The sequence below is a fragment of the Lepus europaeus genome, chromosome 5 (genome assembly GCF_033115175.1).
Source record: "Lepus europaeus isolate LE1 chromosome 5, mLepTim1.pri, whole genome shotgun sequence".
Lineage (NCBI taxonomy): Eukaryota > Metazoa > Chordata > Mammalia > Lagomorpha > Leporidae > Lepus > Lepus europaeus.
Genome location: NC_084831.1, coordinates 125036138 through 125149324, shown reverse-complemented (window position 1 = coordinate 125149324; position 113187 = coordinate 125036138). Strand labels below are relative to the sequence as shown.

The 113187-nt window shown below is 50.2% G+C and overlaps 4 protein-coding genes across 4 annotated transcripts; 1 reads left to right on the top strand and 3 right to left on the bottom strand.

Annotated features, from left to right (window-relative positions):
* The first annotated feature begins 12460 nt into the window (after positions 1–12460).
* On the top strand, positions 12461–19155 carry VSIG8 (V-set and immunoglobulin domain containing 8). Its single transcript, XM_062193701.1, has 7 exons — positions 12461–12509; positions 15598–15773; positions 16184–16385; positions 16509–16730; positions 17461–17580; positions 17811–18009; positions 18879–19155. Exons 1-7 carry the CDS (start codon positions 12461–12463, stop codon positions 19153–19155), a joined length of 1245 nt encoding a protein of 414 aa, XP_062049685.1.
* Positions 19156–37241: 18086 nt separating this feature from the next.
* On the bottom strand, positions 37242–45780 carry SLAMF8 (SLAM family member 8). Its single transcript, XM_062193700.1, has 5 exons — positions 45747–45780; positions 42830–43156; positions 40063–40368; positions 39876–39983; positions 37242–37442 (listed from the first exon to the last, which is right to left on the bottom strand). Exons 1-5 carry the CDS (start codon positions 45778–45780, stop codon positions 37378–37380), a joined length of 840 nt encoding a protein of 279 aa, XP_062049684.1. The 3' UTR covers positions 37242–37377.
* Positions 45781–58026: 12246 nt separating this feature from the next.
* FCRL6 (Fc receptor like 6) lies at positions 58027–72656 on the bottom strand. The gene is given in 10 exon segments (XM_062190185.1): positions 58027–58100; positions 58589–58735; positions 62806–62937; positions 63313–63538; positions 63540–63595; positions 63744–63770; positions 63773–64027; positions 64500–64766; positions 66195–66215; positions 72590–72656. Coding segments are annotated over 10 exon segments (1272 nt in total).
* Positions 72657–89051: 16395 nt separating this feature from the next.
* Positions 89052–95798, bottom strand: DUSP23 (dual specificity phosphatase 23). Its single transcript, XM_062192551.1, has 2 exons — positions 95424–95798; positions 89052–94224 (listed from the first exon to the last, which is right to left on the bottom strand). Exons 1-2 carry the CDS (start codon positions 95688–95690, stop codon positions 94039–94041), a joined length of 453 nt encoding a protein of 150 aa, XP_062048535.1. The 5' UTR covers positions 95691–95798; the 3' UTR covers positions 89052–94038.
* Positions 95799–113187: the final 17389 nt, after the last annotated feature.

Below are 113187 nucleotides of genomic sequence, written 5' to 3'. Positions count from 1 at the left end.
TAGGTGATGCTCTCAGGGAGGGGCAGGGTCTAGGGCTGAGCTGGGCGGGGCGGAGGAGGGAGGGACCAGGGCTGCCTGAGGCAGAGCTCTTGCCTGGCTCCCAGCCATGACTCAGACTACATCTGTGCAGGGGTGGTGTTTGAACCTAGGGCATCCTGCTGCTGTCCCCACCCTCTCGTGCCAGAGAGGCAGTGCTGCAGCACAGACACCTGCCTCACCCCGTCCAGGGCACACCCAGGACCCAGCACGGCTCAGTCCATCCACCCGGTCCTGGAACATAGCTGCCCCTTCCTCAGCTCACCTCACTGCTGTAAGCGGGGCTCCCCAAAGCCATGTTCACCAGCTTTTACTTCCCTCACTTTTTAAAAAAGATTTATTTATTTTACTTGAAAGTCAGAGGTACAGAGAGGCAGAGGGAGGGAGGGAGGGAGAGAGAGAGAGAGAGAGAGAAAGAGAAGAGGGAGAGGGAGAGAGAGAAGAGGGAGAAAGAGAAGTCTTCCACCTGCTTGTTTACTCCCCAAATGGCTGCAATGGCTGGAGCTGGATCGATCTAAAGCCAGGAGCCAGGGGCTTCTTCCTTGTCTCCCATGTGAGTGCAGGGGCCCAAGGACTTAAGCCATCTTCTATTGCTTTCCCAGGCCATACCAGAGAGCTGGATTGGAAGTGGAGCAGCCGAGACTCTAACAGGCGCCCGTATGGAATGTGGGCACTGCAGGTGGTAGCTTTACTGGCTACACCACAGCGCCAGCCCTGACTTTCCTCACTTTTCAAAAGTTATTTAAAGATTTATTTATTTGGAAGTCAGCATTAACAGAGAGAGGGATCTTCCATCTGCTGGTTCACTCCCCAAATGGCCACAACGGCCAGGGCTGGGCCAGGCTGAAATCAGGAGTTTCATCCAGGTCTCTGACATGGGTGCAGGGGCCCAAGCACTTGGGCCATCTGCTGCTGCTTTCCAGGCATGTTGGCAGGGAGCTTGGATCAGAAGTGGGGCAGCTGGGACTTGAACAGGAACCCATAAGGGACCCTGGCGGTGCTGGTGGCGGCTTTACCCACTGTGCCACAACGCGGGCCCCTGCTTTCCTCACTTCGCCCCAGACTACTCGTTATTCCCTTTGCACTCATGCAAATAGGTGTTGAGTTCCTGCCACGTGCCAGCTGCGTTCTAGGCACTCAGGGAATACAGCACACCTGCTCCCACCCTCCTGAAAGCCTCCCATTTGGGCCAGTCTGCGCCTGCCTTGTCCCTGCCGGATGCTGCCCGTCAAATTTAGTGTCCTTTTAAAGTGGTCTCGGCCTTTTCTGCAGGACTCTGGTTGTCTGGCTCCCATTTGGGGCTGGAGTGCCTGCTGCCAGCGATGGAGCCGCTTCCTTGTCTTGGAGGGGAAAGGTCTTTCTTGCAGCTGCCATCAGCCTGGCACTGTGCTGTCCCTCCAGCCACCTCCCCTCCCCGGGTTTGCCCCTCTTCTCAGCTCCTCAGCCTGGTCTTGTCTTCCTGGACAGGTCCTGCACTACAGGGGGCAGAGGACAGCTGCTGGGCGCGTCCCGGGTGTTTACAACGCCAGGTTACAAGGGCCTCGGGCAAGAGTCCTCTTTTCATAGGGCCCAGGGAGAGTCAGCAAGCTCCTTCCTGTGCTTCCTCTCCCCCAGGACCCAGGACAGCTGCCCCAGGCACCTCCTTCAGCTTCCCCACTGGGGAAGACTGTTGCCTCACCCAACCAGGCAGGCAGCTCCGGCAGCTGTTTGGGGAAGGGGCTTTCTTACCTTCCCAACTCAGTCCCCCTAACTGCAACCTTCCTTCCCTGGGAAACCTATGCTTTCCTCCCTAGGGCCTTTGGGAAGACACGGTACCCAGCCTGGATGGGAGAGAAGGCATGGCAATGCCGTGGAAATCTCGGTCATCTTTCTACAGCTGGTGCACTGGTGTGGGTTTTCCATGAACGTAACCTATTACTCAGGTGATACCTGCAGGGATCAAAGAAGAAGAAGCCCTTAGCTATTTTAAGGGAAAAAAGAAAAAGAGCCTTGGGTTCTTGGAATTTGCCCAGTCATGCATCTCAGGGTTGGAAAGAGTGAGCCCCTGTGGCATGCTGGTCAAAGAGGGTGCGTGTTCCATACAGATTGCTGACTTCTGAGTCCATGGAGAGAAAACCAGACCGAGTTCATAGATTGAAAGCAAGGGAAGCATTCGACCAGAGATGCTCTGGTGAGAACGCAAGCGTGTGGGGCTTGGCAGATCTGGACAGGGCCTGGACACAGGGCAGTGATAGGTAACATGGATAAAGGTCTGGCTTCAGGAAGGGAGAACGTGGCCGCCTCTGAGCAGGTGCACATCGTTTGGGAGAGAATCTCAGAGTTCTGCCACCAGGACGGGCCTCTCCACTGTCATCAGGAATTCTCTCCATCTTGGAAGCAGCTCACGATGTGAAAGATTTCTTCTTTCAGGATTCTTGAGAAGCCTCACCCAGGCTTCTGCAGGCTCCAGGACAAACTAGTCCCTTGAAGAGGGACCCTCCTGAGTGCCAAGTGGGCAGTTGGGATCTGCAGCCAGCCAGCTCTACCTGGGCTTCTTTATAAACCCTCTACCCCCTCATTCAGGAGTGGCTGTGGGGATAATTACAGAGAAGTGCCCTGGCTCTTGGCAGGGGCTGGCAGGGGCAGGTTATGTAAGAGTGGTAAGTGGTGGCAGAGGCCACAGGGGGCTGTGTAAGCCCAGCTTGCAGATGGAGTTGTGCCCGGAGACAGAGAGGACGGTGTTCATTCTGTTGACTCGAGCAGGCCCCAGGCCAGAGAGGCAGCCGTGGGCAGCCTCCCTCTTGCTGTTTGAGGTTGGGGCTTTGGGAGCCATGCTTTCTGCCAAGGAGGCTTCAGCCTGCCCTAGCCATGCTCAGAGGTGGAAATGAACTCTGTGCACCTCTCAAGCCACAGAAGCAGCCTGGGTATGTCTGGGAGACTGCAAGAGGACTGCAATGTGGCCGGCGCCGTGGCTTAACAGGCTAATCCTCTGCCTTGCGGCGCCAGCACACTGGGTTCTAGTCCCGGTTGGGGCGCCGGATTCTATCCCGGTTGTCCCTCTTCCAGGCCAGCTCTCTGCTATGGCCCGGGAAGGCAGTGGAGGATGGCCCAAGTCCTTGGGCCCTGCACCCGCATGGGAGACCACGAGAAGCACCTGGCTCCTGCCTTCGGATCAGCGAGATGTGCCGGCCGCAGCAGCCATTGGAGGGTGAACCAACTGCAAAAAGGAAGACCTTTCTCTCTGTCTCTCTCTCTCTCTCACTATCCACTCTGCCTGTCAAAAAAAAAAAAAAAAAAAAAAAAAGGACTGCAATGGTGCTGGGGAAATGGGAGATGCCATTTAGTGCATTGTCTTTGTTCATGTGAAAATGCTTAAAAAAAAAAAAAAAAGCTCTCAAGCTCCTGCTGACTTTGTTGTAGGGGTCCTGATTCCTTTATGTCTTATGTTACTGATAAAGGTACATGTACTTTAAAAGCCCCCAAAGACTTCTGAGCGGCCAGTCTTCTGTGCGTGAGGTCTCCCAGTCACTTCAGAATCCGGCCTGGACAACCCACGGGTTAGGCTCCGCCTTGCAGCTCTGACTCAGATCTCCCTGGCACATCCCCTGGCTCCTGGTGGGGCTCCAGGCCTTACCTGCCTGCCTGCATCAACTGCCCACACCATGTGCTGCTGTGGCTTGGAGGCAGCCTCAGAACCTTTGCACCTGCCGCAGAAGCAGCTCCAGTTGGGTGGTGACTCAGCAGCCTGCCTGAGTGGCGGCCAAGCCAGGTTGTCCCTGACTCAGTGAGGGGCTGGGATGTCCTCCATCGCCCCTGAAAGCCTCGGCACCCCCATCTGTGACTTGGGTTACGGCTGGCCATTAATTGGTCTCAGTAAAAGCACTCTGATTGGGCTCAGATGAAAGGAGTTCAAAGAGTTCAAAGCCAGATGGGGCTTTTGGGGTGAGGAAGGGTGGCAAGCTGTTCAGGTGACAGTACAGGGGAGACGCTGCAGCCCCAGACAAGAAGTCTGGGTGCAGAGGCTGTGGGGCACAGGCAGAGTTCCTTACTCTGTTTTCTCACTCTCAGCCCTCCTAACTGCTCCTCTGCAGAGTGGGAGCCTGGGGGGCACCTATGGGTGCTCACTCCAGACCGACGGTCTCTTCCTGTCCTAGGCTGCTGCTGCCCAAGGCACCCTGCCCTCCCTATGGGATCTGAGATGTACTGGGAGAAATCGCACTAAGTTACCAAAAGTCTTCATTTCCAGCGTCAGAGTCGTCCTTGATCTGGCTGGCTTTAACTCACTCAGAGCTTCCCTCTAGCTCAGCTGCCCCAGCTCTCGCCTGTCCCCAGGGTGAAAGCTCTGTGTTTCATTCTGCGTGTGCAGAGAGTCCCCTCGGGAAGAGGTGGCCGTCAGCTCAGTGCTTTTAGCAACTTTCTTCTTTTAAAGATTTATTGGTTTATTTGAAAGGCAGAGTTAGAGAGAGAGAGAGAGAGAAAGAGACAGAGGGAAATAGGGGCAGGGGAGAGAGATCGATCTTCCATCTGCTGGTTCATTCCCCAAGTGGCCGCAACAGCTGGGCCTGGGCCAGGCTGAAGCCAGGAGCCAGGAGCTTCTTCTGAGTCCCCCAGATGGGCACAGAGGCCTAACGACTTGGGCCATCTTCTGTTGCTTTCCCAAATGCATTAGCAGGGATCTGGATGGAGCAGCTGGGTCTCGAACCGGTGCCCATATGGGATTCTGGCATCGCAGGCAGTGGCTTTACCCGCTATGCCATAACGCCGGCCTCCGCTTTTGACAACTTCAAGACTAGGACAGAATTATCATTAAGGTTTTGGGTAGAGAAAGGAGAGTTCAGGGAGTGGCGGTGGGGAGCAGAAGGGTCTGGGGCTTGAAAGAAACTGCTCAGGGCCAAGGAACTGACCTGCATGGATCCTGGAGGAAGACTTGTCCCTGGGCTCGTGGTGGTGAGCACCGAATCACAGAATCTCAAGGTTGGATGGGACCTGCTGGTGCTTGCCTCTTCTCTGTGAATGCTACTCAAATGAATGGTCTCCGTTTGCATACCCCAAGAGACAGGGTGCTCACTACCTAATAAGGCAGCCCAAACCATCTCAGACCAGACCTGATGTTTGGGAAAATCTTGAGGGTGAGTCAGTGTGCTGTCCCAAGCAGCCAGCGCATGGCTCTGGTTCTGCTCTCCAGGGCTGCACAACACAAGCCAAGGCTCTTTTCTAAGATGTCTCTTTTCAGATGACCCCCACCCCAGCCACTGTGCAGCCTGACTCCATGTCGGGAGGCACCTGGTGCTCTGGAAAAGCAGGGCTCTGCTGAACACTGCAGGGAGAAGATGTTGAAGGCAGGAAACTGCGAGAGTAGGGAATTTTTTTGAATTTTCCCCTTGAGCTGGACCTACTCCTCCCTTTATCCTGGCAGTGTTGCGCGTGGCCTCTGAGCCCCACCTACTCTGGCATCACCTTCCTCCTCGGGTGTCCAGGCAACAGGAAACAAACAGGGAGGACAGAGTGAAAGCCGGTTTGGACAGACTTAGAGGGGAAGGCTTTCAATGTGACGCACATCCGGCGTTCCCCTGGTGCCTCTGGCTCCTACACGCCTTCCTGTGCAGCTGTGCAGGTTGGGGAGGGGGCGCAAGGGAGGCCTTCGGGTGCCCGTGGAGGCTGAGCAGGATCACGGTTCTGCTCTGCAGGGATGGGTCAGTGATGTCCAGGCAGCAAAATCAAAAGCAAATTTCACTTCTTCAAATTCAAAGGTCCAAGTCCCATTGGATGTGTGGATTAATTCAACACCAAGTGTCTCCTCTCTGTCTCTCTGGCCATCCATGCAGATGCACGTTCAGGATGATCCGTCTTTGTTTACCTAATCCAACCAGAGGGCTCCGAGCTCAGTGAGGTGCTCAGCTGCTTTGGACAGAGGTCCCAAGAACTTTCGTTCTCAAGGATCTTCCCTCTTCAGACCTGAAAGAATCATTCGTTGTTACTCTGGGATTCATCCTTTTTAATCTGTGTGTCTGTCAGTGCCGTGGCTTGTTTCGCAAGCCCTGAGCGTTTCTTCCAGCCACCTCTCTGCACCCAATCCTCCCTCTGGTGCATGGTTGCTCTCCTTCAATTCACTGTTTCAACATCATGTCCTGTGGGCTGGGCCTCGTGCCGTGTGCCATGACCACCCTGTGGGCCAGGTGCTCCTTCTTCTCTCATCTGTCTTCCCCATCCAAGGGGGCGCACTGGAAGAACAGAGACCAAATCCCCTCCATGACTGTTTCTCCAGGGCCTAGCACAAAGCCCAGTCATCTGTCACATGGGTGAGGGTTCTGCAGGATGTGGGTGATCTCAGCGAGGTGGGTGAAGACACCTTTGGCCTTCGAGATCTCTTAACTTGGTTTTGAACAGCTCTTCCTCTTCGTCTCTGCCCACCCCCGTGGTAAAAGTTCAATTGATGACCCGCAGTCAACACCCTTTGCCATTGTTGTGCTTTGCTGGCATGGGGAGGGGGGGCTGGGAAATCCCTTTCAGGGGTGGGGCTTATGTTTCTGTTGTTTGCTCTTTTTGAGTCTGAGACGCTGTTTCATGGGGGAGATCTGGGTATATTCAGACTCCCTCTCAGGTCCCTCTTCCAAATGGGCCTGTGGGAACCATTGAGGCTTAGGAAGCTGGATCAGGGGCTTAGGGAGTCCCTGGGCCATTGTTGCCCAAAGCTCTTACCTGCCAGCCCTCATGTGGGCCTTAGCCCCTAACCCCAACCCACATCCTCAAACCCAACCCCACACATGGTGTTCATCCCTTTCACTGTAACTAAGTAACCCTTCCTTGTCAGAGGGCAAACTGCTCCCACCACACCTCCGGTGCCATCTCCAAGGCTCTGCCCTTCTTGTCCTATGCTGGCCCCACTGGGCAGTCCTCTATCCTCAATTCCTTTTGCTGAGAGCTGGGTGGAAAGAAAGCAGGTGTATGAGGCCAGTGCCGTGGCATAGTAGGTTAATGCTCCGCCTGCGGCACCAGCATCCCATATGGGTGCCGGTTCTAGTCCTGGCTGCTTCTCTTCCAATCTAGCTCTCTGTTATGGCCTGGGAAAGCATTGGAAGATGGCCTGGATGCTTGGGCCCCTGCAACCACATAGGAGGCCAGGAGGAAGCACCTGGCTCCTGGCTATGGATCGACATAGCTCTGATCTTTGTGGCCATTTGGGGAATGAACCAATGGACGGAAGACCTTTATCTCTGTCTCTCCTTCTCACTGTCTGTAACTCTGCCTCTCAAATAAATAAATAAAATCTTCTTTTTTTAAAAAAAGAAAGCAGCTGTAATGCCTCCTTGGACTGTCCCATACAACGCTGTCTACCTATGACTGTTCAACTCCCCTGCCCCCAGACTCTGTCCTTGGAGGACTGCTCTCTCCAGGGGAGCCCCTCCCTGGGCATCCAAGGGAGCCCAGGTCTCCATGGGGACTTTGCACAGGGAGCTGAGGGGCCTGCTGGTTGTATGTGGCGCAGTTTGGAAAGGGTCAAAGCTGAGAGCCTGGGGAGAGGACTAGGGTAGGGACCTGGGCAGGGGGCGGCAGGGCTTACAGGGTTGGGTGGAGTTGCTCTGAAGGGGATTTTAGAGGAAGGGCAGGTGGGTAGCCTCTGCCTGTCCTTCCACAAGAGGTGCAGGCATTGGGCTGTATCCTACCTAAGGGGCAGCCGTTGGCTTCTCCAGTCCAACACTGCCTTGCATCTCTTCTATGCGTTCATTCATTTCAAGGCCTTGGTCTTTGCTATTGTTTTAGAATAGAAGCAAATATCACCTCCATCAGTGCTATGCTCCTCTGGACAATGCACAGAAGAGGAACCATTGTACCCTGGAGAGCAAGAGGCACTTGTGGAAGTTCATGTGTTGGGTCCCGGATCACAGCCTGGGCCTACTGCTTCCTCTGTCTCTCTCCGAACCACTGGATGAACCACTTGCATTCTGCGTGTGCCTCTGTCTCTGCTCCTTAACTAATCACTGTTTCTCTCAGTTTCTTCCTTTTCCCTCCTTGGGGACATTGAGGGAAGCCCCATAGTCTCCTGGATGTGTCTTGACCTTTATGGGGCCTGGAGGAGAATGGGCATTTGGGTGGAGACAGTGGGGAGAACGCAGAGGGAGTAGGGAGGGGCCTCCCAGGAGTGGGCCCTCTCCTTTTGCTGATGACATGCTCCAGAGGCACACATGGGTTGTGGGTTGGCTCTAGGAAGGGGGCTGTGGGCTGTACCCATACCCAGCACCCTCACTCCCGCCAAGTTCTGCAGAGCTCCAGGCGCAGGTCAGGAAGGCTGGCAGCTGCTTTCATAGGCCCCAAACTGCATGGAGGTGGCCACTAGCCCTTAGTAGGTCAGGGGGACAAATGAAGTTCCCTGACTTCAGGTGCTGAGAGACCCCTGGGTGGTGCCTTCACAAGCAACTTTGCTTCAAGGGGCATCTAAGCCGTTGATAAACACCCCCCCCCACCTCCCGACTCCTATCTCCGAGGGTCCAAAACCAGACTCTCCCGCTCCCTCATCCCATTAAGTCTCCCTCTGATGGACCCTGTCTTCCAGTTCACTTTGGCGTCAGAGCCCCCTTCATTGTCAATAACTTCCTCCGTCTTCTCCCCAAAAGCCTTTCTCAGAGCGTGACCAAGCTGTGAACATTGGTGATGAAGCAGGACATCAGAGGTGACAATTATTATGGGATTAAGTCTCTCTATATACTCCTTAGGTAGGTTCAGGCACATCTGGATCCCTGTCCCACGTCTTGGGGCATTAATCCCCATGTACCCTTGGGATTCTCCCAGAGTTAAGGGATGAACATCTCGCCAAACCCATGAATATTCTTGGTCTCATATATATTTTTTTTAAAGATATATTTATTTATTTAAAAGGCAGAGGCAGAAGAGAGAGAGAGAGAGAGAGAGAGAGAGAGGTCTTCTATCTGCTCGTTCACTCCCCAAATGACTGCAATGGCTGGAGATGAGCTAATCTGAAGCCAGGAGTTCCTTCCAGGTCTCCCACGTGGGTGCAGCAGCTCAAGCTCTTGGGCCATCTTCTACTGCTTTTCCAGGCCATAGCAGAGAGCTGGATCGGAAGTGGAACAGCCGGGACTCGAACCCATGTCCATATGGGATGCTGCTGCTGTAGGTGGAGCTTAGTCCACTACGCCACAGCTCTGGCCCCTCTCATATATCTTTAACCCATGTTTTAACCTTAACCACATTAATTCAAATCCCAAACTCAATTCTAATCCAGTTATAACCCCAATCCCAAATCAACCTCAACCCAGGCTTTGGTACTATAGGAGGTACTTCAAGAAAGTTTGTGGGCCAGTGCTGTGGTGCTGCTGTAAGCTAAGTCTCCGCCTATGATGCCAACATCCTGTATGGCATCAGTTCAGGTCCTGGCTGTTCCTCTTCTGATCCAGCTCTCTGCTATGGCCTGAGAAAGCAGTGGAAGATGGCCTAAGTGCTTGGGCCCCTGCATCTGTGTGGGAGACCTGGATGAAGTTCCTGGCTCCTGGCTTTGTATCAGCTCAGCTCTGGCTGTTAGGGACATTTGGGGAGTGAACTAGTGGGTGGAAGACCTTTCTCTGTCTCTCTGTCTCTCTGTTTGTTAAATCTACCTCTCAAATACATAAAAAAATTAAAATATTTAATTAAAATTTGTGGGAAATGGAATTAAGAGGTAAGCTTATGTTGGTACAAAGATATTTTTGAAATCCACATGTAGCTTTTTCACAATCCACATTTCCATGAACTTTTTGAAGACCCCTTGCATTCCCCAGCACAGCTGTAAATAAAACTAAAACCCAAATCGTCACCGTCACACAAATCCCAGCATAAACCCTAGCCCGTTCTAGGGCAATTCAAATGTGAACTGCAATCTCAAAGCTGACTTCTATCTCATTCACAATTTCAAGTAACTGGGGCCTGCGCTGTGGTGCAGCGGGTTAAAGTCCTGGCCTGAATGCCGGCATCCCATACGGGCTTCAGTTCTAGTCCTGAACGCTCCTGTTCTGATCCAGCTCTCTGCTATGGCCTGGGAAAGCAGTAGAAGATGGCCCAAGTCCTTTGGCCCCTGCACCCGCATGGGAGACCTGGAAGAAGCTCCTGCCTCCTGGCTTCGGATCAGCGCAGCTCTGGTCATTGCAGCCATCTGGGGAGTGAACCAGTGGATGGAAGACCTCTCTGTCTCTACTTTGCTCTGTAACTCTTTCAAATAAATAAAATAAATCTTAAAAAAATTTTAGGTAACCTTAATTTTTTAAAAATATTTATTTATTTATTTGAAAGGCAGATTTACAGAGGGGCGGAGGCAGAGAAAGAAAAGTCTTCCATCCCCTGGTTCACTCCCGAGATGGCCACAATGGCCAGAGAGCTGCAGCTATCAGAAGCCAGGAGCTAGGGGCTTCCTCTGGGTCTCCCACGTGGATGCAAGGGCCCAAGCACTTGGGCCATCTTGCACTGCTTTCCCAGGCCATAGCAGAGAGCTGGATAGGAAGTGGAGCAGCTGGAACTCGAACTGGCACCCATATGGGATGCCGGCACTGCAGGTGGTGGGTTTATCTGCTACACCACAGCACCAGCCCCACTAACACCAATAACCCCAGTTCCAGCCTGCAGCCCAGCTCTAACATTAGCTCAAGTCCAGAACCCAGTGCAACCCCTGCTGTGCCTTGCAATTTAAGGGAACCATGACCAGACCCCTTTCTTGAAGTCTCCCTCTTCCTAGTCCCACCTGGTTCCCCCTCTACCCACCTCTGAGCTGCTGTCCTTTCTCCCGTGAGCAGGTCTAGTAACTCACACACCAAGTCCTTTTCTTGGACTACTTTGCCCTGGGAGCCAGCATGTGTGGGTGTCCCTCACCTTGGCCCCAGCAGCATCAGCTAGCTGAGCCTCCACGTTTCTCCAGGCTTCTGTTTCCCCATCTGTAAAAGAGGAGTAATGAGCCCTACTCTCTGGAGGGTACAGGAAATCTCATAAACCTAAAAATAAATAAGGAAATAAGGATATTCACTGTGTGCATCTCTTTGATCACAGAATGCTTTGTTATTGTTGGGAATTCAGGTAGAGGGATTTGGAACACCAATGCGTGGACTCCTTGTGCTTCCTTATTGTTGGGTCTTATTTTTCCCAGAGGGGTAGGTCCTGGCAGCATCCCCGAGCTCCATAACTCTCCCCAGGGCTCTTCCCCCAGTGCCCTTCCCTTGCCCGCATCAGGGCTGATGAAGAACTCTAGGGTCCCTTGATGGAGTCCAGCTGTACCGGTCCTCTGCTTTCTGCCAGGACCTTTGCCACTGCAGCTTCGGCCTGCCGGGAACTGTGCTGGCTTAGTCACCCCAAGACCAGTCTCAAGGACCCAGGGACGTGGTCTGCATGAACCCTTCAAGGCCTGGCCTCTCCTCCTGGTCATGAAGCCAGGACACCAAGGGATTCCCCAAGGCAGCACACGCAGCTGGCATTGCTTGACAGAGGCAGCCTGCCTCCCTCGCATCCCAACACTCCCTAGAGGGATGCAGACACCAGGCACGCTCCTTCCTAGTCCTCTCCAACACCCACCCACTCGCCTCTCTCCCCCCACACACCCCGATCCTCTCCACTCAGGCCTCAGTGAACTGCATTTACACCTGTGTGCCAGGTGAGGACCCAATTCCCCACAACACTCTGCCTCCCAGGGATGACCCCGAGCCAGGCATGGGTGGGGGCAGAGTTCCAGAGAGGACAGCCATGGGGAGAGCCTGTTGCTGCACGCACCCCTCCCTCCCCTCCTTCAGCTCCCTTTGAAGAGTGCCCCTTTCATGTGCCCCAGGCCCCAGCGTGGAGAAGGGTCCATTCCCCTGGTGCACCTGCTCCCAGACCCCCATCTGGACAGGTTGCGGTGGGAGCTTCACTGGAGATCAGGGATGCCTGCAGGGGCTGAACTTGGATGCAGGAGGCTGCTCTGGGGTCAGGGTTAACCCTTCAAGGCCTGGCCAACCTTCCTACCCCAAGCCTGGCTTCTCCTTCCTCTTCCTCACTTCTCCTATGAAAGGAGGCAGTAAATAAGTGGTGAGGGGAGCTCTGTAGACGCTGAAAAATGGGGCAACTGTTGTCATTCCGAGGACGTGGCCAGGAGGAAGTGGAGGTTTAACAGGTGCCTAATTACACATCCCTCTAGCCACCCTGTGCCACTCTCGGGACCGGGAAGAGCTTGGGTGAGGGCTGGGTAATGCCTGGGTAGGCTATCCTGTCACCCCGCTAATTAGGGTTCCCGGGACTCCTCCCCAAGGCGGGGACCAGGCCCCCTCCCTCCCATTGAAATAACTCTGGCTGCTCCCCAGCCGGCCACTCTTTGCACCTTCCTGCCACCCCGGGCAGTGTCTGGGCCCTTGGCTCCCCTCCCTCTACCCGCCCCACACACCCACCACCACCGGCCCACGGGATACCCAGCCCCAGCGGAGGAAACACCGAGTCTAGAGCCATGGGAGTTCCAGGAGCCTTCCACCTTCTACTCGTGTGCCTGAGCCCAGGTATGGGGCTAGGCAGTGGTTAGAGATGCCCACCAGCATGAGGCCAGGTGGGCAGGGAAAGTACAGCCAGGGTGCACGGAGGTGCCTGCAAGGCTGTTTGAGAGGCCCTAGTGGGCACTGCTCAGCCACATCTGGCTGCCCCCTGGGTCTGGATATTGCTAAGGGGGCTTCTCCTCAGGAGAGAGAGAGAGAGCGAGAGCGAGAGCGAGAGCGAGAGAGAGAGAGAGCCTGTGCCTGAAGGCTTGGCATGGCATGTGTGTGGCTCTGAGTGGATTTCCATGGTGCCACAGAGCCTGTGAGACTTGCACAGGGCACAGGTGTCCTGAGTGCACGCACTGTGAGCAGGACAGAACTTGTTTGGGGTTACCTGTGGGAACTGGAGGTGGGGCAGGAGTCAGGTGAGCAGCAGCACTGGTGGGGGGGGGATTTGGGGAGCAGCCCGGTAAGAACTCTGTTGGCCTCTCAACTTTCATCAGCTGTGTGCTCTTGCCAGTGGGAGGGCCTCTCTCCTCTCTCTCTCCTCTGTGGGGGGGCGCTGCTTGCCTTGAAAGGGCCAAAGACAGGGCTGCTGTAAGTCTGAGTGGCCTGAGACCTGTGCCCTGGGCTTCCCACGCTGTGTGGGTTCCAGGACGATCACCCCCCTGGGGCACTCTGGCGGCAGTGCTCAGGTTTGGTATTATGGCTGCCTGCCCAGCTTGGGGCAAGTCCCAGCAAGGGCCATTCTGTGTGGGCATCGCTGGAAATGTCTTTTGAGCTCTTCCTGGGGTCTGGGTTTGGGAGAAAGGGGTGTGAGGGTGGCGTGCACGAGGGGGTAGCATTTCAGTCTGTGTGTGAACGATCGCATTTCCTGCAACACCTCTGGGGCTGAGCCCACTCAGGAAGCTGTCGCTGTGCTGCGGGCACCCAGACACCTCTATGTGGTGTGTGTCTAGGCACGAACCCTCCCACGTCCAGAGGGAGGGTTAGGAGTTGTGGAAGCAACCTGAAAATTCAGAAAATTCAGCAATAAGGAAGCTGGGGTAGACATGACTACTGAGGTGACACCAGTAGAAAGTGGCCAGTCCCTGGCGCGTCTGTGCTGGGACAATGAATCACCATTGTTCTCTTCCTTGCTGGGGCTACTGTGACTCCTCCTGTCCCTGTGTCCCCCACCCAGCTCTCTCTTCCACCCTGGCTTCTTTCCCACTCTCCAGTCTCTCTCTTCTCTCATGTCTCCTGGGTCGACCCCCTCTGTCCCACAGCAAGAGGAATCAAAGCAAGACACCAGGAACAACTTCCCAGGGAGATGGAGGGGATGCAGAAAAACTGGAACTGTTGGTGGGAGATTGAGAAAGCTAAAGAGACTGAAAAGCTGGGGTGAGGTTCCCTGGCTGGGAACAGCAGGGTGGGGGCGCTTTTCTTCCAGCCGGTCCCTCCTTGCCAACCCCTTCCCCCGAATACTTACTCTCCTGCCCAGCTGGCCACATGCTGTGGGAAAAGAGAAACCTCCCAGGCGTGCATTGCACCCGGCAGCTCTTCCCCAGGGTGGAGCCTCTGCTCTCAGCTGGGTTCTGGCACATCTCTAACCAGTTTCATGCCGCCCTGGGGATCTGGCAGTTGGCACTAGGATCCTTATCTCTGGAATGAGCTGGTGTTCTCTAGGCCTGGGGCTGGAGGAGGCATCATCACCAGGTCCCGTTAGGGCCCCAGCAGCCAGCCTGCCTGCTCTGGGTGACCCTGGAGCCTAGCTGGGTTAGGGCATGGCCTGTGGCCCAGCCAGCGTTTGGAGAGGGTGTTGGGAGAGCTGACAGTGCCTCTGTTGGCCTCTCTACAGCCAGGTTAAGCCTGCCAGGCAGGGCTTCTGTAGATATGTCTGGTCTTGAATGAATGCACACAAGACCATACGAGCATGCAGGGGGGTGTGTCTCCTGGATTAGTGCGTAATGCTTGCATGCGATTGTGTGCCTGAGTGTGTAGGAAGAGGGGACTGCATGGGTATGTATCTGCTGCAGTAACAGTGCACCCAGGTGTTGGTCTGTTTGCCTAGGACAGTGTAATTGTGTGTAAGGGGATGGTCCCCAGGCAGAAGGACCACGCAGAGTGATGGCTGAGACCTGGAACTGGGACTCCGAAGGATGTGGTTGACTCAGAACAGAACGCAGGTGGAGGGGGAGCAGGCTGGGTAGGGGTCTGAGGAGGGAGGGCTGCAGGAGGCTGGGAGGCAGAGAGCTGAGTGCCAGGGTGGGGCCCCAGGTCCATCTTCTCTCTTATCCCTCTCTAGGTCCAACCGGTTAGGGCCAGCACCAGCCTGGGGCTTCAGGGTAGGGAGGGAGAGGAGCTCAGTCCTGAGCGTCCGGATCCTGGCTCCTCACCCCAGCTGCTTGCCTCTGACTCAGGACAGGAGGGGCCCCAGAGGGAACACGCATGTGGGAGTGGCTACACCTGGGCCGCACAATCACACAAGGGGAGAGATGCATCATCACAGCACATTCACGCTGTCCTGCACAGACACGTGCCATACACCGTCACTCACCATCATACATGAGCAGTCAGTCACATGTCATCACATACCACCTGGGGCACACACCAGCCACGGTCACATGACCACACACACACTCATTCACGCACAACAGCACACTCACACGATCATATAAATATATAAGCAGCACCCAACTTCGTCAAGATGAATGATTTCCTTATAGTACATATACATGCACAATGTACACACGTGTACATGTTCCACACATGTATGCAGTCATGGATACATACAAGCCTACACATCAACACATATTTACATGCAGTATAAATACAGCTACACAAACAGCATTCAGATGCAAATCTAAACAGTCTTAGAATATATACATGTGTCCTCACACGAACAGACACTGCCACAGCATCAAACACGTGACGCAAGGATGCAGGACGTGTCTCTGTGGTGTCATGCACACACCCAGACATGTACACTAAGCACAGCCCACGCATGCTCCCTGTGGAAGCCACACTGAGCTCTGGATGGCAGCTGATAGACAGTGATGGAGGGAGAGGCTGAAGCTGATGGCTCAGCCCTGGCCCTGCTCCCCTCTCCCCACCTGCCCTACCCTTCCTCTAGCACTGCTGTCCGCTGTGCGGATCAACGGGGATGGCCAGGAGGTCCTGTACCTAGCAGAAGGTGATAATGTCAGGCTGGGCTGCCCCTACATCTTGGACCCTGAAGACTACGGTCCCAACGGTCTGGACATCGAATGGATGCAAGTCAACTCAGACCCCTCACACCGGGAGAACGTGGTGAGTGCTGCACGCAGGGTTCTCCTTACTCTACACTTCAGGGTGTCCACCTCCTCCAGGAGAGGCAGAGACAATAAGGACAACAAGACCTGGAGCTTCCCCGAGGCCTCTCAGAGAAAGTGGCAACAGAGAGAAGAGCTCTGTAGTCTAGCCCCTCCTACCCCCTTCCAAAGGGAGGGTGAGGTAGGTCCTTGCCCTCAAGAAGTTCTCAGCTTGACCTTACCCTTCCCAGAGAGCCTGGTCTCACCCATGCTACAAGGCCTGAGCGGACCAAGCATCAGCATTCTCCTTTTGCAGTTGAGAAAACAGTCTAAAGCAGAACAACTCAGCGAACTGTCCAGAGCAGACCATCCACACGGCCCTCCTTGGCTCTGCCTGGCACACTCCCCGCTTCCCTCTCTTCTTCACAGTTCCTGAGTTACCAGGACAAGAGGATCAACCACGGAAACCTGCCCCACCTGCAGCAGAGGGTCCGCTTTGCAGCCTCAGACCCCAGCCAGTACGATGCCTCCATCAACCTCATGAACCTGCAGGTATCCGACACGGCCACCTATGAGTGCCGGGTGAAGAAGACCACCATGGCTACCCGGAAGGTCATTGTCACTGTCCAAGGTATGGCCAGAGTCCCCTGGGCTCCACTTCCCCAGGCCTCCTGGGCAAGGGCAGCTTGGCTACTCTGAGCCCGGCTCTGCCTCTTGACGGAGCCCTGGCTCTTCATTGCCTGTTTCCTTGCAGCACGTCCTGCAGTGCCCATGTGCTGGACTGAGGGCCACATGACAAAAGGCAACGATGTGGTTCTGAAGTGCTTTGCCAATGGAGGCTCCCAGCCCCTCTCCTACAAGTGGGCCAAGATCAGCGGACACACTCACCCCTACCGGGCCGGGTCCTACCACTCCCAGCACAGCTTCCACTCCGAGCTCTCCTACCAGGAATCTTTCCACACCTCCATTAATCAAGGTGAGGGGTCTTGGAGAGGACACAGCAGGACTGAGCAGAACAACAGAGACTCTGGGGCCTCCTGGGGCTTCCCTGGGTTCTCACTGGCACCACTCAAACCTGGAACCCCCATGGGAGACCCCTCCTCTGGGCCCGTCCCAGGTGGAGCTGCTATGGAGGAAAGAAGAGAAGGCAAAAGTGGAGAGTTAGTCAAAGACAGGATAGTTAATTTAGAAAGAGCAGGGTCTGAGATCGAACTGAGTCTGAACCCTGGCAGCGAGTCTCAGGCTCCTGGCTTACCCACTCTCTGTGTCTTGATTTCTTGATATGTGACTGGGGAACACTAATATGTACATTTCTAGGGTATGTGAGGGTTCAGTGGAAGGGGGTATGAGCCGAATAATATTCACACCCAGAGAAAAATAGAGCTGGCAGAGACCCTGCGGTTCCTCTGGTCTAAGCCTATTCTCACCACGGTGCAAAGGAGATCCCAGCTCAGAGAAGGGACACCTGTCCTTAAGGTCACAGAGGAGACTACTGGTGACTGCCCTGGTGTTGGGAGAGGGGCCCTTTCTTGCCTCTGTGTCTCAGCAGGAGAGAGGTGACTCACCTGCAAAGAGGGGTGGGCCTGTGCATGTCCCCTCTCTCTCCAGATTGGGTGTCCCATTCTCCCCCTCCCCCGCCAGGGGCTGAGGCTGGGGTGGGGGGCTCTGCTCCTCACCATACCCTGCTGATGCACCCTCAGTTTCAGGCCTGAACAACGGGGACCTGGTGTTGAAGGACATCTCCAGAGAGGACAACGGGCTGTATCAGTGCACGGTGGCCAACCACGTGGGCTACAGTGTCTGTGTGGTGGAGGTGAAGGTCTCAGGTAGGTGCATTGCCCTGGGGACCCGAGATTGGGAGGGTGGGACTGCAAGTGCCTGGGCTCTGTTTTGGAGTCTCTGCGTGAGCTCTGCCTCTGCCTGCAGCAGCTTCAAGCCCTAGGATAACGGCGCAGACCTACAGGGTTACCCCCTTACTCCCCAGATCTTCTCACAGGGCTCCCGCTTTCCCCAGACACTGATCCATCACCCTGATGGCCTCTCTTTCTTCCCACAGACTCCCAGCGCGTCGGCATGATCATCGGCGCAGTGCTGGGCTCTCTGCTCATGCTGGCCTGCCTGGCAGTGGGCATCTGGGGGCTCATCTGCTGCTGCTGCGGGGGCTCCGGGGCTGGAGGCGCCCGCGGTGCCTTCGGCTACGGCAACGGCGTCGGGGTCGGCGGCGGGGCCTGCGGCGACTTGGCTAGTGAGATCAGGTAACACCTGATGCATGCTGCATGCTGCGGAGCTGGCAGGGAGCCGGCGCCCTGCCCTCCTCACCCCTGCCTGTCACCAGCGGCTGGGACCCTCACCCCAATCCCACGCCATCACCACGGAGTGCTGGGACCTCAGCATGTCGACCTGCCACCCACCGCATGGCTTTCTCTCTCTCCTGTCCCCCCCCCCCACACCCCCGCCCCGGTCTGCCTCTCTGCTCCCCTGCCCTCCACTCCCCTCCTGTGTGTCTGTCTGTCTTGTCTAGACTGTAAGCTCCAGGAGAGCAGGGACTCCCCCCCCCCCACCTCTCCCCTGTATTGCGCCGGTGAGAATTCTGACATAAGTATTTAAGAAGTTAATACTAGTGCTAGAAACTGACATTAGAAGCAAACTAGAAATAAAAATAGAAAAAGACTAGCAGTGCTAACGATTGCAATGCCTTGGGGAACAGAAGGAAAGATGGAGAAGGCTGAGCGACAGGGGTGAGGAGGTGAGCGCGCTCCAGCTTGCGCAAGGTCAGGGTTGGTTAGGAAGGAAAGGAGGAAGCAGATCTTTCTGCACGTCTGAGGCTCGCTCCCCGCCGCTGCACTGCTTCCACGAGAAGTCAGGAAGGGACGGGCGGCGCGCCTGCCCCGGGCCGCCTGCTGTGGGCTGTCCCGACACGTGTGGACACGCCCCACCCGGAGGACCGGGTCGCCAGCGCAGGGAGGGGCAGAGAGCAGAGCAGGTCGAGGCCGAGGGAGAGAGGCGAGGGGCAGGTGGAGGGAGGCGCGGGAGACGAGAAGCTGCCACGAGCGCTCCGCCCAGGCCGTGCCCACGCCGCGCCGCGGAGCAGCCCGCTCACCCGCCCGCCTGTTGTTTTCCACAGAGAGGACGCCTTGGCGCCCGGGTGCAAGGTCAGTGGGCGCGGCAGCAGCGTCACCCACCTCCTGGGGTACCCGACGCAGAACGTCAGCCGCTCCCTGCGCCGCAAGTACGCGCCTACGCCCTGCGGCGGCCCGGAGGACGTGGCCCTGGCGCCCCGCACCATCTCCGCCGCCGCCTGCGAAGCGGGCCCCTCCCAGATCTACGTCAAGGTCAAGAGCACCGAGCCGGACGCCTGCGCCCAGGGGCCGCTGCCTTGCAAGGACGGTCTCGTGGTGTGAGCGCGCGCGCCGCACCGCTCCGGGCTGCGCCCCGGCCGGGAGGAGGTTGCGGGGCTCCCTGCCCGCAGCTGGGGACACGCTCGGGCCGGCGCCCACCTCGCTGGTTCCAGGCCGCCCGGCGGCTCGGGGCTGAAGACATTTTCCTCGGGAAATTTCGTAGGAAGACAGGGTCTCCTCCCCCAAAGCGGGAGGAGCCGGGAGAGGGAGGAGGAAGGCTGTCCGGTGCCCTCTTTGCACCCCGGGGCCCGAGGCTTGGGGAGAGGGAGGGAGGAGGAAGAGGAGGCAGAGTCCGAGAGCGGCAGAGGCCGGAGGCCCGGTGTCCCCAGCTGCGACAGGGGGCTCCGGGGGGCCAGGTGGGTTGGGGGTCTGGACTGATTTGTTGACTGTGCGAGATGTGAGGTCTGAGTTCCGAGGCAACCGTGTGAGCAAATAAAAAAGCTTTAAGACTGGAGACCGAGGTAGCCGTGCGTTCCCCAGAGGCTTGGGCAGGGGTGGAGCGCCTGCCTGGGGATGGAGGAGGTAGCCCCTTGTTGCCCCCTACCTCCGGCGGCCTTCCCATACTGCCTGCTTCCTCTTCGTAGATCCCTAGAGCTGTAGGGGGCTCTCTAATCCCACTCCTTCACTACACAGTTGGGAAAGCTGAGACCCTGCACGCCGGACTTTAAATTCAGAATCCCATTTTTCATTCTAGGTCAGAGGAGATGACTCTGAATGTCCCCGGCTGTTCTCTGCAACCTCCGTTCCTACCCTCATCTGCACAACCCCGTCTGCTTTGTCTGTCTCTCCTCGACAGCAAGGAAGGGTTTTGCAGTCAGACTGAGACCCTCAAGGCTTTCTAACCCAGCCCTCCCTTCAGTGGAAAGGGAATTAGCATTTAATTGAGCATCCACTGAAGGCAGGTGCTTGTTGATATTTTGTGTTATTTATTCCTTATTTTATTCCTGTGAGATTGCATATTATCCCCGTAATACAGATGAATAAAGTGAGGTTCAGAGGCATTGGGTCTCTCAACCAAGGGAGAAAAGGTAGTAGTTCAGGATTTGCCATAGGCATGCCGGAATCCAGGACATCAGGCTGTGTCTCTGACATGTGGGTTCCTCGCACAGCATTCCTGACAAACTCTCCCACCCTCTTCTTGAATACCTCCTGTGGCAGCTCATGAGCTCCCAGAGCAGCCCATTCATTCAGCCTCTCACTGTCAACATTCAGGGGAATATTTCTTTTCGTGAACCGGGTTTTGATTCCCATATAGCTTTCATCCCTGGGTCAAGTTCTCTTAGGAAGCTGAGAGCATCACACGTGCAGGTCATCTCATCCTGGAGGACCATGGGGTTGTACTCCTTCAGGGCGGCGGTGGCAGGCACACGCCTGGACATGCACTGGACACGTGTCTCGTCTAGGAGTAGGGGTCTTGAGCACAGCATTGCAAGCTCTCTCCGTTCTACTGCGTCTCCCAAGCCACCTGCCGTGGAGAGCGCAGACTCTTCCTTCTCTCTTTGTCCTTTTACTAATTCTTCCTGCTGCTACGCTATGGCTGCATGAAGTGCGGGGTATTCATGCACCTCAAAGTACATGGGTTTAGGAAGCCCCGGGACCTTGCCTGGTTATATGTAACCATGACATGTTTGAGATGATGGATTGGGTATTTGCAAAAGGGGGATGATGACATTGCTGGGTCTGGCTTGACAGAGCCTGGGAGAAGAAAAGAGAGAGGATGGTGAGACAAAGGGAGCCAGAGACACTTGACTTAGTGGGGTGAGGTTGTTGGGGATAGGCCCAAGGAGGAAGGAGAACAAACATTTATAACCTTTATTTGGCCATATGTAAGGGCACGTGTCGGATGACTTCTTCATAGGTAAAGAGTTCGATCTTCAGCAGGGCACTGTGCCCGGCACACATCTGCCCTGATGAAGGTGACCTGAGGAGGCCACTCACAGGCTGAGGAACCTGCTGTTTCATCCTCCTGCAAGGTGGTGAGGGATGGAGGCACCCAGCTTGTGTCCAGTGACACCTGCTGTCTCCTTTTTTCCAGGAAGTAGGGAGCCATGCTCAGACTTAACCATTTGAGGGATGAGAACAACTGGGCTGTGCTTCATTGCAAGAAAAGCTCATTATAAAGCAGCAAGAGAGATTTCAGAAAGACTCTGGAAACAAGTTCTGGTTAGAGTGAGTCCACAGGAAAGCTGGGAAAGTTCGTAAATCCAAAGCCGAGCTCGAAGTCATCATTGCACTCACCACCCTGGGGAGACGAGACAAGGAAGTTTCTGCTCCAGCGATTTCGTGCAAGAGGCACATTGGTCTTTTTTCCTTCCTCTCTTCTGCATGAAACCTTACTCAGTGTTGGAGGAGAACGCTTGAGTGGTAAAAGTTTAACATTGGGGGGTGGGGGGCAGGGGAGCCCTGATTGGTAGAATTTGCCAATTTCCATGACTTAGATACTCCCACTTCCGCTGACTTCAATGCAGTTGGGAGGAGTGTTTGGTAGACACCACTGTGTAGGATTTTCATGCCATAGATACGCTAGGAGAACCACACAATTTCAAGAGCTTAGACAGTAGAGAACTGTAGCAAAGTCATCAGGAAGCGATGCGTTAGGAGTGCTTACCCCTTTGCAGTAGTATAACTCACTGAATTCAAAGTTAATAATGTCTGTGTTCAACAACTGGTGTGTAAAATTCAGGCAGACCACGTATGTCACCAGGCAAGCAGAGGGGGCACACGAGTGGAGCCTCAGGTGTGGGACTCCCAAAGACAGGCCTGAGTTTTCTGCCTTTCCAGTGAGACGTGGTACAAAGTCCGTTGTCTTCCTTCTCCTGCCCAGTTCTCTCTCTTGTTCTCTCCTCTGAAGCTGGATTGCAGTTCCTGTGGCCACTCAACAGTTGTTTAGATAATTCATACCTGTCTGGTTCCAGGTCATTTTCTTGGTAGCTGTCAGAAACCAAACTTGGCTTCCACAGGATGTCGGCTGGGCCACTCTCCACCCCCCCCACCCCCCCCCACCCCCAGCTCGGTTCTTTCTCTGTCTTCCCCGGACTCCAGGAGGTCATCTTCTAGCCACCTTCTCTGATGCCCTGGATGCTCAAGGCCGTGAGTGGGCTGGAAGCCGTCCTCTTGGGCTAACCAGTACCACGCCTGCTGCCTGCCTCTCGGTCGGTCCCTCTTGGCCCTGCCAGACCGTGGCGACTCTGGGGAGGGACTGCTTTTTGTTTTGTTTTCTACTGGGAGGAAGGGAGCTTTGGGAATTACCCGGTTATGGTCATCCCAGAGTTCCGTCAGGGAACCGCTGCACTCCCACGGGTTTAGGTTGGGGTCTGCCGTCAGAACTTTGTCCTTGGAGCTTCCCGGGGCCGCCTCCGTGGGGCCGGGAAACCCTGCTCTGGAATTTACGGGCTCCACAGAGAGCCTTCTACTTGCTGCTGGTGTTGGGAAACAACAGGTTCCATGCAGTTCCTCATTCAGGGTTGGAAGTACGTGCTGAGACCCATGTGACCGGGTGGGCACCGTGGGGACAGCGGCTGCTTAGGGAATCTGGAGGAGTCTGGGCGTGGTCACTATGCCGACTGCTGGGGAGCGGACAGGATGACCTTCTGCCACCCCTCTGTGGTGATGGCCCTCCAGTAGGCACGGGCAGAGTGGGGGCCCTGAGCACCAGGGGGGGACGCTAAGCCCTGGACAAAGGCAGGATGTTGAACAGAGGAGGATGGAGCAAAACTGCTGAGCTCATTTTCCTGGGGGCTGGGTTTGGGGTGAAGCTGGGATTCCCATATGGGTTTCCTGATGGAGAAAGAAAAGAAGAAAAAGGAAGAAAACTTCTAATCAACGTTTGTGAACTGGCTGTGTCGACACATGCAGAGGAGCCCCCGTTTTGACGTCAGACAGACCTGGATTTTCATAGTTATTTAAAAAGTTCCCAAGCCCCAAATGCTTGCTTGTTTGCTTGCTTTCCTTCTTTATTCCCCCTTCCTTCTCTCTCTATTTCTTTTTAGATTTATTGTGTTTATGTGAAAGAGTTATGCAAAGGGGGGGAGGGAAGAAGAGAGGGAGGAGAGGAGGGGAGAGGAGGGGAGGGGAGAGGAGAGGGGAGGGGAGGAGGGTTGGAGGGGAAGGGAGGGAGATCTCTTTCCATCTTCTGGTTCACTCCCCAAATGACCATGACAGTTGGAGCTGTGTAACTCTGACTTTCAAATAAATAAGAAGTAAATCTTTAAAAAAAAAATATGTAGTTTCCTCTCCCGCGGGAGAGCAGACCTGGAGGCCCAGAGGAGGCGGGCAGGCCCTCAGGGAGGAGGATGATGACCCAAGGGAGGCTTTGGGACTGAACTCGGAGGCAGTTCACCATCTGGAGAAGAGGCAAGGAGAGCAGGAGGCCACGAATAGGGAAGTGGGAGCAGAACCAGGACTTGCCTTAGACTCCTGAGTGCAGGTGCCGGTGTTAATAGCAACACAGTCCTCCTCGGTAACAGCAACACCAAACACCACAGGAAGCACCCGAATCCCAGGCCGAGCAGGGTCCCAGCATCAGTTCTCGGACCAGCTGCCAGAATCCTCAGAGCCCCCGTCCCGGCCCCGGCGAGTCCTTCTGGGCCCCTTCCCGTCCACCTGCTCACAGCTGCTGGCACGCAGACCCTGCAGGCTGCCCTCTGGACCCAGCACCTCTGTGGTGCACCGGACAGTGACAGCCCTGCCCAGGGGGACCGCCCTCCTGAAGGGTCTCCACACAGCTTTCCCAGAACAGAGGGGCAGCCTGCCTGGCAGGGATGCATGCATTTTCTTTAACTCCTCAGGGAGAATCAGCTCAGTGTTGGCATTGGATTCCTTCAACCCACCCCAGGCCCTGCTTGCTGCCTGGCTGCAGCCTGCTGGGGGAGGGTCCTCCCAGCAGTCCCCTCAGCCACTCACTCCCTGGTGGGCTCCTGGCCTCTCCTCTTGCCAGGATGCCACCTGCAGCCCTGTGGCCCTTCCCTGCTGTGACCCTCCCACGCCCTGCCTCAGCCCAGCCCCCACCTCCCCTCAGACCCCTTTGCAGAGAGGCTGTTTAGCTTGCTTGTGAATCTCCCTGCCTCTCTCTGCCCTCTTCTCAGCCTGCCTCGGTTATTCAGAAAGGCACCCTGGCCTTACTCTGTCCTATTATCCATGTTGTTCCCCTGCTCCCAGACAAGGGGAATTATTGTTTATTATCTTGGGATTGTCCTGTCTCCTGTCTCCATCCTACTAGGCTTCCCTGCCTCATCTCCTCCTTCCTAAACATCCACTCCCCCGAGAGCTCAGATTTCGCTCTCTTGAGCTGGCCTTTCCTAAAATTCATGTGATGGATACAGTTTGAATTAGAGGCTTTTCCTCCGGTGTGGGATGGTGATAATGGCCAATACTTGAGGTTCCTGCAGGGAGATGGGATGGGAAGGCCACCATGGCCCCCACCCCACCCCCAGTCCTTCTCCCAGGTGCACGTGGAGACTGCCATTGATTGACCTGGGAATGATTTTGCCATGCCCTCGACCCCCCCCCCCCCCCCGGGACCAGCACAGGCCACAGCGCCCCCTGTGCCTTTGGCTGAATGCCCTATGGGAAGCTCTTCCCTGCACAGCACACAGGTTTCTCATTCATAGTTTATTAAAGATCCAAGGAAATGCTGAGTCTGTGATTGCTGCTATTAAACAAGTGAGCAGTAGATTCTTGGTCAGGAGCCTAAGCTGCCTAACAACGCTGCTCCGGTGGGGAAATCTCATGCCTTCCTTCCGGCAGACATCAGCCTTTCCAGGAACGCGGCACCCAGCCTGAGAAACTGAGGGTGCCGTCCAGCCGCGTCCCCCACCATCCCCTGTCCTCTTAAACTCTGCTCCAATAACCATCAAATTTAGGTACCCAGGCCAGCCTCTCACCTGTGGCCCACACTCTCTGTCTGCAAGATGCTTAGCAGATGTCTGAACCTTAGGGTGCCCCAGGCACTACCTCCAAGAGCCCCTAAATCTGCCCTGCCCGCAGTTGACAGCAACTCTGTCCTTTCCTTCTCACCACTGCCCCCACCCTGTCCAGTGAGTCGGTCAGTCCTGCTGCCTCTGCCTTCAGGCAGCCCTTCTGTCCTGCCCCTCCCAGCTCCCAACCTCCCCATCACTTGCTTGGTTACAGCGATAGTGCCCTGACTGGCCTCCTTCCTTCTGTCCTGGTGTTCTACAGCGTCTCAACAAAGTCAGAGTGACAGTTGAATTGTTTGCCTGTTCACCCCCACACCCACCCCATCATCCACAACACACATCCCCTCTGACATGTGACATCATTAATTCATGGTGGTTAGCGTGATCTGACTAACCCCTCTTCCCCCACACACTAAGCTCCAAAAGTAGGAGGCATATGGCAAGGATCTTTGTGTTGTTCATTAATAGGTTTCAGCTTCTAAAAAATACCAGGCATATAGGGCACTCAATGAGTAAGGCTTCAGAGAATGAAAGGGGTGGGGGCTCCAGCTGCTGCGGGAGCTCCCAAGGGTGAGAAGCTAGTGTGGGGCAGCCTATCTTCTTCTGGTCTGGGAGAGTTACTGAGCAATTCTTTGGAGGGTAGGAAGGCTGTGTGAATCCCACTAGCTGATTACGTTTCCTGGAAGGAGGTGATCCAGCTATGCAACCTCCCTGCCAGAGACTTGGGGCTTCCCAGTGGAGGGGCTATCTAAAGAACAGTGTCCCCCTGAATGTCCCATAGTGTCCACCTAGTTAGCAAGTGTGCTTTGGTGACAGGTTCGTGTTTGAGTGGTGGGTCTGGGCCATTAAGCGTGATCCTTCTAGGAGCAAGCAGCCTCCTGATGGACTCCACTAAACTCACTTGGAGAAATTGGAGAATGATGCACTGGCGTGTTGACTCAGCTTCCTGCACAGCCGGGAGAGTCGATGCTGTGGGAGCACTTGAGGGCAGGCTTCCGGGAGGAGGAGTGAGCACAGTGGAGAAAGGAATGTTCTCCAGGCTGGGAAGCAGGGGAAGAGCTGGGATAAAAGGCCAGAGTGCTCAAACAAGCCAGGTTCCCGGGACAGAGCCACGCATGTCTGGGATGGAGGGTGTGAGTCGGGGGCTGCCGACAGCTGTCATCTCCGTGCTGAGATCTCGCAGTGCTGGGGCAGGGAGAGCGTGCGTGCCCCCTGGTTTTTGTGCCCCATCGCCGGTGAAGTGGGGCTGCCCAGCTCTATGCTCCAGGCTGAAGCTCTTATCCTTCTGCTGCTAGCCCTCTGATAAGGCCTCCTCCCCCTCTTCCGCAGACCTCCCCAGCCTGGAAAGGGAGCAAGGGACCTGACTGACTCACTCCTTCTGGAATGAGACCCTGCTCTGATGCAGCATCGAGCCTGTGCTGGTCCCCGGAGGTAGAGACAGCCTGGTAATAGGCTGTTTCTGTGTCTCTGAGCCTGGGTGGGTGGGAAGGCTTGGGGTCTGTCCCTCCTGACCCTGTCCTTGTCCCTGATGCTGAGAGAGGCCCCCCTCGGGAGCAATGCGGGCTGCACCACCTGCTGCAGGAGTGTACAGGGGCTGGGCTACATTCAGGGCCAGTCCCCTGCGGCTGTGGAGGGAGCTCCAGCTCTCACTACTGTTATGAACTCAGGCCTCGGGTGTTTCACGGTGGGCAGGATCCAGGTGGCAGAGAAGCCGGCCAGGACGCCCTGGGCCGAAAGACATCTTGCAGCCCCTCCACTCCCAGGTTCATGTTGAACAGACCCCACCAGATCAGGAATGCAAAAACCTAACTGGTTACAGATGTGTTCCAGTTGTTCTGGGTGGGACTGGAGTCAGGGGCGAGGAAGAGATGCTTTTCTACCTCAAGTCAATTTATGTTTAAATTGTTAGGTTGAGGGGCCAGCGCTGTGACATAGCAGGTAAAGCCACCGCCTGCAGTGCTGGCATCCCGTATGGGTGCTGGTTGGAGTCCCGGCAGCTCCACTTCTGATCCAGCTCTCTGCTGCAGCCTGGGAAAGCAGTAGAAGATGGTCCAAGTGCTTGAGCCCCTGCACTCTCCTGGGAGACCTGGAAGAAGCTCCCAGCTCCTGGCTTCCAGTCAGTTCAGCTTCAACTATTGCAGCCATCTGGAGAGTGAACCAGTGGATGGAAGATCTCTCTCTCTCTCTCTGTCTGTCTCTCTCTCTGCCTTTGCCTTTGCCTCACTGTAATTCTGCCTTTCAAATAAATAAATATTAAAAAAATAAATTGTTGAGCTGAATCACAATAACTCATCTGCATCTGACCATTTTTTAACTTTAAAAATGGCTATTCTCATAATGCAGCCCAATATGTTATTCAGCCTGCAAATGTCTGTTTCTTTTCAAGCTCCTGGTCCCCGATAATTAAGTCGAGCATTTACTCTTGATTTCACCCTAAAACACGCTCGTATTTCTATTATTTCCAGTTTTGGTAAGTGGCACCCCATCTAGTTCCTGCTGACTTATGTCAGACACCCCAGTGTCAGCCTTTGCTCCTCTCTTGACCAAGGGAACCCAGACCTCTCTTCCAGCTCCTACATGTTTGCTGAATCCACCCAGGTTTCCTCCTCTGTCTCCACCTTCCTTCCAAGGTACCACCATTTCCTGCTAGGATTATCATGGTGGCTTCCTCTCCCTGCTTTCCCTCTGTAGCCCTTGTGTCCATTCTCTGCACCCCTGTCAGAGCGGTCTTTTCAAAATGCAAACTGCATCACGTCACTGCCCTTCTGAAAGCTCTTTGGTGGCCTTTCATATTTACAATTAAAATTTTTAAATAATGACTTCTTTATTTGAAAGGTAAAGTCATACAGAAAAAGAAGAGAGAGAGAGAGAGAGAATCTTCTACTCCCCAAATGGTTGCAACAGCTGGAGATCTGGGTTGATCCAAAGCCAGGAGCCAGGAGCTTCTTCTGGGTCTCCCACGTGAGTGCAGGGACCCAAGGACTTGGGCCATCTTCTGCTGCTTTTCCAAGAGCATTAGCAGAGAGCTGGATTGGAAGTGGAGCAGTTGGGACTTGAACCCTTGGCAGCTTAACCCATTGAGCCATGTCCTACCAGCCCCATATGACCCCTGCTTTGCTGTCTTCTCCTCCCAGAGTCCCTCTTGTCCACGATTCGCTGGCATGAGGACCATCCCTCAGATGTTCACACGCAGCAGGATCTCTCCATAGGGGCTTTCACAAGTGCTTCTTCCTTGCCGTGGCAGGACCCCGGAAGTCTACTTTCCTAGCTCTGTCTCCCCAGCAGGCCCCTGCAGGGATGTGGCTTTCTCAGAGAGGCTCTTCCTGCTGCTGTCCCACCGGTTATATTTAGCTCCTGCGTGATTCTGCCTCATGGTTTTCAGTTATTTTCTTCTACGGAGCTTAGCACAATTTTAATCAAACATTTGAGTCTATTTGTTCTGTGTCTGTCTTCTCCCTCTGAGACTGTGAGCTTCCTGAGTGCAGAGCACTGTCTGGCTCGCAGCTGCATTCCCAGTGTCTGTGGCATGCAGTAGGTGCTTGTTAAAGATGTGGGAAGGGCAGGCACTTGGCACAGTGGCTAAGACGCATCCAGAGCTGAGTGCCTGGGGTCCAGTCCCGGCTCCTCTTCTGATTCCAGCTTCCGGCTAATGTGCACCCTGGGAGGCAATAGGGATAGCTCAAGTCCTTTGCCATACAGGTAGGTGAGCTGGATTGAATTTTGAGCTCCTGCCTTCTGCCTGGCCCTGCCATGGCTGTTGTGAGCATTTGGGAGAGTGAACCAACAGTTGAAATCTCTCTGTCTTTCAAATAAAATGAAAAGTAAAAAAAAAAAAAAAAAAAAAAAAAAAAAGATGTTCTGAGAGAATGAATGTTGGATGCAGACAGCACAGACTCCTAGGAAGTCAGAGTGTGTTGCCCAGGTTTGCTTCCAGAGCCCCTCCCCGTGTTGTGCTATTTCTGAGCTGATTGAGAGCCGAGGGTTCACTCCGAGTCATGGGGAGAGGTCTTGGGCTCAGAAGCTGCATGGGGATTATGACAGATAAAAGTCCAGGGGAGGGAGCCACAACAAGCTCACCAATTGTTACAAGAAATATGTGCTACCTCCTGTCTTGTCAAACGACCTTCAAGAGGACTCACAAGGCCAGACTTGGGTGCGGAAACTTTGGACGCTTGGGGTTTCACAGCAGAACTGTTGCGTGGGAAGGACTGGCTCCCTGCCCCAGGCCCAGGGCTGGACCCCGTCTCTTCTGTCCTGCACTGGGAAAGATCTTGTCCTCACACGTGTGAACATCCCAGATCTCGTCTAGGCCTCCTTCTTAAATCTGCCTTCTAGTTACCCTCAGATCTCAGGGTACACTTGCAGGTGATTAGGTCCACCTTTTGCAAAGAAGCCCTGGAATTCGCAATGGGGCAGCAAATTCCAGATCCTGGACTTTTAGAGTGTGGTCTGGAACGGGGAGAGTGAGCTGCAGGTGGATGTCCCCTTGGCTCCTTGCCCAGTGAGGAGGAGGAGGAGGAGAGCCAGACGGGCCTTCTGCAGCACCAGGTGGGGACGGCTGTTTTGATGCCTTGGTGGAAGGCTGACTGTGCTCACAGCCTCCTGGGGGTAACTGGGCAGGGAATGGAACGACACACAAGCTGCGGTGCTCCTGCCTTCCGGACGCAATCTGCAGCACAATCAGCCCTCCATTGACTGCTGCCTGCACTTGGAGGAGGCTCCTCTGGCCTTAGGTGTAGAATCCGCTCTCAGTTGAGAACGTGGATGTCAGCTCTACCTTCTCCGGCTGTCAGGCCTCAGGACACCAGGTAACCTGGGAGCCCAGGTCTGCCTGGCACTTCTCGTCCTTCCTGGAATGACCAGGCCTGTGGTCAGTCCTTAATGTTTTTGAGCTGAGGCATCTCTGTGCGTGGCGATCCATGCTCAGTGCTCAGAAGGAGTCCCAGGCCCTGGGCTTGTGTGGGGATTGCTAGGAATTTCCTGAGAATCCTAGATTGTTAGGTTGCTGTTATCAGTGAGGGGCAGGAGGGGAGAGTGGGCTAGATCACTAGTGGATTTGATTGCTCTGTGGGGGAGGGGAGTATAGGGGCCTGGTGAGCAGTGCTCCAATGCATGTACAGAGCCCTGAGCTCCTGCAGTTAAAGACTGAAGGTGGGTGTGTGGCCAGTGAGTCAGCCAGCAGCAGGCAGGGAGATGCAGGAGAACTCAGACCTCTTTGTTTTCCCTGTAGTAGACCCAGCCTGAGTGCTTTCCCATGACTTGGGAAGATTTCTGAACAGCCTCAGACAGGGGCTGCAGGACTGAAGGCCCATAGGGTGGGCTGGAGGTAGGGCTAAGCATGTTGGCATCCCAGGCTGGGCATCCCAGCCAGGACCCCTCGACCTAGGAGAGCGGCACCAGCCCAAGCACTTGTAGGCAGATTGCTGTCCCTGTTCTGCACCACCTAGAGAGGAAGCAGAGGACAAAATATCAACCTGCCGTGTCTTCCTGTTCTAGGAACGCAGTCAGACGGAACCCAGGGGCACTCTGGGAAGACCTGCCCAGGAAGCCACATGCCATAATGTAGCCAATGCCTGTCAGCTGCAGCTTTGCTCCCAGTCGGAGCCTCTGTCTCTCTAGCCATTTCCCCTGGGCATGTGATTGGCTCTCGTTGGGGATAGGGGTCTCACAAGGCTTGAGCTCGGACTGGCGGTTGTATCCCCGTGTACCCATTAGAATTGCTTGTTAGCACATTGCCTCCCTGCTAGACCATGAGATCTTTCAGGGCAGGGCTCGTGCTGCTACTGTTTAGTAATCTCTGAACCCCAGTGATACTGAAACACAACAGGTGCTCATATGTAGTAATCTCTGAACCCCAGTGGTACTGAAACACAGCAGGTGCTCAGTGAATGCCTCCTGAATGAAGAGAGGGATGCATTTCCTGTTCAAGAGATTCCTTCTCAAACTTTTTTTAGGACTTTATTCTGTTAAAGCAACTACTCCTTCTGACAAGATGTCTAACAGCTCCTCCCATCCCCAAGAAAGGAGGGTTCTTGACCTCAGCTGGGCCAATCCAAGCTCTGTTGGTTGGGAATTGAGTCTTCAGGGAGCATCTGGGGAACAGGATGCTGAACAGAATGACCTATGACCTGCAGCCCCAAGGCCATGTGGCTGTGTCCTTGCTAAGGCCTGGCTGTCAATGTTTGCTGCTGTGAGTTACCCACAACTTTCTAGTTCCTTCTTGCACTTCAGTTAAGACAAGGGTTGGTTCCTGTTGCTCCCATCCAGAGAACCTTGACTAATACAAATGTTTTCCATCAATCATGATTTTTAAAGCAATGATATATTGCATTCACTTGTTTGACTGATTTGCTTGGTTTTTGTGCATGTTTCCTGGTAATGGTGTTATGACTTCCCAACAGTTTCTCCTTCTTTTAGTTCTGATATTTCCCCCAAACAACATACTGAGAAAAATGTCAGAAGAAAGGAAGCTAGAAGTCTTTAGAGAAAGAAAGGCTTGTGCGTGCTACACTAACAGAATCCTTTCACTGGCAATTTTTGTTCACTGTTTATATATTCATTCTTTCTTTACTTTACAATTCATTCTTTTTTATTTTAAGATTTTATTTATTTATTTGAGAGGCAGAGTTACAGAGAAGCAGAGGCAGAGAGACAGAGAGAGAGAGACAGAGAGAGAGAGAGAGGTCTTCCATCCTGTGGTTCACTCCCCAAATGGCCACAGCGGCTGGAGCTGAGTCTACCTGAAGCCAGGAGCCTGGAGCTTCTTCTGGGTCTCCCTTGCGGGTGCAGGGGCCTAAAGACTTGGGCCATCTTCTACTGTTTCCCCAGGCCAAGCAGAGAGCTGGATCAGAAGAGGAGCAGCCATGATGCAAACTGGTGCCCATGTGGGATGTTGGCCCTGCAGACGGCGGCTTTACCTGCTACACCACGGCGCCAGCACCTCTTGCTTATAATATTGCTCTGAGATGGCTTCTGCTTAAGCACATCCACTGAAACAGCTCACTTCGTATTTGGGTGTCTCAAGATTTTAGAAAGTTGTCTGTTCCCTGGTTGTATGCTGTAGTGTCAGGGGCTGGACCGATTTAGATAACCTGAAGCCAATTATGACTCTGCCACTGACTAATGATATAAATCTAGGGGAGCAACAACCTCTTTGGGCCTTGGTTTTCCACCTGAGAAATGAAAAACCTGAAGCGAGTAACCACAAAGTTTCCTTCCAGCTTTAAGATCCTATTATTCTTATGAGTCAGCTTCTGTCTGTTTGTGAGTTGCTCCGGTGGCTCTGGTCACACAGTCTGGCCTCATGTAATAGCCTTGCAAGTATTTGAGAACGTGTGCCCCTCTGAGTTTTTGTTCCAGGCTAAACATGACCAATTTCTTTAATAGTTTCTCATATGATAGAGTTTCTGTACATTTCACCATTCTGGTCAGCTTCTTTTGAATCCCCCCAGTTTTCCGGAGTTTTCCTGAAAGTGTTGATCCGAGAACTGGACCCAGGCTAGTTAGGCAGTGAGAGTATCCCCACTGTGTGCTTTGCCTGTCCCATCGGCTTGATACTCAGCTGAGGGGAGGCAGTCACTACCACTTGTCTGGATCTTGGGATAGTTGTGTTGTTTTGCAGTTTTACCGGCTCTTCCTTCAGGCTCCGTGCAGCATGGATGCAGGGAGACATGGAGTCCAATCTGGAAGGGGGCAGTGCTTCCTCCAAAGATGGGAAAGTAACCAGGAGCAGCCAATAGGCGCTGCTTCCTACTAAATATGGAAGGAAGGTTTGCCTGAGATGTCATTAATGTTTGGAGCAATTTTCTTTTCTAATATTTTTGAAAGACAAGGATAGGGCAGGGTAGGGGGAGGAGAGAGAGAGGCAGAGAGAGAGAGAGAGAGAGAGAGAATCTCCCATTCACTTGTTTACATCCCAAATGCCACGAAAGCCAAGGATGGTCCAGGAGTTAAGAACTACATCCAGATCTCCCATGTGGGTGGCAGGGGGCTAAGTCCTTGAGACATCACCTCCTGCCTCCCAGGGTGTACATTAGCAGGCAGCTGGAATGCATTGGATCCCAGGTGCTCTGATATGGGATGCAGGCACCCCATGTGGTAGCTTAACTGCCCCCTGTTGTTCCTTTTAACAAGGCATTAGGTGTTCAAATAGCCATTGATGAAAGAAAATCCTGTCTACCTTTCTCTTTTGCTATGTTCCCTGTTCCAGACATCATGTCACACAGCTCCTTTACCCTAGTAGCTCTTATATTTGTCCTTTTTTTTTTGACAGGAAGACTGGACAGGCAGAGTGGACAGTGAGAGAGAGAGAGAGAGAGAGAAAGGTCTTCCTTTCCCATTGGTTCCCTGCCCAATGGCCACTGCGGCTGGCGCACCATGCTGATCCGAAGCCAGGAGCCAGGTGCTTCCTCCTGGTCTCCCATGCGGGTGCAGGGCCCAAGCACTTGGGCCATCCTCCACTGCACTCCCGGGCCACAGCAGAGAGCAGGCCTGGAAGAGGAGCAACCGGGACAGAACCGGCACCCCAACCGGGACTAGAACCCAGGGTGCCGGTGCTGCAGGTGGAGGATTAGCCTATTGAGCCGCGCGCTGGCCTATTTGTCCTTTGTGTTGCAGGACAGTTGCAAAGACTGTTGGTCAAGAAAAATAAGCTGAAAACAAGGAAAAGTGACAGTAGATTTGGAGAAGGTTCTGGCTTGACCATAAACCTACTGTGCCAATGATGTAATGGTTGTTCTGGGAGGAATCTAACCCCTGGACTGATGAGCGGCTTTCCCTGCTACCCTCACTCCAAGGAAAGGGTCTTCTAAAGACCATGAGATCCCACGTGATTGTGGACCCCAGCCATCTTTCTGGACGTTTCCCCATTCTCCCTCCCCTGTTTGGATCCAGCCACTCTGGCCTCCACGCCATGCTTTGTGAATTCCAACCAGACTTTCACTTCTGGGCTTTTGCACTATTCTGGGCCTTCTGTCTGGAACACTGTTTGGCACTGTGTGGCTCACCTTTCACTTCCCTGGGCCTCTTTCATCAGAAAGCTTTCTCCAACTGCCTTCTCACAACACACAGTTCTCTTTCTTAATGGAACCTGTCAACATCCAATGTACACCTGTTGATCTCCATGATCTAGAACATAAACTCCATGAAGGCAAGGGTGTGCTTTGTTCAAAGTGAATTCCCAGTTCCTCAAAGAGCACACAGCTCATGCTGAGTCTTCAGTTCATATTTGCTCTGGCATGCCTTTCAAAGCATCCATCTAATGCTTATTAGCAGAAGAATTGATCTCACAAAGCTGTCTTGTGCTTTTCAATGGATCCTGTCTGGTTAATTAGTCTCCTAGTTGACAAGTGAGTCATTTGGGATGGGAGCATTAGTTTATTTGAACACCATGGACCTGTTCAAAGAGGGACTGGTGTACCTCACTACAAAACCACCGTCTAAAGGAGGTTGCTAAGAGTCACCCTGTGAAGAGAGAACTGTGGGGCCACCCCACCCAGAGCTGCTCTGATCTGAGGTGGAGCTGGAGGATGAAGGGGATAAAGGTGAGGTGTGGTGTGTGTTTTCTCCCACAGAACCACTATGGCTCATTGTTGGATGCTGGGCTTTCTTTTCCCCATTATTTTTAGGGACCGAGGCCAGGTTTTGGCATGATTCAGTGACCAGGCATGAGGTCTAGCTCTGGGTGGCAGGTGAGGGCAGCCCAGGCTTCCAGATGGAGTGACCATGTGCCCTGTTCAGGTAGACTGAGGGGAAGTGATAGGAGAGAAGTGGGTGCAGGGAAGGAACAAGGGCTAGGGAAGGCAGGTGACCAGCATAGGACCTCTGAGAAAAGCCAGGCAGGGAAAGGCCAGGGGCAGAGTGGAGGAGTAGCACTGTGGACTTGGACATCACCTGGGCTGATCATTCATCCAAAGTGAAGTGAGTGCCCAGGCTGGAGAGACTGAAACCATCCCAGAAAAATATGCGTATTTCAAAACCAACCCTGTTTCTTCAATGTCTCTTTCCTCTCCTGTCAAAACTTCAGTGAGGACCCAGAAGAAAAATCCAATTATACTGTGGTGGGAATGACCAGGAAGCTTACCAGCTACTAATCCCCAAGGAAAGTTTAAGTCATCCCAATTTTTCCAGGGGCAACAGACTGGAGTTTTTCTATGGATCAGTGACAGAATGTGTTTTTCCAAAGGTAGCTGCAACCAGTAGCATCTGTTCTACAATCCCTCACTGAATGGTAGGGTCTTTGTCCCCTGCCCTTATACTTGCGGTCACCTTCTATTCTATTCTTGCATCTGAAATTGAAGGTGGCAGAGTCTAGAACAGCCCAACCCTTTTCCCTGCATAATTTTCCTTCTGCATTTCACTCTCAGTGTCAGGTAGCCTAACTCATCCTGAGCTGAGCTGCTTCTCTCTCTCTCTCTCTCTCTCTCTCTCTCTCTCTCTCTCTCTCTCTTTTGACAGGCAGAGTGGACAGTGAGAGAGAGAGACAGAGAGAAAGGTCTTCCTTTCCCATTGGTTCACTCCCCAATGGCTGCTGCGGCTGGTGCACTGCGGCCAGCACACTGCGCTGATCTGAAGCCAGGAGCCAGGTGCTTCTCCTGGTCTCCCATGGGGTGCAGGGCCCAAGCACTTGGGCCATCCTCCACTGCACTCCCGAGCCACAGCAGAGAGCTGGCCTGGAAGAGGGGCAGCCGGGACAGAACCGGCGCCCCGACGGGGACTAGAACCCAGTGTGCCGGCGCCACTAGGTGGAGGATTAGCCTATTGAGCCATGGCGCCGGCCTGAGCTGCTTCTCTTGAAGTTGTTCAAGAACACCCTATTGGCTAGGGCAAATGCAAGATTGTGTTTCCTCATCCTTGTGCTAGAGAGTAGGGAGAGAATTTCAAACACCACTCCCAGAGCTTGCAGGAGGTGCAATGATGGAGATGGTGACGATGTCTGTTAGTGGGGTGTTACCTACAAAATGGTGCCCATCTCAACTGGGGTGTCAACTATCCTTGGTCATCAATACCTGCATTTTACCTTTGAGTGGCTGTGAATTCAGATGACCCGAAAGGCCTTCAGGCCAGAAAGACAAATCCCAGTCCTCCACCTCTTTTAGACTTGCTCACGCTTATTAGAAAGCATCATGATTTCAAACTACAGGGCTGGGGCTGTGTCCAGTAGTGGATGATGCAGCGTCTCTTTGTTAGTTCAAACGTTTAATGTCTTTGACAGCCTAGGACTCAAGCTTTAATAACAGCTGGTTAATAATTTTTAAAAGATTTATTTATTTATTTGAAAGTCATGGAGAAAGAGAGAAAGAGAGAAAGGGAGAGAGAGAGTTCATCTGCTGGCTCACTCCCCAGATGGTTGCCATGGTCAGGGCTGGGCCAGGAGCCAGGAGCTTCATTCGAGTCTCCCACGGAGGTGGCAGGGGCCTTAAGCATTTGGGTCATCTTCTACTGCATTTCCCAGGCTGTTATCAGGGAGCTGGATCAGAAGTGGAGCAGCCAGGACAAGAACCGGTGCCCACACAGGATGCCCATGTCACAGGTGCCAGCTTTACCTGCTATGACACTACACCAACTCCATGGCTAATAATTTATAAACAGCGGTGGAGAATGAGTGCGTTAGACAGTCAGTGTCCCTGTGGGTCCTCGAGAACTTCCAGTGTCCTTTGGGGAACACTTCGTTAGTCCTATCTTGTCCAGAGTAGAGCCAGGACATGAAAAGTGAGGAGAAAGAAGGGAATGTATGGTGGGTCGTGGCAGTGATTTTATTTATTTTTAAAGATTTATTTGTTTGTTTGAAAGGTAGAATAGCAGAATCACACACACACACACACACACTGAGAGAGAGAGAGAGAGAGAGAGAGAGAGAGATCTTCCTTTTACTGGTTCACTTCCCAGAATGCCACAACAGCTGGGGCTGAGCCAGGTTGGTCAGGAGCCTGGAACTCCATCTGAATTTCCAACATGGGAGGCAAGAGCTCAAATACTTGAGTCATCATCTGCTGCTTCTCAGGTGCATTAGCAGAGAGCTCAATCAGAAGTGGAATAGCTGGGCTTGAAACGGGCACGTGGATACAGAATATGGGTTTCCCAAGTAGCAGCTTAACCTGCTCTGCCACAATACCCGTCCCATGCCAGTGTTTTTTGTCACCTGTCATGACAGCTCCCTGCACTGCTCCTGGGAGGCAGGGTGGAGTGACAAGGGAGGTATGAGGTCCATGGTGGCTTCCAGGCACCTGCCATGTCCTAGAGCATCCTGTGCATGGGCAGCAGAGTTCCTGGTGATCCAGGTGTCAGCTTTCACCATTCTCCATGGCAGATCCTACACAAGAGGGCTCTCTGCTTCTGGAGTCGCTCCCTCAGCACAGACGTCCTTTTTCTTTTTCCCTGGTGAGGAGATCACAGAGAAAGTTACCCCTTTGGTGCTTGGAATCTTAGCATGCAACCTGGCCCCATTGACCCTAGAAGACCTGGGGCAAAGGAACATCTCTCCTTGACTTACATGACCCTGAGAAAGGAGACTTCTCAAGACCAGAAAGTTCTTCCTGATGTCCAACCTTGATGTGCACCTACAGCATACCTTTAACAATGGGAGGTCTGCATAGTCAGGACTGGGGTAGACCTGGTTGAATGGCCAGAAGCCACAGGCAGAGCTGGGCGCAGCCTCTCGGCTCCCTGTATGGGGTCTTTACTTTCCTTTCCTTTGGTGGTTGGGCCTTCCATGTCCCTTGTCAGAGGTCAAAGCTGTTCTCTTCTGAACCTTGAAGACATTAGGCTAAGTGCAAGAACCCGGCCCCAAAGGACCACATGGTGTGTGATTCCATTTATGTGAAATGACCAGAGTAGACAAAGCATAGAGAGACTGAAAGGAGATTAGTAGTTGCCTAGGGCTGCAGGAGGATTGAGGGAATTGGGATAATGACTAAGGGAACGTGGGGTTTCTTTTTGGGGTAATGAAAATGTTCTAAAATTGGTTGTGGTGATGGACACACAACTCCTTGAATATACTAAAGCCACTGAATTGTGTGCTGTAAATAGGTGAATTGCATGGTGTGTGAATTGTATCTTAATAAAGCTGTTGAAAACAAAAATGTGTTCCTGGATTTCACCTGCTGATCCTGAATCCTAGGGACTCTCTGGAGGCAAAAGCCAGGGCCAGAGACCGTCATGCTGGCCTACTGGGCCTCCCTCTTCCCTCCCCCACTCCCCTACCCCGGAAAGAATAAGCAGGAGTGGGCCACCTGTCTACCGCCATGCTTAGTGACTGGGCCAAGACTGTCAGAAGAGACACACACCATAACAAAGACTGGTGCCTATTCTTAGCTGACCTTGGAGTCAGCAAGTTCAGGCAGGCTGGGTGGAAGTGGCCATAAAGCCCAGGTCAGTCGGCTGGTTCCTTCAACGACAGGGCTTCCTGGGGCAGAGGTGAGGGCGGAGCTGGCTGTAGAGCTCAGAATCTGGTCTGATTAGAGCTCCCCTTGCATTTGTCTTCTCAGGAAGGTGGCCACTGGTCAGCAAGGGGATTCTCTTCGAGAGACATTACTGGGGAGGGGTGGGGGAGGGCAGGCAAGAAGGAGCAAGGATTCATCTCTATTTTCACTGAAATAGTGTTTGCTGCCACCACTTCTGTCCCAGGAACTGTGGTTCCAGGAATGACTGGGAATGCCCTGTGGTGACATAGCTTCTGCCCTTAGAGGGATTAGAAGGTAGCAGGGGGAGGAGTGTATTGGCTTCTGGGACCGGATAAGCAGTGGAGATAAAAGGGAGGACATTAGCCAGTCCGAAGGGGATAAGGGGAAGTCAGGAGAGCCTCTCCAGAGCACACGCAGTGTGAGGGTGACTGGGGAGCAGGCTGTGTAGTTGGCGCAGAGGTTAAGACACTGCTTGAGATGCCCACATCGCATATCACAGTGCCCTAGTTGGAGTCCCTGTTTCTCTCCGATTCTAACTTCCTGTTAATGCTCACCCTGGGAGGGAGCAGGTGATGGTTTAAGTACCTGCCAATCAACTGGGAGACCTGGATTGAATTCTGGGTTCATGGCATTGGCCTGGTCTAGTCCTGGCTGTTGCAGGCATTTGGGGAAGGAACCAGTGGGTGGACGATCTCTCTCTGTCTTTCCCTGTCTGTCTCTCAAATACATATCTGATTGAGCAGAAGATAGCTCAATGGGGCCGGCGCTGTGGCTCAACAGGCTAATCCTCCACCTTGCGGCGCCAGTACACCGGGTTCTAGTCCCGGTCGGGGTGCCGGATTCTGTCCCGGTTGCCCCTCTTCCAGGTCAGCTCTCTGCTATGGCCCGGGAGTATAGCGGAGGATGGCCCAAGTGCTTGGGCCCTGCACCCCAAGGGAGACCAGGATAAGTACCTAGCTCCTGCCTTCGGATCAGCGCGGTGCGCAGGCCGCAGCGCGCCGGCCGTGGCGGCCATTGGAGGGTGAACCAACGGCAAAGGAAGACCTTTCTCTCTGTCTCTTACTATCCACTCTGCCTGTCAAAAAAAAAAAAATTAAAAAAAAAAAGATAGCTAAATGAAGAGGGGAAGTTGACTGGAAAATAACGGAAAGTCTATTGCAGGCAGAGGGAATAGAATGTGTAAAAGGCCTGGTGATGTCTGTGAGAGTGTAATTCATTTGGAGAACTACAAGTGAAACCTCAAGTTTGGAGACTGACTTCTCGTTGGAGACCAAAGTATAAGATGGAGAGGTGGGAGAGGGAAGGAGAGGCAGGTCACCTGAGCCTAGGTAAGAGGAGATCCCGTTTCACTCTGAGCCCTGGTAAGTCCAGCTCCTCCCCCCACCTCCTGCACCTGCAAGACACCTACCTGAGCAGCGGCCACACTGCCAGGCAAAGAAGAGACCAACGAGGATCAGGAGCAGTGAGACTGGCACCACCACCAATAGCACGTCTTTGTAGGAGGTGTTCTCTGGTGCTGGACATAAAAGGGTAGGGTCAGGGGTGGACTTGGTGTCTTGTAGTCCCCAACCATTGATCCCTGGCCCTTGGCCTACCTGCCTCATGATGGCAGCTCTCCCAGGGGGTGACTGTGGCCAAGTTCCAGCTGACAGGGTTGGAAACAATGCAGGAGTAGGCCACATCCCTGTCTCCTGGTCCCAGGGAAATGCTCAGCGCCTGTCCGTCCAAGAACAGGCTGTGTGATTCGACACCGGAGTCCGCCGTCCCATCCCGTCGCCAGCTGTAGGTTATGTCACTGATGTTGGAGGCCAGGCAGGACAGGAAGACCTGGCAGGTTTTGGGGAATTGAGCTTCCTCTGCTACCGCGGTGAACACCTGTATCACGGGCCTGGGCACTACATCTGGGCAAGAACAGGTGTAGGTTAGAGGAGTGCCCGGCAGGGCTGACAGAGGGAGCCCTGGGCTTCCTGCAGGGTTAGAGGCCACCTCGGACCAGGCATTGCTTGTTCCTGAGCCCTTACTTGGCTTCCACTGCCCATAGGACAGAAGCTGAATTCCTGAGACTGGTATTCAAAACCCTTCGAAGACCATTCCATGTCAACCTCTCCAGCTGGTCCTGCTGGCCCATCCTGATTAGTCTGCAGTTCCCCGAATGTTTCACGCTGTTTAGTATCTGTCTTGCTTTCAAAGGGCTTGTCTGCGCACATGTAGGCCTTTCCCTTCTCGTCCCCCTAGAAAACTCCTACCCACTCCTCAAGGCCCAGCTTGGACCCATTGCGTAACACTTTCACGGTGAAGCTTTCCCCGATACCCCAGGTATGGCTCTTAGCTCTCCAACGCTCTGTCTAGCCTTTTTTGTAGCCCTACTCATGTGGTATCAGTCAGTGACAAGCATTTATTGTCAGGCCAGAAAAGGAACACATCCCTGGACTTTTGGAATTTACAGATAGGTGAGGAAGAAGGACACTTCCAAGTGATTATGAATAATTAAGAAAATAATGACAAGGATGCAAAACACTGCGAGGGAGGAACTCAGAGGTGGGGGCTCTGTCTCGTTATCTTGATAAACTTTGCTCCCCGGGCTGGCAAATAGCAGGTGTGCGATAGCTGGGCCACTGAACACATCAGAGTTCTGCTGTCCGAAGCAGTGGCTCCCCTTTCCCGTACGGGTTGATGAGTAAATTGGGGGGCCAGCGGGAGAGCATTCTGGTGACAACAGGAGGGCTCAGGCTGTGACAGCATTCCAAAGTCAAGCAGAGTAAAACCTCATTAATGCCAGCTCAATCTGGTGGGATTTGTGATATGAAAAAGGAAATTATTTGCTGGGCACACTAATAGTATAAACAAGGATTACAGGGGGGATATTTACACCACTTAAGAGGACAAGTTGCTTCCAAACATGATCAGGCACAGTGGAAACACCCATTGACATTTCCAGTAACTGATCTGCTAATTCAAATCATTCTTATCTATTGTCAAAGCAGAGCTCCTAGGGACGGCTGCTTGGCAGCTCCGTGCAATTAGTTCTAATCACGCCATGTATTTGGAAGCAATAAAACAGCAATTTCCTTAAAATCTGTAATTCAGATGCTGGGAACAAGGCATTTTAGAGCTTAGTGGTGTGGGTGCTGCGTGTATTATCGCATTCAATGTCCTCATTTCACACATGTGGCAGCTGAGATCCGGAAGGGGAGAGGTGCCAGGGCTGCACAGGGGCACTGGGCTGAGGGGACTGCAGGGGTCTCGGGTGGGGCTGTGTGCTGAAATCCCGCTGGCACTCCGCTTGTTGAGGGAGACCTGAAGCCTGGTTTGGGGCTGCATACACCCAAAAGGGCACCTTGTAATTGCACATCTGTTCCCGAGGACAGCCAGTCAGCAGCTCCCCGGTTTGTGTACCGTCTTTGTCCCCTTCACTGCCTCCCTTTTCCCAGCTGCTTTCCTTCCTTTCTGTTCGTGAATTTACCCTTCTCTCTCTCTCTTCAGTTTTTACTGAAGTAATGGTTTGGGGTCACTTGCATCTCTTTCCCAAGTCCTCAGACAAGCAGCTAGATGGTGAAGGTGGTGGAGATGAAGTTGTTGGAAAAGAGGCCCACCCAGCACCCCCTGCCGGTTCCGCCACCCCCACTGGGGTGATGCTGCAGCTGCATGAATGAACTTGGGAGACAGACGCTGAGAAAAAGGTCCACCCCACTGGGCCCTGCCATTCCACAGCATCGTGAGAAATGAAAATAGTTATTGTTTTTAGCCTGTAGGTTTTGAGATGGTTTGCTTTACATGGATGAATGACTGAGAGAACCTGAGAATGATATATAGTTAAACTCTCTCTAAAAGAGCTCTTTTAAGACATATAAAAATTTTATCATTTAATTTAAATTTAATTTTTAAATAAAAAAACACATTTTGCCATACGTTGATTTGCAAGATTTTCCCTTTTCTTTTTAGTGGTCCATAAAATAACGACACATCTTGTGATCTATGTTGATACCTTAGAATCGAGGAAGCACAGGCCAGGCTCTGTCCTTGTAAAGGCCGGGGCCTGATACCCTCACAGGCACCAGACCCAGTGCTATTGCAGTGGCCATTGGAAGGATGAGAGAGGTGAAGCACCATGTCCAAGGCTACTGAAAACAGGGAAGACCAAGCTGGAGGCCAGGTGGGTCTGTGGGATGCTGCTCCAGACAGGAGTGGCCCAGGAGTACTTGGGGGATTTTTTTTAGCTGTCACTGCTGGGAAGCAGCTGTTCCCTGGAGTAGCAACAGAGGTTCTGAAACCCAGCTCTCCCCAGTTCCTTTGCCTCAGGTTGCTTGTCTGGTGCTTTGTGGGAGGGGAAGGGGGTTGGGGAGTATGATCAGGTGCACTTACCGTATACCTTGAGCTGTAAGGTCTGGGTTAAGGTCCGACCTCCCATGGCCACCATCAGCACAGAGAAGTTGCCGCTGTCTCCAGATTCTAGTGGCCCGAGCTCCAGGCTGAGGTTGCTGTGCAGCTGGGCTCGGCCCAGGAAGCGGGAGTGGTACAGAGTCTCCAGGGAACCTCGGAAGAATGTGGCCAGGAGCTCCTCTGCAGGCCAGAGACATCTCCAGATGGCCTCTCGGACTTGGAAGCCAGGGGGATGCTGGGCCGCCAGCAGCGCCGAGCTACCAACCTTGCTCAACACCTGGGTGCCAGTAGTTGCCATGGGCAGGAGTGCTGCAAGAACAGAGCCCCCAGTCACTCTGCTGGCCCCAGGCTGCTCCCTGCCCCTGTCCTGCATACAGCTGAACTGCTGTGGGGTGAATTAGAGTCCCGCCACCTACACTCCCACCGCTCAAGGTGAGCAGGCATTGTGCCAAGTGGCAAGGGTGAAACAGGAAGACAATTCTATCCCTGCACTCATTGAGCTCCCAGAGGGATCTAGACACTCAAACAAACCATTAAAATAAATTGTGTTAAGTACCACAAGGGGGAAAAAAAATGGGATGCCCTGGAAAACACAGGTAGGCTGATAGGAGGACCTCACCCAGCCTTGAGAGGCTCAGAAAAGAAATGGTTAAGCTGAGATCTGAAGGCGGAAGGGACAGGAGCCAGGCCAAGCCAGGCTGCCTGGAGCAGGGAGGGTGATGGCAAGTGTGATAGGCGGAGGGAACAGCGTGCACAGAGTCCTGTGCACTGGGGAACTGAAAGTAGCTCTCTGCAGGGGAATAGGAAATTACACTGCAGAGTTGGCAGGAGCTGGATCACGCAGGGCCCTGAAAGCAGCAGTGAGGGCTGGGCTTTGTCCTAAGAGCGATGGGGAGTCGCAGACAGAGCGTAACATGATTAGCTGCACGGTTAGAAAGATCTCTCTAGCAGAGGTGTAGAGGAGGTGAGGCAGCATGGAGGCTGTGTTAAAGCAAGGGACAGGTGATGGGGACTTGAACCGAGGAAGGGAAAATGGGGATGGGTAGGAATGGGAGAACCAGAGAGAGCAAAGCATGGTGAAATCAGCAGGGTTTGGCAATAGGTTAGATCTGGAGCGGGAAGGTGAAAAAGGAGCTGGGGCTGGCTCCCAGGTCCGTGGCATCCATTGGGTGCCATTCTCTGTGACGTGGAAGAGGACTCCTCCTGTTCACTGTTCATGCTTGGGGGAGGGGTATTGAGACGGCTAGATATTGAACATTTTGGGGACTGTACTTGTGTTCACCATGAGCAGAAGGCGCTTCTGCTTGGAGAGCTTTGCCGATGTTTTTGCTGGTTAATGTCTGCTCGTTCTCGAAGCATCACTGCCTGGGCTGACATCTCCCACCCCTTGCTGCAAGTTGCACATGCTTTGTGTTCCCATGGTGGCCTGGGATCACCACCAAGACTGACCATGTCCTGCTATTATTATGGCCAGTTTGTGAGTCAGCACCTCCCATAGACTGGGAGCTCCAGAGGGGTCCCTTCTATTCATCTGCGTACTCCCAGTGCCCACCCTTGTTTGTGACCACACTGTAGGAGCTCTGTACATTGAACTGAATGAGTGAGTGGATTTTCTGAGGACTGACCCTATGCCTGGCATAGGGGTAGGCACTGGGAGGCAGAGCAGCGTAAGACCCGAGTATAACACACGCAAGTGCTGGCAGTTTGATGAAGGAGGCATGTTCTCTGTGGTCACCCAGCCAGCCACGGTAACTCCAGCCTCTCATCCCTCTCACTGCCTTCCCGGCCCCGCCATCTCTGTCCTGACTAGAATTGGCCTCAGTGAGAACACAGAGTGGAGAAGTAACATCCAGAGAGAATTGCACAAGATACCGGTGAGACCTTGCTTGTAGTCTGTCTGGGCTCTGCCACAAGGCAGCCACGTGACTGTCAGTGCATCACCCTCCCTCTCAAGGCTTCGGTGGGCTTGCCTGTAGAACAAGGCATCTGCACCAGATCACTTGCATTGCTCTCTTGTACTGGAAGAGTCTTGTAAAATATTTTTAAAAAATCACACGTCTAGTGTCCAGGACAATGTCCTCTGTATGAAAAGATTTTGTGAATCAGATTGAGGTGTTTTTTTTGTTTTGTTTTTTTTGAGGACTAACATATGATTTCCTGTAAATATTTAGAAATGTTGAAGCAATCTAGAAGGCCTTCATACTCTCTGAGCCAGGGAACTTGGCAGGGACCATGGACACAGTAGCCTCAAAGTCCTTCAGATTCTCTGATGTAAACATTGATGTCCTGGCCTTTGCCAACCCCCATGACTTCCATCCCTGGCCCTTCAGCACTGACCCATGGCCACTTGCTGACCATCGAGGGGAACCAAGACATCGGACTCGTGGTAGGATCATCCAGTGTCGAAGCGATCTATGTGTCAACCACTCCAACATTGCAGCATTGTCTGTCACCCCAGGTTCACTTGGGGTCACCACCATGGCTGGCCGTTTCCTCTCATCCCTACTCAGTGTCCACCTCCTCTTACACAGGCCTGCAGGGGTGTGTGTTGGGGGAACCTCAGCTTCTCCCACAGGCTGCTGAAAACATACTTTTCTCAGATTTCAGGGAACCCCAGTCTGCCTTCTCCTCCCCTGCCGAATCTAAAATTTCTATGTGTGGACAGTGCCAAGTCCTCACCATTCTCACACTTAACTTTCTCCACAAACCAGCTCAGTTCCAACTGCCTTGGGCCACCAACCAGCCTTTTTCTGCCCAACACTGATGCTCCTAGTGCTGCCATCTCCTCCTGCCAGGCCTGCATCTCCTGTATCTGCCTAGCTTTCAACGTTGCCCACTCTTCCCTGCCTCTTCACCCCCAGTTCCTGGGTTCTCACTTGGATTAGGAGACCCCACTTACCTTCCCAGAGAAGAAGGCTCCACAGGGGACACATGGCCGTCTTTGTCCAGAGGAGCCGGCACGCTCCCTCGACAACACAGATCCTGCACATCCCAGGCTGAGCGGATGCACCGAAGGAGCCGTGATCCTCCTGGAAAGTCCCATGTTCAGAAGGAGGAATCTTGACTCAGAACGAGACGCCTCAAAAGTGAAAGCATCCAGAGGGAAGTGGAAGTTGGCCATGGACTTAGCTGGGCTTTGAGGAGCAGATTCTTGTAAGTCAGCCTCTTTCACATGCACATGGTTGGCTAATGCGTGGTGACAAGCAGCCCACACCAGCCCACGTTCTCCTCATTGACTCTCGCCTGGCCTTCGGCATCAGTCGCACCTGCTGCTCTCTGTCCTCACCGTCACAGCGACAGACAGCCCTCTTAGCTGCAATTCCAGTCTCAATTCTTTTGTGACCTGCAGCCCCTGGGGATGAAGACTTTCAGCTTAGCGAGCAAGGTGCTTCTGCTTCTGCAGGCTGGCCGCCCACGTCCATCCTGTTCTCTGGCCGTCCCAAGCCAGAATTACCTCTTCTCAGAACTGGCCTTTCACACTTCCATGTGTTCGACTTGTTCCTCCACCAGGGTGCTGCCCCACTCATCCCGCACGCCTTCCTGACCTCAGGCAGAGTGAGAAGCCCCGCGTCTGTGCCCCTGCGCATGCCCACTCTTCCCTATCATCCTCAGCAGGTTTTCGGTAGCACTTTCCTGGTCTTCACAGGCTGCCCAGCCAGCCAGACCTGGATGCATTTCTGCATTTCCCTCAGTGCTCGGCATGCTATAGGTGCCGAACAAGTATCTTTTTAAAAGAGTGAGTGAATGGATGGGCCTGTGGCCTACTGTTGAAGACAGTAGTTGTAACACCTGTGTCTCGTGTCAGACTGCCTGGGTTTGATTCCTGATTCTGGCTCCAGATTTCAGTTTCCTGCCAACATAAGACCATGGGAAGCATAGTGATGGTTCATGTACTTAGATGCCTGCAACCCACGTAGGAGACCTAGGTTGAGTCCTGGCTCCAGGCTTTGGTCTGGCCCAGTCCTGGCCATTGCAGGTATTTAGGGAGTGAATCAGCAGATAGGAAATGCTGTTTGTCTGTGTGTCTGTCTCTCTCTGCCTCTCAAATAATTCCAGACATGTTCATACATTTTGCTTTATGTAAGCACTTTATTAGAGATGGGGGAATTTAAAAACCAGAATGAGGTTGGTTAAAACCAGAATGAACTTGCTGAGGTCTCACAGAGACAGAACTGGGACTTGAACCTCTATGGTGGGAACATGTATCATTTTGCCACAGACTCCCCCTTCTCACCCTGTTTCCTATGTGAAGGGAGGCTTTTGAGATATTGCCCTTAAGGGAAATTCCCGATTGTCCCAAATGTGGCTGCTGTGTGGCCCTGTCAATCAAACTGGACACTCTGCTTTGAACCTCCCAAGGAACTAGGCAAGTATGATGTGAGTTGAGCAAGATGATCTTGGGATGTAGTTGCTGTCCCCCAGGTACTCATAAGTAGAATGAGAGAAAAGCAGCTCTCAACCTTAATGATTACTTGGTTTCTTGGGGTGCTGTGTCCATTAGGTGGCGATGGGACCCACATATCTGTAGTTTTATTGTAAGTTTATTTACTTATTTGAAAGGAGGAGGGAGGAAGGAAGGGAGAGAGAAAGAGAGAGAGAGAATCTTCCATCTTCCATCTGCTGGTTCACTTCCCAAATACCCACAATAGCTAGAACTGGGCCAGGCTGAAGCCAGGAGCTCAAAATTCCATCTGGGTCTCTCACGTGGGTGGAAGGGACCCTAAGTACTTGAGCCATTATCTGCTGCCTTCCAGGGTGTGCGTTAGCAGGAACCTGGATCGGAAGCAGACGTGGGTATCAATCCTAGGCACTGCGGTGTTGAGATGTCAGTTTAACCCACTGCACCACAACACTTGCTCCAGGATCTGTAGGGTTGCGTTTATTTTTTTTTAAAAATTATTGATTTGGGGGCCGGTGCCATGGCACACTTGGTTAATCCTCCGCCTGCGGCACCGGCATCCCATATGGGTGCTGGTTTCTAGTCCTGGTTGCTCCTCTTCCGGTCTAGCTCTCTTCTGTGGCCCGGGAGTGCAGTGGAGGATGGCCCAAGTGCTTGGATCCCTGCACCCGCGTGGGAGGCCAGGAGGAAGCACCTGTCTCCTGGCTTCAGATCGGTGCAGTGCCGGCCGTAGCGGCCATTTGGGGAGTGAACCAACGGAAGGAAGACCTTTCTCTCTCTCTCTCTCTCTCTCTCTCTCTCTCACTGTCTGTAGCTCTACCTGTCAAATAAATAAAAAAAATTATTTATTTGAAAGGCAGAGTCACAGAATGAGAGGTAGAGGCAGAGATAAGGAGATCTTTCTTCCATCTGCTGGTTCATGCCCCAAGTGGCCACAATGCCTGGGGCTGATCCAGGCTAAAGCTAGGAGCCTAGAACACCATCTGGGTTTCCCATATTCATGGCAGAGACTCACACGCTTGGGCCATCATCTGTTGCTTTCTTAGGTGCATTAGCAGTAGCTGGATGGGAAGCGGAGTAGCCGGGACTCTAGCTGGTGCTCTGATGTAGGATGTAGTGTTGCAAGTGGTGGCTTACCCCACCGTGCCACAGTGCTGGCTCCTGCAGACATCTGCAGCTTTAACAGGCACATTCCGGGGAAGTCTGTGGCTGGTGGGCTGAGGACCACTCTGAGGAGGACTGCTTGGAGGTAGGGGTGCTGTTGCTCGCTTTGAGCTAGGAGTGAGCTGCCAGTGAGAGGACAGTGTGCAGGGCAGGCTCGGAGAGAGAGAAGAGGCGCCCAAGACTGGGGAGCAGCTGTTGCGAGGGTCCTGGGGAAGAGGAGATGGGCCTGAATCAGGTAGGGAAACTCTGGAGTAGGGAGGACCAGGCAGAACTTGGAAGCTGCTGTGAAGTGGCGAGGCCAGCAGAGGGGAACTGTTTATGACTCTATTGTCAACTCTTTCCTTGTTTGTCAGGCACTTATTAGGCATCCGCTTGGGTGCCAGGTGCGAGGGACACAGACATGAAAGGCTCAGTCCCTGCCCTCCAGGAGTTCACCGCAGAGAAGGGGAGATGGGAGATGTAACCCAGTGATGGCAGAGTGGCAAGAACAATGCCCGAGTGTGCATTAGATGCTGCGAAGGCCAGAGGACAGACGCCTGCCCTGGTTTGGGCAAGTGCTTGGCCCTCTTCCCCCAGGCTAGGCACTCCATGGGGTGATGTTGTGGGGATTGACAGCCCCAGTAAGACTTAGTCCAGGACCTTGTCTTCCTGTGTGTAAGAGCATAACAGGGTAGGACCGACGCTGTGAAGGCAGCGGGTTAAGCCAGCGTTTGCTGTGCCAGTATCCTATATGGACACCTGTTTGAATCCTGGCTGCTCCAATCCAGCTCTCTGCTGATGCACCTGGGAAAGCTGTGGAGGATGGCCCAAGTGCTTGGGCCCCTGCACCCAGGTGGGAGACCTGGCTCCTGGCCTTGGCCTGGCCCATTTAGGGAGTGAACCAGCAGATGGAAGATGTCCTTCCTCTCTCTGTCTCTCCTCTCTCTCTGTAACTCTGATTTTCAAATAAATAAATACATGCATAAATAGGCCATTTAGGGAGTGAACCAGCAGATGGAAGATGTCCTTCCTCTCTCTGTCTCTCCTCTCTCTCTGTAACTCTGATTTTCAAATAAATAAATACATGCATAAATAGATCTTTTTAGAAAAAGAATGTGAGAGGGTGAACAGAAGGCTTTTGTTGAAAGACTAAGTGGATAGTATATGCTCAGGCATGAGCTGGACAAGCTCAAGAGAGAGGATTGCCCCCACCCAGTCTGGGGTTGTCTGTTTATAGGATAAGGGATGGGGTTCAGAGCTGAGCCTGATTAAAGGTCCAAAAGAGACAGGGTCAAGGTCGAGGTCAAACTTCCCAGGAGGGGATGCCCTGTTAGCATCTGTCAGGTGGACTGGATGATTCTGCGCTGGGAGGGTTGTAGAGGCAGAGGTGTTGCAGCATTGGGTGAAGATCCTGAATTCCTTTGGAGGAGGCAGTGGGCAGTTGCATTCCCTCTCAGCAGCAGGGGGTGCTCATGGTGGTCCATCCAGCAGGAAATCAATTGCAGTCTACCCCACTCCCACCCCCCAAGCCCCTTTCTTGGAGGGGAATTTGGGGAAGCTGCGGAAGCGGCAAGGAGGAGATTGGATGAGGACTGGGAAATGCTGGGCTTGTGCTAACTGCAGAAAGATGAACTGAAGGCGCTTCCTCCCAGGTGCAGGGAAGAGTTAAGTCTGCGGCAGGCAGGCTCTCCCCACCACTGCTAATCACTGGTTCACACCACATTAATTACCCAGCCACAGGGGGGGTGCATTGGAGTAAATTAGCTGCTGAGTTCAAAGGGGCCACTCCCTGCATTCCTTAATTAAGAGAGCAGCTGGCAGCCAGGGCTGCTGCTCCACCTCCCTGGGGCATTTCTGGGAAGCCTGGAGTGGCTGAGTGTGAGTGTGTGTGTGTGTGTGTGTGGCCTAGCAGTTCCATCTGCCTTGTGGAACAGCCTGCACCCCACCATGGGGCGTGGAGTGGCTGGAGGGGCTGTCAGGGATGGAGAGCAGATGTTGGCCAAAGCCAAACAAGCCGCCTGCACTTGACCATTAACAAAGGGTGCTTGGTGCAGACTCACCCCCTGGTGCATCTGGTGCTCTGGTGTGATGCCCTCACCGTGAAGGCAGAAGGGGGTCAAGGTGGAAAAGGGGGGACAGGTGGAGGACTTGAGGAGTGCTTGAGGGAGCAGGTAGGGACAGAGGCAGAACAGCCTCAAAGGGAGGAGTGGCATGCAGCAGGCTTCTGGAAGAAGAGGAAGGCATTATGGGAGTGTATGAGGCAGGTGGAGGGAACAGGCAGGACCCCGCTGCTGAGCAAAATTTATAGGAGGAGGCCACTGCTTTGCACTGAGCCCCTGCACAAGAGCCAGCAGGAAGGACCGACACAGAATGGGGTCACCTATGCTAAGTGCCACACCTTCCAGTTTTCTGAAAAAAACAGGAGATTCATGACAACCACTCAGGAGAGGCCCACTTTACCTGAGCCTGTTTAACCCTATCAGCAGAATAATTTGGAACTTCCAATCCCTTCTGCTGCTCTGTTTCTGCTTTCTTTGGCCATTTTCTGTCTGTAACACCCCTCTCGTCTCCTCAGCTTGTCAGAGCGCCTCTTCTAAATTTTCAGAGGGAAGGTTACCGCATTCACGACTTGTTAATAAAAAACGGATTAGGTCTTTAAAGTTAACTTGTTGAAATAAAAAAATATTCATTTTGTTTGAAAGGCAGAGAGAGACAGAACGAGAACAAGAGTAAGGGGGGGGGGGAGAGGGAGAGAAAAAAAGAGAGAGAGAGGGGAGAGAGAGCAAGAATCTTCCATCTGCTGGTTCACTCCTCAAATGCCTGCAACTGCCAGGGATGTGACAGGCTGAAACCAGGATCAGGGACACCATCTGGGTCTCCCCTATCGGCGACAGAGACCCAAGTTCTTGAGCCGTCACCTGCCTTCCAGGATGTGTATCAACAGGAAGCCGAATTGGAAGCAGAGGAGCCTGGACTCAAGCCAGGCATTCTGATGTGGAATGTGGGGGTCCGAAGAGGCGGCTTAGCCGAACTTCTGGCCCAGAAATTTTGTTTGTGCCTGCCTTGAGCTGCATGGTCTGTCAGCACACACCAGGCCACCAGGCATTGGCAGTCCCTCCCTATTCAGCCAGTGCAGGCAGCTCTGCTGTGGCAAGAAGACGGGGTGCAAGCAGGAGACCCTGGAAGTAGCACTGCCTTTGCCACTTGGTAGCAACACTCACTGCTGTTTCTGCACGTGTGAAGTGGACGTAACTCACCCCATGGGGACATAACTCACCCATGAGACAGTGCTGTCCAAGTGCCTCTTTAAGTTTAGTACCAAAGCAACTCTCCTGTCTCTCCCTGGTCAGGTAGAGGGAATGGAGTCTTGGATGAATTAGGCACATGGTACAGCCAATTGGAGAAGGAGAAACTGAGGAGAGAGGAGGTAGAGTGAGATGAAACACCTACAGGAGAGTGGGTGGGAGGGGCCTGCAGCGAGGGTCTGCTCTGCTTTTGAGGCAAAGCTACACCTTCCCAGAAATCTGAAGGAAGGCTCTATATGAAGAAAACAAAGCCAGACCTGTGCTTTACTGGGTATAGAGGGGAAACCTGGAGGCTCGTGCATGTACTCACTGAGGCACCAAACACTTTTGAGATCCCATCTTGTGCATGCTAATGCATCAAACCAATATTTACAGAACATCAAGCTCGAATACACCCATGAGGTCAGGACTCACTGCTAAGAGGTCTCGTTTCTCTACTGATGATAAAAGGAATCCAGGGTAAGGAATTCCAGAGACAAGCAGAACACACGCTGAGTTCTAGTGTTCCAGAGAAGGCTTCCTTCTGAGCAGAGGTGCACTGCGCAATGTGTGCTGCAGAAGAGCATTTGCCGGGGCCCCAGGTCCTGCCAACCACGGCTGCTTCCAGCATTGTAGAGGGAGAGGCGAACCTGGGACTGAACACAGCACATCCCGCTCTTGTCTGGAAATTCTGGGTCTTCCCATCCTGCACTCCCTGTCTGCCGTTAACGTCCCCGAGTGGAAACAAAGATGGAAGAGACAGAGTTGTGTAGTGGAGGCTCATTGCAAATAAAATGTAGACCTCACTTCCTAGCCAAATCTAAGCTCTTGAACCTAGAGTTGAAAGAAACCCCAATGTGTGCCATCCACCTGGTTCATGATCCATTTTTAGTTTATATCCAACTTGTATACCCAAGTACAAAACAAACACCTAATCATATCTTGCAATGAGCTTGTCCAAAGAGTGAACACCACAGGCTGATGTGGATGTCCTTCACTACCAGAGTAGGCCACCAGAGGGCAGACATAAGGCACCCAGCTGGCCCTTCTTTCTCCCTTAAGGGACTGCTCCAGGATGCTTCCTCTGCCCTCAACCAGCCAGGGTTCTTCCCTCTCTCTTTACCTTGCATGGAATGTGACTCCACAGAGCCCCTGGGGTTTCCCAGAGGAGGCACAGCCAACTTGCCAGGCTGGATAAGTGTACTTAGCTCTGCCTTGGAGAGGAAAAGTGTTTCACAGCGCAGAGCCTGGGGCTGCACGAAGGCTGCTGCTGGGCTCTCCTGAGGCTGGTGTGGCCAGAGCCGCTGTGGCTGGAGCAACCCGCTGGCTCCCTTCAGGGCACCCTTCCTTGGGGTCTGCAGGCTCTGTCCCTGGAGAACTGTGCAAGACCCACTGCCCCCTGGACATGGCGTCGTGCCCCTGCCTGCCAGCAGCGGAAGCAGCTCCTGCTCCAACAAGAGAAGCTTGGAAGTGGAGTCAGGAATTGATGTGCTGATGTCAGGCCAACCAGCGAGAGCCTGGGCTGAGGGGCGGGGGGTCTGCTCAGAACTGCTTCCTCTAGGTTTTTGTTTGTTTTCAATTTTCTTAGTAATGATTCATTTTGAACATTTTTATTTTTAAAGATTTGTTTATTATTTATTTGAAAGTCAGAGTTACAGAGAAGGAGAGGCAGAGGCAGAGAGAGAGAGAAAGAGAGAGAAAGAGAGAAGAGAGAGAGATCTTCCATCCACTGGTTTACTCCCCAAATGGCTGAAACAGCCGGGGCTAGTCCAGGCTGAAGCCAGGAGCCTGGATCTCCACCTGGGTCTCCCACATAGTTGCAGGGTCCCAAGCACTTGGACCATCTTCTGCTGCTTTCCCAGGTATGTTAGCAGAGAGCTGGTTTGCAAGTGGAGTAGCCAGGACTCAAACTGGTAACACCCCTATGGGATGCCGGCACTGCAGGTGGTGGCTTTACCTCTATGCCACAGCGCTGCCCCCTATGTCATTTTTTAATGATTTATTTGAAAAGTAGAGTGACAGAAAGAGATAAGGAGAGTTGTGAGGGATTGAGATTTTTCCATCCACTTGGTCATTTTCCAAATGGATACAACAGCTAGAGATGCGTCATGTTGAAGCCAGGAGCCTGGAACTCCACCTGGGCCTCTCACATGGGTAGCAGGGGCCAAGCATTTGAATCATTTCCACTGCTTTCCCAGACATTTGCAGGGAGCTGGATCAGAAGCAGAGCAGCTGGGACCCAAACTGGTGCTTGATGCCTGTGTTGCAGGTGACGGCTTACCCCACTGCACCATGCTGCTGGCCCCTCATTCATTTCTGCACAAAGGGAAAACTGTGTTTTCAGTTGTGCAGGTAGAACTGGGTGGAGAGATTTGCTGGAGACAGAGCCAAGTGCCTGAGAGGCCCGGGAGTGGTGTGTGTGTGTGTGTGTGTATGAGGGTGAGTGTGCGTGTAGAGCTTCTCACCTATCCATGCTGAAGGATATTTTTATTTTTATGTCCAACCCATTGTGGATCTAGAATACAATAAAAGCAAATTACCAGAAAAATGAAAAAAAAAAAAGGCAAAATGCATGTGCTAATTTTTTATGATAGCATTAAACAAAATAAAATTATTTCAGATCGCTACAAAACCTCTACATTGTTGCTTTAATTTTTCTTTCTTTCTTTTTTAAAAGATTTATTTATTTATTTGAAAAGCAGAATTACAGAGAGGAAGAGGCAGGAGGTCTTCCATCCTCTGGTCCACTCCCTAGATGGCCGCAATGGCCGGAGATGTGCTGATCCGAAAGCAGGAGCCAGGAACTTCTTCCAGGTCTCCCATGTGGGTGCAGGGACTCAAGCACTTGGGCCATCTTCTACTGCTTTCCCAGGTCATAGCAGAGAGCTGGATCGGAAGTAGAACAACCGGGACTCGATCTGGCACCCATATGGGATGCTGGCACTGCAGGCGGCAGCTTTACTGGCTATGCCACCGCACGGCCCCTGCTTTAATTTTTCTACTCGTCATGGACTATATAAAGTTCACAGATGGCCACCCATCGGTAAGCTACACGGAGTGGCTATCACTGATAGAGACGCAAGGGCAGGGCAAAGGCATGAGACTCAGGCAGGAGGGACCTCTGAGAACAACAGGAGGGCTGGTTCCTTCCCAGGCCCCTCCAGCAGTGTTTCTGTTTTGACTTTTTACAGGGGAGAGAGTCTTCTTCAGATGAGTGGCAAGGGCTTGGGTGCTCCTGGCTGGTCAGTGCGGACCCTGTGCTTTTCAGTCCTCCAAGCAGGGTCTCTGGTTAGCAGCAAAAGAGTGGGGATCTCATGTACTCTGGGCACAGACTGGACTGGCAATGAGACATAAGGAGGAGGATGAAGAAGAGGAAGGATGATGAGCATGGGGTAGGGGAAAGGTGGGAAGAAAAGGGAAGTGAAATGGGAAAAATGCTAGCATAGGTCATCTTCCTATTCCCTCTCTGTCTTCACCCAGAGCACAGGCATGGATAATTAGGCTCCCAGAAGTGAGCTGACGGATGGGTGCTCTTGGGTTGAGTTTGTGTCCTGTTGGTAGACCCGTGCTCTCTAAACTGGGCTTGCATACCAGATAGCCTAGAGATCTTACTGAGATTCTGCTTCTGATGCAGCAGGTCTGGGGTTGGGCCTGAGAGTCTGCTTTGCTTGTGAGCTCCTGGGAGATGTCAACATTGCCGGGCCAAGGTAGATGCTAGCTGCTAGCTGCTCCATGGTGCTGGGAGCTCTCTGATAAGGTGGACTTGGCTTCTGTGGGTAAGGTGTGAGGAATCTGGTCAGCCCAGCATTGCCCTCTTTGTGATTGCCAAGCAGGAGCAGAGGAAGCAGGGCCAAGTTCTCATAGGAACGAATAGAGTGAGTCTTCTACTGCCTGCTGCTATGTATCAAGGAGTAGGTAGTCCTTGAACAAACCAAACAGGCACTGCCAATGATTGACACTGCTGAACATGATGCAAACGGATGCCCATGTGTTAACAACACAGATTTCACAACATGTACCATTTTACTGATTTATTTTTTACAATTTTATTTATTTATTTCCTTTCTTTTATTAGAGAGCGAGCGAGTGAGCAAGAGAGAGAGAGTCTTACATCTGCCTGGTGTATTCCCCCAAATGCCCACAACAGTCAGGGCTGGACCAGCATGAAGACAGGAGTCAGAACCTCAATCTGGATCTTCTGTGTGGCTGGCAGGGACACAACCACTTGAGCCGTCACCTGCCTCCCACGTTGTGGGTTAGTGGGAAGCTGGAATTGGAAGTGAGCCAGAACTCGAGCCCACACTCTGATATGGGATGTGGCTATCTCAAAAGGCATCTTAACTCCTGTACCAAATCCCCGCCATGACCATGTCGTCTCAAACAAGCAAGGGTAACAGTTTTCCAAGTACTCTACAAATGAGGGCTTTGGGCAAGTCTCAGTTCTGTCTTTGATAAATTGGAAGGGATCTGAACAGAATCGGGGTTGCAGGTGAAGGCAGAGTTCCCAGCGCCCTGGGGCTCGGTGGGGGTGATGGATGCCCTTTTTCTTTCAGGGTCAAGCCAAGTGCATTCAAAGGGACTGTGAACCACAATGGAAATATACAAGTATAGTAGAAAACATTTTTGGTACAAAAATTGTTATCAACATATGTGGAAAAATGAGTGGCATAAAAAAAAAACAAGCATGGATATAGAAACTTTTTTTGGAACCAAAATAAGCTCATACTTTGAGTCACATTTTTCATAAAGTTTTTGAAGTTTCCTTGTGTGTATTTGTGTGTGTGTCTTTCCCCAATCATTGCCTTGTCTTCTGCTAAGACAGGACCAGGACTAGGGCTCAGGAGCTTCCTCACTGCTGGTCTCAGGAACTGGAGGACCCACAGGAGGGGCTGGGGGTGCACTGGAGGCCGAGGATGGGTTGTGTGTTATCGGCAGATCATCACTAGTAGAGAACCTCCTCATAGTCGCCAAGTGGACCTGGGTGGGCATGGTTCAGGCTCAGCTCCTCGGGGGAAATCTCATGATGGTCTGGCTTTCTCACTTCAGCACAGATGATGGAAATGTCCTGTGGGAGAGTGCGATCAGGATGAGGAAGCAGAGGTGAGACAGCAGCCCGGAAAAGAGCAGGGATCCCAGCTTACGTTTGGCTCGGAGGTTAACTGCACAGGCCTGGCTGTGGGAAAAGAGAAGCTCCGGGGTTAGATAACTGTGCTCATAGCACGTCGATTGCCAACTTGTGGAGGTGCCTTTTCTTTTCCCTCAATTTGAAAGTGGACCGAGTTGGGAATTGGGAAACCAGGGTTCTTGCCCTAGTTTGGCCACACACCAGCTGTGTCATCTAAGGCCAATCACTGAGCCTCTGAATCTCAACGTCCTTAACCCCCCAAAAGGGTAGTAATTCTACAAGGATTGCAGTGAGAATCAAGAATAGAAAAATCCCAAGACAAAGCAATGTAAGTTGAGGTCCCTCTGGCTCCATTAGATGCCCACTGTACACAAGGGAATCTTCCAGGTATGAATATTATATATTACACCTGCAGAGTACGGCTTCTTCATTTCCTCTTTTTTTTTTTTTTTTTTTTTTTGACAGGCAGAGTGGACGGTGAGAGAGAGAGACAGAGAAAGGTCTTCCTTTACTGTTGGTTCACCCTCCAATGGCCACCGCGGCTGGCGCGCTGCGGCCAGCGCACCGCACTGATCTGATGGCAGGAGTCAGGTGCTTCTCCTGGTCTCCCATGCGGGTGCAGGGCCCAAGAACTTGGGCCATCCTCCACTGCACTCCCGGGCCATAGCAGAGAGCTGGCCTGGAAGAGGGGCAACCAGGACAGAATCCGGCGCCCTGACAGGGACTAGGACCCGGTGTGCTGGCGCCGCAGGCGGAGGATTAGCCTAGTGAGCCGCGGCGCTGGCTTCATTTCCTCTTATGTTGGGATGAGAAAATGGAGGTTCAGAGTGGTGAGCAACCCTCTGTTGTCATTTCCATACGTGGAAGTGTAGGTAAATAATTACAGGATCTGTATGAACTGGGAAAGTTGTTGGCGATGGTGGTGCTGATGGTGGAAGAGAAGTATAATGTCTATGGTGGTGTTGGTGGTGGTGATGGTTGTAGTGTGGATGGTGATGGAGTGGTAGTGATGGTTGTGGTATTGTTGATGAAGGTGGTGAAAGTAGTGGTGGTAATGGAGATGATGGTAATGAAGGGGGAGATGGTGGAGGTGATGGTAGTGGTGAATAAGGTGGTGCTGTGATAGTAGTGGTGTTGGTGTTGGTAATTATGATAATGGCAATGGTAGTGATACTCTTACCCTGGGCCCAGAAGCTCCCCTTAGCAAACATGTCATGTTAGACCCAAATCACTCACATTTATTCCTCTTTAAGGTTGTACACACCACCAGGCAGGTAACATGTTCATCTTTCTGTTGATGCACTGGAAGAAGGAATGAGTTGTGAGCACACATCCGACTCTCCTACCTCAGGCCATAAGTGTCCTGAAACATATATGGAGGGAAGGTGACCAGGGCCTGTGCTGTGGTATCTGACAGTGGCAGCTGATGTTAATGTGGGGATAGCCATCTTGTCTGGAGGTGCCTGGCTCCGCAGCATACTCTAGCTTGGATGCTGCTTAAACAAAATGTTGACAAACTTTTTCTATAAAAAGATAGTAAGCATTTTAGTCTTTGTCACCCCTGTAGTCTTGGTCACAATGACTATAGTGCAAAGTAGCTGTAATGAATATGTGGCAGTGTTCCAATAAAACCTTTTTTTTTTTTTTTTTTTTTTTTTTACAAAAACAGCCCATGGTCCATGGTTTGCCAACCTTTGATCTAACCTCTACCCACCCTCCCTCCTGGGCCTTTGGCTCCCTAGAAGCCATCCATTTCCCTTTCCCCAAAGAGCCTGATTGCAGAGACTTACGACTCGGGAGGGCTTGCTTCTTCCTTAAGTGGCCTTTCCCCACATTCATGGACAGACCATGGTCCTGATAGACATCCTTACCATTGCCATAGAAGGGGCACTGCTCTCCACCTGGAGCTGGGGGCAGATCCTGGGATGGAAGAGGCCCTAGGAGACACAAAGGCACAATCCACCGAGCGTCCGTCAGAGAGCAGACGGGGCAGCAGGGACAGGGAGGCTGCAAGAAGGATGCCAGTAGGGCTGCTGGGGGCCTGTGGCTGCTTTACAAGGGTTAATTCACAAGTCTAGATGTGGTTTTTATGGTATGCTTCCTTTGAAAAACAACCTACAGGGTAGGATGGCTCCACTGTAAACCACAAACCGGGAGGGAGAGAATCGGGGTGGATTACACTCTTGCTTGGAAAGGGCTCAGGCCCACAAGCCAGGCTGTTTTTTAGACACTGGGCTGGTTAATTCAAATAAAACATTGACGTCCTAGCAAATCATCTAACACAATGACCAACACATAGTTGGATCTCAAAAAATCCTGCCTTCCTAATTTGTTGGTACCTGATACTTTTCACAATTGTCTTTTTATTTATTTATTTTTTTATTCTATTTATTTATTTATTTATTATTTTTTTTTTGACAGGCAGAATGAACATGAGAGAGAGAGAGACAGAGAGAAAGGTCTTTTGCCGTTGGTTCACCCTCCAATGGCCGCCGCGGCCGGTGCGCTGCAGCCAGCGCACCGCGCCCATCTGATGGCAGGAGCCAGGTGCTTCTCCTGGTCTCCCATGGGGTGCAGGGCCCAAGCACTTGGGCCATCCTCCACTGCACTCCCAGGCCATAGCGGAGAGCTGGCCTGGAAGAGGGGCAAGCAGGATAGAATCCGGCGCCCCAACCGGGACTAGAACCTGGTGTGCCGGCGCCGCAAGGCGGAGGATTAGCCTGTTGAGCCGTGGCGCTGGCTCACAATTGTCTTTTAAAAATTTTTTGGCCGGCGCCGCAGTTCACTAGGCTAATCCTCTGCCTTGCGGCGCCGGCACACCGGGTTCTAGTCCCGGTCGGGGCACTGATCCTGTCCCGGTTGCCCCTCTTCCAGGCCAGCTCTCTGCTGTGGCCAGGGAGTGCAGTGGAGGATGGCCCAAGTGCTTGGGCCCTGCACCCCATGGGAGACCAGGAGAAGCACCTGGCTCCTGGCTTCGGATCAGTGCGGTGCGCTGGCCGCAGTGCACCTACCGCGGTGGCCATTGGAGGGTGAACCAACGGCAAAAAGGAAGACCTTTCTCTGTGTCTCTCTCTCTGTCCACTCTGCCTGTAAAAAAAAGAAAAAAAAAACAAAAAAACAAAAAAAAAACAAAAATTTTTTTTTTATAGTTTAAAAAGATTTATTTTTATTTATTTGAAAAAGAGTTACAGAGAGAGGTAGAGCCAGAGAGAGAGAGAGAGGCCTTCCATCTGCTGGTTCACTCCCCAGATGCCCACAATGGCTTTAGCTGTGTCGATCTGAAGCCAGGAGCCAGGAACTTCTTCCAGGTCTCCCTTGTGGGTGCAGGGGCCCAAGCACTTGGACCATCTTCTATTACTTTCCCAGGCCATTGCAGAGAGCTGGATTGGAAGTGGGACATCCAGGACTCAAACTGGCACCCATTTAGGATGCCGGTGCTGCAGGCCGGAGCTTTAACCCGCTGTGCCCCAGTGCTGCCCCCCACAATTGTCTTTCAAAAGTGGCTACTAGTATCTCCATTTCATAGATGAAGCAACTGAAGCGGGAGGAGGTGACTTCTCCAAGGTCCGAGGTCACAGTGCTTTTTCTCCACTGAGATGTGGCTCCTGTGACAGCAGGTCCTTCCACAACCAAAAATTTACTCCTGGGATGGGAACTGTATCACATGCAGATTTTAGAAGACTGGTCCATGCCTAGTGCTTGCAGAAATGCTCATTAGCTCTAAAAGCAAGAGAGAACAGGACCCCCAGGAGGAGCGGTGTGCATGACTCCTCCTGTAAAACCACAAGGACATCTATGGGGACCTAAACCAGCCACTGATTATTAAACATTCCCTTGCATGCTTGCGTCAGTGCCATGTTTCTGAATTTCTGTTCAGTCAAGAGTTATGTGAATTGTTTTGTGTGAGGGGGACAACAGGTGGTAAAATAAGCTTTTAAACAAGCACAACAGAGCTCTTCTGTCTGGATGAGTGTGGCTTTGAAGTGACCCCTTGTGTGACCACATCCTTGTTCCAGTGATGCCATCATTGGGTCAGAATGGTCGGAAAACCGCCTCCAGACATTTGGTGAATACCTTGGCAGGGTATATTTTTGTTTGCTGAGCAGTGAATATGTTATCTGGAAATGGCTAAGAGTCTTCCAGACTAGCTAGTCCTTGAGAGTGAGTGTTATTCTACAGCACAGAGTAACACCATTAATCTGGTTTTTTTTTTTTTGGGGGGGGTGAGTAGCTGTGGAATGGGGCCTGAGAGTGGCTTTGTGAGAGGACATTCAAAGGGAAAGTGTTCCCACGAGATTCTGAGGTATCAACCCCACCACTAGGAGTCCTGTTTGCATGAGACGCAGGCCCCTTAGCAAAACAGATCCTGCCTGCTCCAAGGTTGGTGGTAGGGGTGAGGGGGTATAGAATCCCTGTATGAATAGGGATGCTCTTTTGTTTCCTCTTGAGTGTCTTTCACTAGTGCTGCCCCTCCTCCTCCTTGTTTGAGGCTAGAGAGGGAGTCAGCTGTACTCTGACCCAGAGGTGACTAGACAAACACTTGTGCCACTAAGGCCACGCTGGGCCATTTGGAAGAGGATAGTTGAACTCATAGATCTTCAGTTTGTGGTCCCCTACTTCAGCTTTCTCTCCATCCATCTAGCTCTGGGCCCAACTCTACCTTTTTGCTACCATACAGATATAGCTTTAGCAAGCCATCCTGCATGGAATGTAGGCTCCATACTAGTGGGGAGGGGGCGTGGGAAATTAGATGGGTAAAAGTTGCTATGTTAAACATAAGGGAGGGGGGAGTTGAAGGCTGGCTCAAGCCCTAACTAGGGTTCCCTGTGAATCAGGGGATTGGATCCATGGCTGGGGAAAGAACTTTTCAGATAACACTGGACAATGGTCAGAGAGGAATGTTTTGGATGCATGGCTGGGTGGTCTTTCTGGATGAGTAGGCTGGCTCAACTGGAGAGCTCATCACAAACGCCTCAATGGCTTTGAAGGTCTGTGAGAACAATCATTTTTGCTCTAGACAAGTAGAAAACAAGAACTTTGCTTCTGTGGAGGAGGAAGGGGGGTTGATCTGAGTCTCTGTAGGTGGATTTGAAGCCTTAGGAACAAACTGGCACCATGCAGACTTGGCACTGGTGCCCATTCCTTAAATGTGGCCTGAAGCAAACAAGCATTTGAGTTGTAATAAACATGTAGCTGCCCAGAGTGATTGCTCTGAAAGCCAACATTCATGTTTAATTATCATAACCAAGACGGGAAGAAGAGAGTCTGGAATACCAAAAGCAGTTAACAACCTGGAAATGCCATTTAAGGACTGTTTTTAATCTCCTCTCTGTGGAGTACATCAGAATTTTATCTAAACTTATTCCCGGTGACTGTGATTAGGGGACTCACAGAGTGGACAGTGGAGAAAGAGCAGCCTGGGGATGTGCTGGGTGGTCTGCTTAGACAAGAACTTACGCAGCACTCATCATTCAGTGCCAACTGAACCCATCAGATATCAGATACATGTTGTCTCTTCATCTTAGACCCTTCCACCATTCTCAAGGGGAAGAAAATTTAGGGAATCTTAGAAGGAACTACTGAAAGGCAGTGGAGCTAGTATACAGCAATGCTGTGAGTAGGCACTGCTCAATCCTTTCTCTCCCAAGCATTCTCTGATGAGTTCACACCTACGGAACACTCTTCCAGGCAGTTATTTCATAATATGCATTGCTCACAAACCTTTTAGAGACCCTTCATGGGCTTGGATTCAAAAAACTTTCCCACCAAAATAAACAAATCTTTCAGTTCCACTTTCCACAGACATTTTGAAGAACTCTCGTAAGTGTTGGAAGCTGTAGGTGTCCCTCCAAGTGCTCCTGTGTGTGACCTGTGAAGAGAAGTCCTTTCCCCCTCCCAAACACTCAGGAGGAGAGAGTGACTGGTTCTGTCAGGCTGACTTCACAAAGGCTGAGCAGTGATTACCATAGGGATTCAGCAACCAAGAAAGCAAAAAAGAGTTACCAACCGGCTTTTTTCCATGGTTTGAAATAACCCAGAAGTGCAGCTGCAATGACCATCACACCAAGCAGGCCTGCAGGCAGGTAAACAACTGGCCAGTTGCAGTGGGGGGGGGGTGGGGTGGACAAGATTTGGGAACCTGAGTTAGGAGGAGAAGGTGACCATGAGCACTAAGGTTGAAATTCAGAAAAACATCCTAGACTGGCATAGAAGAGAACCATTAGGCATTAGGGGAACCATCTGGCCTGCAGGAGCCTTGTGTGTGGGAATGGCGATGGCTCTGAGAACATCAGCATGGACAAGCAACACAAGGGATGTTCATGGAAGACCTCCCTCCAGAGTGCACTGCACTGGCCGAGGGCTTCATGGTCTCCCTGTTCAGTTCAGTGGACAGTTACTCAGGCAGGGGCTGCCATTGGCCCACACTGTATTGCACATGGTAGGAGCTGCATAGAAGATATCTTCCCCCGTCAGCTTGCTGAAGTTCAGAGCCTGGCTGGGGGACCAAACGTACCCTTCAGGGAGATCTTCCTGGACTCACTCCTCTCTCTGGAAACACTGTTTTCAGCCTCGTAGGAGTAGTTCCTGGTGTCCTGCTCTGACTTCACTGGGACGAGGAGGGAGGCAGCTCCACCATGAAGAGCTGAATGGTTTCCCAGGAGCTTCCCATCGAGGTAGAAGGAGCACAGGATTGGAGGGGAGCCTCTCTGGACCTCACAGAAGAGCTCCACCAGGTCCCCCCACAGCAGGGCTAATGATCCTGTGTGGCAGAGTGAGCAGAGGACGGGACACAGGAGCTGGGAAGACACATGGCGGGGAGGGTCAGCCTGGCCACCCAGGACTCAGGCTTCCACCTCCCCCAGAAACTTTGCCCCCATTCCTAGGGGGTCCTGTTGCCTGGTGCCCAGACCCCCAGGGAGTGTCTCCCCTCACTCGCCCACTCACCTTGCACCATGATCTCCAGCTGGGGCTCCGTTTCTGGACCCTGCCACCCTCACAGGCTGCCTCACACCAGTGAAGCCCAGAGTCTCCTTCCTCCATGGCCAGGATGTGGAGTTCTGGGTGCTGGCCCCTGCCCTGCACGGTGCGGCCATCCTTGCAGAAGGAGAAGAGGAGCCGCAAGGCCGGCCTCTGGGGGTGCAGCCTCGTCTGGCATCTCAGAGTCAATGGGCTCCCCTCACAGAGCTTGGGAGAGGGGACGGCGTTCAGCACAGGAGGTGAGAACAGCTCTGGGGAGATAGAGGCCCAGGATTTAGGAAGGATGTCCTGGACAATGAAGCTCCAGGGGTCTGAGGACCAACACATCCCAGGCTGCAGCCCCTGACCCAGACAGGACCTTGTCCTCACCCATGAGCTTTGAAATGCCTCCCTTAGCCAAGCCCCTCAGAACCAGAGGGGCTTTAGTTGTTATCTGGTCTATAGAGCAGAAGGGCAATTGGCTGAGCTGGTCAAGGTCTCTTCCCAACCCCTTCCCCTCCAGACATCTCCCCTTTCCTTCTCCTGGCTCCAGATTAGCCCCATGGTTGGGGGTGGGGAAGTGACATTTGGACAACATCTTGGGAAACCTCAGGACCCTGTGCGTTGACCCAGCATCGATGCAGACAGAGATCACGGTCCTGTCCAGAGAGCTACTGGCCTCCACAGTGTGCATTCCTTAGCAGCACCCTACTGCCCTGCCAACCTTCCTAGTGAGTGATTCACCTTGGACCTGAACCGTGGTAGTCCCTGAGGTTTCTCTGCCTAAGTGTGGCAAATACGTCACCCTCCCAGAACAGCTGAATTGGCCACTGCTTTCCATCGTTGCTGTCCGTATGGACAGACTCTTCTTGCCATTTGATAAATGGAGGAGTGCTCCATCTTTGTAGAAATGCACCTGGGATAGTGCCATATTGTTCCATCCCTGGCATTGCAGAGTCAGGGACTCTCCTTCCATCACAGGGTTTGGCAAGGCTTGGATGTACAGCCAGACTGTGAGACAGAGGAACAGGGTCAGACCTGGAGCTGCAGGCCCCATCGGTCCACTTGCCTCCCTCTGTTCCCCAGATAAGGAACATGAAGTCTCCTGGATTGTCAATACATCTTCATGCCAGACCAGAACAGGGCAGGGCCATGCCTTCCTTTTCTTCTTCTTCTTACCTTCCTCTTTATTATCTTCCCTCCTCTCTTCTCTTACCTCCATTCCCTGTACCTTGTCTCTGTCTTTAGCCCCTCTTTTTCTCCTTTTCTCCTTGTATGTAGCACTTTGCTCCTCCACCTTGCCAAATTGATTTGAATTGGGTTCGCTCCATCTGTGGTCATTCCTCATTTCTCCAGAACCAATTCTCCTCCTCTAGGTTCATTTCTTACCCTCCTGCCACTCCACTGTGACACTTTCTGCAGCCTTCACCTCTGGTCACTAGGAAGAAGCTGCTGAGGGATGGCAGGGGAAGTATTAGAGTTGCCAAAGCCTGGGCTTGCTCCCTCTTGCCAGGCCAAGCTTCTATCTTCATCTTCAGCAGGGAGTTTCATTTTCCACAACAATCATGTTGGGATTTGTCCTCTCTGTCTTTAGTTCTAAGATGCATTTTATGTCCTGATGTGGGCAAGAGAAGAGCTCCCAGCAATTCAGCACCACCTGCAGAGCAAACTCAGGCTGGGCATCTTCCTAGGATGTATCTCTCTGGCAAATCAGACACCAATAATCCCAGAGAGTCTTAGGATCCAGGACCGACAGCTTGAGAATAATGAGGAATCAGATAGAGATCCTTGAGGTGAGTCCCAGCCCATTCCTGCCTTTGGCTGGGTCTCCTTGGATGCTTAGGTCCCGCTCACCTGACTCTGAAAATAATGATGCTCACAGGGTTACTGAATGGTGAGCTTTGTTTCCACAACTTCTGCTTGTTTCAGCAATAAGTATTGATTTGAATTCCCTCCCCTTGAATTATAGAACATGTCTTTGGGGGTCAAGATGTCCATACATCAGACCTGTTTCCTACTTGACAGAAAGATCCATGAAGGTCAGGGAGACAGGATGGACCAGAGGGCAGGGCTATCTGAGGAAGAAAAAAAATACTAGTCAGCAGACAAAGATGCCTGCTTCTGTGAAAATAAAAAGGACTCTAAGTTTTACTGAGTGGAGAAGACAGAGGCCAGACATTCTTTGAAGGAAACAGGATGGAGTTCCAGAAACACTCTACTGAGATTTGAGTCATCTATGGACTACCCTCAGCCTTAGACCAGTGGAGTCCCAGGTTTCTCCTCCTCCCGGGAATTGGTCAAAATTTCTGAGAAAGTAGACTCATCTGGGGCTACTCTGTGGATATTACTGTGGGCATTAATGATATTGTAATATTTCCATCTGCTAAGTTTTGGCCCAGAGATACAATTAGAGCCAGAGGAGACAGGAACAAGACTTACCATTTGTCCCATCACAGGGAACTGCAAGAGAACAAAATGATATGACTAGATTAACTAGCAGAAAGAACTTTCTGACAGCAAGTCCTGTCAATTCAGCAGTGGGTACTTATATTCATTTAATCATTGAGCCATACATTTAATAATTTAATAAACAGAACCACCCACCCATACAGTCATTCAACCACTCAACTATCCAGCCTATTTCAGTTCAAATGTTGCCACCCCAGATAGGTTTTCCTGAGAATCCAACAACTCAAGAATCCAGTCTCCCAATCACCTAATTAATCAGCCACCCAACAGTCCAATTACCCAACCATCCGGCCTCCAATCCATCCTACCATCAAATCACCCGTCCACTCACAGCCTAACCGCCAGCCACTAGCCATCCAATCATCCAGTTAACCAACCATTCACTCACTGAGCCATCCAGTCACTCAAAAAAACCCAGTCAACCAATCACCCAACCATCTAACCATCCAATAATCCAACCACCCAACCATCCAGTCTTTTAGCCACCAGTCACCCAATCATCCAACTACCAGTCACTCAACAACCTGGTTAATTTATTACCCAAATATCTAACCACGCAACCACCTAACCACCCAGTCACCCAACCATCCAACTACCAAACTACCAAACCTCCCAACCACCCTAGCTCCCAACCGTAGAACATTCAGATACCTAGCTACACAATGATCCAACTGTCCAACCACACAAGCATTCAGCCACCAAACCCATACAATTATCCAGCCACCCAACTCCAAAACCACCCAACTGTACAACCATCCAATCACTCAATCATCTGACAACTCAGAAACCCAGCCACTCACCCACCCAATTACTCAACTAACCAACTTTTATAGTGGATCCACTCCTTGAAATATCTTGCTTTACTTCAGTTCAAGCATTGCCTCCCCTGACAAGTCTTCCCGCAGAGTCCAATGAAAAGAATTATACCCAATCACAGTCATAGTGCCCCATCATATTATCATGATAGCACTTATCACTATTTTTATTATTCCTTTCTTCCTCTGCTTAGAATGTAAGCCCCACGGGAGCAGCAAATTTGCCTATCTTACTTATTGCCATTTTCTCCATTCCTATCATCTGTGCCTGGAATAGCCTGTCTTTAATAAAAATCTGTTGAATAACTGTATGACTGCTTTCTTTTGTGTCCAATTGTGTGAGAAAAAAGAGTAGAATACATAGTATTTGACCCTTGCATTAATACACGCAAGAGGTCTACCTCCTACAACTACAGGACAACCCATATAGCGAATTCAGGATTTATTTCCTGTGATCAAATTTGTCCATAGAACTCTGGGGAATGGTGTATGGATATGATCATACTGAGGAAGCAAAGATTCCTGGAGGAGTAATTATTAAGGAGTATGGGACATGGTCAGGTAGAACAGATAAATGAGAGAACTACATGGGGTTGGCTCTGTGGTGTAGTGGGTAAAACCGCTGCCTGCAGTACTGGCATCCCAAATGGGTGCTGATTCAAATCCTGGCTGCTCCACTTCTGACCCAGCTCTCTATTATGGACTGGAAAAGCAGTAGAACATGGCTCAAGACCTTGGGCCCCTGCACCTCTGTGGGAGACCCAGGGGAAGCTCCTGGATCCTGACTTTGGATTGGCCCAGCTCTGGCAGTTGCTGCCATTTGGGGGAGTGAACCAGCAGATAGAAGACTTGTCTCTCTCTCTCTCTCTCTCTCTCTCTCTCTCTGTCTGCCTCTGCCTCTCTGTAACTCTTTCAAGTAAAATAAATAAATCTTTAAAAAACAAAGTAAAAGAACTACAAACCGGACAGAGGAAATAGACACCAGACTTGCACCTCTCTATACACTGCATTAAAATTTTAAAATGAGCGAATGCTTGAGGGTAAAAAGGTAGCCATGGAAGAGAGGACAAGCCACAAAGTGATGTCAGATATTGCTAGATGGTATGAATAACTCAAGGAGCAGAGGGCCCTAAGTTGAAGGGCATGGTTATATTTGAAGTAGTGGATGATATTCTGGATTTTGAGTCAAGGGTTGAAACCATAAGTGGTTGTAGGGCTAAGTACAGTCAGTCCAGCCAACTGGCACATGTAGATATGTGTTCCTTATTGTTGACATCTTCTAGGTGCTGTGCAGGACACTGAGAAATTCAAGAAGAGTCTTGGGAGGGGTGGATGAAAAATCTCAGAACAGATGGTTGGTGCATTCAGTCAACACTCTCATTCATGGTGTCCACAGTATCTCAGGCACAGATGGAAACTTTCAGCTTAATTCTCTGATCAGCTTAGTTCAGTCATAGGTCCTCAAGTTTGTGTATAACTATAAGAATATTTTTCTTATCATCTCTCTATTCTCCTCCCTTCATCTATGAATTTGATGTAAAGAATAGCATACAGGATTTGAAAGTAGGTGAACTGGATAGCACCCATGAATTGACTTCTTTCTGTGTGACCTTGGATAAACTCTGGATTTGAAGAGCCTCCAATTCCTTGTTCCATCATATCATATAATGGGAACAATAATAGTCAATTTTTTCTTACAAGATGGTTGTAAAGGTTATGTTGACCCACTACCTGGGAAAGTGGCTATTACATTAACTGAAAGCAGAAAGAAGGCCTGACCTGAATGACTGAGAACTTACTCTGTAGCGTAAGTTCCCTCCCTTCCTCTCCTCACCAGAAAATAATTTTGTAACTACAAAGTGCTGGACAAACAAGGTTGAGGGTACTGAAGCTTATATCAAGAAAGAAGGCATCCAGAGAGCATAGAGCCAGTTCAAATGAGCTCATATTCCAAATCCTGATGACCTGCTGCCCACGAAGATGTGGCCGCAAAACTGCTCTCTGTAATCAAGATGGCAGCCAACAGGAAACATATGCAGCAGACAACACCCATCACAGAAGTTCCTGTATGGAGAGCCCAGAGACCTTGGTTAGCTGTAGGATGAAGATGAGGTGACAATGTGGTGAAGCCACCAGAGCTATTGTCAGATTTATTTGCATAATAGACTATCAAACAATGGAAGCAGCAGTCTTTCCAACTCTGTGCTAGTCAGGTCACCGTGGAAGAAGAAGAAAGTTCAGTTCTTGTGCACTGATAAATGGTGTCAAGACAAGGAAGATGAGGATGAAGAAGAGGCTCTAGGAACAATCTTAAGTTAGAGTTGCTGAGGGACTGGGAGATATTTATCTGGGAAAGATGCAATAGAGCAGAGACACAGTAGTGCAATAGTAGTCTTCAAACACTTGGTAAAGTGAGACCAGTATTCTGAGTTACTGCAGAGAGCAGAAATGAGATTAATTCGTGAAAATGAGCAGGACCAAGGAAGCAGATTTCAGCTCAATATGAAGACCAGTGACACAACTGAATTCTACTATGGCATGATACATTGCTTTGCCAAGTTGTGGCTGCCATGCTGATGGGAGGATTGTGTGGAGGCCTCATGCTGCCTCCCACAGTTGCTGCATGAATATATATGGGTAGTGTCCAATGGTGAGGGTGAAATTGGCTAATGCTTGACTCAAAAAAAAATTAAGACTCATCTCCCAAACTTTACAGACATTATTTAGTGCACAGCCATGCAGATCATATTCAGTGTCAGGGCCCCAAGACACCTGGATGCATGATGGCCAGTAATAATAGCCACAAATTATTGTGCCCATTCCCTGCTAGGCATTTTAAATGCACTTTCATTTTCTAGTTTGTAGCTGATTAGAATCTAAAAAACATCCAGACTAGAGGTAAAGAGGCAGAACAGATGAAGCATGGGCTTTGACATCAAATAAACTAGCTTGCTTTTGCATCTCTTGGGTTTTTCTCATGTTAGCAGGGTGATTCCAGGCAAATGACTTAATCTTTGTGATCCCCAGTTTCCTCAACTGTTTAATAGTGATAAAAATTCCTGCCCAATAAGGTTTTGAATGTTAGATGAAATGGATGCACCATAAAGTAGGCATTCAATGTTCTTTTTCTCTGAGAGGAAACAATAGCTCTGCACTTATGGTAACTGTTCCCACATGGCCCGCCCTGGAGTTTACAGATTAAGTTGTTTTTCTGGGGCCCCTAGGCAGTGAGTGTGGCCAGTTCACGCCTGATTCTCCATGATACTGTGCACAGGTCAGCTTCTCACTGACTCCTTCTGCTCGCTTCCTTTTCTCTTTGCCATTCAAATCCTGGGTTCCAAACCGAGACACCCTTGAACTTTTTTCTAGGCAAGTCCAAGGGCAAGCTCCTCTTAGATGACAGCGCAATTTTCCCGCAGGAAACTTTAACCTAGAGTATATTCAGTCACCACGGGCAATCCTGTCCCTGCCTTGGTGTGCCAAATGCCCATTTGTAGAACACAAATGGCACAGAGCTATCAGAGAGGGAAGAACATTGAGTACGGCAGGCACTTTCCTCCCAGGGCCAAATTCTCACAAAGTCTGTCCAGGAAGACAGCATGTTTATGAACAGTTTTTGCTTTCTTAGTTCCATGAAAACAAACAGCAAACAAACTACTGGGATTATGTTTAAAACAAAGTGTTTCCACTAGGAAACTGTAAAGGAAAACAAAACACACGCACAGTTTGCTTCTTTTAAGTGTGGCAGGGTGCTCCTAACCGAGGGTGATTTGGGTCTGGGGGGACTCAGTGACCCTCCCCACTACATCCTCTGCCCTTACACCAGCTCCTTCAGGCACCTGCATGTGTGACTGACCTGGGGGGAGATGGAGAGAAGACATGTGGCTTAGAGAGGATGGCCCTGAGGACCAGTCAGCTCTGAAACTCCTCCACCCCTCAGCAGAGTGAGGATGTGTGCAGAATTTGAAAAGGGATTTGGACACTCATCGCATGCGTTTTGACCAGGTGAGAAGTCTGGTCATTGCAAGAAGAACTGTCTCTATAAAATTCCATCTCTCTCTGTTGAGTGAAATGCATAGAACTGTATCCCCCCGTTTCTCCAATATCTGCCCAGATGGCCCCAGGAGCTTTTTTTCCTTCTGAAATTTCTTTTTGGTTTTCAGACAGCCCTGATGAATATTTTAGCTTGATTTCACAGAGTAAAAATGTCGTTGGGAAGCAAGACGGCCTCAGACTGTGATTTTATGCCGCCCTGATTATCTCTGACACATTGAACGGTTGTTCTGCTAAGGATCCAAGAGGACGAGGTGATAAACATCAAGCAGTACTCCCAGCCACACACATCCATGTGCAAACCCCCAAGCATGCCCTTACACAGACACTTCCATGCCCATCTCCCCCAGGCATGCTCTTACACAGGCACCTGTCTCAAGCTCCCTGCTCCACATGAGCTGGGAAAGGTAAGACCAGGCACTCTGTGTCTCAGGAGTGACTTACAGTTCCTAGCATCCCTAGAGAGGATGCACATGCTCTGTGACTTACCAAAGAGCAGCAGGGAGATCCAGGGCAGCATGGAGCCTGTTCTGGCACAGAGCAGAGCACACAGCTCAGTCTGCGGGCAGAGGTGAGGCTGTGGACCCAGGCCCAGGGCTGGTGATCCTCTGGCCTCTTTGGTGTCAGAGCTTGGTACTCTAACCAGAGGAAGTGGGGAAGAAATATGAAGATCTCAAAATGGTATTTCCTTTATGGCTGATTAGAGCAATTACATGAGCGAGTGCCCTTGAACATGAAGCATTGGAAGAGTCAGGTCAGTCACTAAGAAGCACTTTCTGACTCTCTGTGGCTTCCCAAAGCTCATGCCAGGGAACCTGGATGGGACATGGCTATGAAACCTCCCTGGTAGAAAGACAAGAATTTGCTTGCTTGTGAGGTGGCATAGCCCTGAAAATGCTCCATCTTCCACCCCCACCCTTAAGTGACTTCTGGTTTTCTGAGGCAAGCCACAAGTTGACAAAATATTTCTAACACCTATGGTCAACAAAGGGCTCATACTCAGAGTATAAGAATTTCTATAAGCCTGTAAGAAAAAGACAGGGAACCCACTAGAAAAATGGGCAGAATCATTAGAGAAGAACTTTACAAAAGCAGATCTCTAAATACCAATTAAATATAGGAAAATTAACTTGACATCATAAATTGCAGGGTCTTAGTCCACCCGTACAGGATGGACTTGGTCCAAGGAAAGGTGAGTGCGCTGTTTGCTGTTCCCCAGCCTCCTGATCCCGGAGACAATCAGACACAGCGGGGAGCCAAGTCTAGTAGCAAGGACTCATTTACTTCATGCGTAAAAGAACCTTTTATAGCACAAAACTGCAGAGTCATTGGGGCAGGGCTAAGGACCAACCAATCACTTAAAAAATCACCTTACGGGGGGATTTTTATAGGACTAGCCATATGTCTATACACTTGTTACTAGTTTTGTTACCTCCCCTGATGTTGTGCAGCCAATTAGTTTTAGTGGTAAACAACTTTGGATTCCGCCCATCTTACTTCCTCTGGGCGCCATCTTATTTGCTCCTCTCACAGGGCCCGCTGGAGAGGAGGCCGCCAGCATCATCGTTGGCAGCATGGTCCCTCTCCATCTGGTTCCCAACAGTCCTCTTGCTGGGGAGAGGGGGGCTGTGGTGGCCGATTGAGCTGCTCCAGGATCCACTCCCCCTCCTCGCGCGACAGCAGCCTGTTCATGGCCAGCCCTGGGCACAGCGGCATCATGGCGGCAGCTGTGCACACGCTCCAGCCCACAATCCCACTCCTCCAGTGCCTGCAGGCTGTAGATGAAGTCCTCCTGCAGGCGTTGCAGCTGGTCCTGCACCTCCTGGAGCTAGGTGCGCTCCATGTTGACCCCTCCTTGGCGCCGCCCGGCCTGGGGGCCAGAGCCGCCACCGCCGTGCACCCTTCGGGGTCGCTGTCTGCCATGGCGGTGGCCAGGGCCACGTGCGCATGCGCCGGGTCCCTCCCTGCACTGCCATCCCTGGGTCACCCGCCAGCTGGCTCCACGGGCCCTGGCTCCGGTTAGTTTGCGGGCTCGGCTCCATTTTGCGCAGCTCGGGCAGGGGCACCCGGGAGCAGCTGCGCATGCGGAGCTCCAGGGCCTGGCCTGACCGTGCCATGGCTGCACTCATGCCTCGCAATAAATTATAGTAAAAATGCAAATTTAAACTACAATGAGATATTACTACATCCCCATAAGAATGACCCAAACTATAAAGACAGACAGCTGAGCGTTGGAGTTGAAGCAACTAGGATTCTTGGTGCACCACCAGTGTCACCATAAATTGGTACAACCACTTTGGAAAATGGTCTTCAGAATCTACTAAAGCTAAACCTATGGATATCTGATGACACAACATTTTCACTCTTGTGAAAATGCATATTTATGAACATAAGAAACCATGTACAAGGGATTAGTGTTGTGGTGCAGTGGGCTAAGCTGATGCTTGCCATACTGGCACCTCATACTAGAGAGCCAGTTCAAGTCCCAGCAGCTCTGCTTCGGATCCAATTTCCTGCTAAGGCTCCTGGAAAAGTGGCAGATTGTGGTTCAAGTGCTGGGCTCCTGCCACCCACTTGGGAGACCAGAACAGAGTTCCTGGTTCCTAGTTTTGGCATGTACCAGACTTGGCTGGTGTGGCCATTTGTGGAGTAAGCCAGTGAATGGGGCAACTTTTCTCTCTTCTCTCTCTCTCTCTCTCTGTATGTTTCTCTCTCTCTCTCTCTCTCTCTCTCTCTCTGTCATTCTGCCTTGAAAATTAGTAAAAAAGTCTTAAGAAACCAAATATAAGTGTGTTCACAGCAGGATCATTTTTAATGGGTAAGAACTGGAAACCATTCCTCACAGACCACTTTCCCATTTTCTTTGAGGACAGAATGTGGGAATTTAAGGTGAAACATGGAGGAGCTGAGTAAAACATGAGGAAGCACTTTCTGACAGTAAGACTTTCCCCAAACACTTTTCAATAAGTCCTATATAGTATGAAAAGAATTTGATGTGTGTGCTGCTGAAGCCGGGATGGAGAGGGTGAATTTTCTGTTTTCTTGCCCTGTATTCTCTGACTCAGTGGACATGGAAACCAATCTGACACAGTCAAGCAATTCTCTTGTGACTCAATTGCTCAGGAGAAAGGTAAAAGCAATAAGGAACTAAAGTCTGAAATGGCTATCTTGTCCACTCACCTAAAGAGGTTGGCAATTATATACTTTCCTCAGTTGTTCTCTTTCCAACGAATCTCCTGGTCTGAGTTACCTCCAGTTTTGTTCAGCTGTTGGTGCAGTAGATGGGCCAGAGACCCTGCAGGGCAGCAGCTGGGGTAGGAGACCAAAGAGGGTATCACAAATGGTCCAGCTTGCAAATGCCTGTGGCGGTTTTCACACAGAGCAGCTGCGGCCTCTGTGCCCACCCGTTTCTACTCTCACTGGGTTCAGCAGCGTGGGGGTGTGAATTGTGCTCTGCCTTGGTGCTCTACCCCTGCAGGGTGAGATGTTGCACCTTCAGAGGTGGGAGTGAGACTGGCTTTCTGAGCTGAGCTGGCTGCACATCGTTCCTTTGGGGATGACAGTGGCTCTAGAGTAGCAGCTGCAGGGCTGCTGCCCAGGTAAGGAATCTTCCAGGAGTCAGGCTGACCTGGAACCTAAGTAGGAATGGGTTAGGGGAGGAATCAAAATCCATAGTGAGCCATAATAATACGAATGCTCTCAGGAAATCATGGGGCTAACAGGAGGTGTAGGGATTCTTATCCAGAACACCCGATGTCCAGGTGCGTTCATTACTCAGGGTCAGGGTCAGTTTCAGGGCAGCAGGGATAAGGGACGTGGTCTGCTGTGGAATGGAAGAAGTCAGTCTGATCCCCAGGAGGTGAGAAGAAGCAGGAAGGCTGACACAGATGCAGCAGCAGCATGCTGGGCTCAAACCAGCCACTTGAACTTGATCCTTGTTCCGGAAGTTAACCTGCTGAGACCTTAGCTACATTTTTAAAACTCTTTGTGCCTCAGGACCATTCTCTCTAAAGCAGGCAAAACTTATACCTGCATCATGGGGTTGTTACGGAGGTCAAATGTGATAATCTGAGAAGTGCATAGACAGTGCTGTCTAATAGTACTTTGGGTAAGCTTCTAGCTGCAGGTAGGTACTAGGCACTTGAATTTTTTTAAAAATTTATTTGACAGGTAGAGTTATATACAGTGAGAGAGAGAGAGAGAGAGACAGACAGACAGACAGAGAGAAAGTTATTCTTTCCATTGGTTCACTCCCCTAATAGCCGCCACAGCCGGCACTGTGCCCATCTGAAGCCACGAGCCAGGTGCTTTTTCCTTGTCTCCCATGTGGTTGCAGGAGCCCAAGCACTTGGGCCATCCTCCACTGCCTTCCCAGGCCACAGCAAAGAGCTGGACTGGAAGAGCAACAGCCGGGACTAGAACCCTGCGCCCATATGGCGCCGGCCCCATAGGCACTTGACATTGACTAGAGATACTAGGTAGGAAGCTAGACATTAGCCTATGTGTGTGACAAGGCCCCAAAGAAAACAAAGTACCTTCGGAAAGGAACGTAGCAGCCTCTTGCAGCCTCAGAAGCATACCTTGGAAGCAGCCCAGTATTTTACACTACAAAGTCCTGCCCATACCCCAGTAACTTTATAGGTGGTCCCAGACTTCGCCCAAGGAAAGCACCCTAGGAGAATCCTCTCTGCTCAGCACCCAGTTTGATGACATTGGATAATAAAACCTTGGGAGAAATTTTACCTATTTCATACCCAACAAACCTTTATCCAAAAGAGGGAGGAGGAAGGAGAAATGATGGGAAGAAGTGGAGACCACACCCTTGTAAACCTCCCATCTAAATGTAAACTTGGCACTGTGTCTGATTGCATCTGCAGAGGTGCCCATCTATTCTGATGGATGCCCTACCCCATTAAACCTTGCTACCTTGCTTAGTCTGATCCCCAGGAGGTGATGGGAAGAAATTCTTTCTTGCACAAAGACAAGAACCTCTGTTTTAGATATCCCTAACAGGGAGACCAAGGAGCTGAAGTCATAATGGTTTTTATTTTAGTTGAAATTTAAAGAACTCCATGTGGGGACTAGGATTGTGGTTTAGCAGGTAAAGCCACCACGTGCAAAGCCAGCATCCCATATGGTGCCAGTTTGAGTTCTGACTGCTCAGCTGCCAATCCAGCTCCCTGCTAATGGCCTAAGAAAGCAGTAGAAGATGACCCAAGTGCTTGGCCCTTCACCCATGTGGGAGTCAAGGAGCAAGTTCCTGGCTCCTGGCTTCAGCCTGGCCCAGCACTGGCTGTTGCAGCCAGCTGGGAAGTGAACCAGCATATAGAAGATCTTTCTCTCTCTGCCTTCTCTCTTCTCCCTCTGTAACTCTGACTTACAAATAAATATATATATTTTTAAGGTTTATTTTATTTATTTGAAAGTCAGAGGTACACAGATAGAGAAGGAGAGGCAGAGAGAGAGGTCTTTCATCCGCTGGTTCACTCCCCAGCTGGCCGCAAGTGCCAGAGCTGGGCTGATCCAAAGCCAGGAGCCAGGAGCTATTTTTGGTTCTCCCATGTGGGTACAGGGGCCCAAGGACTTGGGCCATCTTCTGCTGCTTTCCCAGGCCATAGCAGAGAGCTGGATCAGAAGCAGAGCAGCTGGGACTTGAACCGGCACCCTTATGAGATGCTGGCACTTCAGGCAGTGGCTTTACAGGCTATACCACAGCGCCGGCCTCAATAAAAGAACTTCATGTGGCAAGTGGCTTGCTTGTAGAACACCCCGGGCTTGGAGCCATGCTGGGGAGGTAGGAAGTGCCTGGTGAAGGTCAGCTCCCTTTACGAAGACGCTGATCCAGGGAGCCCTGAGCTTCCAGAACCTTCCTCCCAACCTGAGCTTTAATTCTTAGACCCAGAAGGATGAAGTAATTCGTGCAAAGGCATTGATCTCTACAGTCAGCTGGGACTAGTGCCACATCCCTAACTAGAACTAGAGTCTCAATGTTAGACCTATCCGAAAGAGAGCATTTAACTCAGGACATGAGCTGCAAGACCAGGAGTAGGCTGAAGAAAAGACGGAGCCAGACTGGGAGTGAGGCTCTGGGCCAGGCTCTCAGTGGTAGGAAAACATGCGGCATCCAGTTTCCACCTTCAATCCCTCCCCCTACCCCCTCCCTTCCTTCTAGAAGACAGAGAAGAGTAGGGAATCTTCAAAGGGAAGACTTTCTTTGTGTCAAGCCAATAGCGACCTCTTGTGGCTATGGGGACAGGAGTGCCCTAAGGAGGGAATCTTTAACAGTGAATGGGCATTCTTGACTCTTCATCCACTCACCTCACCCATCCTTCCATCAATCCATCCATCCCCCATCCCGCCCACCCAGCCACTCATCTTTCCTTCCGTCTACCCATTCATCCTCCGTCATCCTCCATCCCATCCACTCTTCAGTTTTTTTCTCTTTGTTAGCTCTTGTACAATGCTTCGTCTATCCTCGACTCCATGAGATCAGAAAGAATGAGGCATAGTATACTCGGGTAGAGTCTTTATCCTTATTTTTAAAAATATTTATTTATTAATTTTACAGGGAGAGAGATATAGAAATAAAGATACAATTGAGAGAGAGAGAGAGAGAGAGAGAGAGAGAGAGAGAGCATTTCCATGTACTGGTTCACTCTCCCCAAATGACTGCAACAGCCAGGGCTGGGCCAGGCTGGAGGCAGGTCTCCCAAGTACTTGTCAGGGGACAGAGCACTGTGTCATTTTCTATTGTTCTCAGATGCATTAACAGAGAGCTGGATCAGAAGAGCAGCTAGAACTTGAACTACTGCTCTGATACGGGATGCTGGCATTGCAAATAGCAGCTTAACCCACTGTGCCACAGTGCCGGCCTCTCTTTGTGCTCCTTAAAGCATTTTCTCCCATGTCTCCACTATTCTGTTTATCATACTGTATTATATTTGTTTTATTGTCTTCTGCTACTTCCAGTCTGTGATCTCATCAAAGTCGAGGACTGAATCTAATTCATATTTGTGTTCCTGGCTTACCACAGTATGAGTTCTAGATAAACCAAGGTACTTGTATGATTTTTAATTCTGGAGTCAGAAGCATATGGGTCATAATCCTGATTACACTGCTTACTAGGTGGCAAACCTGGGGCCATTACTTAATATCACAAAGCTTCAGCAATTAAATTTTTGGTAAGAATGACATCCTATTTCTAGTATTATACTTTTGCACACATAGTATCTTGAACATTCACCTCTTCACAAGAAATTAGATTATTTTATTTCTTTCTAGAAATCTTACACTAGCAAGGCTATATCACCCTTTTCTCTCTCATCAATGCAACCAATCAATCTCAACCAGATCTCTCCCATAGAAGCTTCTGAGAGATGTTCAAGTCCTTTTCATTATCAAAACCAAACCTAACCAACCCAACAACCCTTTCCTTGGTTCTACACCCACCATGAGCTCCCACTCACAGTCTACTCGAAAGTGTGGTCTATGGCAAACCTTACCAGCTTGTGCTCTGAGACACACTGGTGTGCTTCAAACCGCTACATGATCCTCAGCCTCAGAGAAGCTGCTGGAGGCATCCTTGCTCAATTACCCATTCTATTTCAGCACCATGCTCTGTGTGTGCCGCAAAGCAAAAATGTTTAGGAACCGTGGATGAGTGTTTGTTAGCCTCTCACTCAACTCAGCCACTCTGATGTCTCCAGCATACCCAAGGGTTTCCGTCCTCACCTTGTCTGAGTGCACGCTAACATCAGTGTCACTGATTATCTCCTCCTTTAAATGCACCCCCTTTCTAGTTTTTCCTCTCCTGTCTCCTGGTACCTTCCTGCCACACTCATCTGCAGGCTCTGCCCCCTGCCGGTGGTGCTCTGAAGGACAGCTATAGACCCAGTCCCAGGCCCTTTTCTCTTCTCTTTCTGCACCCTCTCGCTTAGCAATCTCACTTGTGCCTGTGGTCTAAGTGACCACTGTAACCTACTGCATCTCAGACCTGCTTTCCTAGCCCAAGCCACAGCCCTGGGTTTCAGATACGCCCATCCAGAGGCTTACTTGAGAGCTCCACTTAGAGGTCGTGGAGGCTCGAAACTCAGTCTGCCAAGACTGGACTAGGCCTCTGCCTCCCAACCTGGTCCCCTTCTTGTGTTGCCTTGTGTGAGCTGAAAGGACCAGTCACTGACACATCATAAGCCTGAGTGTCATGACTGATTTGCTCCCAAATACAAGTAAGCCCAGTGAAAATATCCCCATTAACATGACCCTCTGTATAGTAGGTGTTGTGTTGTGGCTGCGTGGATGTGTGCCTGCTCTTTGTATTTCTGTTTTTTTTTTTTTTTTTTAAATCTCCCCTCTGCTTACTCTTACTGTCAGTCTGGCACATCCTAGTTACATCTTAGATTCTGAGCTGTAGTATGCTCCCTGGAGAAACTCGTTCCTCACCTAGGCAGGACCAGGTGCACATACAACCCCTGTCTTAGCATTTTCACTCTGCATGATAATTGCTTCCTGCAAACATCACCCCACAGGACTGCACACCCACTGAGGGCAAGGACCGTGTTTATCTTATTCTTTGCTGTAGCTCAGTGTCTAACATAGAGTGTATTCATTGCACACCTGTGATAAAGCTCCTGCTCTTGCGCAGTGACAGTCAGTGAGACAGTTGCTGAACTGTGGTCTCCCAGCCTCCTGTGGTCCTCTTGCCCTCGCATCCATTCAGAAGTGGACACGACATGAGATGCCTGTACCAGAATGTAGTTGCTTAACTCTGAGCTAGCCTAGTATCCAAATACCTCAGTACTTTAATACTTTCCTTAACTAGCTTCTTCGAGGGACAATTCCTTTGAGTCACAACTCCACATTCCATCTCTATCTCCTTACTTTCAATTTTATACACACTCATTACATTCCTCCTGGCATGTGCTTTCCTAGGTAGCAGGTCAGACTTTCCTTAGTGGGCTTCGCACAGGACACCCTTGACTGGAAGTCTGTGGTGACAGAAGCAGCCTTAGAAGTTAAGGATGGGGCTATTGTAAAGGTTCATGACTGTTAAACCTTGCTGGATTATAATTGTGGTCAAAATATAACATCACTTTTATGAGGGTGCTTCAAGAAGTTCATAGTGAAATGTAATTAAAAGACAAAAATATAAATATGAACTTTATTTCTCAACATAATCTCCCTCAGGTTCGTGACACTTTTTTTTTTTTTTTTTTTTTTTTGGATAGGCAGAGTAGACAGTGAGAGAGAGAGAGAGAGACAGAGAGAAAGGTCTTCCTTTTCTGTTGGTTCACCCTCCAGTGGCCGCTGCGGCCAGCGCACTGTGCTGATCCGAAGCCAGGAGCCAGGTGCTTCTCCTGGTCTCCCATGTGGGTGCAGGGCCCAAGGGCTTGGGCCATCCTCCACTGCACTCCCGGGCCACAGCAGAGAGCTGGCCTGGAAGAGGAGCAACCAGGACAGAATCCGGCACCCTGACCGGGACTAGAACCCGGTGTGCTGGTGCCACAGGCGGAGGATTAGCCTATTGAGCCGCAGTGCCAGCCTGTGACACTTTTGTAAGCAATGGTATTAGCCATTAAGTTAGCCACAAAGAACTGAAGGGGGCAGGCATTGGCACAGCAGTTATGATGCCTCTTGGGATGCTGGCATCCCATATTGAGTGGAATGCCTGGTTCGAGTCCCAGCTCCTCTGCTTATGATTCAACTCCCTGATAATATACCTCTTAAACAGCAGATGATGGCTCACGTACTCGAGTCCCTGACAACAGGAGATCCTGATGGAGTTCTAGGCTCCTGGCTTCAACCTGGTCAGTCCCAGCCATTATAGCCATTTAGGGAGTGGACCAACAGATGGAAGATTTTTCTTTTTGTAACTCTACCTTTCAAATAAAATCTTTTTTGAAAAAGAGAATTTATGGAATTTTGCCATGGAAGGGGCTGAAAGCTGCTGGAGGCTCACTCTTCTCTGGGGATTGAAGAAGAAAAGCATGTATAATTAAGCGATAAATTGGATTTTTTTGGCTTTTGTGTTTATCATTGTCAAATATAATCTGTTTCATGCATTTATGCAGAATGCATAAGAGAGGTCAGATTTAATTTTCTTCAGTTTGCTTATTTTCCCCTCCAGTTCCCTGGGTAGATGCAGAACCCAGATGGAAACTGGGAGACTTGTGCATTTCTAGGAGATGGTGGTTAAGGGCTTAGTGTACTGGGCCCTGGGAGTTAGACACCCTTGGGCAAGTACAAAATAAAAGGAGGTAATGAGATATCTTGGAAAGAGCACGGGATTTGGAGTCAGACAGAGTCCTGGCTGAGCTGAAGGAAGTCGCACTGTCTGCATTCCAGTCTTGTTCCTCTGCTCAGAGTACTTCCTGCGTTCACTCCCTCCACTTTCCCTACTGCATTCGTTCCCTGGGCATGCGGACCTGCATCACCTAAAACAGGAGGAACGTCTCCCTTGCCTCCTGCGTCCCTGTGGGTTTCCACTCTGTCTCTCCTCCTTCCACACCCCAGCTTCTCAGAAGACTCACTGACACCGTCTCCTCTTCTGCACTCCCTCCTCACTCCCCAACCTGGATGGTCGGGTCTCGGCTTCCACCACTCCACTGAACTGCTTTTGTCAAAGGCATGAAGACTGCTGTTAGCTCCAAATGGTGGTTCCCTACTCTCTGCTTATTTGGCTGCTCAGTGGCAGTTTCGTCAGCTGAACACTGCTTCCGCGTGGAAATGCTTCTCTTTCTTGGCATCCAGGGCATTCACTCCTGATTTTGCTCTTGCCTGGCCGGCCACACGTGTCTGCTCGTTGGATCCTTTTTTCCCTGACACACAAGCAGGGATACTCAACACTTAGTCTTGGGTCCCTTCTCGTCTCTTCCTTTGACTTTAACTTTTTTTTTTTTTTTTTTTGACAGGCAGAGTTAGACAGTGAGAGTGAGAGAGAGAGAGAGAGAAAGGTCTTCCTTCCGTTGCTTCACCCCCCAAATGGCTGCTACGGCTGATGTGCAGCGCCTATCCGAAGCCAGGAGCCAGGTGCTTCTCCTGGTCTCCCATGAGCGTGCAGGGCCCAAGCACTTGGGCCATCCTCCACTGCCTTCCTGGGCCACAGCAGAGAGCTGGCCTGGAAGAGGGGCAACCGGGACAGAATCCGGCGCCCCGACCGGGACTAGAACCCAGGGTGCTGGCACCGCAGGCAGAGGTTTAGCCAAGTGAGCCGCTGTGCTGGCCGACTTTAACATTTTAAAAATGCATTTATTTGAGAGGCAGAGAAACAGAGGCTAGAGAAAAAGAAAGAGAAAGAGAGAGAGCGAGAGAGAGAGAGAGCTCCCCAAATGCCTGCAATAGCCTGGGCTAGGCCAGGCCAGTGCCAGGAGCCTGGAACTCCATCTGGGTCTCCCATGTGATTAGCAGGGACCCAACTAATTGAGCCATCACCTCCTGACTCCCACGGCACACATTGGCTCGAAGCTGGAGTACGGAGGCAGAGCTAGGTATGGGAGGCAGCTACTGCAATGCGGGCCATGGGCTTATTAACTGGTGTCTTATGTGCTAGGTCAAATGCCCAAACCAGGGACTGTAAATAATACGCTGGGGCACTCAGGCTTACACCTCCGCACCTACCCCCGACCTGTCCCGTGGACTTAGATCTGAAAATGCTTGCTGTCTCTTCTCCACTTCTCCACCTGGGTGGTTAACAGACATCTTTAACTCCTCCTCCCTCTCCTCCCTCCTGGGAACAAGCCAAGGCACAGCCTTTTTCACGGTCCCTGCCCTCCCTCACTGGTTTCCCAATCGCAGAGAGAAACCTCAGCGTCTTGCTCATGTCTCACCCAGCACCAGGCTCTAGCTGTTCGGGTTCAGAATACACGCTGAGTCCACCTTGTTCTCTCCACCCCTCCCGCCTCCATGACCAGGAAGCTCCCCCATTCCTGACCTACATTAATAAAGGTCTCTTAGTTTATCTCTGAGCTTGTCCTTTGTTTTCTGTCTCATGTGCAGACAGAGATTACACAGAGCTTACACTCCCTGCCTTAGCGCTCCCCATCCATGTGGGGCCCCGCCTCTCTCCCCGGCTGCCCTCAGGTTGTGCCCCCTCCTACCACGCTCTGGCTGGGCTTCTGGCTTGGCTCCTCCTTCTGCACCTGCACTTGCTCTTCCCCTACCCACCATCTCCTTCTACTCTTCTTAAAAGTGAACAAGCAAATGACACACACACACACACACAGACATAATTACACAGTCACAAAAGCATAGCAAGTAATGTAAGAAGCATCCCGGTGCCCACAACCCTGCACTATTTACAGTTTCTGTCCTATTTGCTTCAGGTTTTGTTTTCCTCTAAGACACAAATAGCACAATAGGAGGGGACCCCTGTGTTCTCCACCCCGGAGTGACCCCTCCCTTGGGAACTTATCCTTTCCCTGTCTGTTTCACAAGGGCCTGCCCCTCAACACTACCTGGCATTGTTTGCAGTCTTTACAGTTCTGTCCCTGGCTCACCGCAGGAGGGCCCTGCCGCCCAGTCTCTCCCTGTGCGAGGTTCATGCTGAGGATCTGCACTGACAGGTGCTGTTCTCCCAGCACTCAGTTGCACTGTGGGTAGTATTTCATTGGCTACAGTTGCCCAACTTTATTTGTCTATCCTCCTAAGGAGGGATAATGATGTCATTTTCTATTTTTGGTCTCCAGAAACAGCCCTGCCAAGAACATGTGTGCTTGTTTCCTTGGGCACACAGTTGAGATTTTTGCTAGGGTAAAAGCCTTAAAAACAGAATTTCTGAATAACAGACCATGTGCCTCCTCAACTTCACTAGACAGTCCTGGATTGCTCCTCAAGCTGTTGGAACAAATTTTAAACTTCAGCGTGGGCGAGTTTCCTGGAAGGCCTCATTCGCCCCGGTGGAGCTGCTGAGTTGCACAGGGCCGCCAGGGGACGCCGTGAATCTCGCTGGAACGCAGGGAGGGCAGCAGGGCTGGGCCCTACTCCTTTTTCCTCTTTGGTCCAGGGGCTCTGCGGGTGGATGTGAGGGATCCTAGAGACACCTCTGGGGCATGGTCCGGTCCCTAGGTCACAGGGAGATGGAGTCTTAATCCTCTTTTTTAACTCTCTTCTAAAATCTGAAAGCAACACAAAACAAAAACTTCTGAACTAAAACTAAAACACAAACACAAAGCGGCACATTGTTAAGACAACATCTATATGCTTAACATTCAAAGTGTACAGGTCTTATATTTTAACATCTTTATTTGCATGAGTTATTTTGTTAGCAAATGAAGAATTCTAATTAAACCGATAGCTCTCCTTCCCTGCCTCCCCTCTCCTTTCCTTCTAGGAGGCTGCTGTGACTCTGAGTTTGGTGCCTGTACAAACCATTTATTTTTATGACATATGTGTGTATCCATAAACGATTTATACTAGTGTTTGTTTTTATTCACACAAATAGTATTCTGCAAATGCCTTTCCTGTCCATAGAACAGCATTTCCAAACTATTCCTATGTTGATGCTGGTGTCTCCAACCCAGTGTTTTCCCATTCTTTCAAAGGTGTACTTTTTTAAACCTTTAACATATTTATTAATTTTTTTATGTACTTGAAAGGCCAAAGGAAGGCAGAAGGAAGGATGGGAGGGAGGGAGAGAGAATCTTACATCTGCTAGTTGACTCCCCAAATGCCATCATCAGCCAGGTTGGGATCTGGTCATAGCCAGGAGCCTGGAACTCCATCCGGGTCTCCCACATGGGTGGCAGGGACCCACGCACTTGAGCCATTATTTGGTACCTCCCAGGGTACACATTAGCAGGAAGCTGGATCAGAAGCAGAGGAGCCGGGACTGGAACAAACTCTGATATGGGATGCAGGCATCTGAGGCAGTGGATTATTTCTCTGTACCATGCCTGCCCCTTAAAGGTGCAATTTTAGATTATTGTCAGTTGTTGGCTATTTAAATGATGCTGCATATACACTCACAGGGGTAGAGATTTTTGTCTTTTTGATACTCACCTGAAGTTCTCTGACTTTCTTGCAATAGAAATAGTAAAGAGGCCAACATGAAACCTAGACAAGGTTTCCTGGGGGCCTGTGGTGAGCACAAGGGAGGCAGCAGGGTGGGAAGAGTTTCTACCAACTGGCTCCCCAGGGGGAGCTGAAGAGGGATTTTATTGCATCTGGGAGGTGTGGCTGCACCCTCTGTCTCTGGCTCATCCCCTTAGTTTGGTTTTCACCTGGCTTGGTGTTCTGTGCAGTTGCTCTCTTGGGGCACACCACACGTTCAAAATGGCAGCGTTGCTCACTACCCACACCTCACGAAGGTCACATGGGAGTCACATGGTGCATGCAGATTAGTTAGGGAACTCCCTAACAAGGCAGTAGCAGGTCTTTCGTGGGGTCTTTTGTGGTCAGAGTCTGGACACTCCTCACTCTTGATTGGTTCGGAGCTGGAGATGGGTACTTGGTCAGGTCAGGAGGTACATGCTTGTCAGATCAGAAGAGGCTTGATTTAGCAAGTCCTGTTTCTATGCTGTCTCATTTCATACATCCTCAGTGTTTAGCCCCTGGAATTGTTCTGAGCACACAGTAGGTGCTCAGGAAATAAGTGCCGAGTTAACGAACCAGTGAATGGATTCATGCATGTCTCTAAAGGCAGAACTTGTCCATATGTATTCATATGTGTATGAAGTGTTTAGGTTTTTGGGTGGATTCCTCACATCACTCTCCAAGGTTATCATACTAATTTCTATACTCGTAGCAGTTTGAGAGTTTCCCATTTCCCCTTGGCCTTGCCAGGTTTCTAATTTTGAATTTTGGGTTGTGTGTGTCCCCAGCCTTGTTGTGTTAATTTGTATCCCCCAAGCTCCTTTCTGATTCGCCTCATCTGGCTTTGCCATCGACTTCCTGTGTGGCTTCCAGGTTATCCAGAGCAAAAATGGGATCAGGATCACTCTCAAGGGAGCAGCCTGATTCTTGCATGACCTGGAATCCTCTGTGCTTTCTCCTCCTTTTCCCTGGGGGGATTTAGTGCATGTACAGATTCTGGACCCCCAGGACTGAAGCGCACAGTGTGAGTACCCAGGGCCACCCTCCTTGCCTCATCCCATCTTGGGCTCTGGAGGCCCCTACAAGGGGCAAGAAAGTGTTCCATGCAGGTCAGCTCTTCTGTAGGCCTCTAGCTGAAAAGTGCCAGCCAGGAGGGCCCCGAGGCGTGGGTGTTTTGGCTTTTGCAGCTGCCACGATTCCCCTGGCGATCCTGCATGCTCGTGGTGGTGGGGCTGTCTCTGGTGTTCCTAGCACTGCTCCTCTTTGGAACTGGGGCAACAAGCGGAAACACCAAGGTGCTGGGCTGAGTGCCTCCAAGGACATCGGAATCAAGTCAACTGTGCTATGACAACAGCCTTAGACTAGAGATAGGGTAGCAGTGAATCAGCCAGAGCAGGGGATGTGCAGGAGCCAGAGCACGCCACCCTCTGAAAGACATACTTCCAGCATGTTATGGATGGCACTCACTGAGCTCCTTTCCCATTTGAAAAGCAGTTAAAAATCCTAACAGGCAAGCCCAGAGGGTGAGCACTCTAACTTAACAACCCTTTTACTTTCTTCTGCAAAGCATTAAAGTCATTAACTTGCAGCAAGCAGGAAAAGCAAGTTCTTACTTAACTCTTACCTCCTGAAAAGTCCTAAAAATCAGCAGTGGTGAGATCTTGTCTCTCTTTGACAGCATTAAACCAGAAAGCACTGCTCTGCTGCTAAGTAACAGAGCTGTTCTGTCTGGGTGATTCATGAAATATTGAATCCCGTGACATGTCCTCTACTTAGGAACCAGTGGCGATGCTACCCTAGTGATTGGGTATGAGCCTAACCCTTTGGCATGAGTTTCTGCGGTCCTTAACCTAACCATGTGTTTTCTGCCACCCACTAGAGGAGCCCTGTAGGTCCTCTATGTCAGTCAATTCCCCATATCTTTCCGTTTCCTCACTGACACCCACTCATCCTGTCCACTTCTCCGAGCCTCCTTATGTGGACTCGCACCCAACACATAACACTGCTATTTTAAATAACATCCAACATTTGTATAACCTTCTAGGCTAACCAGCCACACCTTCTATATCCTTTTGAAGGTTCAGCTTTTTGAATTTTACCAGACACACTTCTGTTTTCAATGACTGTGTGTATTACATATTTGCTAATTATATGTATCCATCTTTGCACTGACACTTAAGAGTGCACATGTGGGGTCAGTGCTGTGGCACAGTGGGTTAGCGCTCTGGCCTTAAGCGCCAGCATCCCATATGGGCGCTGGTTCAACACCCAGCTGCTGCACTTCTGATCCGGCTCTCTGCTATGGCCTGGGAAAGCAGTGGAAGATGGCCCAAGTCTGTGGAGTGGGAGACCCAGAAGAAGCTCCTGTATCCTGGCTTCAGATCAGTGCAGCTCCAGCCATTGTGACCAACTGGGGAGTGAACCATCAGATGGAAGACCTCTCTCTATCTCTGCTTCTCCTCTCTCTGTGTAACTCTGACTTTCAAATAAATAAATAACATTTTTTTTTTAAAAAAACAGTGCACATATGTTATGTGTTCCTCCACTACATAATCTACCTTCTAGATGTGTTTTTCCTGGTGTACTTGCCCACATGCAGACACTGAGGTAGGGGACAGCAAGTGAGTTAGTCACCATCTGTTTACTGAGCACCCATGTGCTAGGAATTGTGTTAGGTGTCAGAGGTATGGATACAGTGCTTGGGTTCTAGCAAGAGAGAATGAATAAGTGAACCACTTCAGGTGAGCAAAGGCTTCCAAGTAGAAGGACAGCTCCCTTGTGCACATGTAGGGGACTTTTGGAAACTTTTCTCTGGGGAAGTGATGTTTAAACCGAGACCACTAGGGCTGGGGAGGGATTAGGAGCTGGGCAAAGCATCCCAGGCAAAAGGAATAGCAGGTGCCCAGACTGTCGCGTGGACAGAGTGCAGTAAAGGTTAGCTCAGCAGTCCCGGGCTTCCCAATCCCTGCACTTCCAAAGGTCTTCAGCATTGCCTGCTGGCTAGCTCCCAAGAGACATCCTCTGAGCCCTTGGAATATCCTGCCTCGTAAGAGTGTCTTTGTGCTCCTGAGACCTTGGCCAGGGCAGATAGTTTATGCTCATAGTTTAGGATGTGCCTGTTTTAATGTGCCCAGGCCACTTGCAGTTTGACCCCTGTTGGGGATGCAGGCTGAGGATGCAGGCCAGTCTGACCCCTAGTGCAACTCAGGACACCAAGGCTCTGGGCATCACCTTGGTTGGTGATGGCATGTATGGTGGCACACGTTGTTGATGAAGAATTAAGTGCTGTCCATGTGACTCCACTGGGAGAGGGTATCTGGAAATGTGGGCCTGGCTGCTTCGGGCCTTTGCCCTGTTTGAGCTCCTGCCTTTCTGATTTTAACCTGTGTCCTTTCACTGCAGTGAACTGTGAACAGGAGTGGATCAGCTTTTCTGAGTACTGTGAGTCCTTTCGGGGTGGTTTTGGGGATCCCCAGCACAGGTGAAACAGAAAAAACAAAGGTGAGGGAGGGGAGCAGCTGAGGTGAGGGAGGGGAGGTAGGAAAGACGTGGGACCTCAGATCCTTACAGATCATGGTTAAGAATGGCTTGGCCTTTGGCATGATTCCAGGGTGGTCATTTTGTTAAATTCTATTCCGTGGCACTAGGCTGCACCCAGCATCAGCTACTTCCTTGAAAAGTACCTGCAGAAAACACAGGAATCAATGTGTTTGCTGGGGGGTGGGAGACCCCAAAGGCACACAAAAACCTACTTCAGGGGTGAATGGTGTCACCTGTGGGATGGCTGCACTGACTGTCCCTTCCCATGAGGTGACCTTGGGTTTGGAGCAGTCACTGACTCAATGTCTATTGGTAAAGATGACACACTGGTGTGTTTATTCTCAAACCTATGGGGAAAAAATCCCAGAACTGTTTGCCATATGGAATGCCCACATATTGAAAATTCAGAGGTGATGCCACTAATTTGTTTCAGAGTCACATATTCGTGATGATAGAATAAGGGAAGGGAAAATAGAATGAGAGAGAGAGAGAGACGAGAGGAGAGGTTAAAGCCATTTAAGCAATTTATTGTCACAAAGACTCAGCTGTTGTCAAGTCCAAGCATGGATGGGGGATCCAAGAATTTGTCAAACTTCTGCTTGCTAGGCGCAGCATGCTGCTTTCTCAAGAGCATGCCTCTAATGCACGTTGGCCAGAACATCCCTGAAGCAATGGGAGAAGGGCTTGGCGGCTCATTTCTAAAGCAAAAGAGGCCTGCACTTTTGATGGTACTGGAGCTTGAGGCAGAAGCCTGTGAGGGATGACAGCTGAGTTGGTAGCCAGCCCACCCCCAAGTCAGAGCTGTGCTACTGAATGCTTGGCCTGAACTCAGGGAAGCCAAGCGATCACAGAGCTCTGCTGATAGCCCCGTGAGTCCAGATGCCTGGACTCTGCCAACACAGAGGCTGTTACCTATTTTCTAATTACGACAAAGTGTCTGGTCTCTGCTCTCAGGAGGGAAGACTGTTTATAGCCAGCTCCGGGTTTGAAGCCTATTGTACTGTGTGTCTTCGGGCAAGTTTCCTAAGACTCTCTGGGTCTGTTTCCTCAACTGTGTACTGGTTATTCTCATGGACCTTGTTCACAGGATTGCCTTTTCCTTGAGGACTGAATGAGATAATGTCTGTAAAGTACTTGGCACAGTGCCTGGCATGCATTAAAAGCTCAGACAACAATGAAGTCAGAGAAAGTATTGGGGTTTTTAGTAAGTCATCAGACATGAAAGGCGTTTCCGAGGGTGATGCTGGTCACACATGCCTCAAGAATGCCATGCTGGCAAAGGACATCCGTGTGCTCTGGGTCAGGTTTCAGCAGATGGGACAGAACTGCCCTGATGGATTACTTTCATTACGGTGGCCTTCAGTGCTCAGGCCAAATTTTAAAGAGCAGCACATAATTTAGGTGCTACTGACTTTAGCACCAGGGCTGCTACTGACCTCAGGTGCAAGGTTGTTCTGTCATCTCCTAACAAATCCCAAGAGGATGAAGAGGGTGGAACTTGGAGGGTATGCAGATAAGATGGCCCATGAGACCACACACTCTGATCACGAAGGCACACAGTTCTATGTCATTGGAGCCAGAGATAGTACTGGCAGGCACCCACTGTGGACTCCCAAACACAACTTGTATCTGTATTCCAGCTCCTTCAATATAAATGTGTGGATTTGGGCATGGTCTCAGTCCCCTTGTGTATTAAAAAAAGGAAAATGCTTGACTTGCAAAGTTGTTGTAAGGATAAAATAATATAAAGTAATGTAATAGAAACACCTGCTACATGGGAAGCACTTCATAAATGAGGCAAATTATGATCACGTAAGTAGGCAAAGTACGGTCAGGACCAAGTTGAAATGCATTAGTGGTAACTGCTATTGTTCTGTGACAAAAACAATCCTGTGAGACCAAATTAGTTTCCTTCTCAGAAAGAATGGCAAGATACAGACAGCAGAAGGTTTGCTTTGACGCTTGGCAACTGGATGCAGTTCATCTTGGGAAACAGTGTATGGTTTGGATCAATCTCCGCTCATTATTGTCCTGGGGAGACTGGATTTTGCTGATACTGGGCGGGGGGCAGATGGGACAGTCTGCATGAACAGACCTCAGCCAGAGGAAGATGAATGATGAGCCCCCTGTGGACAGCATCCTTACATGTTATGAGCAGCTGGAAGATCAGCTGTACAGGCAGGGATCACAGCTAGCTCTAGGGGAGGTGTGGGCAGCCTCAGTGCATGTGCAAGTGTGGGCTCACCTCCCCTTCTAGTCCTCTCGGCAGCAGGCAGTAGTGTGCTGGGATCCATGGCCTGTCAGGCAGTCATGAAATCTGGAAGCACAAGGACCCAAGGGTATCCTGCAGGGGGAGTGGATGCGGGACAACTAGGCCAGAAGGAATCTTTTCAAAGAAAAGTGTGGATGGTGCCCCTCCCCTGGTGACTCCAGTTCTTTTTGAATCCAGTTTTCTGGAAGACAAATCCAAGAGAGACTGGAACAGAGCCCAGATGATAGGGAGAGATGATTTCCAAACAGAAGAGTCTGCATTCAGCACAGAACACATACAGAGAATAAGCAGGCATGGAAGTTGAAAAACACAGGAGTGGGAGTAGATGTACTGCAGCTAGGCAACTCATTGAGGACGGAACCCCCCTTGAATAGTCACTGGTGTCTCCCCCAGTTGCTTGGGAAAAGACTGAGGAATGCGGGTGGGCTGCCAGACCTTGCTTGGGAAGGTAATGCAATCAGATCTGGTCCTTTCTCCCCTACTAAGGCTGTGCATCCACAGGAGAAATGACCCAAGGATGTCCCCAAGTCTATTCCCATAGGAAATGAACACTGATGACTGCATTTGGTGCTTGTTGGTCTGATGCACACGTTCTCAACTGGGCCACATTTTGTTCCCTCAGAGGACATCTGGCAATGTCTAGAGACTCTTGGTTGTCACAACTGGGGGGCGGGGTGTGCTACTGATGCGAGGAAAGGCCAGCAGGTAGAGGGCAGGAATGCTGCTAAACACCCTGCAATGACAGCACCCCCAACAAGAAATCATTCAACCCTAAATGTCGGTCGTGCTGAGGTTGAGAAACCCTGGTCAGATGCAGTGCAGATGTTCCGGATGGAGCCACCTTGTTCCTCTCACCCAGCAACTCTGTAGGGTAGAAGGGGGGAAAGGCCACGGCTAGCCTGTTGTCCCTCACTGGTGGACACACACAGATGAGTGGGTGATGAGAAGGCAAAAAAAAATTGGGAGTGGGAATGAACCTAAAGGTAGCCCTGGGCTAACTTCTCAAGGTAGATGGAAGGATAAGGGCAGACTTTCTCATTTCAAGTCAACTCTTACTTATTTAAAAAGCGATTTCCTTAAGCACATAATTATATGTTTATTTCCCTGAGGAACTCTCGAAGCAGAGGAGACCTTCTTAAATTATGGGGATGGAGGCTGCACACAGGGCTTTAATGGGGTTAGAAAAATTTTCTGTCTCCTTCAAAGGAGCCTTGGGAGTGAGACAAGGACACATTCCTCTCCTGCAGTGCAGGGGATGTAGGGACGGGGAGTAAAATAGGGCCAGAGAGGCTGAGAGGATGAGGACTGATTGTATGGCCCCAGCAGGTCAGGGCAGAGTGAACACTGGGAGGCAGCTTCTAGCCTCTTACCTCTCTTCCCATCATGGTAAGCCTCAGAACAAAGGGGAGGGGTACAGGTAGTGAGCCATTCACTCTCTTCCTGTCCACTCCCTTCACATGACCACACACACACACACACAGGTTCCTTTGGAGGATGCTGTGGTTTGCATCAAGAAACACAATGGGGCCATGCTGGTCGGAGTGGGTAGGGTGGAAAAGCTTTTGGGGAGAGAAGGCCAAGGGTTTCATTCGGTGCATCCTCTCTTTGCACTATTTTTCATTCCTCTGTTGCAGCCTGAATGCCTGGAACTGTAGGTTTCTTCTCCTTGGGAGATGTCCTCACCTGGGTAAACTCGGTGGGGTCCAAAGGATGAAGTGAAGGAACTGACCTCTCAGATGTGATGCACAGAAGGCAACGGGGGGAGGGCATCTTAGTCTGACTAGGGAGACTTTGGCTGATTTACCTTTTGTGTAAGGGTGAGCTGGATGGGGTTGAGTTGGGAGGTGGTGGTGGAAAGAAGTAGGAGTAGGTAGTTTGGTCCTGGGTCTGACCTAGACCTCAGAAATGGGGTCTGCAGGGGGATACCTCCTCCCTCCTCTGTCTCCATTCTACCTGCAAAGCAGGTCTACTGCGGAGTCCATTCTATGTGATTGAGCTCTTTCTACGTCCACCTTCTTGGGAGGTTGTGAGCTTTTGAGAACAGAAACCACATCTCATCCCACTGGGGAGCCTCTGTATGTAACAGAGCCTGGTCCACACAGGCACTTACTATGTATTTCACGATGAATTCTACCTTATCCAGCCCAGCCCACTCTGGCACAAGAGGACGGGAATTCACCCAGACACTGTAGCAAATTGAGTCCATTTGGCTGGTGTATGCCACTCCTCCCATCTGTTAGATGTCAAAAGTATATACTGATGGCACAATGGGACTCAGCAAGATAGAAGTGGAGATGATATCTGAGGAACATGGCTAAGATTCATAGTCGTGGAGGTCTTCATTTAATCATTAACGATCTGCATCCTTAGGCCTGATATTGTGGGGGTGGCTCAGTAGGCTGGAGATGCCACATGAGCCTAGCAGCACTGAGGCTGGCAGGAGGGGCCCATCCCCAGGGAGACGGAGTTGGTGGTCACCTGTGAGCTTGACGTCCAGGCCTTCTCTGTACTGAGAGGGACAAGGGTGACATTTGTGGGGCAGGTGGGCCTAGACTGAGGGGTCGTGCCAACAGGGGTGCATTAGAGAAAGCTGGGGGGGGGGGGGACTCAGGTGCCATAGGTTTGCATGTTTTTCAATGCCCATTGCTCCAGAAGCCATATCAAGATACACAGAATTTCAGCATTTTCAAGAGGCAGAACACATGTGTCGTAGCTGTGATCTATCCTTCCACTCTCCTGGGGGCTCTCTGAGCCTTGGCCACCTCAGCCAAAGAGTGGAACCGGCCTTTGCCTTTCCTGTATCTCTGGCCTTGTGTGAGATGCAGAGAAAACAAGGTGTGGGAGTACCCTGTGAAGTGCTATGCATTGTGAGCTGGTTCTTGAAGGTTATTTGCTTCAAGAAAACAGTTCAGGGATCCCTTCAACTCCCACCTCAACAGGGTCCCAGCCATCCCGTCAACCAGGACCTGCCTGCAGGGGTGGCTATTTGAGTCTCTTGAACCGGCCAGGAGCCGCAAAGTTAAATCCTTTAGTCCACTTCCTTTCATCTCCGGCCCCCTCTACCCCACAGGGCGGGACAGAAGGAGTCCGGAGAAGGGTGCCGAGGCTGTTACTTAGTTCGCTGGTAGAACTGGAAGACGGCCTTCTCTTGTTCATAGGTCTCGATGGAGCCAGGTCGCAGGCGTCGGATTTCAGCAATGGCATCGCCTGCAGCCAAGCCCTGCTCCTTCACCAGGTAGCAGGCCAGCATGGTGCCAGTGCGGCCATAGCCCAGGGCGCAGTGCACTCCCACCGCCTGTGAAGAAGAAGTTGAGGGTGTGGAGCCCAACATCCTCCCCACCATTCTTGTGCTGCTCACTGGGACCAGTACCCTCCCCACAGTGGCTTCCCCAGGGTCAGCCCCAGGGCTCTTTCCATGCCTCCAGAGGGCAAGTGACATCAGTCAGGGAGGGTGTCCCTGCACCCCAGTGGCTAGGAAGCCTCTGAAGTGGCTGGTTCCAGAGCCAGGCTCCTGGCCTCCATCCCCACAGCCTTCTACCTGTGTTATCCAATACAGGGGCCTCTATGCATGGCTCCTGTGTACTTAAAATGTGGCCAGTTCAAATGCCATGTGGGGTAAAACACCTGAGTCTGGAGAGGCAGTACAATAAAAGGAATGCAGCTGCCTACTATTTTAGAAGTGGGCATTACTCCCTACTCGCATCTCATATTGGAGTGCCTGGTTCTGCTCCTGGATACCGCACTTCTGATCTAGCTTCTTGCTAATGTGAACCCCTGGGTTCATGTAGTTGGGTATCTGCCACCCACGCGGGGAACCTGGACTAAGTGTGGGCTCCTAACTTTAGTCTGGCCCAGACCTAGCTGTTGCAAGCATTTAGGAAGCAAACCAGTGGGTGGAAGATCTCTCTTCATCTCTTTATACCTTTCTTATAAAATGAAAAACAAATTTTTAATTTTACATTGACTGCATGTTGAAATGATAATATTTCTGACTTCCCAGGTTAATATTATCCAAATTAACTTCACCTGCTTGTTTCTATTCTTTAAAACATGTGATCGCTAGAAAATTTAATATTACATATGCAGGTGCTTTGACAGGCTTGTGGAAAATGAAATGAAATTTACTGTGGTGCAAAAAATTTTGAAACCTATGCAAAAGGTTGTCAGAAAAGTTCATGAAAAATACGTATCATGAAAATACTTTTCATGGAGTTCAGATTTTTTTGGAACCAAAAGGAGCTTACCTTTCAATTCTGCTCTCTGAACTTTTTGAAGTGACCTGGTATGAGATCATAGCTACGGAAACCGGAAAACAGGCTCGCTCTGACTTCACCTTGCACTTCTCCCGAGTCTGTCCAGCCTCTGCCCCTCTCGCCATCGCTCCTCGGTAGCGTCTCCATCCTCTTCCCGGTAAGGGCCTCCCCGCAGCCAGCTCCGCCCTCGTCCCCAGTCCGTCCGAGTCCCGCCCTCCCCGCGCCGACCCCATCCGCTGACCTCGCCCCGCGCGTTGGCCTCGTCCACGATCTGCACGAAGCGGTCGATCTGGTTGGGGGCGGGCGGGCAGAAGTCCGGGATGCGCAGCCGGTGCACGGTGAGGCCCGGGCAGCTGTCGCTGTGCGGGGGCCCGCGCTCCGTCAGGGACACCAGGTGCCGCACGCCCAGCTCAAGCAGGAACTGGTAGTGGGCGGGGAGCCGCGGCAGCGCCAGCCCCGCCAGCCGGCCCGGCAGCACCCAGGAGAAGTTGGGGGGCTGCACTCCCATGGCTGGGTGCGGACGCAGGTCTGGGGGTCACCCGGGGCGAGGCTGGCACTGCTAGAGCCGCCCTCCCGTCACCTCTATCCGGGCGGGCAGTAACCGGCCACCTACGCAGCTTCGGCGCTGACCTGGCCACGTGGGCTGCGGGACCCCGCCCCCGGGTCCGCTCCGCCGCTGGGGATTGGCCGAGCCGCCCGGGGGCGTGGCTAGAGCGCGGTCCTCCAGGCTTTGAGCAATGCAAAGTGGCAGCGCGATCCCCCCGTCCCCCACCGCCTCCAGGCCCGCCCAGGACACTCGTTGGTTGGTTGCATCATCAGTAATGGGCGGGATTACTGCAGCGGTGCGCAACCCAAACAGCCAAGCAGGAAAACCTGGAACGAATGAATTGTTTTCTGTGGCTGAGACAACACGGGGTCGGGCTCTGCTGCACCCTGGCGGTGTGTTGGTGTTACTGCAACTCTGGGTAGCCGCCTCTGCCTCCCTAAGGCCTTGGCCATACTTTGTCCAGGGGGATGGGCAATCTCTCCTGTGACTGACAAGGCGTTATCAGTATGGCTTTTTGAATTCTCCCAGTATGAGGGAATCAGCACCGCACGGACACCATCCTTATTTTCCCATTGCTGGAACTACTAAGAATTCTGGGCTACCCTCTTGCACTCTGAGATCTTACCAAGACAATAACTGCAGTTGTAGTACTACTATTAATAACCAACCAATTCATGTATACTGAGCATCTACTACTTGCCAGCTACTCTTCTAAGTATGTTACATGTATTAATTCATGTAGTCACCACGATAATGAGGTAGGTGATCTAATTAACTCCATTTTGTACATGAGAAAATTCAGGCACTGAAGAGGCTCAGGAACTTTTTTTTTTTTTTTAAGGAAAGGGTTTATTGGGGGAAACCCAAAGGCTGGAGGGAAGGGGCGAAGAAGGACAAAGAGCATAAGAGAGCGAGATCAAGAGAGAGAAAGAGAGGGAGAGAGATTAAGAGACAGAGAGAGATCAAGAGAGGGCCCTGTGTTCAGGAACGGGTCCTGTTAAACCTTTGCATGGGGGTCGGGTAGGGAAATAGGAGCAGTGAATCTCTTTAGGATGGGGGTGGAGCTGACACCAGTGGTTGGGCCATGTGGTCACTGGCTTTCAGCAATGACGAGGGGTGGGGTGGGGTGGGGGGCCAGAGCCTAGTATGGTGTTCAGGGTATAGATTGCGCCATAGATGACTGTGGCGTTTTACTAACATTCCCCCCCCCTTTTTTTTTTTTTTTTTTTTTTTTTTTTATAAAGCAAGAGTTGTATGGGATTACATTGGCCCCAAAAGTCCAGGAGGGGTAGAGGGTTGATGATCTGTCTTTAGAACTACTTCCTGCTGGCATGGGATGACGAGGTGCTCTCTGCTGGCATGATGTGATATCTCAAGCCACTGTCTCCTGGGTGAGGCTCGGGAACTCGACCAACAGATGAATCTTTAACAGCACAGAATTGTTAATTAAACAAAATTAGTTTTTCATCATGTAACCATCCTCACACCCCAAATATGAACTGGTACAGATACCTGTGGGCTTTCTTAATTTTTTCTCTAGTGTACATTTCTTCCTATTTCAGGGTTTCCAGGCTGGCTGGATCACCCTCCACTGGGCAGGCTGGAGTTGATCAGCGTTGCTCTTGTCAGGTGGGGACCTAGATCTGAACACAGCTTCTTTAGCTGAGCTCTGAAAGGTGCAAATCTTTGGGCTTCTAGGGATGCAGAGTGACTGTAACTATGAAAACTCTTATTGACTTTGCTACAGTGTCAGGCCCTGTGCTAAGTGCTTTTGGAAGGGAGGTGCTCTATGTCCATTTTGTACGTGAGTAATCTGAGTCTGAGAGACGCTGGTTAACACGCCAGGCACAGGTCCTTCCTTCCCTCTTCCCCTTCTGCCTCAGACAAACACACTTGACCGTTTAAACCTCTGGCCCCAGCAAAATGAAAAAGGATTTCTCCTCCCTTAGAGTTCAAAGTGTGCTCTGCCCCTGTGGAAAATGCACTTACCATTTGCACACAACGGCTCTCTCCCCGGCTCCAGGAGCTGCCCCATCTCCCCTTTGCTCCCATTCCACAGCATCACAGCCCTGATTAAGTTCTTCCTGTTTGCACTCCCGGTCCCATAGAACTCCCTATCAGTCTCTCTAGCCCACCTCAATTCATTCCCCCCCTCCCCAGCTGTAGGCTTTCTGCTGCCCGTCACCCCACCTCCACTTCTCTCATTGTAATTGTGCCCCAGGCTTTCTGTTGCCCTGCTCCTGGAGACAAGACTCCTGCTCTTGCTCCCTGCAAGTTAGTCATTCATCCCTCTGCCTTACTCTTCTTTCTTCCCACCCTTCCTTCCTTGCCTCCTTGATGTCCTGTCCAAAGCCTGTCTTCTGCAGAGAGATTTCCCTCTCTCCCGGAGCCCCTGTTAGCGACTTCCCTCCATATGGGCTCTGCAGGGCTGGAAATGCTTCCAACCACACACCAGGGCTTCCCTATGGAAAGGCCAGGCTTCCTTTTTAGGAATTCCTTCCCCTCCTCTGCTGCTCCCCTCCCGTAGACCCAGGATGGAGAGGGCCAGGGTGATTGTTTCATCTGTGTCCCTCATCAAGAGAGTGACATTTAATTTTCTGTGATGGGACCAGGGAGTCTCAAGCTATAAGAACAAAACATCTCTGGCGGTGGCCTGGCCAGAACCCCTGCTACTAAGAACCCCAGTATCCTGTCCCTCTGTTTCCCTACACAGGATACTGCCTTTCTTCCCTCTTTCCTCTGTACAGGGTTATTTGACCCTCAGGAAGGTTTAGACTCTGTGTCTCCGTCTCCTATCTCACGTTGTATCAGGATGCCTTCCCAGTATGGCGGTTCTTACAATGGATTGGGATTACTGTTTGCAAAGGAACCAAGACTACTACTTCCAGGTTTGAACTCTACACAGCTAATATGGAGACTGACACAGAACTGCTCAAAAATTTTCAATGATCAAATAAATGGCAAATTAAGTTAGTGGGAGGCAATGACAAGGCTGTGTGCCTACATTGCTGAGGAGGGGCAAATGTGATTAGGACAAGGTGACAATGTGCATTTGTGGTTCTCTTTATTTGCATGGGTTGAGTGTTGTGTGGCACCTTTTTGAGATGTGCTGGTCATATGTCTATGCTTTTAAGGAAAGAATGACTGTGTCAGTATGATCCCAGCCAAGTCTAATTACCATTTTTGTAAAAAAGGGATAAATAAGACTTGTTCTTTATAGAGCATTGTTCCTGCGGTGTGCATGTCTATGACAGTGTGTGTATGAGTGTGTTGGGGGACGTATTCCTGGAAAAAAATCTGTTGACACTGATGATAGGATGAGTAATAAGCTTAAGTAATGTCTCTGACTTCAAGGAATTTGCAACATACTTGGGGGGATTTAGACTTAGATATAATTATTCTCAGAACATATAATAAAGTACTAAATTGCTCATCAAGGCAATCATCATCATCTGACAATCAGGTAATATATATTAAGGAGATAATTGTTCAGGAAAAATAACAAGCACAAAAGAAGTCAGTGGGTGGGGGGAGAGGGAAGATAAGCTTGGTCTGGAACCACAAGGAGAGGCATATGGAAGGTGAGGTCTCCCATTCTTGTTTTGTTCTCTGTCCTTTGATTGATAGGCAGAGTTAGACAGTGAGAGAGAGAGACAGAGAGAAAGGTCTTCCTTCCGTTGGTTCACCCCCCAAAATGGCCACTTTGGCTGGCGCGCTGCGCCAATCCAAAGTTGGGAGCCAGGTGCTTCCTCCTGGTCTCCCATGCGGGTGCAGGGCCCAAGCACTTGGGCCATCCTCCACTGCCTTCCCGGGCCACAGCAGAGAGCTGAACTGGAAGAGGGGCAACCAGGACAGAACCAGTGCCCTAACCGGGACTGGAACCCGGAGTGTTGGCACTGTAGGTGGAGTATTAGCCAAGTGAGCTGCAGCGCTGGCCAACAGAAAGTTTTAAGGCATCCTGTCCTCCACCCACCTTACCCCAGTTATTTTACACACACACACACACACACATTTCTTGACCTAGTTCTTGCTCATGTTGAAGGCTTAGTTCCCTGATAGGCTTGATGCAGTTACAGGTGAAATTCGATTTAAAGAACTCTTTCCTCCAGGAAGGTCCTATGTCGCATGAAGGCAAAGGATTGCTTGGGTTTGGGTTTCTATGGGCCTTGGACTACAGTCAGAATTCTCAGTGTCCTAAATGCTGTGATTTTCCTGTGTCTAAGGCACATTTCCCAGCTGGAACCCACTGATCTATAAACTGAATCTATGAAGAAGGAGTGGTGTGGTAGCCCTCCTCTGAGATGGCCCCCATGGGCCATTCCCTGCTTTGTGAAGTCCTTTCTTACACTGATAGGGCCAGTTTCGGGGTATCAATAAGATATCTGTGGGGCTGGCCACCTGTGAGAACCTCCTCATCTATATAGCTTGCAGCAATCGGTCGACCACAAGGCCTACGAAAACAACCAGGTGAAACAGTTGAAACAGAATGAACTCTGCATAAACAACTAGGAGGAACCAGGTGAAACAGATGAAGTTGAAACAGAATGGACTCTGCATAAACAACTAGGAAGAACCAGGTGAAACAGATGAACTTTCGACCTGAGGCTATACGCGCCCTTTCATCTGATTGGACGATATCAGCATAAAGGGACATTGGGATCTGGGCGCCGCCACGGCCCCTCCTCTTCTTTTCTCCTCTCCCCACTTTCCTTCTCTCCCCACAAATATAAAGTTCCTTGAGAACCGATGAACAGTGACCGTGTCGTGACTGCGTTGGACCCTGACAATATCATGGAAATTATGGTGTGTCACTTTCTTGGTGGGTCATAAAAAGCATGTGTGTGTGTGTGTGTGTGTTGCTCTGTCTTGGGAAGAAGAGTTGCCATGGGAAGCATTTTGGAGGAAGCTGACCTCCATGTGAGGATGAGAAAAGTTCATGGAGTGAGGACCTGAAGCTCCTACCAGCAGTCACATAAGTGAGTAAGCTATTTTGAGAGTGGGTCATCCAACCCATCAAGACAATATTTGCTCATTATCATGACTATGATTTCATGGATTCCCTCAATTACCTGGCTAAGCCTCTCCTTCTATAGAAACTGAGATAACAAATATTTACTGTTTTAAGCCATCACATCTGTTATGTGGCAGTGAGTAACTAATGCTGATGAAAATATTCAGTTTGAAGAAAGGAAGAGAAGCCATTTCCAATAAACTCAAGAAGTGATATAAGATCAAAGTCAATTTAAACAGAAAGAGACATAAGCAATTGTGACATACGTCTGTGTGTGCTATGATAAGTCACACTTTCTATATTTGGAGAACTATACTGTCTAAGGGAACAAGGGTAGTTGGGGGGTGGATGGTGTTGGGATGGAATATGTATGGTTAGAGATTAAAAACTGGTTATGCTGCAGGAAGCAAGAAATTAGAACAGGACATCTACCAAAAACAGGATCTCTACCAATTGCCCTACAAATAAATAGTGATGCTGCCCTGGTGTCTATTGTGTGTGCGTTGGCTTTGGGGTTCTGAAATGGTCTGGGTGTGGCCAGATCACCTCGGACATTTAATATAGGTCTTTCCACAAGATGGCACTGATAGCTTTTCCTTGTTCCTCCTTTTTGCTTTGTCTTGTTGAAAAATTGGTGATTTGTGTACTGTTGTAAAACATAGTATAACTGAAATCTCACAATTTACTAGTTGATTTCTTGTTCCTTTGACAATTCTATTGCCCAAAATTTGTGGTTTTCCCTTAGACCGTCCCAGGAGCACATTGAAATGTCAAGTGAGGAAGTTGGGGACTGCCGCCTTACGCCAGGTGCTGTTGTTCTGGGAGTTGCAGGCAGGGAAGGCATTGCGGGCCAGGCTTTGGTTTCTGAAAAGCTCTTCAACAAAAGCAGGTGAGAGCAGAATCTGAGAAGAGGGGGCACCTAGTTAGGTAAGAGCCCCCTTTCCATTAAAACCACTTTTGGTGGATTCTCACTTCTGCATTCATGCTGTCTGGAGCCTCAGCAGTGTCTCAGCCTGGTTGACCCATTAAAGTCAGCCTGACGAGACGCTGAGTGGAAGTGGAGAATCCCGCTAACCTGTATCTGGATTTCTAACTCACAGGCCTATGACATAATCAATAGGTATTTCTTCAATCAGTAGGTTTGTGGTAGTTTGTTATGAAGCAACTGAAAGCTAACCCAGGTCCTCTTATTTACTTATTTTCTTATCTTTAATATGCTGGTTGCAATGTTAGACCTTTTAAACCACTGTATTCTTTTTTTTTAAGATTTATTTTATTGGCAGAGTTACAGAGAAACGTAGAGCCAGAGAGAGAGAGAGAGAGAAAGGTCTCCCATCTGCTGGTTCACTCCCCAAATGACTGCACTGGCCTGAGCTGAGCTGATCCAAAGCCAGGAGGCAGGAACGTGGGTGCAGGGGTCCAAGGACTTGGGCCATCTTCCACTGCTTTCCCAGGCCATAGCAGAGAGCTGGATTGGAAGCGGAGCAGCCGGGACTTGAAATGGCATCCATATGGGATGCCGGCGCTGCAGGCCAGGGCTTTAACCCACTGCGCCACAGTGCCAGTCCCACCACTGTATTACTTCTTCCCCTCTAAGTTTCTAACCTCCAACTGTAGACAGGTTCATTTTCGAGTGCAGATGCAACAGATAGGAAAAAATCTATGGTGCTCAGGAATTGTCAGCCTCCCTCTGGTTTCCTTTAGGTAATTTCCCAAACTCTTGGCCTTTGCTCCAACCACTTCCAGACCAGTGCTTCTGAAGGTGCAATGCACAGTCAGCAACACAGGGAAGCTTGTGAGAAATGCAGAATCTCCGGCCCCACCAGAGACTGCAGGAGCCCTGGGCAGGTCACAGGCACACGTGTGTCTGAGAAGACCTGTTTGTGCTGCGGTGCTGTTTTCCCTTCTGCTTGATGCTCATGGGCAGCACCTGAACACAGGGGCTGCTCGTAGAGGTGATGACTTGAGGTCCCCAGGTGCCTTCTTTCTAGACCTGAGAAGCTTAGGCTGAGCAGTGATGTGGGCTGAGGAGCCCTTTGGCAGAGGCACAGCTCTCAGAGGGGCCTCAGTGGCCTGGGGGAAAGCCTGAGGCCAAGTGGAAGTACCTAACCTCCCAGATGAGAACAGTCTGTTGGCTTCATTTGCAGGTTAGCAAGATGTCCAAGAAAAATACATTTAAGTTTGCGGTTGCCCTTCCTGTTTTTGTTCCAAGGAAGGGCTTGGTTCCCAGATTTCCTTTCTGGAGGAATACTTGAAACATCACTCCTCCTATCTCCATCTTAAAACTACGTTCCAGGCATGGCAGAAATTGCCTTAGTCATTCTACCGTTCAAGTGCTTCCAGTATCCCTGCAACTTTGGGCAAAGAGAAAGGAGCCATTGGCAGTCTTCTATCATCCCTCCACCCTGGCCTTTCTTGCAGAGTAGACCACCTTCCCATCCAAATGCCATCCTTCCAGAATGTCCTGAGGACCCACCTCCTACGTGGATCTCCACACTGATGTCCTCTATTCCAGCCCCTACACGTTTCTCCTCTGTGCAGCTACAGTCACTTTCATGGAACCCACTTAATTTTTTTAAAAAATATTTATTTATTTGAAGGTCAGAATTAGAGAGAGAGAGAGAGAGAGAATGAGAGAATCTTCCACCTGCTGGTTCACTTTCCAGATGGCCACAACTACACAACTTCCAGGGCTGGGCCAGGTCAAAGCCAGGAGCCAGGAGCTTCTTCCAGGTCTTCCATGTGGGTGACAGGGGACCAAGCACCTGGGTCATCTTCTGCTGCTTTTTCCTGACCATTAACAGGGAGCTGGATCAGAAGTGGAGCAGCCAGGACATGAACGGGTGCCCATATGGGATGCTGGTGTTGCAGGCAGTGGCTTTACTTCTAAGCCACAATGTTGGCCTCCCCCCACTCCCCACCCTCCCACTTACTTTTCTAGGTCTTCAGTAGCTCCTGTTGTCTTCAAGAGAAAACCTCTGGCATTTACAGACTGGCAGAAAAAGTGCCCCCAGGATGAGGCTCCTGCGTTTCTCTTCAGCCTTGTCTTAGCTCATTCCTCTGTGACAGTGTGTGTTCCCATCTCGTTTAGCAGGGTTTGAGTTGTCAGAGAGGCAGAGCTGTTCTCATGCAGTGCCCTTTGCCGGTTCTCTTACCTTTAGCCTGCAGGAACACCTCGCCTCCCTCAGGTTCAGTTTGTGAATAAACATTTTCTCTAGGAAGGCTTCCCTGGTCCCTTGCAGTTCGTCCAGTATGTCCACTTGAGCTTTTGTAGTATCTCTATCAATATTTGTTACATAATACATTTAAATACATTTGAAAGTATTAATTGCTAACACAATGTTTATTGTAGAAGAAGCATTGAAATGCATATACACAAAAAAGAAATGATTAGCCATTACCTGCTTACGTTTGTTGGTGTTCAGTTAGCACAAGAAGAGCCATTGTACGCTTTCAGGCGTGAAAGGGAGCAATAGAAGGATTCACAGTGTACATGCCTGCAGAGCAGATAGACTGTGTAGCAAAGGTCCCCAAAGGAGACACTCTCAGACACCTGGCCTGGAAGCTATTCCACTGTAAATCTTAAGAACTTCTGGAAAATTTCCACCGGTTGTCTCAGCCTGCAGTACTAATGTGGGAAGACTCAAGAAATTAACCCGGATATGGTCTAAACCTCTCATCTGCCTATGAATTTGTCTGCTTCTGGAAAATAATGGAAATATCAGTCTCTTCTTCCAAATCTCAAACAAATGCCTCTCAATGGCACTCAAGATATATGGGGAGGAGGAATCTTTGAAGATGTTCCAGCATCACTTCTGTGGTATAGAGACTTTAGAAATGAGTGGCACTGATGCAAGTTTACGTGAGACAATTCACCTAACGATAATCGCATTTTGTTGTGCTACTGTTCCTATGTATTTGCAAGTGTAGTATATAGCATGTATAAGTGAATAACATATGTATAAAACTCTTTCTGTAATGTGCTTGCCCTGTCTATATATCTATATACATTTCTCCCCTCTGGCTCCTTGAAGGTTTAATGAGCTTGCTTCTCTACTTTTTAAAGCAAGGATTCCCAACACTGGTTTGATGACACCCTGGAGTGTCTTCATTTATCTCAGGGGGTGCCTTGAAATTCACAAAACAAGATTAATTTAAATTCATTTTCATTTGAAAAGTAAACAGACATTATATAGTAATTACAGGTACAAGTGTGTGTTTTGAAATCAAACTAATAAATGCTTGCTTAGAGAGAAATCAAGAGCATGGGGTGGGGTTGGAAGGGACTTATGGTTTAGTCTGAATCTTTTCTAAAACACCCACTCCTCCAATTACTTCCAGGCTGATATTTCCCTAAGTTGATCATGTTTCTCAAGTTGGGAGTCAAAGCTGTTGGGAAGGAGAGTTCCCAGTATCAGATCTATCTTCCGTACCTACCATGGGGCCTGGCATATCGGAGTCCAGCAGGCGGCCTGTTTTGATTGTGTGTTGGAGGGGTGCATAGTGTTGGTGGCCAGGAAGAGTGCCTGGCACGTGAGAGTTCTCTAGCTCTGTGGGACTGGATATTATGAGATATCTGCACTGTTAATGGCTTGGCTGGTAATCTCATTTGAGTTCCAGAAGAAAATAGACTTTCAGACAATCGAGGAGAAAAAGACTTTGGCTGAGATATCATTGGCTGTAGGTGACAATCAAGAGGCTTCTAGAATTGCCTTTCTATTCATTTGTGAAAATCATAAATAGGTCAACTAACATCAAAGCATATGAATGTCAGTGACTTATTGCTAAAGATACATTCCCAAGGTGACAGATGCAGGAAGGGATTCTGAGTTCTATATGAAACTAGTCTCTTTGAAGCCACAGAGCTGGTGGTGGATTCAAATCCCACCTCTGGCATTTTGAACTATAAAACCCTGAATAAATTGCTTTATACTGCCTGGATTTCTCTATAAAGTACAGATGACAATACTGTCCAATAGAGTTGTGAGGATTAAGTGTGCTAATCTGTGTAAAGTGCTTTGAACAATGCTTGGCACAGTGAGGGATCAATAAATGCTATTGTTACCATCACCACCACCGTCATCACAGTAGGCACTACATACTTATCAGGACTAATTGGTAGTAGGTGTTTCAAATAGAGAGTGCATTAATGGCCCCATCTGATCCTAAAGAACAGGCTCAAGAACTCCTCCTGTTGTCTTTTAGACTGGGGTGGAAACGCCGTTTGCCAAAACTGGAGACTCAGGCAGAGGGTTAATTGTATAACAGGCAAGCAAGCAAACAAAACAGAAGAAAATCCACCACATGCAAATTGAGTTCTCAGTGAATCCCTTGTTACACCTGATGGGATATTCTGCTTCATGGGGAAAAACAGTGAAAGCATACTTGGATTCTTAGATTCACAATTGGTAGCAAGGGAAGAATGGGTCTTTTAGCACAGAATTTTATGGCCAATCAATCCGTAAAAGCAAGACATTATTAATGGAAAGTCTGTTTCAGAACGTATTCATCATTACCCACCACTATTGATGAAAAATCCCAAACAACTCTGAAGGAAATAACTGATAGGAGGAGAGCCTTCAAATCCTTTAAAATGCACTCCCAATTCTCTGTATTTCAGTAAGAAACTAAATATACCTATATCTTCAGATGGGAAAGACAAATCAAGTCTAACTTATGTCATAGCAAAAATTCAAATACTGGGTTTGAAATGTCAGTGATTCTATTTGATTCTCTTTCTCTTGTGCAAATACTAGAGTCTTCATTGTATGATTATTTGAATGTTCAAACACTTATTTAGGATGAGGGAAATTACAAATTCATATAGAATCTATTTCTAGAATTGCTATGACCATAACAGATATCAGATTGATGAGTCAGAGTCATTTGCTTGAAATTCATGTTGCCCCAAAGATCTTTGGGCAGAAAAGGTATTTGATTTATAATAACATGGGAAGATGGAGGGAAGAAATTATTTTTTCTTATGCTTAACTTTGTTTTACAGTCTTTGGAATTTTCTAAAGACTATATATTGTGGTAGTCTTAGCCTTTCTGGTTCTTATGTTTTGAAAACTCCACATCTCAATTCAGATAAGCAAATATAAACCAAAAATGCCTAGATGGGCATGATGTACTATACAGCTGATTGGAGAAACAGAGAAAAGCATGAAACGTATGTTTTGGACATTTGGTAGATGTTACAGCATTGACTGCAATGGATTATACCTCCTTGTATATTTACACCCTTATCTATTCTTGTACCCATTGGTACTAGGCTCGGCTATGTGACCATAAAGAACATTTGCACACTGGGGCTTGTCATCTTGGAACCCCAAGACCATCATGTTATGAAGAAGCCCAGAATTAAACATCATGTGATAGGTGAGACTATTGAGCCCAGTCCCCAAGGTCAACCCCCACCCCCAGCTGATACAGATGTGTGAGTGATCCCAGGAATGACCAGCAGAGGAGTGACCCAGCTAACTTACAGAATCATGGGAACCAATAGTTTTTGTTAAACCACTAAGTTTTGGGGTGGTTTGCTACGTAGAAGTTAAATTTGACGTAAAAATTGGCACTTGGGAGTGGTGTGTCACTGTATCAAGAACCTAAAACATGTAGTACTGGCTCTGGGACTGATTGACTGGTAGAGGCTGCAGGGCAGCCAAGTAGAGAGTTAGTGGATCCCGAGCACCTGAGAGGGAACTAGGACTACAGGCTGAAGGGACAAAGCATATTATTTAGTAGTAGAATAACTGGTGGCACTGTTACCTCCAGAAACTAGGCAGATAGAAAATGTACTTAATGAACTTTTGGATTTGGCTCAAGGAAATTTCCATTTAGAATGCTGAAGGGGTCAATTAGCTTTTAAAAAGTTATATATAATCTAGTGTAGGAAGAAGAGAGATGAATTAAAGAAAGAACTGCTCCATTTGCAAGCAGAGTTTAAAGCAAACATGGAGTGTCCAGGCTGTGTAAGTTGAGAAATAAAACTCTTTTACATTTCCAGCTTCTCCAGTTGGCAAAAGCTTCTCAAAGTAAGAAAGGGCCTCAGGGTGCAAATTAAACCAAGAATATGGTTAACAAGACTGTTAAAGCCACAAAGAGACTTATTTTTATTTTAAATATTACTTATTTAGCAAGAAAGATTTTTTAAAAGATTTATTTATTTATTTGAAAGGCAGAGTTACAGAGAGAGACAGGAGAGACAGAGAGAGAAATATCTTTCATCTGCTGGTTCATTCCCCAAATAGCTACAAAAGCCAGATCTGGGCCAGGGTAAAACTGGGAGCCAGGAGCTTCAGCCGGGTCTCTCACATGGGTGCAGTGGCAGAAGGACTTGGGCCACCCTCTGCTGCTTTCCCAGGCACATTAGCAAGGAGCTGGATTGGAAGTGGAGCAGTGGGGACTTGAATTGGCACCCATATGGGATGCCAGCTCTGCCTTTGCCCGTTACACCACAGCTTTAGCCCCAGCAAGAAAGATTCACAATGATCTCTACTAGACTCTTCATCTATACTAAAAGGATTCTAAGAATTTTAACGGCATTTTTCAAAAAAGAGGCCCGTCTCAATTGTAGGTACAGCTTTTAACTAATGAAGTGGACTATAACTGGGTGTATAGAAAGCCTATAGAATTTATCAGGGAATTGGACCAGTTTAGACTAAATGGTACACAGAGATTCAAAACAAAGAAAGAGGAAGTTAAGTGAGAACATTTCTTGGCTACAAGCACAGGCTATTTTTATTAAAAAGGAAGTCCACCTCCTAAGGCAGATTTAACCATTTCCAGAGGGTAGAAGAAGGCTCTGTTAAAGAACAAAACAACTTCTGGTACTTAGAGTAGGAGGGCCTGCAACATACATGTAGCTGGATTTCAGAATTGCTATGGACAAGTGGTGGCATTGTGGCTCCCTGTTCTTCCACCATTTAAAATTAATGGGAGTGTCTATTGAGTGTAACCTTCTCATAGTTGTGTTAATAGGTATATTTGGAGCAGGAAATTTGTGTTTTTAGTTCATGGGTCCCTGAACAGAGAGAAATCCCATCTAATGAACTGCATGAGAAAATGTATCCAAGGAGCCTCAACCACGTCTGGAACCAAGACAGGGAAGGAGACCCTGGACCTGCAGTTTGATATCATGAGTAGATGAAATCTTTGGTAGTTTTGGGAAGACAGTGTGTTGTGTGATCCAGGAATGTGAGTGACCTGGGCCAGAGGGAAGACTGTGGTACATTGCTATGATAATGAACCTTAATGAGTTATGCCATGGGATATCATGCCCCTAGATATCCCCTTCCCACAATGATTCTGTGCTTGGTTGTAAGACTTGCTTTAGTGAGTGGTATATCAGCACATGTGATGCAAGCCAAGGCTTGAAATATGCTTGTACTTTGTGGCTTGTCATCTTGGAAACTGCCCTGGAATCACCATGTTGTGAAAGAGCCTGTTACAAAAAGGCCAGGTGCACAGAGAGACTTTGTTGCCTCAAACTGTCCTAGTTTGACCATATCTCCAGGTAAGTTGCCAGTTCAAGGCTATTCAAGGCAGCTGGCATGACCCAAATGACCCACAGCATCATGAGATAGAATACTCTAAACCACTAACTCTGGGGGTATTTTATTATGCAAAGCCAGATAACTAAGAGTGGTGTCTGCAGTCAAGCATCCAGTTATAGCTAGTGAATTTTAGACCAGGAGGATGCCGTGCACTCGGGTTCTCGGGTTTTCTGAATGTTATTGACATTCTCTTGACAATTTTGTGTAAAAGATGAAGAATGGACGGAGTGAAGACAATGTGTTAAAGACTCTCATAGTACGTCCTTCTGTAAAGATGCTGAATAATGGATGAAGTCTAGTGAACGTGTGGCAGAACAGAATTAGAATGGGCTATGACACATGAAGACCTAAGTAAAAATTCTAGTTCTGTAAGACATCTTTGGAAAAGTTACCTAGCTGTTCAGAGTCTGTTTCTGTGCCTGTGGAGTGGGCAGGATGGTCTCTATTTTATGGGTTTTCTCAGGATTAACTGAGATGCCACGTGTAAGCACATGCTGTGTAATGCCTGGCTCATAGTGGGTGGTCCCCACATGTTGATCTCTCTCTATTTTGGTTTGCTCTGTTCATCATGCAACATTTCTTTAAGGAGTTCCCTGGGCCCTTGGATTTGAGGATCTTTGGTTCAACAACTCCAGGATCAGGCAAACTGGGGTGATTGGGTCTGTGATCTTAGGGTTAGGGGTCTTTATATCAACTCCAGGCATAGAGCAAAATTTCTGAAACGATTTGTCTTTAGGATTCTCTCATGAGTACTGTCATCAGAGTTTTTAATGCATTGTTCAGTGTCTGATGCAGTCTTTGGAATACTCTTCCTCTGTCATTTTTTCAGAAAATTTGTTCTACATCTCATTCCTTATAGTCTTATTGAAGAATCTCATTGTCTTATAAATTGATGTTAAATTATGGGTTCGGTCTAGAAGTAGAGCCAGTAACTTATCTAGAATAACTCGAGAATAGAAAGGAAGAAATCCCTTTCTTTGAGGAAATGATGGTCTTCTGGGATCTGTATGTGGCAACTGACGCAAAGGCAATGTTTTCCCATACATACGGGACGATCTCAAAAGGCCCCAAAGGGAACTCAGATGGAGACTGCACTCAGGACATTTATGGAGCAATATGTCAGAGGAACTTCTGGTCAATTGGCAGGGTACCATGGTTGCCAAGGAGATACCTACTTCAGACCAATGACCATTTGAAATGTGCTGGCCTCCCCAGTGGTTTGTAATCACAAGAAATGATCACTGTAATGCATTGGGAAAAGAGCAAACTAACCTTGAAACTTAAAAAGCTAGAAGAAGAAAAGTTGGAGATTGTCCAGGACAGAGAATGAGGAAATTCCGTTAAGTGACTGTCCTTTACAGACAGGTGTTTGAGAAAGGAATTCACTTCTATGGAAGTCCTCAAAATGTGCATAACTACAGGAGATGATGCAGGACACTTTATCAACCTATTCATTCCCATATATATATGTATATACACACACACACACATAAATATATATATATATTTGTTCTACTTGTTGATTTTCAGGATCGTCATGGGATGTAAGTCTTTGGTTTCCTTCTGTTGGGTTTGTTTCTGAATTTTCATTTGTAATGACTTTAGTGAATCAGATACTGTGCTAGGTATTTAACATTTTTTTGGTTAAAAAGTTTCATTTTATTTGAAAGGGAGAGAAAGAAAGAGACAGAGAGAGAGAGAGAGAGAGAGAGAGAGAGAGAGAGATCCTTCAGCTGGTTCACTTCCCAAATTCCTGCAATACTTGTGGATGGTCCAGGCTGAAGCCAGGAGCCAGGAACTCCATCCTGGCCTCCCACATGTGTGGCAGGGATCCAAGTACTTGGGGCATCATGTGCTGTCTCCCAGGCACATTCACAAGAAGTTGAATCAGAAGTGGAGGCGGGCCCTGATCCCAGGCACTTTAATTATGGGATGTGTGTGTCTCAAGCAGCAACTTAGCTGGCTGTGCCACAGTACCTCCTCCACCCTCCCAAAGGGGAACATTGCTTTATCAAATCATAGAGCCATTATTTTTATGGGCTTTTCATTTAAACGATTTTCATAAATCATAGCTCTGGATTTTTCTGACTAACATTTTCTGTGAAAATTAGGTTGTATTTAGGTGCAATATTTCAATATTAAACATGTTGCACTCTTGAAAATTTGTTGAAAACGTCTTTCAGGAATAACTCTAAGATTGCTTGTAGACTTTATTGATTGTTCCTTAGTCTTTGTGAATAAAAACAAATGATGAACTGATGTTTCAACAGGGCTTATCAGGAGACAGTCCATATAAACTGAATAATCAAGAGAGTTTAATAAAAGGAACTATACACAAAAGAATAGAAAGGATTGGGGAAAGTGTTTTTTTTTTTTTTTTTTTTGACAGGCAGAGTGGACTGTTGTTTCACCCCCCCAATGGCTGCTGCAGCCAGCGCACCGCACTGATCCGAAGCCAGGAGCTTCTCCTGGTCTCCCATGGGGTCCACTGCACTCCCGGGCCACAGCAGAGAGCTGGACAGGAAGAGGAGTGACCAGGACAGAATCTGACGCCCCGACCGGGACTAGAACCCAGTGTACCAGCGCCACAGGCCTACTGAGCTGTGGCACTGGCAGGTTGGGGAAAGTTTACAAAGAGTTTTATAGTACCTTGGGCTAACAGATGCAGTCATGGACCTGAATGACCAGTGGAAGTGAGGAGTTCCTGGAATTTGGAGAGCATTAGCTATATGCAGAGGGCTTCTGAAGCAAGCTACAGCTTTTGGTTAAGCAGTGTACCCAACCCACGGTGGCCTGGCAGGGAGGGAGCTGGTGCTTCCCATTGGATGAATGCCTTTAGAAAGGAGAGGGCAAGGGAGCTTGTTGAAGTAGGCTGTAAATCATGTAAGCGAGGCTCTTAAGGCACAGAGCAGGGTGGAGAAGGGTGGAGAGTGGACAGGGAGGGTGAAACAGAAGGTGCAGTTTGGATGGAAGATCTGAAAACTAATGTTTTTGTGCAATCTTAGCTTGAGAGCAGGGGATGGTCTCCTAGTGGATCAGATAATAATTCTAATCTTTAAAAAATGGAACTGTGTTCTCACTCTGCTTCCTCAAACTCTTCTTTTTAATTTGTATATTAATGATTTGAAACAACTTGTGGATGATCTAGCTGCATGTGCCCTTATTATAAAAAGTATAAAAATAACTATTCTCTATGCTCATGATATAATTTTATTGTCACTAACCAGAAATGGCCTCTTTATCTTAGTGGAAAATAGAGTGGCTTGGATTCAACTTTTCTCATACAAAGTTGTCATTTTTGGCAGATAATATTTGTAATCTAGTTGGCTTATATCTAATGATTAAATATAGCCAGCCAACTCTACTAATTCTTTGAGCTACTTAGGGGTATATTTTGCAACCGTTTTTTCCCAGTGGTTTCACTAGAAGATGGTGCTCCTTAGGAGTAGACATTTCTTGGGTTAATTATTGACATTTGTTTGTTCCTGGAGACTGGGAGATTAGTAAAATCTATTTCAAATTTTTTTCTTTATGGACAAAGTCTGGTATTCATGACTGCTCCGTACATGTTGGTTGAATGAAAGAGTAAAGGAATAAACTTTGTGGCTTTGCTTTTGTTGGTATTTCTCTCAACTATGTTGAGGAATCATTTTTTAGGAAACTGTGTGAAATGGACTGTCCCTGATTAGCAACAGGGATTTCATGTAATCAAAACCTTGACAAATCTTAAAATTTAAACATTTCTGCTGCCCAATGCCTGCTAAAAGCTTAATTAGAAGGGCTAGCAATTCTGACTGACAGCTGAAGGCTATATAATTCTTTTATTATTCTAGATGAGTGCTGTCCAACAGAACTCTCTGTTGATGATATAAATGTTTTGTGATTGTGC

Coding starts and splice junctions, on each gene's coding strand:
- VSIG8 (XM_062193701.1), top strand. CDS start 12,461: ATGGGAGTTCCAGGAGCCTTCCACCTTCTACTCGTGTGCCTGAGCCCA. Junction 16,731..17,460: donor CCACACCTCCATTAATCAAG/GTGAGGGGTCTT, acceptor CCTCAGTTTCAG/GCCTGAACAACGGGGACCTG. Junction 17,581..17,810: donor GGTGGAGGTGAAGGTCTCAG/GTAGGTGCATTG, acceptor TTCTTCCCACAG/ACTCCCAGCGCGTCGGCATG.
- SLAMF8 (XM_062193700.1), bottom strand. CDS start 45,780: ATGTGTCCCCTGTGGAGCCTTCTTCTCTGGGAAG. Junction 43,157..45,746: donor GAGCCTTCTTCTCTGGGAAG/GTAAGTGGGGTC, acceptor CTGTTCTTGCAG/CACTCCTGCCCATGGCAACT. Junction 39,984..40,062: donor GAGCTGCCATCATGAGGCAG/GTAGGCCAAGGG, acceptor TTTTATGTCCAG/CACCAGAGAACACCTCCTAC.
- DUSP23 (XM_062192551.1), bottom strand. CDS start 95,690: ATGGGAGTGCAGCCCCCCAACTTCTCCTGGGTGCTGCCGGGCCGGCTG. Junction 94,225..95,423: donor AGGCCAACGCGCGGGGCGAG/GTCAGCGGATGG, acceptor TCTTCTTCACAG/GCGGTGGGAGTGCACTGCGC.